The sequence below is a fragment of the Coffea arabica genome, chromosome 10c (genome assembly GCF_036785885.1).
Source record: "Coffea arabica cultivar ET-39 chromosome 10c, Coffea Arabica ET-39 HiFi, whole genome shotgun sequence".
Lineage (NCBI taxonomy): Eukaryota > Viridiplantae > Streptophyta > Magnoliopsida > Gentianales > Rubiaceae > Coffea > Coffea arabica.
This window is the reverse complement of record NC_092329.1, coordinates 12,484,859-12,629,037: the sequence shown is the minus strand read 5'-3', so window position 1 is coordinate 12,629,037 and position 144,179 is coordinate 12,484,859. Positions and strand designations below refer to the sequence as shown.

The following is a 144,179-nucleotide window of genomic DNA, read 5'->3' as shown; positions in this document are numbered from 1 at the left end:
TCTGACAGCCCATGGGTGAGTTCAGTTCAAGCGATACCCAAAAAGGCTGGTATGACAGTACCTGTCCAAAAACCCACTAGATAGCACCAATGTATTAATTATTGTAAATTAAATGTTGTAACAAAAAAAATCACTTTTTCCTTCTCTTCATTGATCAAATGATTGAGAGATTGACATGTCAAATTTAAAACTATTTCTTAGATAATTTTTCAGATTACTTTCAAATTACCATAGCATATGAGGATCAGAAGAAGACGACTTTTACACGCCTTTTCAGTACCTTCACTTATAGAATAATGCCTTTTGGATTGTGTAATACCCACACTACCTTACCGATATGTATGATGAATATTTTTTTGAAATATGTGAACAAAATAATTGAAGTATTCATGGATGACTTCAGTATCTATGGTGATAATTTTGATGACTGCTTATATAACTTGACATTAATTTTAAAAAGGTGTATTGAAACTAACCTAGTGTTTAATTGAAAAAAATGTCATTTTATGGTTGAGTATAGGATAGTTCTAGATCATGTCGTGTCATCTAAGGGCATTGAAATTGATAATGTTAAGATAGATGTTGTATCTCCTTTACTTTACTCTGCGTCTATGCAGAAAGTATGTTCTTTTCTTAGACATGTAGGTTTCTATTGAAGATTTATTAAGAATTTTTTTAAAAATTGGGGCACCCTGAAACTTCTGTAAAAGGACGTGGGGTTTGAATTCAACGAGAATTGTAAGAAGGTGTTCGATAAGTTGAAGGTGCTCCTGACTTCGTTACCTATAATTGAATCACCAAATTGGAGTCTCTCTGATGTGAGACGGATCTAGACGAACACCAAGTTGGGATGTTTGGCGGAACTTTGACCCTTCTAGAATCACAAGCCACGAACTAAGGAGATTTCTTAACCCACGACTAGCAAATTTAGTGAACCAAAAGTATAGATAGAAGAACGCCACAATCAAGGAGACTACTTGATTGATAAGTTCGATGAACAACTTGAGATTAATTCTCAAGTATTCAAAGAGGCTCTCTTGGAAAGAGAAAAGTGAAAACTCACAATTTTATTGATGCTCAAAACTGATCATAAAGGTCTCTTGTCTTGGCTATATATAGCCATACAACTTGAAAACCTAAAGTAACTTGGGAAAACCCTAATAAAAGCTAATTAACCAACTTAAGTAATGGTGAGCCTAGACTCTATAAATCGGATCCAACTCAACATGAGGTCTTGGACCGAATTTATTCCTCGCAAATAAAATAGAAATCTGGAAAATAAACTACTAACTATTACTAAAAGATTCAATCTCTTGCAGCCCAAAACATGGCCCATAAGCTGCCCATATTTCGTATCATTCCCCTTCTCTTGAAAAAGATTTGTCCTCAAATCATGTTTGGAAATGAATAGTACTACAAGAATTGGCAGTATGAAACTTCAAATCTCCACATATTGGCTCTCTTAGAATGAATGATACTTGCATACGTCATGATTATTGTAATTCGGTGCACATGTCTCTTGGTCAGCTTGAAAATGCTCACAATCTGCCATGGGAAACTCAAGGCTTGACTCCAACCACTCCAAAGCTCTCTAATCAGTCCTGTGTCATGAATGGTCGAATTTGGACCTACACAATAAATCACACGATTACCATTTGTAGGTATAAAATCACTTGACAGCTTACCATTCACATTCACAAGATAAGGATTTTCATAGTGATGCTCAATCAGGTTAGAAAAGTCCCGGACATGATTTTGCAAAGTTACAAAATTCATTGCAAGTTGTTGTTGGTATGGCCTATCTTGCACACATGGAGTAAGATCGAGATAGGCAGCTTCTGAACCTTCAAATTGAAGAATAAAATCAGGTTGTAAGGAATCAGAATTTGGACCAATGAGGAAAGAATTATCACTAACGAAATAAAAAGGAAGTTTATAACAAGTTTCAAGTGTAGAAACTCCCTTTGAAACTTCATTATTCCTCCCAACAAGCAAATCAGGCTCATGGTTGAAGTTGAACATCAATGGATGACAAAGGGATACAACACCTAAGATGCAAAATCCATGAAAAGTTTGATATTCACCAATGGATTTAGGCATAGAACATGCCAAGATCAATTCAATTTTTCCTTGCTTAACCTGCATAAAAGTAGAAACACTAAACAAAGTAGAGTTAAGATCGTTAGAAAAAACATATGATCTCACATCCTTTCTCGCAATCAGCTTACTCTTAGAATTTTTAATCTCTTTCTCATGCTCAGTAGTTGACTTTTTCCCCTCATTATTCTCAACCTCTTTCTCCTTTTCAACTCCTTCGAATTTTACATCTTCAGTCACAATTCCCTCATCTAGCTCTTTTTTCATACTATAACGCTCTTGCTCACTCTTCATGTATGCTAGATCAATACAAAGTTGCTTAGAATTAAGCGACACAAGCCTGGTATGACGGCCATTAAATGTGAAGGAATACTTATTAGTATATCCATCATATTTGACTTCACAATTAAACATCCACCATTGTCCCAACAGCACATGCGTCACTTGAATGGGAACCACATCACACAACACCTCATCCACGTATTGACCAATACGAAAAGGAACAAAAGTGTGCTTAGTAATCCAAATATCACCCCTATCACTTTGCAACTTGTAAGGTTGAAGATGATCAATGGTTGGAAGATTCAATTTCTCAACCAAGACAGTACTTGCGAGATTAACTTCACAACCCTTATCAATGGCTAAGCTGCAAACTTTATCCTTGATATGGCAACGTGTATAAAACCAATCATTTTTTTGAGCTTTGATGATTTCCAATTGCTCAGTTATCTCACGCAATGCCACAGTATTTACTCCTTTAGGCACAAGATGGTGAAGCTCCAGTTGAGCATTCGTTTGTCTCATACTTTTATTACCTGCAAAACTCAACAAAAATTAGTAGAACAGTCCTCACTCGCTCCCTTACGTGTTTCACTCACTCTCGTGTATCCTCAAGTGTTTAGAACACTCTAATGATCTCACCATTCACTTCCAAAACCCTTGATTGCCCCCTTGAAGAAATCAGAAATTTCCCTCAAGTAGTTCAACCAAACGCCAACCAAGTTTGTCCCCAAAAGTGGTGTATGAGAATTTGGAAATTTGAAGTCTAAATGATGACTCAAAACAGCAATTATACAAGCAAGAATTTTTTCTGGAATTTTTTTCTGATTTAGTCCGCAGAAGGGTGACTCAAATGTTGGGGAAGTTTGACTTCGACAAGGACTCTAAGACTAGATTAGGACGGACTCCTTTTGGACACTTTTAGCAATCTGCAAAAATGACTCAAGATACCAATTTGTGGTGTGGACAGAACGCAAGGTTCGATTGACACAAGAACAAGATGGCGGAAATTTAGTATCCTAGAAGGACTTTACCCACTTTTTGCTTGCGGCCGAATTTTCTTTGGAAGTTGGGATCAATTTTTTTTTGTGGGTGATTTTGGGTTATGGGTGTTTTGGTGTTGGCGGCTGGTTTCCCCAATTCAAGCAAGGGAAGTCTGAAGTGGACAGCTTTGGTGGTGGCTAGGGTTTGCCCTAGCAAATCCAAGGCGGTTTGGGTTTCCTTTGTCAAGAAGGTTGCCTATTTCAAGAAGGTTTCTTATTTCTTGTGATCCAACTCTGGTTCCTCTTTCTTTCTTTCTCTCTTTTTCTTTTGTGCAACCAGAATGCTTTTCTTTCTTTTGAATTTCGAATCCCACCTTCAAGACACAAGATTTTTGTGTGGTGTTTGTACAAAGGTCAGCCGCAACTCAAGATCAAGAATGGAGGTTTGTTTAGTTTCAAGATTTCAAGTATCAATCCCCCTTATCAAGATATGTATCAAGGGTTCCAAGAAGCAAGGTAAGGTTATCAAGAATTCAAGAACTATTGTAATCAGCCTTTTTATGGAAAACAAAACAATATTCCCAGCCCTCTTGTTCAAAACACTTCGGTATTAAGAAACAACTAACGACCAGAATTTTGTTTTTCGCCTCTTGAATGTGTTTCTTTTCTTTTTTTTTTTTTTCTTTTGGTGGTTGCTTTACACAACCAGAACGACTCAACAACACAATGAAAAGACTAAGATTTGGTCAAAACAGTAGCAAGAGATGACAAGACAGATTGCATGCAAGAAACAAGATACAAGAACACAACGACGGCACAAAACCCTAGCGGCTGGATTTTTTTTTTTTTGACTCTAAACCAACACAAAACTTCAAGAACAATATAACAAGACACCAAAATAAGAAAGAAACATAAGTTATAAATTTTTTTTCGGGATGAACAGTACCACTACAGTAGCGATGAACAGTATCGCTACAGTGCGGCCGGTGAACAGTATCGCTACAGTAGTGATGAACAGTACGATGCTACAGTACCCCCCTTTTTTTTTTGAATTGACACACAAACTGATTTGAAACAAGAGTATGTGACTCGAAACACAAAAGAAAAGAAGGATATAACCTGGTAGTTGTCGACTAGCTCTGATTACCAACTGATGTGAGACGGATCTAGACGAACACCAAGTTGGGATGTTTGGCGGAACTTTGACCCTTCTAGAATCACAAGCCACGAACTAAGGAGATTCCTTAACCCACGACTAGCAAATTTAGTGAACCAAAAGTATAGATAGAAGAACGCCACAATCAAGGAGACTACTTGATTGATAAGTTCGATGAACAACTTGAGATTAATTCTCAAGTATTCAAAGAGGCTCTCTTGGAAAGAGAAAAGTGAAAACTCACAATTTTATTGATGCTCAAAACTGATCATGAAGGTCTCTTGCCTTGGCTATATATAGCCATACAACTTGAAAACCTAAAGTAACTTGGGAAAACCCTAACTCAGTTAGGCTAGGCCTTTGGGCCAATTCTACTACTCAAATCCACTATCTAATGGTCAGCTTATAATCGATCCAATGAAGGCTTTTAAGCTGGCCCAACATAACCCAATAAAAACTAATTAACCAACTTAAGTAATGGTGAGCCTAGACTCTATAAATCGGATCCAACTCAACATGAAGTCTTGGACCGAATTTATTCCTCGCAAATAAAATAGAAATATGGAAAATAAACTACTAACTATTACTAAAAGATTCAATCTCTTGCAGCCCAAAACATGGCCCATAAGCGGCCCATATTTCGTATCACTCTCGTTCGAGATCATGTGTGATGCTAGTGACTATACTGTGGGAGCAGTGTTGGATCAGAGAGTAGGAAAGTTTACCCATACAATCTATTACGCTTCAAGAGTTTTGAATGGAGTTCAACTCAACTATTCGACTATGAAAAAGAGCTTCTCGCTATTGTTTTGGCTTTAGAAAAGTTTAGATCTTACTTATTAGAAGCGAAAATAATTGTTTACTCTAATCATGCAGTTTTACGGTTCTTGTTGACAAAGAATGAGATCAAGCCAAGATTAATTAAGTGGATACTGTTTCTACAGGAGTTTGACCTAAAGATTAGAGTCAAAAAAGGAGCAGAAAATTTGGTAGTAAATCATTTAAGTCGTATACATGTGGTTGAAGAGGAATTACCACTGTGTGAATCTTTTCCGGAAGAGCAAATATTATTTATCAATTCACCTATTCGGTATGCGGATATTGTAAATTACCTAATCTCTAATCAAATACTTGTAGGTTGGATGAAGTTTCAAAGGGATAAGTTGAAGAGTGATGCCAGACACTATGTATGGGACAATCCTTACTTATGAAAACATTGTGCCGACCAAGTAATGCGAAGATGCGTTGGTGAAAATGAATTTTATTCAATATTAACATTCTGTCATTCTTTCGTATGTGGAGATCATTTTGGAGCGAAGAGAACTGCTCATAAGATGCTAAAAATTAGGTTTTTTTGGCTGTCCCTATTCAAAGATGCTTATATATTCTATAAGTCACATGATAGGTGCCAACGAGTAGGTAATATTTTTCATAGAGATTAGATGCCACAAACATCTATGTTCTTTGTTGAAATTTTTTATATTTGAGACATCAACGTTATGAGTGCCTTCCCTGCTTCATTTGGTTTTCTTTATATTTTATTGGTTATGGACTATGTCTCCAAATGGGTAAAAGCAAAAGCTATCCGTACTAATGATTCAAAAGTGGTTTATTTCATAAGATCCCATATTTTTGTTCCATTTGGAGTGGCAAGAGTTATGGTGAGCGATAGAGAAACTCATTTTTGTAACAAGACGATCGCGACATTGTTTCGTAAGTATAGTATCCTTCATAAGGTGTCAATATCTTATCATCCGCAAATAAATGGCCAGGCTGAACTCTTGAACAAGGAGATCAAATCCATTCTAGAAAAATATGATTCATCTCGATAGAAAAGATTGGATCTTAAGGTTAGAGGATACACTGTGGGCCTATCGAATTGCATATAAGACTTCTATATAGATGTCTCCCTATAGATTGGTGTTTGGAAAATCATGCCATCTTCTGGTAGAGTTCGAGTACAAGGCATTCTGAGCAGTAAAACAATGCAATATGGATTATGATGAAGCAAGGAGTTCATAAGAAATTACAGTTACAAGAGTTAGATAAAATCCGTAATAAAACTTACGAGAGTGCCATGATCTATAAGAAGAAGAACAAAGTCTTTCATGACAAGCAAATTTCTAGAAAAATGTTCTTAGTCGGGTAAAAAGTTCTTTTTTATCATTCTAGATTTCAATTTTTTCCTGATAAATCGCGCTTTCGTTGGATAGGTCCTTTTATAGTTACTAACATTTTTCATTATGATGCAGTAGAAATATAGAGTTTAAAGATCGAGAAAAAGTTTGTTGTCAATAGGCACCATCTCAAACTTTATTATGAAGGATTTCTAGTTGAAAAAGTGGAGATGATGTAACTTGAAAACTCAACTTATGAGCACTAAGGGCAATTGGTAATGTCTAGCCAAAGACGTTAAAGAAAAGTGCTTATTGGAAGGCAATTCAATTCAATTTTTAGTTCATTTTTATTATTAGTTGCATTTTATTTATCTTAATTTTTTGAATTCGGTGTGTTTAATATTTATTTTTTTTATGTTTTCTTGATTAGAAGATTTTCCCCCAACTGGACGTACCCGCGTCTTGAGGGCACGTGGTAATGCATACATACTTCAGTCCACTATCAGAAGCGTTTTCACTAACATGACGTGTCTACACCTGGTTGATGAAAAAACTCATGTTTCAATTTCAGCAATTACGGAGGACCAGGTTACAAAACGTGCCCACGTCTTGAGGGCACGTGCTAACATGGAATTAATCAATTCCATGGTCAGAAGACTCTTGACTAGCATGATGTGCCTACGTCTTGTTGACAGAAAGCTCACATTCCAATTTTTTAATTTTTAGCCGATGACTAGACAACAAGATGTGTTCGCGCCTTGAGGGCACGTGCTAATGAGGAATTGACTAACTTCAACATCAGAAGACTCTTGACCCACAAAACATGCCCACGTCTTGTTCTATAAAAGGGGGGCCAAAAAAATCAAAATTTTTTTCTTTTTTTCCTTTTTCTTATTTTTCTTTCTTTCCTCTTTCTCTCTTTTCTTCCTTTTCTTTCTTTCTCCTCCCGATCCCTTTCTTTCTCTCACTATCGTACCCCCGCCATTCACAATTGTCGTACACGCCTCTGCCGCGCCGTCACTCGCTCACCGTGCAACTAAAACCTTCACCACCACCGCTCCAACTGCCGCTGCTCGACCACCATGACGGGGCCGACATCGACCTTTTAGATATGATTTGTCTTGAGAAAAGGGAGTCGTAGGGAAAGTGGATGGCATATTTCGATTTACACATCTGAGACCTATTCGTGCACTAGTTCGTCATCCTTCCACGTGCACGGGTCGCTCATCTTCTTCTAGAGTTGTCGATGACGAGGCTGGACCACCTATTTGTACGCCTCCTCCGCCGTCGTCTTCTGATGCTGAGTGGTGACATCTCCTGGCACAGGTCTACTATATGAATGAACGGGTGACAAATATTATGGGTCAAGTGGCCCAAATGTCCTAGAATTTAGCAGGCTATTTCTACCATATGGGCTTTACGCCGCCCTTTCCACCTATTTCTTAGTTGCCCGCGGCCTTCCTTTACGTCGTTCAGGGAAGTTTTGTTATTCCATATCTTGTATTTGTTTTATTGCTTTCATTGAGGACAATGTTTAGTTTAGGTATGGGGAAAGAAGCTGTAATACAGCTGGTACTGCTCTTTTTTGATGTTTTAAGTTTTTTTTGTTATTTGTGAGCATTATTGTGATTATTTGGGATTAACAACGGTTTGTTGACTCCAATTTTTCTATGGCCAACTCTTATTGATAAGTGTATCAAGTGTGATATGGTTAAGTTTGAGGATATCTCTTTGGTGAATACCTGAAATCTAGTGACTTTTACGACTTCTAGTTAACTCTTCTAGGTATTGTGAATATTTGCTTGGCATTTTTCTTGTGAATTGGTTCAATTTTTAATCTCAGTTCTTCATGTATGAGGAAATGAAGTGGGCTTGTGTTATTTTATGCAATCTTTAGTGCTATATTGTTGATTGTTTGTGAATAAGGTATGCTATATCTCGTTGGTTATCACTACCTAGTAACCGGAGGTTTTCATCAAAAGTATTGATATTCGTGTCAAAAAGTCGTGATGTCCATGAGTATGTGATTTTATAGTGATAAGAGCTAAGTAACCAGATTTCTTCATTTGACAAATATCGAAGTTCGCGTCAAAAGATTTTAATGGCTAAAGACTCAGCCACGAAAATATATATATATATATATGCGAGAAAAAAAAGAAGGAAAACAAATGCGTGTAGTCAATTATGTCAGCCTGCCGATCCATGGTTAATATTGAGATTTTGATTAATAATTAAACCATTTGGTGATGAATGTTAGTCAGATATTCTCTCTTCGTAGATTAGTTAGCCATAAGTTGAAGGAGTCTGTGGTCTTAGGAACTAACTGTAGGGATGTTTCTTGAACCTTTACCATTGATACTTGATATGTGTTTTAACGGTACTTTGGCAATAGATAATTGGAGTGACAGCCATTATTGGGTTAAATTGTTGAACTGTCGAGGACAAACATGATTTAGGTGTGAAGGGAATTGATATGGTGTAATTTGTTATTAAATTTATGATTAATTTTCCCTTTATCCTTGCCAAATATTATTTTAATTATTGGATTCTACTTATATTTGGTATTGGGACCTAATTATAGGAGGTGGAGTGGAAAATTGCTAGAAAGGGTGATTTTTTTGAAGTCATGCTGTTATGTCCAGATTTTCGAGATTGTGTGTACGTGGGAAACTTCCAAAAAAAATTGACAAATCTGATTTGAGGTTATGCTGGACCAATTTTTTTCCTTTTGTTGACAAGTTTACTAGTATTAGGAAACATGAACAAGAAGAAGGCAATATCGGTGGTTGCCTTACTTTTATTTCTTATTCGGTTAGGAAACTGACTAGTAGATAGACTAGTCACGTAGGTTTTCATAGGGAGGAGACTAGTTGGCCGCAACACAGAAGCAAGCCGTCTTCTTCCTTCCCTTACTTTTTCATTCGAACAAATATCAAATCGTTTCAGGGGAAAAGATTTATGTCAATGAATTCAACCAATTCGCGTGGAAATTTCTCTATGAGATGTGGCTAAGTTTCTAATCTAGTTAAAGATCAACTCAACGATGCAGTTCTGAACATTTGTGAGATCGAACTAATCTCAACTTCTTCTTTCAATTTATTGATATTTGTATAGTCTTTATTTTAATTTCTCAAAATTAGTCCGTTAACTGAATGTCAAGGTCTCGATATTCAAAGTGGTCTAATAATTTATTGCCAAATTAATCAATTAGATCCGTAGTTGTTTAGTTGATTAATATTAGTAGTAACTAGTGTTTACATATGTTAGAGAACGTGCAATCTAATTTAAATAACCTTCTTAGCGTGTAATTGATTAGGGTTAGATTTTTTTAATTTTTAATGCAATTGAAAAATTAAACCCTACGGTCGTACTTAGGATTATTTTCTGGTTAGGGGTGATCAATGATCGTACCTTGGTTATCAATAAACTAAGAAAAAGTTGGTCGTCAGAACTTGTTGACGACTATAACTGACCTATTAATGAATTGAACGAACTAACCTTGCATCAATGATTGGATGAATGAACTGTGTCTGAGAGATTGTATATTTGGTTAGAGTTTGTCTACCATCGATTTAATTCCTGCTTATTTTCACGAATTATTTTATTAACTGGTCGTTTATTTATTTTTGTTCGAGCTGTTTAATTATCCTCGATTGTATAAAAATTTCCCTTTCTCTGTACTCTAGAAGAAACAAATTATCCTTAATCCTTGTGGATTCGAACCTACTCACCGTTATATACAAAATTTATATTTTTGTTGAGTAGATTTTTATTATTGCACAGGTTCGACACCTGTCAATTTTCTTTCCAAAATCAAAGTTCTTGTGATTTGGGACAACAACAGGATTCACAAATTTAACTAGCAACTCATGTGGTGGTGATGGATTTGTTGGTGATAGATTTCGTCAACCTCAAATTTTGGAAATAGTCTAACCCCTCAAGCTCCATAGTTACAGAATCTACAACAAATTCATCTACATTGTTCAAGAGCCAAAACTATATACGGGATTTTCTTTCTCGTTGGGATCATAGACGAATTCCTCTTCCTCAACCTTAGGCTCATAGACATTTTCTTACTTGCCCTCGATTTGGGTCTCCAATATCTCAACAGGTTCAAATTTTACTACAATAAGTGGCATTGCAGTCTCATGCATTTGATATTGATATTGCTTGATTTGGGCACTACCCTGGTAGATCTGATGACTATGAGAGCATGAGGAGACAACATGAATAATAGGTTTGTGAGAAGCAAATCTCCCAACTACATACGTATAACGAACACTATTAGATTTGGCCCAAAAATTGATGAAAGGATTTTTGACAACTCCAAAAGATAATTAACAAAGAAAAAATAAATAAAATAAGAAAATAAAAATTTACGTAATTCGATCAAATTGATCTACGTCTATGGGTGGAGGAGGAGCAATATTTTACTATGAAAAAGAGAATGCAAAAAATGCCTTAAAAAAGTGTTCATAAGCCCAAAATACCTAATATTTAAAACACAAGAGAGTTTAAAATATTTTACAATAAATATTTCGAAAGGTGTTCGTGAACATGTCAGTAGAATTCTCCTTAGTACTGATTTTGTGAACAAGGATTTTTTCCTTAGCAACAGTATCTTGAATGAAATGAAATTTCACATCAACGTGTTTCGTCTTCTCATGATACATATGATCTTTAGTCAAATAAATAGCAATTTGACTATCACAGTAAATAGTAGTAATACCTTGATGTAGACTGAGCTCACCAAATAAAATTTTCAACTACAAAACTTCTTTGATTGCTTCGGTCATGATCATATGTTCTGCCTCCGTAGTAGATAAAACTATAACGGGTTACGAAGTAGTTTTCCAACTAACTGCGCAACTATCAATACAGAATACATAATCTGAAAGTAATCTTTTCCTGTCAAGATCCTTGGCATAGTCAGAGTCTACAAAACCAATCAAAGTGTCATTATTTCTTCCAAACTTCAACCAATATTTTGACGTCCTTTGCAAGTATCTGAGAATCTATTTCATAATTTGCCAATGTGCTTTTTCAGGACAAGACATATATCTGCTAATCACACTAACTGCTTATGCAATATCTGGACGAGTACAAATCATTGCATACATAATGTTGCCAACTGCACTGGAATAAGGGACCTATACCATATACTCTTTCTCTTCAACTGATTGTGGTGACTGAGTAGCATATAGTCGAAAATGACTAGCAAAAGTAGTCACAAGTTTAGCATTTTTTATACCAAACTTCTCCAAGATTTTCTCAAAATAATTTTCTAGGGTTAAGAATAACTTTTCAACTCCTCGGTCTCTCTTGATTTTCATGCCAAAATTTTTTTAGCAGCTCCCAAATGTTTCATTTTAAATTTACTACTTAACTGCAATTTTAAAGTGTGAATTTCTGACAAATTCTTAACAGTAATGAGCATGTCATCAACATAAAATGGCAAATAAATGAAAGAACGATCATCTAACTTCCGGAAGTAAATACAACTATCATACATACTCTTTAAATAACCATGACCAAATATAAATGTATCAAATCTCTTATACTACTGTCTTGAAAACTATTTCAATCATATAAGGATCTCTTTAACAAACAAATATGATCTCGTTTTTCTTCAATTTCAAATCCCTGAGATCGTTTCATATAAATTTTCTCTTCAAGTTTAAAATGTAAGAAAATTGTCTTAATATCAAACTACTTCAACTCCAAATCATACATGGCAACTAAAACAAGCAAAACACAAATAGAGGTATGCTTAACAGCAGGTAAAAATACTTTATTAAAATCAACAGTTTGTACTTGCCTATAACCCTTTGTAACCAACCATGCTTTATATCTTATATCTTCAACCCCTGGAATATCTTTTTTCTTCTTGAACCCATTTGCATCCAATAATATTCTTATCTGAAGATGGCTTCACAAGACCCAAGTTCTATTTCAATGAAAAAACTTAATTTTTTCATTCATTGCAATCAACCACTTAGCAGAATCATTACAAGAAACTACATCTGAAAAGATAGTAGTCTCACCAATTATATCAGTTTCTTCTACGACAGACAAAGCATATGCAGCTAAATTTGTATATTTTTGTGGTGATCAAATATCCCTCTTTGATCTATCTTTGGCAATAGATTATTCTTCCTTTTCTGAATTATTTTCATCAGTAGATTTAGATGTATCTATTGAAACTTGTTGAATAGAAAGACTAGAACTACCAATTTCAAACTTTATCTGCTTCTGCATACTATCATATACTTGACAAGAACTAAAAGACTCTTTCTTAGAAGATAAAATAGAGAATTCATTAAAAGTAACATCTCTACTGATTATAAATTTTAAAAATTTGGAATTAGAACAGCATAATCTGTATCCTTTTACCCCAAAAGCATTCCAAAAAAAAATACACTTTTTAGTTTGAAACTTCAATTTTTTATCATTTACATGCATGTATGTTGGACACCAAAAAATTTACCAAATTTCCTCAGGAGTTTTGAAATTAAGAATAGCAGAATGAGTACGGTTGACAATATATTAGGTCATAGAAATCGCCTCAACCCAAAAGTCTTTTACCAACTCTGTATTAGAGATCATGTACCTCACTCTCTCCAAAGGCGTTCTGTTCATACGTTCGACTATATCATTTTGCGGAGATGTCATCCTAACAGTGTGAAGTCGAACAATTCTTTCATTCTTGCAAAATTCATCAAATTCTTAAGCCGCTTGATTTGTTTACCTGTATGTTTCTCAATCAAAACTTTTCATTACGTGAAAGTGAGATAAACATCATTCTTATTTTTAAAAAAATAAATCCAAAATTTTCTTGAATAATTATCAATGAAAGTCAACATATACCTGGCACCACCCTTAGACGAAACACGAAATGGACCCCATAAATCTGAATGAATATAATTAAGAGTACCTTTCATCTTATGAATTGTTGAAGAACTGAAACTAACTCATTTCTACTTCCCAAAGACACAGTGTTCACAAAATTCTAATATTCCAGTACTCTGACTGCAAAGAAGTCTCCCTTTTACTAGTATTTCCAAGTCTTTCTCGCTTATATGTCTCAAATGCATATGCCACAATTTAGTGATGTCAGAATTTGATAAAAATGATGGTGAAATTGAAACCGAGCCTATGACAGTAGATCCTCGTAAAACATATAAACTACAAAACCTGCAAGCTTTCATTATAGCAAGAGCACCTTTAAAAATCTTCATAATGTCATTTTCAACTGTGTATTTGCACCTAAGAGCCTTCAGGGTACCCAAAGAAATGAATTTTTTTTCAAATCAGGAACATGTCTAACATTAATGAGCGTTTTCACAATACTATCATGCATTTTAATTCGGACTATACCCTTATCAACAACATCACAAACGGCATTATTGCCCATCAAAATAATTCTACAATTACAAGATTTAAAAGTGAAAAATAAATCCCCATTGGGATATATGTGATGAGAGCACCTCGAATCTAAAATCCATTCATTTTTAGACCTTATCCTATCATCAGTTACAATAAAAATATTTCCTTTATTCTTATCAGTTGCAACACCAATTTCAACAGTTTTAATATTTTTCTCACCAGGTTTTCCCTTTTGCTTCAATTTATTTTTCAGTTTAAAATAATTTGCTTTAATGTGCCCCATTTTATGACACTAATTGCACTTCAAATTTCTCTGTCTAGATTTAGATCTAGATTTAAATATACTACTGTCAAATTCTCTTTTCTCGATTCTGTCCCTAACAACCAGACTTTTGCCTGGCTTTTACTAAATTTTTCAGTAATATTCCTATTTATCTGCTCCTTAGATTTTAATGCAAATTTAATTTTCAATACGAAATTGTAAATCATAGTATCGCGAAAATATTTAAAAGATTGGAGAAGGGAACACAAAAGTAATAGGGTTTGATCCTCATCATCAATTTTTAAATCTATATTATCCAAATTCATAATAATGGAATCAAATTTATCAAGATGTGAGAGTATAGATGTACCTTTAGTCATGCGAAGCATATATAGATTTTGCTTTAAATAAAATTGATTTTCAACTGTTTTCTTCATATACAAGGCTTTAAGTTGTCTCACATGGCCTTTACCGAAGTTTCAGTGGCTACCTTCTGTAAAATCTCGTCAGAGAGATTTAAGATAATATTAGATCTTGTCATTTGATCCATGTCAACAAAATTTGTATCTATCACACCCTCTAGCTTTTTCAACAAAATTTTGTATCAACAAAATTCTTTATTATTATCACTGTTGCCACAAAATCCAAAGCCTTCGAAGAAATACTGATACCTATTTGTTAGGTCTGGCCCTAACAAATTGATGAAAGAATTTTTGACAACCCCAAAAGATAAATAACAAAGCAAAAATAAATAAAATGGGAGCACCGAAATTTACGTTATTTAGTCAAATTAACCTATGTCTACGGACGGAGAAGGAGCGATATTTTACGATAAGGAAGAGAGTACAAAAAAGACCTTAGGAAAGTGTTTTTAGACCAAAAACATCTAATACTTAAAACACAAGAGAACCCAAAATATTTTACTAAACAAAATGTTTAATGATCCAAAGGCCCAAATATCCCACTAAAACTCTCTTGGTTTGGTGCACCTAATTCCATCACAAGCCCACTATATTTATAGGCAACTAAGAGAAAGGCTCCCTTACACAAAAGGCGATATGGGACAAAACCATTTTAACAAACACATCGCCTACATTCCTGTATCACAACTACTTGCTCATCGCGAACATGCCTCTCAAGGTAGCCTTGTGCTTCAAGTTTGTGAAGTGCTCACAGAATCTTGTTGCATATCTACATAGCATGATCACATTCAGCATAGTGTGATCAAGTTGAGGATCTTGGTGGTGTGCATAAGTGGTCATTGTAGGAAAAGCCTACTCTGATACCATCCGATGTGGTGCGGAAGCATAATATGATCACTACAAGAATTTTGGTCATCAGTGATAACTACTTTTCATCACAAATAATCAAAAAGTCGTCACTGATGACCATTATTGACAACATTTCAGTTGTCGCAAGGTCGTCACTGAATCTCCGTCGGTAAAAGTATACAGTGACGACTTTAAAGTCGTCAGTAAATAGAACCTTTTTTATGACAATCTATGTCGTCAGTAAAAGATGAAATTATACAGTGACGACCTTAGAGTCGTTAGTGAATGAAACTTTTAATGACAACATATGTCATCAATAAAAGTTATAAATCTAGTGACAACACCTTCTCTTGTCAGTGATGCAAGTGATGCATGAAGGGACGATAGTGAGGGCATAGGGGAATTAGTGACGACTTTGTTGTCAATAAACCCCTGATCAACTGTGACAACATTCCCTTATCAATAGACAGTTTTGATTGAGTGACAATAACAATTGTCAATAAAGACATCTTGCCTAGAAAAATACTACTCATTTACAACACCTTACACATGACTTTCCTACTACAATAATATCTAAAAAATGAAAATATCAGCAATGTTTAATAAATAACAAATGTAGGCACCGTTACAATAAAATATGCCAAAATAATATATTAAATATTCAAATGTCATAAATAAGTGCAACATCATAGTACAAATAGTTTCATAAGTTTGAGTAGAACAAATACTACTCATATAAGTCAAGGCTGCACTAAAAAACATATTCCAAGTCCCAAAACATTTCCCACGCTTCTGAAACATTTTCTAAACTTAAGACAGCACTATAACCACAGTTTTTGAGCCGACATGTAAGCCGTACTGCTAATCTTCTTTGAAACCTCCAAAATGAGCAATATATCTGCAATAAAGTAGTAAAGTTATTAGTAAAGTTATCAGGTGACAAAAGCAAAATAGTCTCTAATTGCTAAATAAACAACAAAAGTAACAAGCATTCACTAATCTAATACCACCGTAATGAATGCAGCAATTGCAGCAGAAATAGAGTGATAAGGGGGAGAGAAACTAGACTTGAGGAAGAAGAAAGAGAGATATTATTCAAAATGATTTTTCCATGTTGCCCAATCCAGATTTCTGCATTCTTATACAGCTCAAGAATAACAAAATAACTACTTGATTGTTGACTCAGCACAACAGTCTAACTAACAAGGAAGATTCCCTTTAACTATTTGAAGGAAATACATTTCGCATGTACTAAACTGGTATTCTTCAAGTGAAATACTATACTAGAAATACATTAATTCTTCAAGTTGAAACTAACAATCCACTGCAGAGAGACCAAACAGTACTATACTGGTATTAAAGGCTAGACGGACACAAATTAATGGAAGGGGAGAAAATGGAGAAGGGGAGAGTATGTGTAACAGGTGAGCAAGGAGGACTAGGTAGGTAGGTGGCAGTTCTTCTCATGGCTAGTAAGACATAACAAAACTGTTTACCCCAATGAAGAAAAAGCAATCTTTAGAACTGAAATCTGTAGAGCTGAATCGGATTCCACCCTGCATGCCATCCGGAGGATTGTAAATGGATTGATGGTCTGTGGAAAAAAAAATTAGTGCACAGGAGTGTGTGTAGGAGGAAAGAGTTGGTGGATTGGATTGATGATCCGAATTTGATTGCTGAAGACATCGGTGGGGTAGAAAAATCTTGTTTCTGCAAATTTTGCCTGGATGTCAAGAAATGATATGTTTTTGCTGCAATGGATGGAAACAGGGAAAAACTGGGAACTGTGATAATTGCAGGCCTTATCTACTACACAAGATGCCTTGGTTGACTACCAAAGAACGAGGAGTGTTAACGGTTGTAAAGAGGAGGTTTGTCACAAATGAAGACCAATTTTGGCATCAGCAATGTTTCTTTAATCTGTCAAAATACTGTCAAAGATGAATAAATCTTCTGTTTTGTTCGTCCATCACTACTATACTACCACTCTGCTATACAAGAGGAATATTCCTTTTAGAATAGTCACGTAATCAAATCAGTAATCTTACAATACAAGTCAGCGATTGATAAAATGTTCACGTAATCAAATGCAGTATTCTCCCAACCCAACACAAGTCGGAGATTGATTAAATTATTCACTTAACACTTGGGACTGTATATCTTGTTCCGTCAAAAGTTTTTAGCTAACTCATTGGCCATGAAAAGTTTTTAGCTAACTCATTGGCCATGAAAAGTTTTTAGCTAACTCATTGGCCAAATGACAATAATAATCTTTTCTATTCTTTAGCCCTTCTGTGCTCCTCAAATTAATATCATGAAACAGAAACACTATTGAAGCTTTTTTTTTTTGTGTAATGTTATTGTTTCATGATAACAAAGCTATGATAAAGCCACAAATGTACTCCCAGGATCAAAACACCATCTGATTAGAACCTTGTGTTGACAGAAGTAATTCTTAAATGTCCCTCCTCAGCTATTAGTAAATTTAAACATGTCACAACTACACATTTGGTTCATAAATACAAAAAGGAAACTAACTGTCAAACATGTCACAAATACATGAAGGTTATCTAATTTTCAAATTTGTTAAGTATAATACTATAATGTGAGCTTCACAATATGACCACTTTGCTTTATTCCAAAAAAAAAGTGATGATAATAAATGGATAGGAACAAAACCATCCGAAATGGGACTCAAATCAATATTCAACATTAATTGCTTCACATTTTCCACAAGTCAACATCCCATTTTTTTTAATCTGGATTTGCTTTGAAAGCAAATTGATACACAAATCCAAGATAAAAATAAGAAGAAAATGAGTGAAATATTTCCTCAATAAGGACAGTCTTCATCCAGCATTTGCTGTGATTGAGTTATTATGGGCCATAGTAGCACCATCAAAACTATAAGTTCTTTAGAAAACCATTAAACTTTCCTATTTCATCCTAAAGTTCATGAAAAATCTATCCACAAATCAAATGAAAACATACCAAGGAAAAATAATATGTCAAAAGGATAAAAATGATTAATCTTTTCAATCTTATGGGCCATAGTAGCACTAAACCCAAATTAAGGGGTTAAAGTACAATTTTTTGAACATTCCCATGCAAAATGCATGCAAAATGCTACGACCCAGCTTCTGCAGCAACAAACCAAAAAAAAACAACTTCCAGCATGCTAAAAAGTGAATTCCCTATGATTTCATCCGCAAGCTTCATTCATAAACCTTCAGCAAGCGAAACTTTGAACTAACTTTAATTAAAACAAGACTAAACAACACCTGACAAGGCAATTATGCAAATTAACTGAGAAACAAACCTCTGCAACTACTTTCTATACTTCAGAAATTTTTTTCTTTTCTTCCCCAACCATTCTCATGCAATTTCTTTATTCAACTTAGATGCATTCATGCGAACAAACCAAGAAAAACTTGATTGATTTGTTAACTAAACAGAAAACACCGGAGCTTGGAATCAAAAAGAAAGAAGAAAGGAAAAAAAAGGACTGTCGAACACAGCCTACATCCAAGCAATTACAGCTTTGAATCACAGGCCCTTAAAACAAACTTAAATCATGGACAAGAGCGAAAACCACCCAAAGTTAGCAGCTCACATTACTTCAGTTTCACGGGAGAAACTGATACACCATATACATAAGCTCCCCATCAAAAGATACAAAGCACAGCTTTAAGAAAGAACAAAGGAGCATCCAAAACTTCAGGTTCCTAAAATTTCCTTAAGGTTTCTGGGCTCCGGCAGACCGAAGCTTTCTTTGCTCCCACAAAGCAAGCTCTTTCTGCTGCAACAATTGCAGCTCAAACCCAAACAGATTCAGCAGCCAAACCGACATTAACTTTCGTAAACTCATAATCAAAATGCCATGTTGTACATACAAGAGGATAAGAGCTAACAAAGTGAAAGTTTGCAAATTCTAATTCATTCAAAAGGTCTCCACCAGTTCTGAATTTACCTATGGGAGTTCACTTAACAAGTTAACACTCACACTTGGTCGGCATTATGAAAAGGAAAACAGCAGTGAAAGTCTTGTTTCATGGTAAAGCGAGTCAAAATCTCTCAAACGGGCTCTTAAGCAAAACTCCACAGAAACGTAAGAAAACAATTACTTAAACAAGTGAACGAACAGGAGCACAATAGAAGGTAGCAGGCTTACTGATTGCTGTTTTAAATCGTAGCATACTCATATATGAGATTATTATCAAACAACAAACCAACCAAAAAGGAAATTCAAACCATTCCAGAAACTTCAACAATTCAAAAGATCAAAATTTTTATTGCTGCAATAGAGAATAGGGCTCTAATCTGTCTACATTGCTGCAGCAGGACAAGGAGCACCGTCCTTGTTGCAGCAACTCTCAGCTACTGGAATTGCTCGCATAACAGCGAGGGAATGGGAAAAGAGGACAGTGTGCCTTTAGTTCAAGGCTAATGACTTTCTAAACACAGCCCTGATAGCTGATATGTTCATAGTATCCCACTCCAGTTGCAAACGAAAACAAGATTATCAAATGAAACCACAACTTTAGCAATCCCAGAAAGAAAAGACTGCTGCAACAAGCCGATAACTTTGAACTTGTCGCAGCGCATCCTTCGATTGGACTCCAAAGGCCCTAACAGACCCAGGTTATGCAAATAAGGACCAAAGATGTAGTCTTTGGCTTACCAGATTGGAGAAAGTTAAAACCTTTGGATCAAACAACAAACACAGCATCACATCAAACGCTATCTCAGCGACCGAAAGGTAAAAAAAGATTAAAAAAAAAAAGTACCGGAAACAGTTGCAACAAGCAAAAGGTTTCATCTTGTTGCAGGGGTTCTAACAAAACCATTAATCACTACCACAAGTAAAGGAATGGAACGTTGAAACAGGAAATTTATGTGATTTTTCTGATTTTGGCCTGTCAAAACATAAGAGGGCAACCATAAACATCCAACGAAAGACCTCATGGGTTCATCATAGACTGTACCAAGAACCTTAAAATCATAAGTATGGCAAGGCTACCTCGTCATCGTCAAACAGATAGATAAGAAGTAACATACCTGGACAGCAAAAAGGAAGCGGATTGGAAAGATCTTTAGCGGACAGAGTTGCCCTTCAACGATGATGGAAACCGATGATGGAAAGCGATGGTTTTCTCCTTCACTCGCTGCTTTCCCTTTCCTTTTGCTTAGAATTTCTCAGCCTTACTCTCGGCTCTCTCGGTTTCTCTTCTCAGTTTTTCCTTCTTGTTTCAGTCTTTTTCCTCTCAGCTCCAACACCTTGCTCCCCTGTGCTTCCTCGACATAAATAGAGGGGGCAAAAGATTGGAAAAAAAAAAGGAGAAAAGCAAATGTAGTAGGGATTTGGAAAAATTGGGGAAAATGTAGTAGAATATTAGGGATTTGGAAAAATTGGGGAAAATGTATAGGAAGCTCTGTTTTGTGCTCAGTGCAGAAGTTTGTTTGTTTCAGCTCTCAGACCAAGTGTTCCATTGCTTTTGTTTTCAGAATGTGTTCCGCTGCTTTGGTCTTTGCTTTGCTTTGGATATTGTTTTTGTTGCGCGGCACTTTCACTATGATTTGATCAAAATTTTGACTTCACTCATTTTCCCCCCATTTGATACCAAAAATCATGTTTTTTTTCTGGATTTGTAATATAGTTTGAACCATAGATTTTAATGCTATAGTATTATTCTTTATTTTTTAGCAAAAAATAAAAATTTTCATCAACATAGGTGGCAAAATTTGTTAATTTCATATAATTGAAAATGTACTTTTATAATTTGCTAATATTTTATACTAATTTCTTATAATTGTAGCACTAAAGAACATCATGTAATTCAAAATAATTAAACTCAAATTATATCGTTATAACATAGTTTCAATAAAAATAATCATTTTCCCAACATTTGAGACCAATCATCGTGCTTTTTTTTTATTTTTATTTGGTTTGAAGCATAGATTTTATTGCTATAGTATTATTCTTTATTTTTTAGTACAAAAACACAAATTTTCATCAATATAGTTGGCAAAATTTGTTAATTACATATAAGTGAAAATATACTTTTATAATTTGCAAATATTTTAGCCCTGCAATTTTTTATAATTGCAGCACTAAAGTACATCATTAATTGAAAATAACGAAAGTCAAATTCTATGGTTATAACAGACTTTCATTAAAAATAATCAAATGCTATTAATAAGACATTATTGTTAAGTCAAAATCAAAGAAAATTTAGTGATGACATAATGTTATTACTAATTTATTCAAGATTATAATGACAAGAAAAGTCGTCACTAATTAAATTGCTAGTTTTTAATATTGTCAATTGCTAGTTTTTAATACTTTTGTGAAAATATTGATAATGGTTGAGAAAATTTTGTTACGTACATTACTGCAAGTGATAAATGTACTTTTGTTCTTTTTCAAACATTTATTTTAATGTTTAATTTTGTTTAAAACTATTGTACTAGTATAGATTTGCAAGACAAAACTTAAGTTCTCAATAGTTAAAAAATTCATTACAGAGAAAACACAAAGTAGTAGTTGCAAAATGTGTATAAATTACAGATATTTTAATATGCATAAATTACAGTTTATTTTAATGTTTAATTTTGTTTGAATCTATTTTACTAGTATAGATTTGCAAGACATAGATTTATGGGTAATTTCTTTTTTTTTTTTTTTTGCTTTCACATATTTAATTTATGTTAAATACAAAACCTACCAATTTCCCTCTCATAAAAATATTAGTGCAACACTTTTTGAATTTTACTTACAAACATTTATGTATTTAACATAAATTAAATGATTCAGAGTGAAATGCCCATAAAGAGCAGAATATTTGTTCATGTAATGGAGGAAACCCACAAAGAGTTGGTACTTTATGGGCCATTTCTTTTTTTAAAAAAATTTAATTTATATTGAAAAGATAACCTACCAGTTTTCGTTTTGTAAGAAATCAGTGTAACACTTTTTGAATTTTACTTACAAACATTTATAAATTTATCATAAATTATATGTTTGAGAGTAAAATGCCCATAAAAAGTTGGTACTTTGAATAGATAATGCTCATTTGCCCATAAACTACACTCCCTGAAGGCTATTTTGTTAATTACTTTGTAGTACTTTGTTATTCCTTTGCTAATACTACTTGGCATGTAGTACAAAGGATAAATCTGACATAAATTTCTTATTCCATTGATAAAAAGACCTGCCTGCCTTATAACTATTGTAATGAAAGATATATCTTTAGAGTTTATAACAAATTATTACTTAAGTTTGAGAAAATTATAAAATATTTATGCATAGTTTATCAAGATACCATTCGCAATTTCCTAATAAAAAAATAGGGGCTAAATTGTAAAAGCTAGGGTGCCATAATAGAAATAATAAAATTGGTGTATTACATATGGGTGTTAAATTGCAAAAGTTAGAGTGCCATAGTAGAATTAATGAAATTAGTGAATTACATATGGGGCTAAATTACAAAAGTTAGGGAGTAATAATAGAATTAAAGAAATCGGTGTACTACATATGGGGCTAAATTGTAAAAGTTAAGGTATCATAATGGAATTTTTTACAACATTTGGGGCTAAATCGCAAAAGTTAGGGTGGCACAGTAGAATTAATGAAAGTGACTTAGAAATAAGTACTTTAAACAGTGACGATTAATTCTTGTCACTAAATCTGAATCGGTAGAGTGACAGTGACGATATTAGAAGTTGTCACTATATAGATCATTTTAGTGACAACTTTTTCAAGGTCGTCACTGAAGACTTAGTTGCTTTGATCAATTATGACAACTTTCCTTGTCGTCACTAAACAACCACGTTTTGTGACGACTTTTGTCGTCACTAAAAATGTTGTCACTAATGACCATATTTCTTGCGGTGTAGTTTGTGACGAAAATAACGGGTCGTCACTAAACATTTAGTTGCTTTGATGCAATTGTGACAACTTTAGGTGTCGCGACTAAAGAAGTTCCTTTTGTGACGACTTATTATTATCACTAAAAATTGTTGTCACTAATAAAATTTTTTTTTAGTGATCAGTGACGACAACTAAAAGTCGTCACTAAATAGTGCAAGCAATAGTGATGATGTTCTTAATGTCGTCACTATTGTGTGTTCTAAACACTCCCGCACTCTCGCTAAATCTTGGCGGGAATTTACTAGTGACGACTTAGAAAAGTCGTCACAAATGAGTTGGCCCCCATTAGAGGTTTGTGACGAGTTAGAAAGTCGTCAATAAAGGATCCACTTTTGTGACAACTTTTTTTTGTCACAGAGAAAAGTTGTCACTGATGACCAATTTTCTTGTAGTGGATGAAGGGGTTACATGAACCACCGCCGTGATAGAGAAACTTACCTGGTACGCATAATATGACGAAGGGTTTACATGAATAACCTCTATGATAGAGAAGTCAGGGGCAACATACGATCAACTCCCAAAAAAAGAAAAGATTCAACAAGAATCTAAACCCTAGGATACACCTCAAGGGGCGTGGCAAAGCAAATAAACTCAAAGAGTTAATTTGATTTATTTGTCAAAGAGATTGGATAATTATAATAGTCCTAATAAACATATTTATAGGCACACAAACACCAATTGAAAGCTTTTTTCCAATGCAAGCAGTATTCTTTTGATTAGTATCATCAATGATATATTAAAAAAAAAAAACATCACGGCTCAATTTTATCAAAATCACAATAAACTTATTTTGATCTTCCCACAGTTAGTCAAGATCAATAACAATCAGTTAGTCACAAAGTAAATATATAGCTTTCTTTTAGATCCAACTTTAACTTTTAATTAGTATCATCAATGACATAAAACCATTTTAAACTATATTATCTTATCTTGTGTATTAAATTCATAAGTTCCCCTTTCAAGGACAGCACTCTCACTTTTCTCAACTTTGTGATACACACAGAAGTTGATCATTTGAAGTTGGCAGATTAGGTGAGGTATCATATGCAATAACATTCTTGTATGTAGACAGCCTAAGGCATCTCTAAATTGTCTGGTAAATTTATATATTTGTGGCTGCAACGAAATGTTTGTGAGCTCTATGTGCAATTTGAAAATGGTTAGCTCTGCCCAAACTCTTGAATTGTACTGTAGAAACATTTTCATGTGTTGTTTAAGACTTGACATGTACAGGTTCTAATATAAGGTATCAAAATCTAATAGGATTGTAATGTACAGTTGTACTGGTCTTCTTTTTCTTTTTCCTTTCTATCTTTTTTTTTTGTTTAGTTCCAAATCTATAGCAAACCTTCTCTACATGTTAATTTTGCAAGAATAAAGTTTCATAACTGGGAAAAGTTGCATACGTGAGGGAATGCTGGAATCGAGTAAGAAATTGGACTTTTAAATTGTACCCTATAATTGCTTTCTTGGTATGAATTTGTTTAACAAGGTTTATGTGTCCTGATGATTGAAAATTATTGATACAGATTCTACTTACTGGATTTCTATGAATTGTAGATGTTAACACTTAAATGGGATTGCTGATTACGGCCTTCTTAGAAACCCTACGTGTTTGTTTTGATGCTTTGAAGTGTTTTAATTAAGAGAGTCACATTTTATTCTTATTTGAATTTATTCAAAATTTGCCATGGCTACTTCAAAAAATAAATTATGTGATGTGGCTTTTGGAGGTTTGAGAATAGTTTACAAGCTTGTGAGTAGATATGAGGTTTAAACAGTTTTTCATTCAACATTTATTGCCTTTTGGCTACACCATGACTTTCCTCTGAACAGATGAACGTGGCTGGTCACACGCTTGCCCCAAGAAACCAATATGATCCATAGTCCAACACCTATAACCCAGGTTGGAGGGATCATCCAAACTTCAGCTATGGAGGGAACAGACACTTTTAGTCAAAAATAGGAATAACCAGAGCTGTTGATAGTAAAAATATGCGATTGTTTAGGTTAGAAAAGGTTATCACTTAGTTATGGTGTTATGGTCAATCATTTAGGTTTCTTGTGATACTTGAGGTAATAATGAACTGATTTCTTGGTTAAAATCATTTGAAATGGCTATGTTGCTAGTGATTTTCATTTGAGATTTAGCCCTAAGTTGCTCTATGTAAAACACACACTCTCTTTTAACCTACATCCCAAACAACATCAATGTTCAGAATCTGAAAGAGAGAAGGATTAGAGGGGACTAAACAAGATAGCTAAAAATGAAAGGAATGAGTTTTTTCTTTTGTTCTTTTATGTTTTGGTCCTAAGTTACTCTATGCAAAACACACTTTCTCTTTTAACCTAGATCCCAAACAACGCCCACGCCCAGAATCTGAAGAGAAAAGGATTAAAGGGGACTAAACAAAATAGCTAAAAATGAAAGGAGTGAGTTTTTTCTTTTTGTTTTTTTAAGTTTTGGGATTTTTTTTGAAGTTTTGGGTGCCAAACGAATGCTATCCGGCAGCCTATGACAGGTGCCGAACCTGTGCAATAATAATTATTAGAAAGTTCTAATTATCACCACAATTAATTATAGAACAAATCCAAGTACTGGAGTAGGGACCCTAAGTGTGCAATGGGTTACTTGATTCACCATGTTCCCAAAGGGTATGTTTGATCCGATATACCGGATTTGTTTATAAAAGTATAAAATTTGTGTACAGTGGCAAGTAGGGTCGATTCTACAGGGAACGGATAAGAAGTTGTTTATTTCCAAATCGATAGAACAAAATTGGGGAATGATTAATGGGATGAAAATGAAAATAAAATAAATAAAATTCAAAAGATAACTTCACATGTACAATTTACTAAAAATAGCAATTAATAAAATTCTACCCAAGGGATCAACTTTTCAGGTACGGTCCAATTAAATGATCATCGATGCAAAAATATTTCATCCATCCGTTCTAGATTGGTTATAGTTATCAATAAACTCTGACAACCAGTTCTTCCTTACTTTTTCGACAGTCAAGGTACGACCATTGACTGCTTCTCTAACCAAAAAATAACCCTAGGTACGACCGTAGGAATTTATTTACCTAGTTCAATTAAAGTTAGAAGAAACCAACCCTAATCAATAAACACGCTAAGAGGGCTTATTTAAACTAGATCTTGCGTTCCCTCAATATAAAGCCAATTATGATGGTTGTCACTAGATATCAACTAAACGAACAATTACGAATTTAATTTAGTTAATGTGACAGTAGGCTATTAAATTAAATCAAATATCCGGCCGTTGATACTTAATTAATAAAATACTCACGAACAATTAATCCAAGAAACGCATGAATAGTAACGAATCGGAAGAAATAATGAAAGTTTGATTAGATCTCACAGATGTTATGGACCGCGCCCTAACGTCGACCTTTGGGTAGAGAGAAAAACTAGCCACTCCTCATCGTATCAATCACGCGTGATTCAATTGATGTCATCCGCACAATTGCCCAAGAATTAATTGCCAAGGAATTGGGGAAGGTGAATTAATTGAAGAAACAGCAAAGAAAAACCTGGCTTCGTCTTCGTATTGGAGCCGCAAGTGCAAGAACAAAAACCAACGCAAGTTGTCCAGAGCAAGAGTAAAAGCCGAAAGAGTCTTTATCATACAAAACCCAAAAAGCAATCGAAAAATCTTTCTCGTCTGATCGATGGGCAAAAAGAAACTAAAGCTTAGCTACTTGGTCACACGTGAATCTGGACTTTTCTAATTGCTGCCCGAGAAAGCTAACGTTTGACACTCAAAAGCCAAAAGCTAATATAATACATAAGACGTGAATCCGGCCCTCTTTTTTTTTCTTTGTTGCCGCCGCCAGTAGGAGTCAAATCAGGAGCAAGCTTTGTTTAAGGGTTCTAATCCCACGCATTTGGTCCATATGGACCTGGTTCCTTAATTGGTTCTCCTGCTATTACCAAGCCCGTAGGTCCGGCTTTTGGGTAGCCCTCTATAATTTCTAGCGTGGGCACGTTTGAACTAAAGGGTTTCTGAAAATTTGCCTCAAAAGATTACTTTTAACACCAACCACCTACAATTTACACAAATATCAAATATGAGCAAATTTTCAATTCTTAGCACCATGAGTAGCCAAAATTACGACAGAATAATGGTGCAAAGTGTGCTCAATAACCGTTCTGTCAAATCCCCCCACACCTAAACAATGCTTGCCCTCAAGCATTTCGGAGCTCAGAGGCACAATCAAGATAGCAACGATTTCCTAGTCATCTATACTAGCACAAACATCCCGCATTCCCGACAATATCGTCAAAATTAGAACATACCAGACAGGTAGTTATCCAAAAAATATGAACAGTATTATACGTCACCTTCAAGAGAATGTATAAATATTAAGAACGCTCAAATCAACATCACAGAATAGAATTACCATAGGCTTGCACATTTATCATATCTCTACCACCGAAAAGTGAAATAAATACACAAATCAAATGGACTTTAATACGGTTATAATGGGGTTTAGGTAAAAGGCGGGATAGGAAGGTGAAGTTAAGGTGTAATGTGTCAAGAGAATGTCCGAAACCTACCATATAGCCACAACACTTCACCAAAGAAATTCCACAAACAAGATTGTTTCACCTGCTGTACATACTGTGCAAGTGCCGCCAAATTTTTTTTCTATCTTTTTTTTTAACGGGCGGCTTGCAAGGCGTAGGCACGCCCTGTAAGTCAGAGCCGTTTGTTCACTTCCTTCACTTTGCTCTCTTTTTTTTTTGGAGGAAAATGTCTTGCAAGGCGTGGGTGTGCCCTGTAAGACAGAGTCTTTTCATCAGCAGCTTATTGTTGATTTCTCCCTTTTTTGCTCCAAATGCACAAAAATAGCATCATACAGATTCTACTCTAACAACACTTGCGACCCCAGATTTATTTGTCTTGCATAAATGATGGAATTCAGACATCCTTTGACAACACAAGGGTGAACAAGAAAGTCTAAAGAGGTCTTGGGTTATCAACATGGCTAACAAACAAACTCGTCGGATAAAAGCTCAAATTGGTTTACTATTGGGAGACAAGATGAAGGCATGATTTTTAGGAAGTTAAAGGAGGTTTAATCCTAAATGCCCTTATCATTTTAAATGCATCCAATTCAACAAAATGTGGTCTCGACATATACAAAATAGCAAGTTCTAGAATGTCAATGCCATGTGTGATATCCACTCAATCAAACAAAAATAGAGCAAACAAGAATAATGTGCTCATGCAAGGCTCAAACGCTTCTAAAAGTTGCAAAAGTGGGTCAAGTCCAGCATATTCAATATTCAACGATATTACCAAGGAAAAATCAGATGCACAACTAGCATATATGACCACATCCACGTGCACTTTGATTGTGCAATTCATCATAGCAAAATGCTCTAGCAGAAGTGAACTAACTACCTATTTTTTCCTTTTTTTTTAGGTTTTTTTTAGGTTTTTTTTTCTTTTTTTTTTGTTTTTCGAGCAAAAAAAGATGATAGAAACAAAAAAAAACACAAAGAAATAATAGAAATCACCCCTCACACCTAAAACCTACATTGTCCTTGATGTAACCTAGACAAATAAAGTGCAAGGACAAAGGGAGAGAAACTTCCCTGACTACTGAGATGGTGTAGCGAGATCCCAAGGAGGCTGTGGATGAGAGGGCTAGAATCCAATTTGAGCATAGAAAGTTGCTTGATTCTCTGTCTGAATACGGGCAAAAACCTGTAATGCCCGAAAACGGTCATCTAGCCCCTCGGCGCGTTCCTCCAGCGCATGGATAGAATCCTGGAGGGAGAGATATTGGGACTCCCAAGCAGGGAGCATGATACGAGGACGGACCCACCTGATCCGGATTGGAGGAAAATTCAGTGGAGGGGGCAGTCGGAGGAACCCGGGGCTAGGACCCGCCCTTGCCAGGAGGCGTAAACTGGTAGACATCTCCTACTTTGAAAATAACCCCCATCTGCTCCAAGCTGCGCAAATCCAGTGGCTCTATCTCATGAGTTAGAGCGAAGTTGTGCTCTTTATCGAGGTCAAGCAATCCCAATCGAATGGCCAAGTGAGTAATGAGTGAGCCCAAAATCACCGGTTTATTGCGCTTTTGAATGATCGATTGCATTTGAGTGACCACCCAACATCCAAAGTTAGCCTGAACTTTGTTGCGCATGCACTAAAGAAAATAAAATTCTGCCTTGGTGAGAGTGCCGGAGGAATCCTTCCGGTCTGAAAAATTGTGAGCCAAGAACCGATGGATGACCTTCAAAACCAGATCCTTCAGATGAGAGACCTTGAACTAACTCGGATTGTAAAGTTGACGATTCGTGGACCACTCTCTCCAAATGTCAATGTAATCAATAGAAAACGGTCTGGTGTAGTCACATTCACTGTTTATATATGTTCCGGATACAATGGTATCCTCACTAACAAACCCCAAAATCAGATTAAACTCATGAATGGACATACTATACTGGGTACCACTTAATTTAAATTGAATAATCCTCTCCTCATCCAAAGTGATGAATTCATTTTTGATGAACTTGAAGGTGAAGTAGAATTCACAACACAACTCCTCAAACGTAGGATAATCAATGGTTAGGTACTTTTCTCAACCTATTGTCGAGAACAACTGTTCAACTTCTCGTGCAATTTGTAAATGGTCCAGAGTTAGGGCATGGAAGCACATATATGGGGCAAAGGGATGGTGCACCAAACTATTAAATCGGTCCAGTTGTGCCCTTGTAAGATTAGTGACCGGTTCCCCCACTCCCTAAGAGACATAGTATTCTTATTGATGCCCAAAAGAGAACAAATGGGGGTTTGAATTGGGGCTCGCCTCTTACGAGGTTGGGACCCAGATACCCCAGAAGTTATTGCATTTTTCGGAGGCATTTGGAGACCACAGGCTAAGTGTAAATAAGTGCAGAGATAGCCAATCAACAACGGGACCACAGTCAACAACTAATACTCAAAAATCAACAGTACAACAGCAAAGAGGAAGCACAATTACCCCACCAAACCAGGATAGGTAGATTGACACAAAAATTCCTTACTGGCGGAACTAGACAACCAATAATTAAGACAAGCAGAATCGAGACCCCAAATAATGAATTTATCAGTCAAATATGTCCAACAGACGATGAATCACTTGCCACGTGTACCAGATATCCGATTCACCAAATTCGAGTCAAATATAGCACAGATATAGCCAGATCCAAATTCGAGTCAAATATAACAATAGGTCTCCAAAGACGTAAACCAATTGACAAAAACAGAGTAAGATAGGGGTACCACTTATTTTCATGCTGAGGGAGACCGTGGGAGAGACACACGGCGAGAAGATGAAAGGTCACGAGGGTGACGCACGGGCTGAGTAGGGGCGCACTGGTCGCTGCTGAGCTGGTGGGTCGCGCGTTGAAGGGCGGGCTTTAGCTGCTGCTCGTGCACGGTTACGTGCGCGCTGCTGGGCTAACGACAGCGTGCGCACGAGGCTGGTAGACGCGCGCTCTATGCTAGTTGCGGGCTCTAGTCGCGGCTGTAGTAGTTTGCGAAGCGTAGGGGTGCATTGGAAGACGCTCAGAAGTTGCGCTGTTGAGGAGTGCTGGGCGTTGCACGCGCACTATTCCCGCGAGGAAGAAGCGCAGGTGGCTGGGCAGCGATGGTTTGTTGAGGTGGCCGCGCGCTGCGTTGAGGCTGGGCGTGCAATCTGGGCTGGTCGTGTATCTCCCGGATCTGGACGGACGAAGGTGCTCGGAGGACTGGTCGTATGTGGCTCGCGGATGCATGTGTGGTGAGGGCTATCTGCACTGCTAGGTCGCAGGCAAAGGTGCGCGCGTGGCTGATGCGCAGGTGGGTCACGCGACTACTGTTGAAGATCTAGTTGGCGGCGGACAGCGAGAGCGGCACGCATTGGGCAAGCAGCTCTGGTTGGCGGTGAGCTGCACAAGGGAGGTGGTGTCTCGAGCGACGGCGGCGGCGGATTAAAGGGAAAAACAAAAGGACTGAAGCAAAGAGACAAGAGAAGGGAAAGGGACAAGCAGAAGCTAAGAGAAAAGGGAAAAGTAGGGTCTTGGTCAAAATAAAAATTTTTTTCTTTGGCTTTCATCATCCGAAGGGTTTGAAGGCGTGGGGCACACCTTGGATGCTGTAGTCTGCTAACCATCGCATCTTAACAAAGTCCAAAAGAGTTCCTTCCAGGGCGTGGGCACGCCTTGTAAACCATAGTCTTCTGTTCATCACCACAAAAACAATCAAAATAGAAAAATAGAGTTAAAAAATCGCAAAGTAATGAAAAATGACCACAACTAGTACTGTAATCCTTGAGTTGCCTTCCAAGCAGCGCCTTTCTTTAATATTTTTGGTTAGACATGGCATCAGCTGTTTAGATCTCACGAATTGGATCATCGAGAGATATAACCTCCACCTGCTCACTATTAAACCCTTCATGATAAGACTTAAAACGATGACCATAGACTATGAATTTCTTCGCCATCTTCAGGCTTTGGATTTCTATTACACCATAATGAAAAATATTAGAGATAACAAATGGTCCAATCTAACGCGAACGCAACTTAACCGGAAAAAACTTAAGTCTCGCGTGATAAAGTAGGACTTTTTGCCCTACTACAAATGATTTCTTTGAGACTTGTTGGTCATGAAAAATTTTGCACTTCGCCTTATAAATTGCGGCGTTCTCATAGGTTCATTCCTTAACTCTTCCAACTCTTGTAATTGGAGTTTTCTATGTCTTCCGGCCTCCATAAGATCCATGTTACACCACTTGATCGCTCAGAATGCTTTGTGTTCAAATTTCATCCGGAGGTGGCAAGGTTTTCCAAAAATTAACCTATATGGGGACATCCCAATCGGTGTTTTGTATGCGGTGCGGTAAGCCCAGAGAGTATCTTCCAACTTCAAACTCCAGTCCTTTCTATCAGGCCGCACCATTTTCTCCAAAATTGACTTAACCTCTCTATTCGACACTTCGGCCTGACCATTCATTTGTGGATGATAAAGAGTGGACACTTTGTGGAGCACGTCATACTTACGAAACAAAGCAGTAATCATCTTATTGCAGAAATGGGTGCCCCTATCACTAACTATAGCTCTCGGTATTCCAAAACGGACAAAAATATTATATTTAATAAATTCTGCAACCACTCTCGAATCGTTAGTCCGGGTGGCCTTTGCCTCCACCCATTTAGAAACATAATCGACAGCAAGAAGAATGTATAAGGAACCAAAAGATGAGGGAAAGGGACCCATGAAATCTATACCCCAGATATCGAAAATTTCAACAAACAATATGGGGGTTTGACTCATTTGGTCTCTACAAGAAATATTCCCCACCCTTTGACACTTATCACAAGATTTGCAGAACAAATATGCATCCTTAAAAAGAGTCTGCCAATAAATACCGCTCGCTAACACTTTACGAGCTGTTTGTTTTGGCCCAAAGTGCCCCCTACATGCAAATGAATGACAAAAAGTCAAAATAGAATGGAACTCATCGGCACCTGCGCACCTTCTTATAACCTGGTCCGAGCATTGCCTCCACAGATAAGGATCATCTCAAATATAATATTTGGCGTCACTTCTCAACTTATCTCTCCTTGCCTTCGACCAACCTGAAGGCAATTGATTCGTTATCAAAAAATTTATAATGTCAGCATACCAGGATACCAACGAATCAATGGATAGCAATTGCTCCTCAGGAAATGACTCTCTCGACGATAGATCCTCCACTTGCGTAAGTAACCGGCTCAAATGATCAGCCACCAAGTTCTCGACTCCACTCTTATCCTTGATCTCTAAGTCGAACTCCTGCAAGAGCAAGATCCACCTGATCAGCCTCGATTTGCATTCTTTTTCGCCAACAGATACCTCAAGATTGTATGATCAGAGAAAATAATTACTTTCGCACTCAATAAATATGACCTAAATTTTTCTAGCGCAAAAACAACAACGAGTAATTCTTTCTTCATCGTGGAGTAATTAAGTTGGACTCCACTCAATACTCTCGATGCATAGTAGATCGCGTGCGCCACCTTGCCCATTCTCTGTCCCAATACGGCTCTTATGGCATAATCACTCGCGTCGCACATAATTTCAAATGGTAGACTCCAATCCGGGGGTTGAATGACGGGGGGCGATGTCAACGACTCTTTTAATTTATTAAAAATTACCTGGCATTCATCGATGAAGTCGAATGACACGTCCTTTTGCAGTAACTTGAACATGGGTGCTCCTATTTTTGAAAAGTTTTTGATAAATCTCCTGTAAAACCCTGCATAGCCCAAAAAAGAACGTACTTCCCATACACATACGGGGTAAGGTAGAGCAGAAATAAGGTCTATTTTAGCTTTATCTACCTCTATTCCCTTAACTGACACAACGTGTCCTAAGACAATACCATGTTCGACCATAAAATGACACTTCTTCAAGTTAAAAATCAAATTCGTTTCTATGCACCTTTTCAAAATTAAAACTAGATTATCAAGGCATTCATTACAACAATCCCCGTATATGCTAAAATCATCCATGAACACCTCGATTATTTTTTCTACATACTCTAATAAAATACTCACCATGCACCTTTGAAAAATTACTGGAGCATTGCAAAGACCGAAAGGCATCCTACGGTAAGTAAACGTACCAAATGGGCAGGTGAACGTGGTCTTTTCCTGGTCTTCTGGTGCTATCGCGATCTGGATGTATCCTGAAAAATCATTCAAAAAGTAATAGTAAACATGACCAGCCAATCTTTCTATCATTTGATTAATAAAAGGGAGAGGGAATTGTCTTTTTTCGTCACAAAATTTAGCCTCCAGTAGTCAATGCACTGATGCCGGCCAGTAGCCTTCCTAACCATAACCATGTCACCCTCCTAGTTCTCCTCTACAGTCACCCCCGCCGTTTTCGGGGCTATTTGGACGGAGCTCACCTAAGGACTGTCCGAGATAGCAAAGATAATCCCCACCTCGAGGAGCTTAAGTATTTCCTTTTTCACAATTTCCATCATCAGGGGGTTCAACCTCCATTGTGCCTGTCTTACCGGTTTTGTATCTTCCTTGAGCCTTATTCGGTGCATGTATAGGGATGAGTTTATCCCTTTGATATCTGTTATATTCCACCCAATTGCCTCTTTATGGTCCCTAAGGAGTCGCACTAGTCTGTCTTCTTGACTTGGAGATAAATAAGCAGAGATGATCACCGAAAGCTTCTCCCGATCTCCCAGGAATGCGTACTTTAGATGCTTCGAGAGAGAATTAACCTCTAACTCCGGCGCCTACACAACCGAAGAAAGCAACTTCGTATGAGTTTCTGGTACAAAGAGAGAAGTAAACTCATACTTTGGAGGGATGGCTGGAAGTGAATGTAAGATTTCAACTGCATGGTGCAACTCATCCCTCAGGTCCACATCAAGAATTACACCCAATTCTAGATGCTTTGTCAGGGCCATCTCCAGTGCGTCTTCCCCATTCAATTCAAAAGTTTCCTGCACAAGGGGTTTAATAACGCTCAAAGCAAAGATTGAATTAGACTCCTCTGGATACTTGATCACCTCAAAAATATTAAAATTTATCCTCTCACTATCAAATTTCATTGATAAAATACCCTCATTCACATCTATTTTAGTCCTGACAGTGCTAAGAAATGGTCTACCTAACAAAATATGTGACGAATTTAACGACTTTTCATCTCCCATATCCAAGATATAAAAATCTGTAGAAAAGACTAATTTATTTATTTGAACCAAGACATCCTCAATTAACCCCTCTGGGTAGACATTGGTGCGGTCGGCTAGTTGGATTATAATGGCCATTTCTTTTAATGGCCTAAGGTTCAGGGACGCATAAATGGTTTTTGGCATCACATTGATTGACGCCCCTAAATCCAACATGGCTCTCTTAATCGGTGTATTTCCTATTTTACAAAGGATCGTGAACATACCTGGATCCCCATATTTGGATGGGAGTTTTTTTTAGAATATGGCTGATACGTTTTCTCCCACCGCTACTCTTTCATCCCCTTTCAACTTTTTCTTATGAGTGCACAAGTTCTTGAGAAATTTTACGTATTTCGGTACTTGCTTGATTGCATCCAACAAAGGGATGTTGATATCTACTTTTCTGAATACGTCTAGGATCTCTTTCTTTTTCTCCACCTTCTTCGTCTTATCCAACCTACATGAAAAAGGAGATAAATTAGATTTAATAGGAATTGATGGAGTAGGAGTTACTTTAGGGTTTCCATGAATGCGTCCTTCTTCCTCAATCTCCTTTTCTATCTCCTCCTCACTCTTATTTTTCAGGTTCGTGGCCTTAGGCCCCTCCACTTCTTTACCACTTCTTAATGTCATGGCACTCATATTCTTGAGGTTTCCTCGAGTTGCGATGGCAATTTTCAAAAAATTTGAGACTCCAAGCGATTAATCGCGGTTGCCATGTGACTTATTTGAGTTTTCAGATTTTTCATGCTCGCTCTGGTTTCCTGCTAGAATTGAGTGGTGCTCGTGACCAGGTTCTTGACAATATCCTCTAAAGAACTTCCTGAATTAGATGATGAAAGTTGTGGCTTTGGTTGCCATGGTTGTTGGAATCCTGGTGGACGATTGGAGAATGAATTCTATGGCCTATTCCTATAGCTGAAATTGGAGTGGTCTCTCCAATCCGAATTGTACGTGTTGGAGTATGGGTCGTACTGCCTACAAGACGCGGGCACGTCTCCCGCCATGTTCACTTGTTCAGCCTCATCCTTTTGCAACAAAGGGCACGAGTCAGTGGGATGGCCCACATTTGTGCAAATTTCATAGGTCTTTGCTTGATGCATGTTTCCCATAACTAATTGTCGAACAAAAGATGTCAGCTCTGATATCTGTTACTGAATGGACGACGTCTCTACCTCGTTGACCCTACAGGTAGGATTACTCTCATGGAAGGCAAACTATTGAGAATTCTCTGCTATCGATTCAATGAGTAGCCATAGTTCCCTTGGTGTCTTGTTCACCAATACTCCCCCACTTGCAGCATTAATGATACTCCTATCAGACAACTAGAGGCTCTCATAGAAATATTGGATCAATAGTTGTTCACTAATTTGATACTGTGGGCATCTAGTGCACAACTTATTGAATCTCTCCCAATAGTCGTATAGGAATTCTCCAGGGTGCTGCTTAATGCCGCATATCTCTTTTCTTAGACTTGCTGCCCGGGATGCAGGGAAGAATTTTTTCAAAAATTTCTTCTTAAGTTAGGCCCATGTAGTGATACTACTTGCAGGTAGATAGTACAACCAATCCTTCGCTGCTCCTCAGTAATTCCTAGAGGCTTCATACTGGAGCATACCACATTGAACTCTTGGATGTGTTTATGAGGTTCCTCACCCAAGAGACCATGGAACGTGGGTAGGAGGTGAATTAATCCTAATTTCAGTTCGAAGGCGGTATTCTCAGCTAGAGTTGGAAATGTGATGCACAACGGCTGCTGAGGCAATTCTGGTGCAGCCAACTCCCTTAATGTCCTTGCATTCGCCATAGGAATGTCCTCTTGGCCTGGGTTACTTAAATTTTCGCAACTTAAATTTGTTGACTCAATCTCTGGATCCAGTCTCTGAGACGCAATGCTAGATTGCTCCTCCTTGAACTGTCTGGTCTCTTTTTCTAGTTTGGTGCGCAGTCTTCTGTACTTTTGGGTCAAAAATTAATTCGCCTATACGAGAAGAACGAGGCATAAACTAGAAAAATGTCAGACAAATCCAAATAAAACAACTTAGAAAGAAACAAAATTAACCAAAACACCGCTCCTCGGCAGCGACGCCAAAAATTGACAGGTGTCAAACCTGTGCAATAATAATTACTAGAAAGTCCTAATTACCACCACAACTAATTATAGAACAAATCCAAGTACTGAAACAAGGACCCTAAGTGTGCAATGAGTTACTTGATTCACCCTGTTCTCGAAGAATTTGCTTGATCCGATATACTAGATTTGTCTATAAAAGTATGAAATTTGTGTACAATGGCAAATAGGGTCGATTCCACAGAGAACGGGTAGGAAGTTGTTTCTTTCCAAATCGAGAGAACAAAATTGGGGAATGATTAATGGGATGAAAATGAAAATAAAATAAATAAAATTTAAAAGATAACTCTACAAGTACAATTTACTAAAAATAGCAATTAATAAAATTCTACCCAAAGAATCAACTTTTCAAGCACGGTCCAATTAAATGATCATCGATGCAAAGATATTTCATCCATCCATCACTAGGTTGGTTATAGTTATCAACAAACTCTGACAACCAATTCTTCCTTACTTTTTCGACAGTCAAAGTACGACCATTGACTGCTTGTCTAACCAGAAAACAACCCTAAGTACGACCGTAGGAATTTAATTATCTAGTTACATTAAAGTTAATTACCCAGTTACATTAAAGTTAGAACAACTCAACTCTAACCAATAAACACGTTAAGGGGATTTATTTAAACTAGATCTTGCGTTCCCCCAACATAAAGCCAATTATGGTGGTTGTCACTAGGTATTAACTAAACGAACAATTATGGATTCAATTTAGTTAATGTGACAGTAGGCTATTAAATTAAATCAAATATTTGGCTGTTGATACTCAATTAATAAAATACCCATGAACAATTAATCCAAGAAACGCATGAATAGTAACGAATCGGAATAAATAATGAAAGTTTGATTAAATCTCACATATGTTATGGACCGCGCCCTAACGTCGACCTTTGGATAGAGAGGAAAACTAGCCGCTCCTCATCGTATCAATCACGCGTAATTCGATTGATGTCATCCACACAATTGCCCAAGAATTAATTGCCAATGAATTGGGGAAAGTGAATTAATTGAAGAAACAACAAAGAAAAACTTGGCTTCGTCTTCGTATTGGAGCCGCAAGCACTAGAACAAAAACCAACGCAAGTTGTCCAGAGCAAGAGTAAAAGCCGAAAGAGTCTTTATCATACAAAACCCAAAAAGCAATCGAAAAATCTTTCTCGTCTGACCGATGGGCAAAATGAAACTAAAGCTTAGCTATTTGTTCACACGTGAATCTGGACTTTTCTAATTGCTGCCCAAGAGAAAGTTAACGTCTGACACTCAAAAGCCAAAAGCTAATCTAATACATAAGACGTGAATCCGGCCCTCTTTTTTTTTTCTTTGTTGACGCCGCCAGTAGGAGTCAAATCAGGAGCAAGCTTTGTCTAAGGGCTCTAATTCCACACACCTGGTCCATGTGGACCTGGTTTCTTAATTGGTTCTCCTGCTGTTACCAAGCCCGTGGGTCCGATTTTTGGATAATCCTCTACAATTTATGGCGTGGGCACGTCCTGAAATAAAGGGTCTTCTGAAAATTTGCCTTAAAAGATTACTTTTAACACCAACCACCTACAATTTACACAAATATCAAATATGAGCAAATTTCCAATTCTTAGTACCATGAGTAGCCAAAATTAGGACAGAATAATAGTGCAAAATGTGCTCAATAACTGCTCTGTCAGCCTAACCATGTGAAACATTCATTGTTTTTAACCCTCCCAATCCTCTCCACACCTAACTGCCAGATACAGAATTCAAACTAAGAGTGAGCCAGAAAGATCATACTCTTCTATGGTAGCATTCAATGTTTTCATAAACTACCATCAATATCACTTTAACAAAATGGTATCATAGCTAGTACAATTTTGAATTACAAAGATTGTGTCAACTACAATGCCTAAATTGATAGTTTCAATCGATGAAGCAAACAAATCAAGGCTTCTCTTGGAGTAGAAGATACATTAGAAACTATTGAAAAGGGTCTCAAAAGAAGTTGGAGATATGGAACTTCAAAGGACATTTTTTACAATGTTTTCTCACAACTCTTCCTTGCTTGGAACTCTCTTTCTTTCCTTACCTTCTACAATGGCTTCCACTTCTAATTATAGTATTCCAGAAGAGAAGGAGCCACAAATATCTTGTGTAAGTTTTGTACAATTGTTCGATTGTTATACTTCTTATATAATATAGTGAGATCTTACATACTTTTGTTGTGCTTCCAAATTTTATTCCTGTGCACCCAACGTATAAATACAATAGCATCTGTATTATGGGCAAGGTATAACAACCATATCCAACTGTACCTAAGTTAACCATACATGCCCCGATTCCAATTAAATGGTGTTTAATTCACACACAAAAAAAAGATGTTCTAACCAACGTCACTAAGATTTTTCTGATGGTTAAAAGAAATATACAAAATTTGACCTTGGAATTACCAAAATTGAATTGAGATCTCTAAAGAATAATATTGACATTGGCTGTCATCTTGATATGAACAAGTACCTAAAAAACTCTATCATTTCATATTAGTTGTATAAAGCACAAAAGTCCTCTAAACTTCAACAAAAGAGACTACATTGTTCATGAACTTTTCAAATACTCCATTGAGCTTTAAAAATTTGTCAGATAGGTCAATTTGTTGCCTTTGTCTCAAATGCAAAATTGATATTTCGATTTGACCTAGAATTCTGGCTTTATTTTGACATTAATTCTAAGAAAAGAGGCTGCAGCTGTAGAAGATCCTAACATTTGCATGTCATCGTGTTTTTAGCATACATGCTATATGCTTTCTTTGCTTTGGTGGATATGAGACTCTTGGATAACAAAGAAAAGTTGCTAGAAGTACTCCGAATTCCTTTGACAAAAGATCTTGGTCATACAGACGACACTTTTTTTTAGCTAAATGGGAGATTTTAAATTCAATATCTTTTTGTTAATATAATCCCTCCTCCTTGTTACTTAATCCAATCCTTCGCCCCTATGGACAACATAAAATAACTATACTAAATATTTTATGTTTCTTTTTCAGCATATGGGAGATTCTAAAATCTACAAAGAAAAAAAGAAAAAGAGAAAATAGAAGGATTTAAGGGTTAAAATAGGAGTCTCATAGTCATCTTTAAACTATAGATGGTTTATGAAAATGCTATCATTTAGCCCACTGCATTTTTCTAATTGCTAAACTCTGTTTTAAAAAACCTCTAGTATACGTTATATAGAAAAAGATCTACATCAAACATAATAGTAGATTGTTACACATAAATTTAGTGCATTATGATTCATTAAGATAGTGTTTGTTTGTTAAGAAAAGCAAAGGAAAGTGAAGGAAAATAACTTTATTGTAAGTTTTGAAGGCATGTTTGTCACAAAACTTGTGAGACCCACCATATAAAATTTTTTCATAATTGCTCATTTTCTTGTAAAATTTTTCCAGCTGAAATTGATAGGAAAGTGAGTCATGGAAAAGTTTCGACTAATTAGATTTTTTTACAACTTCTTTCTTTTTAAAATATTTCCACCATTCTAAACTTCTACATAAATTAGAATATTCACAATTTACAATTGAAACAACTAGCTTGTAGTTAGACATTTTATTCTTATTTTAAATTCATGAATTAATAATTTATTAAATTTATATGACATTAGTAATTTTTTTAATATTTTATGCTCCTTTTTTTATGTCTCTACTTGTATTTTGGCTATAAAACATGGGTGATAAAGCTTCTTCCTCCAGTTTTCTCTCTAGGGTTTTCTTTTTTACGTATGGCAACCATGATTGCCCTTCAGCCTTCGTCTAGGGGGCAACCTTCTCTTTCTCCTACAACTCGCAAGTCCTTCTCTCAATTATTTTCAGAACCCGCTACTTCATCAATTCCTATTAGGGCTTCCTCTTCTCATCATGGAGAGATGGCTGTCATTTTCACTAAATAGGACATTGAGAAGCTGGCAACTTCATTTCGACTGGCATTGGTCGGAAGATTTTCTCACAGCTATCCAAAACTAGAAGAGATCAAAATGTATCCCTGATCCGCGTTTTGAATAATGGACAAATATCTCAAAATGTGTGATTTGGGTAATATTGTTGAAATAAATTTCTTTTATGGTTTGTTAAAAGAAAATTAGAAGAAGAAGACTAAGTTGGTTTTCAAGATTGTATAGAAAGCCATGATTGAAAAATATTATATGACACTCTTTATTAATTCTCAATCATCCAAGTGTTTTTGGTCAGATCTCTGCTATGTTTAGATAGAGCTTGATTATGAGTCTGATCATAAGTCAAAACTTGGTTTGATATGGAAAATTAATTTAGAAGAAGATTTATTTGTTGATAATGGAGACATTTCTGAAAATTTTTGAAAAATTGAAAGTTTGGATTTGTGTACCTTGTTTGGAGAAATTCAAATTGATGAATTTGTGGAAGAAAAAGAATCTATTGATTTGATGAAGGAAGAAGAAAATTCTAATTTGGTATGTGAAATAAAAATAACTATTGTTGAAAATTTTATTGGCTCAGACTCTTTTCAAGGTGATAGAAAAATATTTGATTTGATTGATATGGATTTCATTGAAAATATAATTTTTTTTTGTCAAAAGAAACTTAATTCATGGCATGAAAATTTTGGATGATTGTGGTAGTGGCTATTTTGAATTATTTGGTGATGATAATTTTGGCAAGAAAGCAATTTATGATTTTGTATTCTTGGGTACTTATATTGGTGGTAAATATGGTGATTCTGATGATGAATGGGTTTGCATAAAAAATTATTTTGATCTAGCAAAAATTGTTAAGAAATTGTTTGCAAAATACAAAGTGCCTTTACTGCCATGAGTAAAGATGAAAATTAATTTCATGGTATTACACAACGTCTCTATGGCTACAGAGTTTTCAATAATATTGGCTGCTCTAAATGGAGTTAGACCTAATTCAATAGAGAACTTGGTTAAAGGGAAACAATGTTGACAAAATAAACCAAGTTTAGAAGTATTTATATATTTATTTACTAGTTTTATTGGAATCAAGTTTTTAGTAGTTCTTTATTTAGGAGAATCTGTTTGATTTGGTAATTGTTGATGTAAGTGGTTTTTTATCCAATAAGTCTAGTAAGTTATAAATAGAATATTAGTTTAGAGTATTTTCTTAAAAGAGTTCAGATGAGTTTGTAAGTTCTTAATTGTGGAATGGCTTTCTTCCATTATTTTAAAATATCAATAACATTGCGAGTTATTTATTTTTTCTCTCCCACATAAATATTTGAGTGATTATTCCTTCAATTTTGTAACCCTAGCATCAATTATTATTAGAACCCTAAAATTTGGGTTCCACGATAATTAATGGATAGAAGCACTTCTAGAATTTGTCTTTAAGCTTGTGATTAGTTAGACATTTTGCAATAAATTGGGCCATTTGGCGATATAATTATTTCATATCCATGTCTATTAGCTACTGTTTTATTACATATTTTTGAAGTATTAACTGTGCATCCATTTTTGAAAGTATGTTACTCACTGAAAGTTGGATAGCTTATATAAGAATATAATACTATATGAAACATGCCGAAATAGGCACTTAAGAGTTAACAGAAGCATTGATATTTAGTATGTATATCAATTGGTAGGGGGTCTGAATTTTATCCCTTTGATTCAGATCTAAATCCATTTAATTTAGTTATATTCAAACTCAAATTTAGACCTTTGTGGGTTTGAAAAAATAAGTCCAAACCCAGACTCTCCTTGTTCTGGGCATCCAGTAAGTATCCATTGTATTTTCTCTAAACACATTAAAGTAAAAATATATAGATTTCAAAAAAAATATATAAACACCATCCATTTTTATTTTCAAATAATAAAATTAATGTTCAAGAAGTTGAATGCAATATCATGAACTCAAAAAATAACTATTATCGATTTTTTATATTTATTTTTAAAACTTCAACTATATCTACGTCCAATCTTTCATTTATTTGCCTTTACTTTGCTCTTTTTCCTAAAAAAGTTTGTACTAATTACAATGATAATTAGGATTAGTTTATAAAAAAATAATCATGAAGTCATAGTGTATTGATCCAATCACCATAGAATATTATAATTCAAACCCTACCCAAGTACATTGGATTTGGATTTGGATAAAACCCTATCCATGTACATTGGATTTGGGTTTGGATAAAACCCTATCCATTGACATGCCTAATGTTTAGTATAAATAGTCAATTTGTTTGTTTGTTTTTTTTAGGAACCTCAATGAGATCACGTCTATTTGTCTCTTTGGTTCTAACTTCTAAGACGTTTCAATAAAGCCTAATTGAAGAACACGGCTCAATTTTTATGGAGTACCATCTCAACTAAGGGATGTCGGGTCTATCATACTGTGATAGGGTGCATAATTGCTATTCAATTTATGATTATTTTACCCTTGATTTTAGCCAAATATTATTTTAATGGGTGGATTCTATTTATATTTAATTAATGGTGCCAATTATAGGAAAATGAGCAAAAAGTGATAAAGGGAGTAATTTTCCAAGATTTGCTGTTGAGTCCAAAGAAGTTGGGATTTACGCGCGTGGCTGTTTCCCAATCCAAGTTAAAGACCTACAAAGCATGTTTCCGAATTGTATTGGGAAACGACTTAGATTATTAGGAAATATCTTTTTCTTAGGAAAACTAGGAAGTTTAATTAATTTTGAAAGTTAGACAATGGGAGAAAAAGGACGCCCCATTTGATTAGTTCTTTGGGCAGAAACAATTGAGAGTGTTGTGATTCTTTGCTTTGCAAAGTGAACGTGAAGGCCGCCTGGCTTTTCTCTGTCTTTTAGTTTTTTAGTTTTTCTTTTATCAAACACTAAGGTGACTGGTTTTGAGAAAATCGTGTGAATTGTTCCATTTGGTCATGCACAACTAATTTTCTTTTCTATTCAAGGAGTAATGAAGAATTTGGTTCATCTACATCTATGAGATCTAATTGTTTTTATCTATTTCTTTTATTCGTTAGTATTTGTATGTTTTCTGATTAATTTCTCATGATTGTTTTGTTGTTTGCATATCAAGGGCCCCAATAATTAAATTAACTTGACAAACTAATGCCAATTAAGATAATTAAATTCGTAACTATTTAATTGTCTTAAATTAGTTGCGACTAGCATGATTAATTTTATGTTAGGGAGACATATGATCTAATTTGAATAAACCCTAGTAGTGTGTTTATTGATTAGAATAGGGCTTTTCTAGTTCCTAATACAATCAAAGGATTAAATTCTACAAGTTTATCTAGGGTTATATCTTAGTTAGGGAAGTAGTCAATGGGCAAACCTTAATTATTGAGACGATAAGGAAAACTGGTTGTTATCGCTTATTTTGCAACTATAACCTGTTTATTAACGAATAGATGAAACAATTCTTGTATCGATGAACAATTGTATGAACCATTTCCGAAATTATATTCTTGGTTAGAGTTTGTTAATCCTTGATTTAGTTTAATTTACTTTTGTTTAACTATTTTTATTTTCGTTAAGTATTTTATTTTAATTTTAATTCTCTAAAACCCCCTAATTGGTTTCGCTTAGAAAGAAACAGATTTCCCCCCTAATCCCTGTAGAGATGACCCTACTTACCATTATAGTCAAATAAATATTCTTGTAAGTAGGATTTTATTATTGCATGAGGTCGACATCTGTCTATTTTTGGTGTCGTTGTCGGGGATTGGCATTGATTAATTTGTTTCTTTTTTAATTCATTTTATTTTTATTTTATTTTTCTCTAATTTTTTACTAGTTTATGGCTGCTAACATTCAGTATTTTGATGATAGACTGGATTTTATTTCTACGAGGGGTAATGAGGTTTGTGTTTTTTCTAATGATCAATATTTACATTCACTAACCTCTCTTATAGAAAAATTAGATGTTGGACAGACACAAGAAGTTAGAACCTGTAGAATTTGTGATGACTCGGATCATTCAACCGACATATGCCCTATGCTTCAGGATGACCTCGAATGTTCAAATTAATACTTTTGAAGGTTTTCCAACCATGTCTCAAACTTGGTATGACCCTTACTCAAATGGGTATGATCAAGAATGGTGAGATAACTCCAATTTTAATTATACAATAGGGCTAATAGGTTTTCAATATCAATATCAATAGCAACAACTATCATCCATATCGGGTATGTCTCTTGGAGAAATTATGGAATTACTAACTGCTAATACACATCGACTTCCACAGGAGACACAAATGAGAATTAGAAGGATGGAGGATGGAATGCGTCAATTGGCATCTACAATGAGCAAATTGATTTCTCCAATTTGTGAAGAGTTGTCCTCATGGACTATTATCAATCTTAAGGAAGATGAGAGTGCAATTATCCTGACAAGTAACACGGAACTACAAGAGTCTCAAAAGAAGGATCTACAGATGTGGTTGAAAAGAAAGTTGAAGTGAAAGAAATGAAACTCAACCTCAAATCGTTCAAGTAAATGAATTCAGTGAATAATTATCAAATGTGGTGACACCTCCTACATTCCTTAACCAACATTCTCCTAACTCTTATTCTATGATTTCTGTTAGTGACATTGACTTTGTTATATTAGAAGTTTCTAAATTTCATGATAGGACTAAGTTAGGAGTTGTGATGGCCAAATATCTTGAACTGATAATTGATCATGATGGAGGAGTGAATGAATAATTAGTGCCTACTGGCTCGGACGGGATAGGCAACACTTAACTCATGTTTCTGTCTTGTGCTATCGTGGCATGCATTTAAGGAAATGCTTTCATAATGATAGTTTCATCTGATGTTGAGAAACAAGAGGGATCACCCTTGTTGTTAGGCCAAGTGCTGTGAAATTATTTGCTTTTTTTTTGGCCCCTGTGTAAATATGTAAATCCCTTTTAAGTGGTTGGCTCTTTAGTTGCGTTCAGTGTAAATTAAGAGTATCAAGTAGAATACTCTTAAAACAAAATTCTGAAGCTATCTAACTTGCTCTTTAGTGAGCAAGTGATTTGTAGAAATTTGGAGGTGGAAGTTCCTTGTTTCTGTACTACTTCATGCTTGTGACAGCAGGAAATAAAACACAATAGGCAACTGTACCCGAATGCTTTGTTCGTCCAAATTTTCTAGGTAATGAAGCTCTTTTGAGGTATCATGCTTTAGTTGTCAATTGTAGTGCATCTTTTCTCATTTATCCATGCTTTTTGCTCTGATTGTGTTAGGTAGAAGTCTGCCATCAGCAGTCAAGCTGCTATTTGACATCCTCGTAGGTGGCGTTTTTTATATTTGGTATGGGAATTCTTTTTTGGTTAAGAAAATTAAGGTTGTTCAAGTTATTGACTTCACGTCTATCATAGACATTTTATTTTGGATCGTTTGGAGATATATGGCATCAGTCTTTTGAACATTATATCCAACTACATAGTGAATTCTTTATAGATAAACAATTGATTCTTGCTAATGGCTAATGCGATGCATGCATACAGTACCTATGAGATAAAAGCGTATATAGAAATGTTAAAAAGATAATATTATGTGGCTGGAGAAGGAAAAAGACTGAACAATTTTGATTTATACTGACATATACTTCTTTTATGGAATGAAAAATGTAATATCTGACGAGCAATAAAGAATACACACACACATATAAAATCTAAGTATTTTGTCCTCTTTCTCATCCAAATACACCTAAAATTTACAAGTACATAAAAAAGTATCTTCATATTACAAGAAATGGTAATACGAAAAAAAGTGACCAAAATATTTAAATGGATTATAAATGGATAATTGATTTTTATTTAATCCATTTAGATCCATCCATTTAGATCCATTTATTTAATGGATCTAAATGGATTGGATAAATTTCATCTATCATCCATTAAGTTAAAACCAATTATAAACCATTTATCCATATTACCACCTCTAAGTACCACAATGGCACAACACCCACACAACATCCTAAAAAAGTGATGATATTTAGTGTACAGATACAATTTAAGATTGAAAAGCAAGCCATACAAATCATATTTATATATATATATATATATATATTTGGATTTAGTATATTGTTGTTAAACAAAAAATCAAGACATATATAAAAGGAAATGTTGTGTAAATCAGAAGCAAAATTCATGGATTTAGTATATTGTCGTTAAACAAAAAAATCAAGATATATATAAAAGGAAACGTTGTGCAATGGTGTAAATCCAGAAGCAATGTACTCATCCAGTTTTTTGCTTGAAATTTTCAAGGCTTCCGCTTGTTAATGCCTTCTCTTGCCACATTTTTTCTCCTAGTCTTTTGGCTTGTGTATCCCTTGTTGGTCACTCTTGCCATAGTTTTTTTTCTCCATGGCAATCCTTCATGGACCATCTTCTTTTTCAACAGTAACAACAAAATAATAGCTTAATGATATAAACATACACAACCTTGGACGACCAAAATAAATATGTAAAGCATATTTTGCACGTAGTTTTGTGGCTAACATAATTTGCAAGATTTGTATAAATAAAAAAAAAAGATCTTATTGAAGTCATGAGATGAAAATCTAAAGTGAAAAATGACAGCCAAAAATTTTAACATTCATGAAATTATTGGGTAGGAATTCTTGAATGGTCCCAAAACCTACTCTCTTTAGCCTTCATCGCCTTCATCCCAGCAAATTAACCTAATGCTCAAAAGTTCAACAATGTTATCTAGTGATAATTTAAACTGTAAATAAAGAGGAATTTTATTAATTAGGTGCAATGTTAGCCATGACGATGTATCCAAACTAATGCAAACAATGCAAACTTGAGGATGCATCCAAATTAATACAAACGAAGCAAGTCATTTAAGAAGAGCACGTATATCACTTAACAAAGGACCATGCAGAGATATTAGTTAATCAACAAATCTTCCATAAAACTAGCAGTATCTCCTTCAAAGATGTAGTAGATTGTGGCTTCCAAGGAATAGCAAGCATAACAGCCTCCAGGCTAATATTTCAGCAATCTTTCAATTATCCATCCTCGCTTTTATGGAGTAATGTGGTTTTGAAATACTTAAAGTTAGGGATAAAATATCTCATAGTAGAATTGAATTTGAATATAAATTATCCATAATCGTGGAAGATAAGTTATTTCAAGTGGGTAATACCTACCATGAATCAGTTAGGGTTCGTTTGATTCATAACATGACACAAGATTGGATTACTAATACTATGTCATCTTATTATTAATAAATTAAAATTTTAACTAATTTGGACCTACTAAAATTTTAAACTTACTTACCCCTACTAAAAGCAAAAGTAAATTTTACGCTAATTTGGCCCTACTACTTAATTATATAATCATATTTTTTGAGTCAATTTTAATTCATAAAAGGTAGACATAATTGAGACTTGTAAACTCATTTAAATAGGTCGAACTTAGTCCAGTACAAACAACTTATATATTGGTTCTGGTTTGGACCACACAAGGCTCACATATGTTGTTGTTGACTAGTATCGAGCACATATTCAACTTTATACAAGCCAAATTTGGTTTAATAAAACTCGATTAACACCTCTAATTCTAGGTCTGCCAAAAAAGATATTTTGGTCTATAAATAAGTAATCCCACTTCACCCATCTCCAACCAAAAAATAGGTTGAGATTTTCTAAAACACCCCATCTAACATAAAACTAACCAAATAATGGATAACAAGATTACTCATCTGGGGGTAACTCAACCCCAGACGAATAATCTAAAGATAAATAATGCCTTCACATCCAATCTATGAACCTAATGCACCCTAAGGGATATACATACATACATACATATATATACACGTATACATATATATACATACATACATACATAATACATATGTATATTACTTTTTATTTGAATAGTGAAATTACATATATTCCTAATATTTTATTATTTCTTAAAGAAAAATTACTATTTTATTCATTTTTTAAATAAAATAATTATTTATTATTTTTTTGAAATTCGAGAAGGCTCGAACTTGAGTTCAACCTCAAATATATTGAGAGATCGTCGAGTTCGAGTTTGAGTTCAAATATGATGAAATTAAGTTGAGACACAACTTGATTAGACCAAAACTTGACTCATTTCTAGTCCTAGTTAAGGTAGAGGAAGAAAGAAAAGAAAGGAAAATAGAAGGGATAAGAAAAATGAAAAAAAAAGGAAGAAGAAGAAGAAAGATTTATGATGGTTGGAGTTGTTACCTAGGGCTAGAGTCAGTTGTGCAAGACAATATTAAAGAAATTGCAATCAGTCCCCCAACCTAACTTTCCTCTCCAGTGAAATAAGAACTTTTTTCAAAATTGTAATTAAGCCCCTTAGTTGACATTTGGTGTTTTTCCAATAAGGAGGTATGGTAATTTTGCATATTTCCGTCAATTCAAACAATTTCGTTAACATTCCACATCAATCCAAAGTACAAAGAGTTCTTTTTCGTGTTTTTAAATAGTAAAAGGGTTTCATGATCGTTCGCCAAATCACAAGGGGTTTTTTTTTTGTATTTTACCCATTAATATACAAAGACTTACCATTGTAAGGAAGAAAGTGTAACATGCACACATGGAACAGTGCAATTGTCATGCCTCGAACTCGCACATGCTAGTCATGAGACATCCGCCATATTCCTCAAGTGTAGCTCACGAAATACAAGGCAACGTGAAACTTGAAATGCCAACTTAAGAAGTAATAATATTAATGGTACTAATTATAGTGCAGTCAAAATTTGAATTAGAAATAGCCTATAAATATCTAAGGAGTCCATCTGCTCAATATCCAGCAGAGATAACTTATACTAGCATAAGTATAACTATACTACTAATTTCTATCTACTAAGGATCTAGTAGAAATCATCTTCTGGAACTACGACATAGACTAATTCATAATCTCCAAAATCTGCAAAAGTAGTAAAAATGGGTTGAGTGATAATCGATCAGTAGGTAGCAACTACTTCTCTGTTGAACCATGTAATTATAGCATTACATCTATCAAAGCATTTTCACACACTTCACATGCATAACTATTCAAAACAACATTTAATTGGTAACATATAATATTAATGACTAGCAATGGCAACTTGTAGTTCATGAGATTTATAATCATACATAAGAAGTTGTAAGAATGTAAAATATTCCATATTAGTTCATAGCAAGTACATGAAATATCTGACTTTTGAGTACTTAGTTTAGAAATTAAACCCCTTCTAGAAAGGCGATCAAGAGGTTTCATGACTACCGCTTGGTCAAATAACATAACATAAGTCAATCGGTCAAGTTCTATATTGACTCCATGACTAACACAACATAACATATCAGAACTATAGCCCATACCATCTATTTCATGACTGTCAAGAGCTTTTCATATTATAAATTAATTTCATACTTCACATGTACATTTCTTTCATCTCATAAAATATGTCACTCACATCGTAATTTGTAGTGTATCAAAACATTTCAGATAAATTACATGATCCATTGGCATATAACAAAATAGAACTTGCCCTTAAGAAAATTCCATATTTAATATTTGAAAATTCAGAGGGACAAAATAGGTCTTGGACTTTTACTAAAGTACCTCGAACTTAATCAATAATGCATAAGTCTTAATAACTTAATTTATAATCCATAATTAAATTAGGTGGGGTTTTGTTGTTTAATAACAAGGATAACCCAGATTGGATGGACTAGTCTTATACAGGGGTTTACTTAATTGAAAGTTTACTAGACCTATAATTTACTTCTAACCTAATTATACTTGCATTTGTTTATTGTTGCCTATCATGAATAATCTTGGCCCAAAATTGTTTAGCTAATAATTTCTTTTATTGTCTTTCAGTCTTAGCCTAACACTAATTTAAATTTTAGCCTAACATCTAACTAATCAAAACCAATTAATAGTCCAACTATCATTTGATCCAATTCAACTTCTCCAAGTTTGACTAGAAAGAAAACGGACCAACCCAATCCACTTCTAATAAACCTACCCAGTTCACTAGTATCCGACCCAATTTCTTGGCCTGTCTTACTCAAATGGGTCATCTCCTTCTTCTCATTTTCAAAGAATTTCTCTTCCTCATGAAACCCTAAATTCCAAAACCCTAATCCCTAAATTCATCACCAACATCATCATCATCCTCGCAACTTCCTCCTTCATTGCAAGTAGTTGTAACTGCCAGCCATTCTCCAATTTTGTAGTAGCAGTGGTTGCTCATTGCTACAGTGGTTGCTTGATGCCACAACAGCTAAATGCCGCTGCTTTTTGTGGTGTGGTTCAACCACAGTGGCTTCCATTGGGCCAGTCGAAGGGATAGTGTCACTGGCAAAAGCCAGCGATTTGGTGGTGAGAGAAGAGTCTACCCCTCTTTTCCTCTTCTTGCGGTGCTGAAGCATGAAGCTTCAACATTGATTTCCCTTGCCTCCCCCCTCTCCCTTTATTTACTGTTAGTCACAAGTTTTCTAAGTTATGAAAGGTTAATTTCATTCCTTTATCACTTCATTCCATCCAAGTCTTCGTCGTCCACATAATTTATTTGAAGACAACCTTGTTTTGCTAACCAAACATGAATCTCTAATCTTCATGATAAAATAAATATATACGTAGATATATATATATATATATATATCTATACATACATGTATGTTAAAATCATCAAAATAATACTTGAAATTAAAAAGCTTAAAAGAAGAGTATTAATGTATGTTGGAAAACTTATTGGTTTAAGTACTTGAAATTGACTTTCCTAATTAAGTGCCGCTTGATCAATACCTGAAAGCAAGTTTCGGATACCATGTGTGAATAAGCTTTTAGCAAGACAAGTAATGTAGCATTTATCACTCATTTGAGCTATAGACAAGGATATTTGGTTGATTCCATTTCCTAGAACTTGTATTTTAGTTGAGTGCATCGATTAACTTGTAGCTGTTACACATTAGTATCTAGAGTAGATTTTATCTCTCATTGTTGTTGTTTGTCTAGATAATAGAGTAGGATTAAATTCTAGTAATTGTGAGTGCACCTCGAGGGATCGACTTTAACTTCCTTGTACTACAAAGCGACCTGTATACTTGCAGCCAACGAGGGAGTTATTGAATAAAACTAGAGTGGCAGAGGAATCTTATCAAGTTTTTGGACGAAGTGCTACAAAGAGGGAAAGCAAAATAAATATAACTTGAGTACTGAGTAACTGGGTGTTAGCACCTACAAGTGTTATCTCTCATGTCAAAAGATACTTGAGTAAGGAAATACTGAATAACCGGGAATCCGTATTTACAAATATTAATTTTCGTGTAAAAAGGCAATTCTAATGCGGTAAGAAAGAAAGATTGAATTCGCCTTTGTAATTTGCACAAAACTAAGGAACAACGAGTAGAGGAGCTTAAGCATGCATTAGTTATAAAGGTCACACATTCATGTGATCATCTAAAAACAAATCTTTGATTATTATCACTCATTTGAGCTATAGACAAGGACATTTGGCCTTGTTTTTAGATGATCTAAAATGAATCTTTGAGCCAAATGTCCTTTACTATATCTCAAACAAGTGATAAATGCTACAATACTTGTCTTGCTAAGAGTTCATTCACATATGGTATCCGAAACTCGCTTTCACGATGAATCAAGTGTCAGATATACATGCATTTCCCTACTTTCTTGGTGAAAGAACAAACATGGTGCCATTAAACTCAAGAATGTACAAAACCCACCTATTCTCAATACTACATTCATGTGCTAAGATCTTAAGTTCCATCTAAGTCAGTTCCATCATCATCTACCAACTTTCATTGATAAACAACAACTAAAATAATTGGTAAATGGTGATCAAGCATTCACAAATATTCAAGTAAGCTTAAATCAACTAGCAAGTACAAAAGACAACATTCATCTACTCATTGAAACCAAGATCAAGAAACACAAGGCATCATCAACTCCTGGAACAAATATGTTAGCTAGACATGAAGAATAAATGCATAAAAATTAAATGTTTGATGAATCCCAACATATATTCAATGAAATAAAGAGAATGAGAGAAGAAATGCTTATTCAGTTGAAGGAACAAGGATCTCCAAGCTCCAAATTCTCATTTTGTCTTCAACATTCCAAGATTACATCAAGAGTTCATCAAAAGTTTTATTAAAAGTCCTATTCTATTCTAGTGAGAGAAAGTGCAAGTTCTAATCTAAGAAAGTTACTCCTATCTTCTATTCTCCTCTTCTTGATATCCCAACAAAAGTGCCTTTTATCTTTTTCAAGAAGCTTCTTTCCCCCCAAAAGTCTTCATCCACCCTTTCTTGATATAAATCAGATATTGAAAAATGACATAAAGTTTCAAAAGGTGAGAAAAATTGATATTTTAGACCCAACTAGCAGCTATCAAGACATCCTAGTTGTCACCAGAAAATGAGCTAAAAAGTTTGACTCAAGTTGTGCAAGTTGCGCCGCTTGAAAATTTTTCCTACTCAAGTATACGACGCAGTATTCAAAGCGGATTTCACTATCTGGCATTGTATATTGTTGAACATCTCGTCTTCTAAAATTCTCTGACAAGCATCTGGTACAGTATTTGGCTTGACTCCTTTTATTTGGCATCGTAATACCTGACGTTGTATATCTTGTCTTCTTGCCACCACCAATTTAACAAATACATCTTTCCATTTTCACATAATTTTTCATACTTTGCCTATTATATCAACTAGTTATCACCTAATCATCAAAATAGCCATTCTTATCATCAATTCCACCACAATCCATCCAAAATAAGTACAAAATATTAGGCAAATATATATACTTGTCAACTCCCCCACACTTGAATCATTGCTTGTCTTTAAGCAATTCACAAAATTTATCATGCAATGATTCAAGGGTAGAGTTCACACATATGCCCATCAAATATCACTACAAGAAAATTGGTTTTTAGTGACAAGGCATTTTCGTCACAAAAAAATAAAAAGTCGTCACTGATAAGTTTTATTGACAACTTTCTAGTCATCACTGAAGGTCCGTCGGTAAAAGTACACAGTGGCAACCTTAAAAGTCATCAGTGAATGATATTGTTTTGTGACAACTGGTGCCGTCAGTAATTGTTGTAATGACATAGTATCTAGTCAATGATGTACAAAGCAATGTCGTCACTAAAACTAATCCATAGTGTCAACTGGTATAAACTAGTTACTGACAACTTTTGTTGTCACTAAACACTTTTCAATTCCATAACAATAGGTGGTTGTTAATGGAGCAATCTAATTCAATGACAACACTTTACCACCATGAAATTTGATGATTTTCCTACTACAATTATATCTTAAAAAAGAAAAAAAAATGACAATGCTTTACAATTAACAAATGAAGGCATCCATTACATTATGAAATGCCAAAATACCATTTTAAGCATTCGAATATCATAATCAAGTTCAACAACACCCTACAAATAGTTTGATAAGTGGTATTTGGCCTAAATTTCACATATAAGTCAAGGCAGTTTTACAAAACAAATCCAAATCCCAAAAAAAATGTGTTGTCGAGACATTTCTTGAACATAAGATTTTCTCTATAGTTCGAGTCAATTAACAACTCTTGCTGCTGATCTTCCAAAAATCTAAAATGAGCAACACATTTGCAGTGAAGTACTTCCATTATTAGTAGGTGGTAAGAAAAACTTGAGACAAGAAAGAGAACGTGAGAATTTGCAAGAAAATAAGCTAAATCATTTCTTTTAAGTATCATCTAGACAGTGACTAAATAAGAGTAAAGTAAGAGATAAAGCATTTAGAACTTCCGACAAGCAACTAGGTATTGATATAAAAATGAGATTATACAAATCCAATCGTATAAATTCAGTAACTTCCCAAAAGTTTTGCAAACTTTTTTTCAAGTAAATATCAAAGAGAACAAACCGAACATTGCTGACCATAGCACCCTCTTAAGCATCAAAATTGATGGAAGCTTCAGTGCTAGCAGCAAGATAGCAACCAAAAACAATAGAATTCTAATCAAAGGTTAACCTTCAGAACTACTTTTCAATTTATCTAGTAATTCAAAAGCCAAACCTAAAATTGCTACTAAGGTCTAGCCAAATATGAAATTTGATTGATACAATGTTACAAACATTTCTTTGTCTCCGCCAAGAATGGCTTAGCACAGTACTGCTACCACTTGTTGTTTATTGATCCTCAATAATTATCACTAATTCTTTGGAACTGACCAATACATCTAATTTTTACCAAAGTGTTTTAAAGTATTGGAAATTAAGGGAAAAAATAAACAAATGGATTTTACTACTGTTCGCTCAATAACGATAGCCTTATCATCTTCGACTTGATCTTGGATTTGCTTATATGACTTTTGCATCATTTTGAATATTGATCAACTCTTGCAAAATATTTGAAGCTTGCCAATTCCAGAACAACAAATCACAAACGAACCATTATTAATAGAAAAAAGACAGACTTGACAGATTTGCACCAAAGTAAATGAATGTTTAAAGTTAAAAATATTGGTTATTCTAGGTTCACTAATTTGAAGGCTAGTTTTCAAAGCATTGCTTTAGATCAGAAGCCTGCACAATCTAACATGCACATTAATCAAGAAGAAAGTCAATTGATAGGAAGATCTAAGTTACTTTTCTTTGAGACATATATTTAATATTACATCTGAAAAAAAAATTCTGTTGGCTAACATACTTGACAAAACATAGAACTTTGGATTATACTGAATAGACATGATAACAAGTATATAATTCTCACACTCATTTTTGGATAATTAAAGTAACTTAGACAAGTATGAAAACAAAGTTTCTCATTCAAACTCAAAATGAAAAATAGCCCAAATTCACCAGTTCTGAAAATAAATGAAGAGAGTAAATTATGTCCAAAACAGAACAACGGATTAATGGTAGCAAAATGTGCAACAACTCATGAATGGTGGCAAAACAGAAGGCTATCTGTTGATATACGAATTGATTAGATTCAGAGAGAGATACAACCAGAGGCTATCACTAAAAAGGTTTTTACTCATTTGGATAGCTCCTTGTGTATTTTTGCATTGCAATCTGAAACATATAGTACAACTGCAATTAATACTGTTAGCTTAAAGAAAAGGTTTTGCAAGAAAAAAAAGCTTAGTAGTATCAATTTGAACCTTCAGAAAAAAGCTGAGGAGGATGTAGCAGACAATAACCCTTCATTTTTTTGGCTCATTCCCAACCAATGCACTTTTTGACTCAATTAAAGACAACCTATCTGAATCATTTCCAATCCTTTTATAGTTTAAAAAAAAAGTTCATCCATCAAAATGGAATACTAAAAACTTATAGCAAAGAGACAATAAAAATAGATATCAATGACTGGTAAAAAAAAAAAAGAAGGGGTTCTCTTATTATCAAAAGTTAGGCCAATGCTAATCATTTCCAAACATATCAATGTTTTGAAAAAAAAAACCAACAGAAAACCAATATTTTGTATATCAAAGAGCTGTAATTGTTTGATTATCAATAGACATAACATGAAGAAATTATGAGACCTTTTTTTGCATTGAAGCCTTTGTTAGTTACATCTGTAATATCCTTTTAGCTAAGCTTCTGTCTATAGAGTGATAATCTGGCACATTAACAGGTAAAAAAATAACCCTAGTGGTAAGAAGCACACAGGTTGTGCAGCATTTGCGTGACCTATATAAGAGGATAAATGAATCTTAATTAGTAATTGTTACAGAATCTATATGAACCTGCCATACACGGGAGGATCGCTTAGTACATGAAAGCATACAAATTGTTAAACGAAACATGCAAAACCTACCTCCACTACACTGCCTTCGATATTAACTCGACATTAAAAATAGAGTTCAAAAAATGTTTACAACCTGTAGTATACTTATGCAAAAGCACTAACAGTGATGTTGAACCCATAGCCAAATATTTTAATGCAAAACAAGAAAACTTTTATGACTTCCGACAAGGGTGATTTCCCATACATATAAATTGGAAGCAAAACAAGGTAAAAGATACTTAAAACCATGAAACTTTCCTCAAATTTTTGTAAAATTATTTTGTTTTTATGAATTTTGATGCATTACATGGTTAAAAGAAATTACCTAGGCAACGTAAGAAAATAACCCAAAAATAATAAAATTGAAGTTCACCTCAGGAAATTTCACTTCCTCTCCAAAAAAGGTATAAGAAAGACAGTAGCAGCTACATAGACCTAGACAATAAAGAAACCCAAAATTATTTAAGGAAAATGATAAAGCTGAACAAAGAAAAATGAAAGGCCAAAATTTTTACCTGAATGATAAAAGATCCAACTCCCCCAGCACCACCCAGAACAAGAAGTGATTTACGATCTGAAAGCCCAGCGCTTTCCAGTCCCCGGTACGCTATTTCAACAGCAACAGGAAGGCTAGCTGCCTCGACAAAACTCAAATTCTTGGGTTTCGAAGCTAGTACCTTCTCCTCCACTATAGTGTATTTCGCCAGTGACCACATCCCTTTGGGTACAAAGCATGCTCGTGAATGTCTCTGAATACTTCATCCCCCACCTTGAATTCATTCACCAAAAAAATTTTGCACAAAACAATTAGGGCAAATTTTGCAAAAGGAGATGATTAAATCCATGACTCAAACTATCCACCAAAAAAAAATTTTGCAAAAAAATATTTGTGGAAAAAATTTAGGCAAATTAATTGGGAAAAATTAGGGAAACAAGTAGAGACATGAGAGGACCTACCTGAGCATTGACCTTGTAGAACTGGAGGACGGCAAGCTTGACCTTCTTCTTCTTTGCTTGATCTTCTTGGGCTTGGTGTAGGTCTTCTTCTTGGCTTCTTGGTGCCACCACGAAGGGGGAGGATGAGGTGAAGGGTGGACTCCTTTTGGATGTTGTAGTCGGCTAGGGTGCAGCCGTACTCCAACCACTTGTCGGCGAAGATGAGGCACTACTAGTTCGGGGGGATGCCCTCCTTGTCCTGGATTTTGGCCTTGACATTGTCGATGGTGTCAGAAGAGTCCACCTCAAGGGTGATGGTCTTCCCCGTCAGGGTTTTCATAAAGATCTGCATCTTTGAAGACGATGGTTGCTGCCTCCGTTGCTGCTAGGGTTTTGGAAAATGAATAAATGGGGTAGAGAATAAAAGACTTGATTGAGGGATTGAGAGTGTGAAGAGTACTGAAGACATCTGGATATGGGGAGTAAGAGTGGTTCCTTTTCTTAGTGTACAGTACCCGCGCCACTTTTTTCATGTTTAGTTTGAACAAATTTCTGGTACTAGTCAATCAAGACAATCCAAGTCAATTTTTAGCTTCAATTTTTATTTAAATTTACTAATGTATTTCTAATCACTACTTCTTAACATATTTATTAAAAAATTATAATGGATGAAAAATTTTTGCTAAATTCAAACAACTAATAAATGTATTCTTTCTTAAGTTGTAATAGTTTATATAGTTGTTCTAACTAGAAACTTTCATTAATTTTTTTGAGTTAAAAACCTATTATTATTTGAGTAATTATGACTAGTTTAATAAATCACCAAATTTAAAAAAAAAATAAATTAATATTGAGGCTTACAATTAAATAATTGCATTGGAGATGTTCAAGTTAGTGATGATACTATGTTGTCACTAACTACACTATAATTTTATTGACAAAAATTGGTCGTCAATAAATATAAACAGTGACAACAATGAAAAGTTGTCAAAGAAAGAGGTAGAATTACTGACAACTTTTATCAAGTTGTCACTATCGTAAAACTCGTGCCTTCCAAGTCCCACATGCGAAATGGTTTTGTGACGACAATTAAGGGTTGTCACTGAAAACTTAGCTGCTTTGAGTCAATTGTGACAACCTTCAATGTCGAGACTAAACAACCTCATTTTGTGATGACTTTTTGTTATCACTAGGAAATGTTGTCACTAATGACCTTTTTTCTTGTAGTGAATCCTTTCCCGAGTCACCAAAAGCTAGCTACCATGCAATTGCTCAATAACAACTCTAATACTCATGCTATTGTATGGAATAAAGGTACTCATACTTCATAGTGGATGAACTTAGCTCAAAGATTCATTTTTATATGATCACATGAATGTGTGACCTTCATAACTAATGCATGCTTTAGTTCCTCTACTCTTTGTTCCTTAGTTTTGTGCAACTAAATTACAAAGGGGAATTCAATTAGCGCATTGGAATTGCCTTTTATGCGAAAACCAATATTTGTAAATGTGGGTTCCCGATTATTCAAAACTTCCTTACTCAAGTATCTTTTGACGCAAGAGCTAACATTTGTAGGTGCTAACGCCCATTACTCAGTATTCAAGTTATATTTATTTTGTTTTCCCTCTTTGTAACATTTCTTCTTTCTCTTTTTTTTTTCAAAAGAAGTTGCATCCAAACTAAAGAACTACAAGTAGAGAAATGATGCCCACACTCATCATGTTATTCCCACAATTTCATGTAATCATTTAAAGACAAATCTTCTAAGTTAAGCATGCACATTTAACATGAACACCCTTATTTCATATAATATGCTTTTCTAGATAAAATATTTACACAATTGCATAACAATTTACTTCTAGTTCTTCCGATCATGAATTTTTTTTCAAGAATATGTACTAAATCAACCAACAAGAGAGTCATTTCCAAGCTTATAAACATAACCATCCCAAAAAAAAATTCAGCAACATTTCCCCTCCACATGCACAAAAACACCCGCCAACAATTCAAAATATATATCTTATGCACATACAAACCAATCAAAAGTCCAATTACTTTACTACCCATCACAATTCACATAACGCACACAAAATTATCCCTCCCCCATACTTAAGGTTCACATTGTCCGCAATGTGAGGGAAGAACACTAATAAAGAGAGATAAGGGAAGCAATACTCCCCTTGCTTTGGTTGTAGAGTGAGTTGGATAAGTTTGAATTGTACTTCCTAGTTTAAACACAATACAAACAAACAAACACTGAAACGAAATGAGTAAATTAGTTGACACAAGTAAAGCATCAAAAGAAACAAGTAGAAAAACAACACAATACAAACAGAGGAACTAATTGAAAGCTAGTAAAAATGTTCATCATTGCAACATCAACAGAAATCACAAGCAAAAGGGGTCAATGTTGGTGGTGGTCGGTGAAATGCTGGATTGTGATTTCTATGGAAGTGAAATATTGAATTTCTTCTCATCCTATTTTATAAACAAATTCCAACAGAACCACATGAATCTTATTCCAAAGCACATTATTAGAAATTGCCAATCACAATATCACCACCTTCAATCAAATTACATGAAACCCATGAGAAATTCAACCATTTTCCTTAACTATGTCCTACAGAGCCCAATAAAAATTTGCCAAAAATTTGCAGTATATAGGCAAAACTCATCTCACATGAAGTCATTATCACCAATAATATGCATAATACAGCAAAAAGGAATCATCACACATCAATCTCATGAACATAAAATTTCAACTTCGCAACTTCATGAAAAATTCTCTATTTAGCATGGGCAAAAATCAAAATCTAAGAATTTGTGAGATAATCATACCTAGAACAAGTGAGTGGATGATTTGTGATGCAAAATATGTGAAAATCCCTAAAAATTAACCACAAAATCTTTCCCAATTGCCACGAATTTAGAGCTGCAATTGCTAGGGTTCTTGGATGAATCCTCTGTTTAAACCATGTTTGTGTGAGTTTGGATCTGTGGATCTAGGTTAAAAATACTTGGAAGAGGGTTTGGAGGGAAAAGATTGAAGTTTGAATGGTTAAAATTGAAGAATCAAAAAGCGGAAATGGAATGAAGTAGCGGCTAGTGTGAAGAAGAGAAGAGGAATGAGATTTTGTTCATGGAAGTTTGGAAAGCTTGGAAAGCTTTGATGTATTGTAAAGCTAACTCAAAGGGCTACAACTTTCATGTTTTGTAAAAGAGCTATTTCAGCCTTTATCATCAAGTAAACATCAATTGAAGTGATGCTAAAGTCACAGAAGTGAAAACATGAGCTCTGAATATGTGGCATCAGGTTGCGTATTTAAAGCCTGCGTAATCTCTCCTCTTTTCTATAACTTGTTCATCAACTTGTCCTACTTTCACACAACTTTTTCATCTCAATTCCAACTAATAATTTCGGCTGTATCTGCTCAAGAAGAGTGTGGAAACTTGGAGAAACAACCTTTGAAGATTTCAAGAGCCAAATTTGCCAACTAGAAACAATTCATTTGTGGCTTAAATTCCTCTATAAATAGGGCCTTTGGAAAGCTTGTTTGATAACTTTGGAAGGCTAGAAACACTGCCAAAATGTAGTTTTCATTAGTATTTCTTAGTTCATTAATTTAGTTCATTAGAGTAGTATAGTTAGTATAGTTTTTGCTTCTTGTACTTGTAACTAAACTTGGATGAAAATTAAGGAGCAAGATAAAGAGTTTGATCTCATGTGACAAGGGTGATATCTCTTCTACTACTTTCTTTTTTATATTTGAGTTCATGTTTAGTTATAATACAAGTTTGGATCTTGTTGTGTGTTTTAATATGTTTTGCTAAAATTTTGCCTAAAGTTATAGATGAACTTTTTATATCTTATTTGTGATATTTTCTTAGTTATTTGATAATATTATTTTAAACAAATTATTTATTACTTTTGCTTTTCTAATCATGATTAACTGACCATTAAATGTAAGCAAGAGACCTTGGGTTCGAGTTCTCCTGCTTACAAAAAAAAAACTGGTATAAAAAAATATAAAAAAAACTGGCCATTAATTGTGATAATTTTAAGGTGTTAAGTTTGCATTGAGAATTAAAAAATAATACTAGTTCAATGAAGTGATCAACTTGGAGAGTTCACTCACGAGAGTAAAGATACATCTATATGATTTTATTGACTTGTTTCATGTAATTTCATAGAAGAAATGAACTTGTAACTAATTCCATAACCACTAAAGTATGTATGGTTTAATTACAAATATAGTTGATTCACTACGAGAGTAGGTTTCATATACATTAGGAAATTACGCCATAACTAGCCAAGATAATAGCATTCATTTAACCGGTAATTTCATTTGCAAGAGTAGTGAGGAATTCTATACTTCTAGGAACTTTTTATTGTTATTTTTATTACTTTTATTTCATGTTTATAGTGTAGATTTATTCTCTTGCATTTGTGATAGTTTAAATAATAAGAGAGTTTGAAAAACCATCGATAATTGACAATCTTTTTTGTGGGTTTGATCCTTAATACCCTATACTCAATTTTGACGTGTATATTTGTAGAAAATCGCTTGTGGAGCATTTCGGAATTTATGAATATAAAATTTGATTGTAGAATAAATTTAATTTTTATATGCATATTTCGTGCTCGTTAGTAACAATCACAAAACTGTTTGCCTAAGAACATGGTTTTAACCAATATACTAAGGATGATAAGAAATTAGTAAAAACCTTATCATTGAAATAGTTGTTTTCAACGGCGAATTCCAGGCGAGTCTTAGGATCGAGCAAGCCTCAAATTCCCTAGGGCAATTGAATGGGGCATAAGTATTGTTAGATGTTCACCTCATACTAGGGAGTGTACGCTGAGCGTTCAGAGCATTGGGCGTTCAAGCGTTTGGGGTATTTTTTGTCGGGTGTGGGCCAGCCCATTTATGCAAATGCTTGAGAAACCCTCAAGCTTAAATACTAAGTGAGAAGCTGCACAAGACAATTCAAACTTCGGTCTTTGTGTGAGAAAAAGGTCAGCCATCACTTTTGAGAGAACAACGAAGAGAGAGAAAGCGCTAGAAAGAGAGAAACTTTAAGGTCTTGATTGAATGGTGATTCGAAACCCAATTGAGACAAAATTTTACGCACGGGATCCTCCCATCAAGCTTTACTCATCTACCAATTCAAATTTCGGATTTCCTCTTCATTTGGTAATACCTTTCCAAACCCAATTATTTGACAGTTGTAGTTTTTGGGGGTGTTTTGTAACAATTTGCTTGGTTGATATTGGTGCTATTATTGTTATCCGAATATTTCGGATAGACCTGTGTATTCCCATTATTGTGATAGTGGAGATTTTTTGACTGGACTAGGTCCCGTGGTTTTTCCCAATTTGGATTTTTCATGTAAAAATCTTGGTGTCCTGTGTATTTTATTTTTCTTACATTTTATTATCACTATTGGTATTATTACTTGGTGATTTTGTTTATTCCTATTTTAACTGGTACTTGGGAAAAGAAAAATTTATTCTGGGCTAACTCTGATATTGCGTGCCTGTACTGGTACCTCTTTCCCAACAAGTGGTATCAGAGCAGTCAGGTTAGGCTGCTCCATTGTACCTGTTAAAAATGGATGATTCGGATAGTGGTTGCATGATAAAATTGAATGCTACTAATTATTCGATTTGGAAGCCTAGAATGGAAGATTACCTGTATTGTAGAGATTTGTTTGAACTTGTTCTAGGGGATAAATGTAGGCCAAGTGATATGAGTGATGAAAAATGAGCTAATATGCACAGAAAAACTGTTGGTAATATTAGAAAATGGATTGGTCAAAGTATTTTTCAACATTTTGCTAATGACACCAGAGCTGATGTATTATGAAAAAAACTTGAGAGTATGTATGAAAAGAAAATTGGTTTGAACAAAACTAGTTGTCTGAAATAGATCACTCGAATGAAATATAAGGATGGGGAAGATATGACTGAACACTTGAGTAATTTTCAAGAATTGATAAACCGGGCAACTACATTAAATTTGAATCTGAATGATGAAGTGCAGGCTTTATTATTATTCAGTTCATTACCAAATAGTTGGGAAACCATGGTGGTCTTCATCAGTAATTCAGTTTCGAATGGTGTGTTGACCATGGCTATTGCAAAAGAGGCCGTGATGAATGAAGAGTTCAAGAGGAAGGAACAAGAAATTGTTTATGAGTCCCAAGCCCTGGTGACAAAAAAGAAAGAAAGAAGAGGGAGAAGCAAAAGTAGAGGACCCTACAACAGGAATGACAAATCCAAAGGCAAGTCTGAGTCGTGCAAAAATATTGCATGCTATTATTGTAAAAAGAATGGGAATTATATGAAGGAATGCAGAATCTTAAAATGGGATCAGACTGAGAAAAAAGATAAGACGAAGGAAAAAGATGATGAGGACACTACAACAGTTGTGACAGCTCATGATGATATGTTTGTGTTTTGTGACGATGGTCAGGTGAATATTATTCATTATGACAGTGACTGGGTAGTTGATTCAGGTGCATCCTACCATGTTACTCCTTACAAGTATTTCTTCTCAATCTACACCGAAAGAGATTTCGGATATATTAGGATGGGAAATGAAGTCTCATGTAAAGTTGTTGGCATGGGAGATATATCTTTGGACACAGATACCGAATGCCAGCTAATATTGAGAAATGTTCGATATGTTCCTGATATTCGACTTAACCTCATTTCGACAGGAAAACTTGACGATGAGAGCTACTATAACTCGCAAAGTGGAGGCAAATGAAAACTCAGCAAAGAAAATCTCGTTATTGCCAAAGAAAAGAAGCATAGTACCCTCTACGTGATGCAAGCCAAGTTGAGGAAAGGAGAAATGAATGCAGTTCATGATTCCTCAATTGACCTTTGGCATAGGCGACTTGGACACATGGGTGAAAAGGGGATTCAGACACTTGTTCGCAAACAACTCCTACCTGAAGTTAGAGGTAATGCACTTAAACCTTGTGTTGACTGCATTTATGGAAAACAACACAGAGTTGCATTCAAAAATTTTCCTCCATCTAGGAAATTGAATGCTTTAGAATTGGTGCACACTGATGTTTGTTATAGGAAAGATAAGTCTTTTGGTGGTGCTGTCTATTTTGTAACTTTTATTGATGACTTTGCTAGAAAGGTTTGATGTTTTGCTTTAAAATCCAAAGATCAGGTTTTGAATGTGTTTAAGACTTTCATAGAAAAGTTGAAAGAGAAACTGATAAGCAATTAAAGTGTGTATATGCTGATAGTGGTGGTGAGTACAGAGGATCATTTGAAATCTACTGCAAATCCATAGAATCAGATTGAAGAAAACTGTACCAAAAACTTCTCAAGAGAATGGAATAGCAGAGAGGATGAACAGATCCATCACTGAGAGGGTCAGATGTATGCTTTCTAATGCTAAACTGCCAAAACCCTTTAGGGGTGAGGCAATGAGGACTGCAGTTGATTTGATAAATCTTTCTCCATCAGTTTCTCTAGATGGTGATGTCCCAGAGAAGGTATGAACGGAAAAAGATGTGTCCTTTAAGCATTTGAGAGTTTTTGGTTACCGAGTATTTGTTCATATTCTCAAGGATGAGAGGTCAAAACTTGATGTAAAATCAAAACAATGCATTTTCTTGGGTTATGGACATGAAGATTTTGGTTATAGGTTGTATGATCCTATCGAGAATAAAGTGATTAGGAGTAGGGACGTTGTCTTCTTTGAAGATCAAACCATTAAAGATATTAATAAAGGTGATAATTCAAAATCTTCAGATGACATTCCTGCTAGTTCAAATTCAGATCCAGATCCAATTCCAGTACCTGTTGATTTTAATCAAGGGGGAGCTGAGATAGAGCAGAGAGAAAATGTTAATGATGATGATAATCCTACTGCTAATAAATCTGAACATGAGGCACCACTTACTCCACCACCACCACCACAAGATAAGTTTAGGAGATCTACCAGAGAGAAGAGACCTTCTAGTAGATATAATCCTCATGAATATGTGTTGTTGATAGATGGAGGAGAGCCAGAGTCCTACAGTGAAGCTCTAGAGCATGAGAATAAAGAAAACTGGTTGCGAGCCATGCAAGAGGAGATGGTGTCCCTGCATGAGAATCATACTTATAACTTAGTGAAACTGCTTAAGGGTAAGAGAGTTCTGAAGAACAAATGGGTTTACAGGTTGAAAACTCAGGAGCACAACTCACAACCAAAGTACAAAGCAAGATTGGTTGTGAAGGGATTTAGCCAAAAGAAGGGCGTAGACTTTGAAGAAATTTTTTCTCCTGTAGTAAAAATGTTATCAATTCGAGTTATTTTTGGTATTGCAGCCAGTTTGAATTTAGAAATCAAGCAACTTGATGTGAAGACAGCCTTCCTGCATGGCGACTTGGAAGAGAAAATCTATATGGAGCAACCGAAGAGGTTCAAAGAAAGTGGTAAGAAAAATCTTGTATGCCGTCTCAAGAAGAGTTTATATGGGTTGAAACAAGCACCGAGACAATGGTATAAGAAGTTTGACTCCTTCATGACAGACCATAAGTACCACAGGATTACATCTGATTACTGTGTTTATCTGAAAAATTTTTCAGATGGTGATTTTGTTATTCTCTTGCTATATGTTGATAAAATGTTGATTGTTGGTCGTGATACTGTGAAGATTGACAGGTTGAAAAAGGAGTTAAATAAATCTTTTGCAATGAAGGATTTAGGTCCGGCTAGATAGATATTGGGGATGAAAATCTCACGTAATAGGCAAAATGGGAAGCTCTGGTTGTCTCAAGAAAAATACATTGAGAAAGTACTTAACAGGTTTAACATGAGCAAAGCTAAGGAAGTTTCAACTCCACTTGCAGGTCACTTTAAACTGAATATCAAGCAGTGTCCTACAAGTGAGAAAGATAAAGAAGGCATGAAGAAGGCTCCTTATATTTCGGTCGTTGGTAGCTTGATGTACGCTATGATTTGCACCAGGCCAGATATTGCTCATGCAGTTGGAGTGGTCAGTCGGTATCACTCTAATCCTAGTAAGGAGCATTGGAATGCTGTCAAATGGATTCTCAGATATTTCAAAGGAATTCCTAGATTGTGTCTATGTTTCGGCAATGGTAAAACTATGCTAGATGGATACACTGATGCAGATATGGCAGGTGATCTTGATAATAGAAAGTCCATATCTTGGTACTTGATGATTTTTGCAGGGGAAGCAGTGTCATGGCAAAGTAAGTTGCAGAAATGTATCGCCCTTTCTAGTACAGAGACAGAGTATATTGCAACCACTAAAGCATGCAAGGTGACTCTTTGGTTGCAGAAATTCCTTCAGGAGTTGAGTATGAAACAAGAGAAGTATAGTTTTTATTGTGACAGACAGAGTGCTATTCATTTGTGTAAGAACTCTACATTTCACTCTCGATCCAAACACATTGATGTGAGGTATCATTGAATTCAGGAAGTACTGGATTCCAAGTTGTTGACACATGAGAAAGTGCATACAGATGATAATAGTGCTGACATGTTTACCAAGATATTGCCTAAAAAGAAACTCTTGTTTTGCAGACAAGAAGCAGGTTTGGTGGAGCCCCCCAAATGAGCTGGAGGGGGAGATTGTTGGGTGTGGGCCAGCCCATTTGTGGGTCAACCCACTTATGCAAATGCTTGAGAAACCCTCAAGCTTAAATATTAAGTGAGCAGCCGCACGAGACAATTCAAGCTTCGGTCTTTGTGTGAGAAAAAGGTCAGCCATCACTTTTGAGAGAACAATGAAGAGAGAGAAAGCACTAGAGAGAGAGAAACTTTAAGATCTTGATTGAAGGGTGATTCAAAACCTAATTGAGACAAAATTTTACACACGGGATCCTCTCATCAAATTTTACTCATCTACCAATTCAGATTTTGGATTTCCTTGTCGTTTGGTAACACCTTTCCAAACCCACTTCTTTGACAGTTGTAGTTTTTAGGGGTGATTTTGTAGCAATTTGCTTGGTTGATATTAGTGCTATTATTGTCATCCGAATATTTCGGATAGACCTGTGTATTCCCATTATTGTGGTAGTGGAGATTTTTTGACTAGACTAGGTCTCGTGATTTTTTTCAATTTAGGTTTTTCACGTAAAAATCTTGGTATCCTGTGCCTTTTATTTTTCTTACATTTTATTATCACTGTTGGTATTATTATTTGGTGATTTGATTTATTCCTATTTTAACTGGTATTTGGGAAAAGAGAAATTTATCCTGGACTAACTCTGATATTGTGTGCCTGTACTGGTACCCCTTTCCCAACATTTTTTTCTTTAAAGTTTGAACTTTGTTTTTGCTTTTCTTTTTTCCTATATTATTATTGTTCTTTATTAATCTCGAAAAAAGATTTCATTTCTTTCCTCTTCAAAATTTGTTTGGAAAATATATAAAGTAGAAGCAATTATGACTTTGTTTCGTATACCTTTTTTTTTTCCCTTTTCGGTGATGCCAATATATATATATATATATATATATATATATATATATATATATATATATATATATATATATATATATATAGTTATTTTCTACTAACATGACTAGATGACTAAGGTATGGTTTAGACTTTAAATTTTGATACTTCATGATTTTGATTTTGAAGAAACATAGGCTGTAGGTTCAAGCAAGCAATTGAGCATTAGCCTTATAATTTGAACACCCACTAAGGAAAAAAAAATCGGTTTGCTAGAAAATTGTTGTTACAATTTGATTTTGGTTCGTTAATTAGGATTCCGAAAACAAACAGTAGCATATCTTACTGTCCTATGCTGCTATCGTACAAAAATTGATAACATCAAATTCTACAAATTTTAAGTAGAAAATTCTGCTTTAGAAGATTTGCACCAACTTATAATTGTCCCAGATTCAATGATTTTAATAAACTTCCTCTTTTTTTTTAGTGTAAGTAGAAGGTTTCGAATCCAAAATCTCTCATTTACACTTTTTCTTTCCATACCATCCAATCCATCCTTCCTCCAATAAATTTTCTCAATTAGTTTGTCTTAGATCAAATATAGCACAGTTTTAAGATTTTGTGTAGCCATAAATCCAATTATGTTCTAACTTGCTTTTTTGTAGATTTGTAGATTATATTTTTACTAATGCGGCCTTTTTAATTCTTAGTTGTGTTTAGGTATGGCAAATATACAAAGACTTGCCATAGCACGGAAGAAAGGGGCAACAAGCACAGTTGGGCAGCCCAATACAACGTTATATCCATCAAAATGTTTTTTTTTTTTTTTGTCAATCAACAACATTTATACTATCCCATTCTATAGAGAAGGGAAACCAAACTACGTTGCATTATGAATAACTGATACTATTGACTTCAACAAATTGAGTGCAGTTGCCAAAGTAGACAAAAGTTAGTCTAGTCAACAAACGTGGCTTAAGAAAAAATAGCACCTAATGGCAATTCAGGCACGACTCTCACTGCTTACTCTTCGTCAGTCCCTATAAATACATGGGCATAAGCCTAAGCAGTTTCAAATCAAAGCAAGGTTTTGGAAGACAAGGAATCATGGCAATCAACAGGATGAATGGTGTAATGGCTATTCTTTTGTGCGGTATGTACAATTCTATTCTTTTACATACGAGTTAATTAAACTGTGGGGGCAATGTAAAAAAAAAAAAAAAAACCATGTATTCATCCCATCTAAACAAGTTCCAGCATTTTTCATCTATTACAAGGATGATATATATAAATAATGTGATTTGGTTATGGTAAACAGGAATGATTCTTCTGGGAGGAGCAAATGTGGAGGTTGAGGCCTGCCCACAATATTGCTTAGATGTTGAGTACATGACCTGCGGTAACTCGGGAACGAAGCAGTACCCCAGCTGCATCAATTGTTGCTTGGCCCCAAAGGGCTGCACTCTTCATCTTGCTGATGGAACTACACAATATTGCGGCTAAATCAATTCTATGATTGGAGTTTGTACGCTAGACTGCTAATATCATGCTAGACTGGTACAATATAATTTCAGCTTCCACGAGGGTTGAAGATATCCATGTAGGATATCAGTGATTCAAGAGACAGTTGAGTCATATTCAATCACTGATCTTATACACTAAATAAAGGTATACAAATAGAGTAACTTTTGTTACTAGAGCGATCTGCCATATATTACCAAATTCGTGATAAATACCTGGAATTATTCATTATAGCTCAAAACATTATAATTCTCCAAAAAAAATATGTAATTAAATAGGAGGGGGAAAGAGAGAATGTGTGTGAGATTAGTGCTAAAAGTTTCAAGAACTTAACGATCGATTCTTTCTTTTTTTTTTTTTGGTTTCATCAATTTCAGGTATGTCATTTGTTCAATACCGCACAAAAATTATGGAACCTTTGGAATATAGCCGTCATTGATAATGTTCAGATATGCCTTCATAAGATCAATATTCTAATCTCTTTCACTTGGACACTACTTACTCCAAAAATCAACCCCAACAGATAAACGTCATAATCTCTCACTTCAACCTTCCCTCCCACTTTGACCAATTCTCCAAGGCCAAAAAAAAAAAATCTCATTTCGCATTGGCTGTGGTTTTCAAATGAAAATCAAAAACCATTTATGGCTCTAAGTGAAATTTTACTTGATTTGTCTCTAAATTAACATTAGAAGAATATGAGGAAGAAACTTAGCTTTCTTTAGTATAATAACCGTATAGGAGGGGTTCATGCATAACTTTTTACCAAGTTAATTCCAAAAATGTACTTACTAAAAAAAAGAAAAATATACTTATTTATTTATACACAAATTTTTTAACCCCACCATTCCCACCCCCCACCCCTTTCTCCCAACCAAAAGAAAACCAAAAAAAATAGAGAGAAAGAGATACCCGCACAATTTGCTCTGTCTTAGGAAATCTACTGTCTATTTTATTTGGGAAGGCGATGGCCGGCAACAGATTCTTCCCCCCCCCCCCCCCCCCCCCGGTGACAAACTTGGACAGGGAAATATTATCACCATCAAACAGATAGTAACATTATTGTATTGACCAAGTAAGCCTAAGTAACATTATTGTATCGACCAAGTAAGCCTGACCATCTGTCTGGTGTAGGCAATTACTGGGAATTATTTGCCTAGAACAGAACCACTAATCGCCTATAAGTAATGCTACTTCACTTCGTGTTAGCATTAGGTTAACATTAAGCAAAGGCAAGAACTCATGGCTTTCAACAAAATGGTAGCACTGCTTCTTCTCATCTGTGGTATGCTTAGTTTCTGTTTTCCAAACAAGCTAGTTTTCTTTCTTTGTCTACTTTTTTCCCTCCCTTTTATTAAAAAAATTTAAAAAAAATCAATTTTAATAACCTCATAAAAAGTATATCAATATGTGTTAAGATATTCTTTTCAACAAAAAAAAAAAAAAAAACGTAGTATTCCCTATTCTTCGTTAAAATTGGACCATGAATTGACCGGAGTTATAATTAGTTTTGGTCATTTGGCTCCGGCTTTGCCTTTCCTTGAAGGATTGGCCAATCTAGTACGTAACATTAAATTCTGTTTGGGTATCTATATCTATTTCCATGGTCCAATCAACAAACAGGAGAGGAATTCCCATCTAATACTTCTACCTGTTAACACTTGTTGCTCTAACTAACTAAATTAATTATGATCTCATAACAGCCGGTTGAATCATGAATGTGCAGGGATGTTTGTTCTTGAAGAAATGGAGATGATAAAAGTCAAAGCTTGTGAGCATATTTGCTTTGATGTGGCATACATGACTTGCAATGGTACATTTGTTAGTCCACCAAGTTGCAACTGTTGCCAAGCTTCCAAAGGCTGCACACTTCACCTTGCTAACGGAGCGTCCTTGTATTGCGACTAAAGTTAATACTTGTGGCTAAATAAATTAGTAGAAATCATCTCAACCAAAGTTAACATTTGTGTGTCTATATATAATATACACACACACAGAGTTTGAGATCAGTCTTTTGGATTGACAACAGTATTTCTTTAAAAGCCTACCAAATGTCATTTAATACAGTGGCAGAGCCAGGACCTTGGCTCAGTGAGGGCAAGATTGTACACTGAAAATGAAATAAAGATTTTTTTGGGATTTTTATTCTACGTCCTATAATTTTTTCTCAATCAAATGGTAATTAAGTGTATCTCAATTTATAGCTTTGAAACAATTGGACCGTAGAAGAGATACTTAAAAGAAAAAAATTGATTCTTTAGAGATGACTATTTTCCAAATTATAGGGGGACAATGTTAAGAGATAAGGATATTTTCTTATGAGAGAAAACTATAATTTTATAAAATTTTCAAGCCTATTTTGTAATTTTTGCAGAATTGAGGGGGGGACAATTGCCTACCCTCACACCAAGGTGGCTCTGCCCCCGATTTAATGCGCAACGGATCTTCTGTCCCATACCCTGTGCCACTCTCTGTCCCATACCCTATGCCACTTTCTGTCCCATTTTTTATTATGTTGCTATTTCTCCTACATAAACATCATGTTTTAGTTCTTTTTTATTTTCTTAACATTCAATAACTATTAACTAAGTAATACACAAAATTTAACAAACTCAAAAAATCAAAATGCATAAAAAAATGAAATTTTTTATGAATTTTCTACTGTATTTTTAAATTTTCTATTATATATTATTTTTTTGAACCTGTTGTATTTATTTTTTATTCAACTAATAGTTATTGAATGTTAAGGAAACAAAAAAGAACTAAAACATGATGTTTATGTAGGAGAAATAGCAATATAATAAAAAGTGGGACAGAAAGTGGCACAGGGTATGGACAGAAGATCCGTTGCGGATTTAATGCCATGCATAGCAGAAGAGATTCTTTCGCAACGGATCTTCTGTCCCACACCCTGTGCCACTCTCTGTCCCATTTTTTATTATATTGCTATTTCTCCTTCACAAACATCATGTTTTAATTCTTTTTTATTTCCTTAGTATCCAATAACTATTAATTGAGTAAAAAATAAATACAACAACTTCAAAAAACTAATATATAATAGAAAATTAAAAAATACAGCAGAAAATTCATAAAAAATCTCATTTTTTATGCATTTTGATTTTTTGAGTTTGTTAAATTTTGTGTATTACTCAATTAATAGTTATTGGATACTAAGGAAATAAAAAAGAATTAAAACATGATGTTTGTGAAGGAGAAATAGCAATATAATAAAGAATGGGACAGAGTGTGGCACAGAGTGTGGGACAGAAGATCCGTTGCGAGATTCTTGCTAGTTACGTTTATAAAGGGAAAAAAACAAAAAAAAAATAAAATCTTGAATTGCAAAATCAGATGGCATTTAGATTATCCGATAACTTTGATGGGAAAGGAAAGAAGCATGAAGGAAGAATTGGAGAAACAATGAAATGATGGACCAAAAAACTTTACTTCATGGGCTGTATGAGATTTTATAATTGAGAGGTATATCATCGTTTCGTTGAACAAAAACAATACAAAACTTTTGCTGGGTAAAATATTTTCTTAGAAAAAAATGAATAATATGACAAACAATAGTGTTTCATCAGTCTAAACACTCTAATAAACCTTCCTCAGAAGAGAGACAAATCAGATTAGAAACACATTATTTACACGCAAAACCTTATGCGGAAAAATAACCAGAAAAAGTTTTGAATCTCCCGCACTATATGAAGTCTAGCACAATAAAAGAAGAGCGACAGAGATAAAATTAGAAGCACAAAGTAAAAACACAAGATTTACGTAGAAAACTCTAGAGCGCAGAAATACTACGAAACTTTGAATCTTCCACGCTTTATGCAACAAATTTTTTTTTTTTGGGTGGAACATTATGCAAGAATTGGTCCGCCGGGGGGGGGAATCTTACTAGCTAGTTCACTATTATACCATTTATACTACTACCAAGAATAGAGAATTGACACTGTCAATCAATGGCAGAGCCAGAAAAAATTTTCAATGGGGGCAAAAGCAATTTTAAAATTATTTACCTACTCTTTTCTAATTTTTTAAGGAAAAAAATATTCACCAACAAGTACAAACGATGCATATATTCCATGAAAAACATAAAAAGACAAACTCAAAATTATTAATGTAATAATAATTTTATTTCAAAAAGTAAACTAAACCATTTACAATTGCTCATGACGAGTTTTTATATTTTGATAACGGTTTGCAACCATTTCATTTTGAATTTTATGAAGTATATTTTTCTCAATATAATAAATAAACAATCATTTTTCCAAGTGTGTCTTCCATTCTATTTCATAACCGATTCTTTACTATATTCATAACTAAAAAAACCCTTTCTACAGTAGCTATAATAACAGGTAAAATCAATGGCAACTTTAGAAGCATATAAACCAATAGATACACAAAACTTCAGGGAGCATACTTGAAATTATATCAAAATTTTATGGGTATTATAGAAATTTAAGGGGGACAGTGGGGACCCGTGACCCCAGTGGCCCCAGTGTAAATCCGCCCCCTGCTGGCAATAGACATGGATATGGTAATTCAAGGATGGCCCAAGCTTGGGTTGATGGATTATGCATGATTGAAGAATGCGCCAAACTTGGATTAAGACCTCATTTAATAACCCAATTCAACACTTAAACTAAATGGTTTCATATCTTAATATGTTCAGAAGCGTTTGATAATAAAAAATTGAACATCTGAATTAATTAAGTGACGCTAAATTTTTTAAGCAAAACTTGCTCATAAAAATAAGTGATAAATTATTCACTTATCACTGAATGTGATATACACTTAAACGTATTTGATTTAATATTTAACAATTCAATAATTTAGTGGATTTGTTAGATTTCAGTTTTATTAAACGCACCCTAAGTTAGTGGATTCGGACCTGTGCTACGTATTTAAAACCTAAGCTATGACCCATTCTACATATTTAAAATCTAAAAGTTTTTTTTAATGACTAATTTTATACATTTTCCAAGGCTTTTATGGAAATATTTACATCCTACTGAGAAAATTTCTACTAGCAATTAACATTATTTTCATGTCAAATACTTAAACTTCTGGTTTATTTAATTACTAGATTTATTTTTGTTAATATTTTTTTCTTGGTACAAATTAGTACTTCATTCTAAGAAAACGTTACTATACTGATATCTGATATATCTGTTAAAAGATCAAATTACTAGTCTCAATCATATGGTGTAATGTAGGAATAGATATAGACACTAATATTACAATATATAAAAAATATATATAATAAAATTTGAAACTCTTTAAAAATTTAAAAATTGTGTCCTACAATTAAGAAAAATTGCAGTTTTGGTACCAAATAATTGCAGCATCAGCGGTTTTAGTCCTTAAATTTGGTCAAAAGCAAATCTAGTTCTAAATGTTTCAATTTTTAAGTACATTTAGTCTCATTGACTGGTTTTGGTAAATTGTTACTAGAATTCGCTCACTTAAGTAGCACGTGCCAAAGGCTAAATTTTGAAAAAAAATTAGAATAAAAAGAAAAAATGTTTGTAACTCATAATATGTAATTAAAGGAAACTAATTACTTGTATACACAGTGGTCATGTAGCTGCAAAGTAAAGACAACTACTCAACTTGCGACTAATTAGTGCCCTTTAATTACAAACTATGACCACCAACATTTTTTCCTTTTTTCAAAATTTTTTTTTCAAAATTTAGCTGCCGGAACTTACAACTGGCATCACCGAACTTTAAGTACTAAAACTGCCAATATCCCAAACATTTGGTACCAAAACTATAATTTTCTCTACAATTAATTTCTTCCGTTCAATTTCAAATCAAACTCATTCTCAGACTCAACTGCGCGTTACCGACTACGATCTAAATGTGATTGTAAGAGCCCAATCCGGCCGAAAGGCCCAAAGCCCCTAAGCAGAAGCACCCCGCTATAAAAACCCTGCATTTTGAATTTGTTCCCCTCCAGACCTTCCAGAATTCAAAAATGGCGCTTCAATCTGCATTTCGTGAAAGACTGGAGCATATGGAAGTCACCCGAAACCAACGACTCTCTCTCCTCCAGGTTCACTTTCTTGTTCTCTTGGATTGTAAATTTCGGTTTTTAATTTGATTTCCTGTGCCCTAAATTGCAATGTTTCTCTACAGTCGGAGAAAGAGCTTCAGACAATCAAATCTCGAGATTTAGCGTCAAAGTTGTCTAATATCAGATCAATGGAGCAGCGCTGCTTAAAGCTTGATTGTAAAATCGCTTCGCAACACCTGGTCATTTCCTCCCTCGAATCAGAGCTCCACCGCCTGGACTCCGTTTATGCTGAAATTCTTCAAAAAATTAGGTAGGTTTATTTTGTTCTACATTTTGGCTGTAATCTGGTTAATTTCTTATATATGTTTGACAGGTCGACTGAGGGAAAAATGGCAATTTGCACATAAAAATAATTAGGGGTATTGTTATTAGTACTCCCTTGTTTGTTAATGGCGCTCCCCCCTGACTTTATTTGCCATGTTTAATTAGACAAAAATACTTCTATACTTCGTTGCATTCAAAACCACTCTGTTGTAATCGAGTGGTGAGTAAAATAAAACAAAGAGGTAGAAAAGCTTTATCTTTGGGTCTGTCTGATCAGTGGACACTCGTTAAGATGTAGTTCATGTGTTAAATTTTTGAAAAGGTGAAGGTAACTAGGAAGAGTGCATAAATGCAAGGGAGTGTAATAATTGTTACTGTGTATTCACATGGCAGGTTAAATGTGATTTTGGTGTGTTAAAAAACCCTTTATTCTTTTTACATGAGTACAAAAGTCAAGGGGATTGGGATTTCCAAATGTGGGAGTGATAACAATAATTTCCAAATAATAATATCACAATCTTTACCACTTAAAGTAAAATCCTCAATTTTTATTTCTTGGTTTTTATAAAAAGTAGGTATATCTGAGACTGTCAAGAGCAGAGAAGAAAGCCGGAAGGTTTTGAGTTTTGTTGGACAGTTTCCTTCAAAAGCAACTGAAACTTGCCTTAAGTAGGAAAATTCTTTAGATATTAGTTTTTTTCAAAGATGTCATCAATAGTGGTGTTTGTCCATACTAATTTAGTCGCATTATTTGTATGCATGAGGTAAAGGAGTGGTTGCAACTGTCTCACATTTTAGATTTTTCTCTAAAAAGAGAAAAGTTCTTTCCTTTTTCGGTTTAGAAATTGAATTCAGTGTATTTGTAACTTTCTATAAAAGATTAGCTTCTAACTTTATGTTTCTCTTAAATTTTTATTTAGTAGATGGCATACTTTGGATTTCATGAGCTTCGACAAGTAATCTAAATGACTCGTATTGCTAAGTGGAAGCAACATTAACTTCATTATTTTCAATGATAAAAATATTTGCCTTTGTTTATATAGGTTCTGGTATTATAGGTAACTACGTGTTTGATATACATTTATTTTTGGGGACATTTGTAATTCCAGGTAACAGTCTTTGATCTTTAGCTTGTTTCCTTTGCTTTAACTAGAATAGTAAAACTTTTTTGATTGTACTCATAGAACCTTAAAACTTGAGGTGGAAGAGATGGAGGAGTTAGAGAAAGAGAAAGAAAGCTATTATAACTCACAAAGTCAGGAGCTGGAGGAGTTTAAGGCAGAAGTGGATAGTCACATAGGCAATTGTCAATTACAAATCCAGGAACTGAGAACTCAGGCTAATGAGGTGCAGAGATATCTGTCTTGATATTTCTTATTTTATATGTTGTTATTTCATCTGTTTGTTTTTTCTTGTTTGATGTGTGAGAAACACCATGCTCTTATTACTTGCAGTTAATGCAACTGATTTTAGTAAGTTATGATGTTCCTGTTGGATCACAGTATCTATTTCTTTTACACAGGGGAAAGCATTGTGTGTTTTCATGCTTGAAATAATGCCAGATTCAATCAAGTAATGAATCATTGGGTGTTCGTATACTTAAATGAATCGTGAACTCGATGTGAGCAGTGAAACTTGCAAATAGGCTAGCTTAAACTTAATATTTAGTCTAAACATGCCTCTATTGTTGCATTCTTGATAAACCTGCTTGCTTTGGCACATGGAAAATGTAGTAATATTTATTGATGTCTGAGTTCTTAACAGACAAATAACGATGCTAGCAAATAAGTGCTTCACAACAATCGTCATTTGATCAAGGTGGAAACTTATTCTGTGATCTTTGTGTTGATCATATTGCATATTAGTGCTATAAGGAGATAGTGATAGGGTACAAACCTAGAATCTTTCCCCAGATGTGAAAATAATGTGTCATTGATCCTGGGAAAGTATCAGTGTGAGTTTACAAGCCAAATAACTGTAAAAGCTGGTGGTTGTTGTATTTACTTGACGTGACAATGCATTAATATCAATTGTAGAAGGAACCTCACAAGCTACTTTTATAGGATAATCTATGCAGTGTTTTATTTTTTGATAACATTTTGGTAATAGGCACCTTATTAAGCAATTGTGGAGTCGGTTTTAACTACTATAACTATATAGTTGCAACAGAGTATCCACCAAGCTTGCATAGAGCTTTATACATCTCTATGAAGAGAAAAGTTTGATATGAATTATTTTACAAAATGAAAATGCCTTAAGGAGCATTATGTAACTAAGCCTGCAACTTTTATGTCTGTCCATCCTCAGCTTTTCTTAAAAGAAATTTGTTCTAATAAATTGCTTGATGCACCAGTTGCTTCATTTAGTCCAATGCAAAGGAATACCTGAGAAAGTTTTGGGAAATGATGGTAGGGGAAAACTTGATTTCCAAATCCATTGAGGTCGTCTTTGGGAGTATTCTGATCTGGAAGTCCACAATTTGAAACTTAGCCTTCTTTTGCTGTTTTGACTATGTTCTATACTTAGGCTGGGAAGCAATTTTGTCCATTTTCTGTACCAAAGGTTTGCCGGGTAGTCTATCAAAGAGACTGCTTAACTATTCATTGAAACCAAATGGAAGAAAATGCAAAAAGAGAACTTTTCGGCACAAAGGCTCACAGATGGAGGAAGATAAGGTTTTACATATTCATGCTAATGGAAAAATGGGCAAAAGTTTACATCTTCTACAATGTTATAGTTGTTTAATGAATCTTTTCAGCAACAAAATTGAATTGAGTCATGTCGGTTATGTCTGACATCTTCCTTGTGTAATTTTACTTTTCCTCTGTCTGCATATCCATTTTGCACAACTATTAGGAAGATAAGCTAATAGTAACAATGAATCTTGTTCAGGGACATTATTTTCTTCTCTTTGCAACCTAACCATCCTTCCCAGTCCTTGGACTCCAGATTTAGGTGACCCAAAGTAATTATCTAAGATTCAGAATATTTTCTTAAAGAAAATGTAAATATTATGGTATATCTACTGCAGCGTTCGTTAGGGTTATGCATTTGAAGCCACAACCAGGCACAGGAAAGCATTACCTTTATTAAATGTCATCTCCAGGCCTCCAGTTTCAGATTGGGTCAACCTTAGATTGCAACATATCATTCCGTACAACGGTTGTCATGCTCTTAAGCATGATGTTAAATGGCACCCAGCCCCTTTCATGCTAGTGACAAACTTTTCGCCATCTCTTGTTAAACTCCAGATTTGTGGGTATTTGTAGATGAATTGTACCTCTTCTTTCAAGTTTCTGCGCTCAAAATGTTATGACAAAGATGCCGGCTCCTAGCTATTTTCAAATCCTGAGAAGTACTACTGACATGTTATGGATAAACCTTCCTGAAGATACTCGATGATAAGACATCCAAACTACTCAATACTTGAAAATTGTCAGAACTATGAATGATAAAGTGGGCATTGACATTGTAAAACAGGATTTATCTTATTAGGAGAATCTGACTTGCAAATACAATTATACTTGCACAGTTATAGCTTGAGTATAAGGAATGGGCTTAATCCGGAACACATCATAAATTAATAAAATCCCATAAAGTTCTATTGCTTTGTACAAGAGACATTAACCAGATATCATATTGTCAACTCTTGTGTGCTCATTTAGTAAAATGCATATTGCACTGCTTGATGTCTCATATGGTATGTCAGGTGATCCGCTAAAACAACCAATTATAACTATCACAGTTTGACTGAATGCAACCATGTTTTGTGGATATTGTTGAAGAAACTGTAAAACTATATATGACCTGCATGTCCAACAGTTCTTGAACTACTTTTTTGCGGTAAAGCTATACATGTTCTGCATCTCCAAGAGTTACTGAACAACTTTTTTGAACAGTAATGAGACCCTCATGGATGATAAAGAGTTTTTCAATTGAATTTGTTAAAGTTTGAAAGAGGGAATAAAAATGGAAGCTTGTAAACTATTAAAAGATCTGTAACAATGACACGCATTATTTCGATTGATGTCATTGATTGCTTTTTGTCCGTAACAAGTGGTTATGTGATTTATATAGGTGCAGAATTCCTTTCCATGGATAACTGTATAGCCACAGATATTAAGTTGGATTACAACTTGGCATTACTTTAACTATGCATGGCAATGATGCCTTAAATATGATATCTGATAGATAAACTTATCATGTCAATTTTTTTTAAGTACGGGTATGGCCATCTGCTATGTCATGTGACTTATGTTCTTCTTTTGCTGGAAAAACATTGGAGATTTTGAGCAATATCATTTTGGAAGCTTGGATTATGCTAGGGATATCTGTAACTAAGCAAAGTGATACGTGGCACATTCTGTAATTACACAAGAAGAAGAGACAAAAGCTCTGCTTGCCTCTGCAAATTAACCTGAGAGAGGGAGGGGATTTGTGGTGTCCAATTATCTTGCAGTTTGTTTTTTCTAAGGCAGATAACTTGAATTAGCAAAGCCCAGTGAAATAGGGCGTAATAGTTCCAATACTGACTCTTCACAGTACCCATCCAACATTTTTCCTAGTGCCATATTTCCACAAACTAGTACCAATTTGTATTGAAAGTAAGAGTTGGTTTTACTTAGCAGAAGCTGGTTTGACGCTTAAAAACTACATGGTTATGGACCTTTCAGTTATGTTGAAAATGTTCCAAGTATTCTAGGCTACTGATCTTAAGCAGTTCATGGTGTTCAGGCCAATATGATTGACACAAAGGACCAAGGTTAAAAGATTGTCAGAACCTATCAAGAGATGCTTCTTTAGGATCCCTATCCACTTTGGCCTATATCTTGTCATCAGTGACACAATTTCTTCATCTGGTGGGAAAAAAAAGAAATAAGAAAAGGAAATGGAGACAAGTTTGGTAGATAGATTCAGATCTTAATTGTCAAGCAGAAGACTGTTAGCTTTCCTTTTAATTCCACAATGCTACTAGCCCTGTCTACAGTGACTCACTGGGAGTATGTAACAAAAGAGTTATAGTACGTCTTAGCATTCTTGAACAGACAGAGGGACAAGAAAATGGAGAGATGATCGGAACTGGTGCAGTGACATGGTACTAAGGTCCATAATGCTTTCCAAAGTGTTTCAACCATGTCATTTGTTCAGACAGTTCGAAGTGTTCCCATCCTCTTTTTCTCCTAGTTTCTGCTGGGCCCTCATAATTGTGTTTTCCTTTCATAGAGGCACCTTATGTTACGAGTCTACAACAAAAGCCTACTTCTGGTGTTTGTGTATGGGGAAAAATGCCAAATGTAACTAAATCTGTTTCATTAGCAGTTCAATGTTGACAATGAAGGAAATCTAATCGGTTGCTTGCTCTCTTTCAGCTGAAGTCAAGCTTCTCAAAACTTCAAGGCAGTCTTAACTATTCAACTAATTCAGAGATTTCCCAAGCTGAGACCAAGAAAGCTGAACTTTTGGGTGAGAAAGAGCGCTTGGACAAAATTTTGGCTTCAAATTATCAAGTAAGAGACCAGCTGAGGAAACAACTTCAGAACATATTGGCAGACCAAGAACAGAAGAGAAAGCCATGAATAAATCCATTTCGAGAGAAAAATGTTATGGGAGTAAACTAGATATTCCAATTGTATATTCCAATCCCATCTACCATCATTTAGAAAAAGAGTGAGACATAAATAAATAGTTTATATAAGGATACAACTAAATGCTAACTAGAATAACATTGAAGGCAAAGAAATGGAAAGAATCAATAAGCCCTCTTTAATTACTTTTGTCTTGCTTGTGGTTCCCCTTAAATCCCCAACCGCCATCCATCGTACACTTGTAAGTATTCAGTACACAGGAATAATTAAGTTTATCGTATTTATACGTAGACATTGGTGCTTCGCATCAAAAATTTCCCCTTTATTTTCTTTCGTCATGTTCACCATTGACCTTCTGTTCTTATATCTACAGAATTGTTTCCTTGGTTTTTGTTTTTCAACCCTTATGGAGAGTTTTCAGTACGTGAGTGTTGGAGTTCAACAGGTAAAGGCGAAGGTATAAAAATTTTAGTAAACTTAATGTGGGAGCTTTGATGCTTTGATATTCGAAATTTTTTTAGTTCAGGATTGGAGTTTAATGTGGAAATATGACACATCATGAGTTCACATCTGCATTCCACGTTGGTGGAGATACATTGGTGAAAGGAATATCATTTCTACTTTTTTTTTTTTTTAAAAAAAAGGGTAAATTACATTTTACCCCCCTGTGGTTTACCCTTTTTTTACATAACCCCCCTATGGTTTCAAAAGCTATACATAACCCCCTCATGGTTTGGATTAAAGTGTCAAAGTAACGGAAATAGTCACTCGTAACGGAATTTCTAAAAATGTCGAATTACCCTTATAAATACATGACACATTAACCCCATATGATTTTTATATTTTACTATATAACCCCCTTATGGTTTAATACTTTACCATATAACCCCCTTATGATTTTCAAAATATACATATAACCCCCATTGGTTAATACATAAATTTCAACTTTACATAAGGGTATTTTTGACATTTTAAGTGACGCCGTTACAAGTGACTATTTCCGTTACTTTGACACTTTAATCCAAATCATAAGGGGGTTATGTATAGCTTTTGAAACCATAGGGGGGTTATGTGAAAAATGCTAAACCACAGGGGGTAAAGTGGAATTTGCCCAAAAAAAAATCATTGGTGTTCAATATTTTGCTTAAAACAATCGATCCTACCCCTTATTTTAGCGATACGTGGAGCAATGCTATTAGCACTGTCACGAAATTAAGGAATTAGTTGTACCGTCTATAAGAATCCAAAGAACTAAGAAGGATTAGAGTTTCTCTGGATACTAGTAATTGATTGAAGATAATTCAAAAGGTTAGACTATAATTTACTCAAACCATAGGATTTGTTTTCTCATTCAAACAAATCTCAAGCAAGGTAAATGTAATTAACCCTTTGCAATTGCTAAATATGTAAATCCAAGTAAACAATTGGTTACTTATCTGCAGTAGTTCGATGTTTAATTGGTGATTGAGCACCAAATATGTAAATTGGTGATTTAGCATCTTTAATTGCTAAATATATAAATGCAAGCTAAGGTTTAAGAGTTGTTATGTGAAATACTAAAATCCAGCTGCTGCTAAAGTTTTTTTATCCATTTTCTACAGTGATTTTAAAGGACGAACTTCATAACAAATCTCAACGTTGGCGATCACAAGTAAGATTTCATGGTTTCATAGTTTCCATTACCTTGGTTAATTCCATCTCTTTTAGTTTCAAACTCAGTAGGCTATGTTAACAGGAAGATAAGTGTTGAGTTAGGCTGAGCAATAAATGCAAGAAACAATTTGAAGTTTGCTTACAATTTTACTCCAAAATCATTGATGGAAGCAAGACAAATTGTATCCCAATGTGAAATAAACTTTGCATCGTAAGGATTCAAGTGGGACAAATTTTATACATTGGAGACTAAAATGAGACAAATTCTATACTTCAGGAACTATAGTGAGACGTATTTTATACTTTAAAGACTAAAGTGTCCTATTTTAAAAGTTAGGGGACTAAGTTAAAAATTTAAGTATACTTGAAAGCCGCAATTAATCCATTATTATATGCAGACGACCTATGAGAGTTCAATACACACCTCTAAAGCATGCACATTTGAAAATCTTAGAGACTAAAGCTGCAATTAAAACTGCATGAGGCATAACTCTAAAATGCGTTGTTAAAACTTCATGGCCGCACAATAAGTAAATGGTAAATATGCTTAATGTTTATGTTTTTAGTTCGAAACTTGAAAAGAATATCATTTGTCATAAAAAAAAATGTGGATTGTGCCTTTATAGTTGCAAGGATTGGATCCTTCAGATTCTCAATCTTAGAGACTAAAGCTGTAATCACTAATCAGTTTGTTGAGATTGTTGTCAGTTTGTCAATATGGCTTGGCTACTCCATCTCTCAAATAAGATGATGCTACAAATGCCAAAAGTTAACCTTGCCATGTTGAAGTAGTTATGCCCGGATGATTATTGGCAAAAACAGCTGATGGGGTACATAATTAGGAAATTTCTACCTATAATTTGACGGTCTAGATGAGTTGTAGACTTGATAAAAATATATAACAAGCTACATTTATTGATTTCCGCTTTTATAGTTCAAGAATTGTACGAATTTTAGTACGAACCGCACATTAATTTGAAAGACTGTGACTTGTAAGAAAATTAATCCGCCCTCTTGTCCCCCACAATTGAATATATCACGAACTTTCCTTGTCTGAAAATTATGGGTCAATGGACCAAAGGCACAAAAGTTGATTCTGCGCTTATTTACAAGAGTAAAACACAATTGTACGTGGACAAACTTCTTGCAGCTACTCAAAAATAATTCAGTAATAAATTACAGTATATAAAAACAAATGCAGTATTTTCTTCTTGTTGAAATATTCTTTACACGTAGGATTATGTGATTTACATGCAATAATTATCTTGCAATTACAAGTTTTCTCCAAAGGCTGTACATGCAATAAATAGCATTTTCTTGTTAACTATGCGTTTGGATGCATTTTCATGTTAACTAAGGATGTGTTTGGATAAACAAATTATTTCAAATATTATTTTGTTTACATCATAAATATATTTTTGAACAACATTTTTATATTTTTAACTATTTTTTTATTTCACATACATCACATCACAAAAGTACTATGATATATTATTTTAAATTGGAAGAATTACAATTTTGGTCCTTAATGTTTGGCCTCTGTGCCAAATTGGTCCCCAATGTTTCGATCAAAACAAATCTAGTCCCAAAATTTGTGATTTTAGACAAATTTAGGATAACTAACAGAAATGGAACAATGATTATTAATGGTCAATATCAAATTGCCATTAGTTAACAACTTTTATTTTGCACTTTTGGTCCCCAATATTTTGATTTTGAATCATTATATTTTTTTAATTTTTAAGTAGTGATATTAAGAGTTTTAATATGAATTGAGACGCAAATTAGAATGAAATAGTATTAAATAAGTAATAATAATTCTAATTAAACTTCTTTTTCTTCTTTTCTTTATTTCATCTACTCATATTAACAATATATTACATGTTTTTTTTTTTTTTGCGTAGTAAGTCTCAAATTTGATATAACATATGTATATTATTGTTTCTCATTATTAATTATAACACTTTATATTGTCGCAACATGATCATAGCTTAAATTGCATATCTTGGTTAAATAAGCTATAAATGGATGATAATATACCAATAATAAATCAAACATAAAATAGTAGAAGAAAAAGAGAATTCTAGATTTATAATATAAGTTTATTATAGTTACTACTACAAGAATAGTTGCATGTCTTGTGTACGTAGGCTTCAAACACTTTTAGTTAGCTATTGTGCTTATAAAAACTAGCGACAGTAAGTATCAATGTGAAGTAATTTTAGAAATTCTTTAAAAAACTATCTTTTAGTTTTTGTTGTCATTCCTATCAATAGAAAACTAATGTTCCAATATTATAGTTTTAAATCATTTATTTTAATATTTGTATATCTTAATAATCATTTAGTGGTTTATGTAATGTGTATGAAATACTAACTTCATTTCAAATTCAATTAATAACCTATTAAAATGCCAAAAAAAAGATCAACTTAATTTACAAAGTATATATTCCTTATATTTTAAAGATATATTTAATTAAGTTTTTAATTATAATTAGAAATAACAATAATAAATCTCATTATCAGCTAATTATTTGAGACTAACTATGCAAAAGAGAAGAAACATATGATATATTATTAGCATGAATAAATGAAATAAAAAAAGAAGAAAAAAGTTTAATTAGAATTATTATTACCCATATAATACTATTTCATTTTAATTTACATCTCAATTCATGCTAAAATCCTTAATATCACTATATAAAAATTCAGAAAATATAATAATTCAAAATCAAAACATTGGGAGACCAAAAGTGCAAGATCAAAGTTGTTGACTAATTGTAATTTGATGTTGACTATTAATTATTGTTCCATTTCAGTTAATTATCCTAAACTTGAGGGACTAGATTTATTTTAGCCGAAACATTGGGGACCAATTTGATACACAGACCAAATATTATAGACCAAAAGTCACAATTCATCCTTTTAAATAATATTTTAAACAAAATCATTATCCAAACACTTACATACAATTAGTATCATGTGATGTTCACACGTTCCCAACTTTGCAATGACAATTTTTCTTAGCACACGATTTTGCTGAATTTCGGCACCTGGATTCTCCACCATTCAGCAACCGGTGCAACTGTTGATAAAGTAGGGCGGTTCGAAACGCTGTAAAAGTCAAATGACATAAGACATAAAATCGAAAAGAGAGAACTTAGATGGCTGTCCAAGTCAACTACCGACCATGTCTGATATAGCATCATAGCTGTCTCCATCTACCCGGTGGCACTGAATCAGCGTACCTTTGATACAAGGATTTGGTCTACATGAATGCGTGATGCACCATCTGATCTTATTTGATGATAATTCAATTTTAGTCGGTCCTTCAATGGTTCAATTGGATTCTCATAGAATTGAAGTATCAATTGGAAATCACTGAACTTGGCTCAGTGGCCATCAAAGAGAGTTTTAAGTCCCTCATACAACTGTAGGTGGGAGTTTAAATCTCACCTGCAGTAAAAAAAATTCAAGAGTTATACTAAAACACTTTTTTAATCTAATAAGGTCTGTGTACCTGCTAAGATGTCTGGTCGGTATAACCATGAGAATAATTCCGAATATGAACCAACTATTAAATGAGATGATTCAATTAGCTTCTGATATCTCGCCTCCTGCGTCTTAAATCTCATTCTTGTCTACTTAAAAAAATCAATAATAACATATTCTTTTTATTTTTATCCTTTCTATAGTATTCGATGCAAAGATTTTTTTACAATATAGAGGTGATTTCATGAAATATAGTATAATTTCTATTCAACTTCTAAATATAGAAAACGATTGACACGAGGAATTCAAGAACGATTAATCCTTTTTATAAATGATTGTACACACGTAATATCATTTGGTATACATGCAATCATTATTTTGCAATTGCAAATGACAGTTTTTTTTTTCCTTCGTAAATGTTTGAATGCTTTAGCTGGCCTCTCACCATCCACCAAGCTGGGCGGCAACTAATCCATTAAGTAATGCAGTGCAAATGTGGCAAGGCAAAAGAAATAAAAATGCAACACAAGTTGACTCAATTAATAAAGACAAGTCACTTCCTCATAAATGATTGTGTATTCGAATCTCCCTGCTAATGTGAGAGATATATTTGTGGGTGATCTGTAAGAATCTTTATATATAAGTGATCTATGGTCCCGAAAACTTGTCCTGCCCTATGACGGTGACTGAATCTACCCAAATTTTTTCTTACCAAAAAAATGAAATAGAAACAAGATCGCGAGAAATTAGGTGAAGGTCCAAGTAAACTAATTTTGGCCATCACTTCTATATTTTGGTGTCCATAGCTGCTTCGATCTCTCTCTATTTTGGTGGCGCTGAATTAGTCATCACTTGATACAAGAATTTGGTACTGGAGTCTACTGACTGAGTAAAGCGCCAACTTCAGACACACGAGGAAACAATCCTATATTCTTTTGCAATGAAGATCTATAATTGTTTACCATTTACTTTTTATTGATTAAAGAATTTAATTAACCAGACGGGTTATATCTCCATGCAAAGCACATGACGTATTACTACCATAAAAAAAAAAAAAAATCAAACATTGCAATATGCTAAAAATGATTAGTCCGGCCAAATTTAGGTTAGGATTAATGGTCAATTTATGAGGAGTCTTTTGATTGTACTGAGGTACATGTTTGATTCTTGGGCATCCCCCTCTTTCCCCAGATATATAGTTTTGCAAGTTACTAGGTGTTGGTGTGTTTTGATTGGATCAGCAGCAGGTGCTGTTGGATTCGGTTTTTTGGACCTTTTACAATGCTTAGTATGTTGTTTATTTAATGTTTGTATAAATTAATTACTTGGTGTATATAAAGAAAATTTATGTGTATAATTAGAATAATGAAATTATATAAATATGTACCAAATCATGTTATAGACACAACAATTCGGAACGACCACATCTAGCTACCACATTCCCATGTTACGGGAACAACATACTGGTGGATTTTGAACGTAGTGCGACGGCAAGATAGCCAACAGGCCATTAGGATGAACAAGGGAGAGCTAACTTTAGGATCAATCAATCACTCATTCTACTATATTTAATATGATTTTTCAAGTGTTTCCTTTTATTTCTGCCTGTAAGTACAGTTGTAATAGGGCATATTATTGAACAATAAACCCATCGCATCTATTTCTTTTTAGCATCTATTAGTCCTATTCATTGATATTTTAGACTTGAGTTTGATCAAAATTTTTTCTCTAAATTAGGGCTTATTATAATTTATCCTCTTAAGATATATCTTGATTCTCACTTTACACCGTACCCTTTATGTTGTGTCACTTAACCCCCTGAGAGATAGAAAAACCCCACTCCTGTGTTTTTTTTTTTTTCTTTTTTTCTCTCTTCTCTGTTTTATTCCAAATTAGTTTTCTCTTTTTTCAAATTTTTATTTCTAAAAAAATAATGAATTTCTGTAACAAAAACTTTAGAATATCCATGCCCTAATTTCCAAAATTGAAAAACTATATATAATTTTTACAAATTAATTTAATCTATTTTCTAATTTAAGAAATTATGAAAAAATTTTATCCTATTTCCTTATAATTGAAGCATTGATAGTCAATTACTCATTTTTGCAAATCACACATTGACATGTTAGTACTGGATTTTTTTTCATTATTCGTCCTATAATGAGTTTTTCTTATTGGGATCTTTTTTATTTGCCATTTTTTAAAAATAATCAATTGTTAGTGTATTCCCTAATACATATACTCATCTCCTGTGAAACTTCACTAGCATCAATTAGAGTGGTTAAAATCAAATTGTAGGTTAAAGTCCAATAATTAAAGGAAGTAGAAATTTTGAAAACAAAGACTTAGTATAACAGAGGGGTGTTTTTATTTCTAAAGGGTTAAGTGATAAAAAATAAAGGTTATGGGTTAAATTGAGAATCAAGATATACCTTAAGAAGATAAATTATCATTAACCCCCCTAAATTATCTGAAATTACCTATCCATAAAATGATTTGATGTACAGTTTTGCCTGTTGATTGTACTACTATGTAAAACTTTTTATGGATTCACATTATAATCATGCATAAAACAAAAACAATCATCACTAGAAAAAAAAATAGTACTTTTCAGATTTCTCCTTTGGGGTATAAGGGTAGGATTTCTAGGGTTGGTTGATTGCTAAGAAACAAGAAAGCTGCTGTGCCCAGCATTATAGCAAAGGAAAAATAGCCATTCTAGTCCCTTATCTTTAGAGTTTTGTTTAATTTAGTCCGTTATCTATCACCACAACCATTATAATCCCTTATCTTTACTATAAAAAGCCAATCTAGACCCTATAACAAAAAATTAAAAATTTTTAAAGGAGCTAGTCTCGTGCACAATCAAAAATTACCATTTTACTCTATTATCATTAGAGTTGTGTCCAATTGGGTCTTTTATTTATTCTTTTTTTTTTTAATTTCAAAGCTAGACTTATAATGCATAGAATCGTCTCCACTAGGGTTTTTTAATTTCTCATCAAAAGTCCTATATTGATTTTGTTTTGTGAAAATGGGGGTTTACATTATTAAAAGGACAAAATTAGACACAACTTTGAAGATAATGGACTAAAATAGTTATTTTTAACCATGCACATATATTGTATGTGACTAATTCCGTTAGATATTTTCAATTTTCCATTAAAAGTCCTAGATTGACCTTTTTTTTAAAAACAAAGAAAGATAAGGGACTGAAATAGTTATAGTGATAGGTAAAGGACTAAATTGGCCAAGACCTCAAAGATGAGAAACCACAATAGCCATTTTCTCTTATAGCAAAACCTTGAACTAGTTATTCCAATACATCAACTTTGAGTGGAACTCCATCCACATACAACAATCACAAAATTGTTTTCAAATACTTCTACAATCCATGCCCATATTTACATTATTTGGGATGTTTATGATACTCCGCAAGTACCCTAAGTAGGAAAATATTTCTGTATTCTACGCAATGAAGCATACAATTCTTCATGTACACCCCTAGTCCTTGCAAACAGGTATAAAATCATCTCAATTACGTGGTTAATGCACACAAAAAAAAAAGGGAAAAAAAAAAAGCGGCGGTGCGTATCATTTTTGATGCCAGTTGAAAACTATGTACACCTATTGAGGAAAATCTTCATCATCCATTTGAGCATTAATTAACAGTTTGGCTGCTTGATGCAATGGTGTTGGATCTCCCCTAGCCTAGTGAAAAATGGCAATCATAGAAGCATTTAATGAGCAATTTATATACATTTAATCTCAAGAAGGAATTTTAGTACAAAAACTACACATTAATTTGAGCTACAGTGGCGGAAGGAGTAGGGGGGCGGAGGGGTAGCTGCCCCCTAAGTTTTGAGATTTCATTTTAGCCCCTAGGAAATTTTAACGAATTTCATTAGAGAGCTTTCTTTTGCCCCCCTACCCAAAATCTTGATAAAATTCCATTGCCCCCCCCTCCACCTAGGTTTTGCCTTATGAAAATTCTAAACTTCTTTCATCTTTGAATTTTTTTTACTTTGCATTATTATTAGTTGATTATTTCTTATCAACTATTTTAGTATTACAGTTTACATTGTCAAAATTTTATAAGCTTCTTAAGAAAAATCTCGTATTTGTTAAATTATGTATGCCTTTCTATTAAATATTTTATTTTAATTTTCATTATGATTAGCCAAATTTTAAAATTAAGTAATTCATTATAAATTTATTTGATATTTTATGTGTAAAACAAGAAAACTATTAAGAAGTACATTTTTGAAATTCTCTTCCTATAAATTTAAAACCAACATTTATAGCTAATTAGTAATGTTATCTATTTACTTATTTTTAGCACTTTGATATATGATTGCTCTCCAAAGTTCGCTATTACAGAATATTCAAGCTGTATTTTGTCCCCATAATATTGTTAGAATAAAAAGATGAAGAATTGAGTAGTTATATTTAATTGATATATTAATGCAAATTTTGATTTATTGCATATAACTTCCTTATTATGTTTTGTTAAATTAATTATTAATATCATTTTGTCAAAATGTCCACTGATGAAAAAGAATTTATTAATATTAAATATTAATTATAAATACTTTTCTCCAAATTGCAATTAGAAATCTAGATTGGATATAAAAAAAAAAGCGTCCATAAAAACAGTTAACATGCAATCTATAATTCTAAAATTGACATACATAAAGAAACAATTTTTTACACAATGTACATCGGGCCCCCTCCCCGATAATCCTAGCTCTACCAACGACTGTAACTTGGGAGAAAATTAATCAAACCTATTGTCCCCATAACTGAGTATGTCGGGAGCATACAGAATATCATTTTGTTAACCTCGTCTTCTGAAAATTATGGTTTTAAATAAGCGAAGGGCACAAAAGTTGATTTTCCGCTTAAATATTATTTAGAAGAGTAAGACAGACTTGTATGTGAACAAACTTGTAGTAGCTACTCAAAAAGAAATTTAGTAATAAATGAAGTAAAAAAATCGCTGTTTTTTTTTTTGGTTGAAAATATTCTTTGGACTTAAAATTATGTAATTCACATGCAAGGATGGGATAGCTATCTCGCAATTACAAGTCCTCTCAAACAAAATGTACATGCGATAAATAGCAATTTTCTTGTTAAATATGTACAATTAGTATCATGTGATATACCACTGGCAGAGCCACAAGTAGCTGAGGGGTGCAATTTTTTTTTAAAAAAAAATTATGATTTAAGCTTAGAAAGTTTAGAAATTTTCAAAATTGTTTCTTATTTGTCGACCCTAAAAATTTTTTAAATTCTCTTTCCTATCATATAATGCTTCCCTAAATAATTGAAAGTTCATAATCATTACCCTTCACAAGACAATATTAAATTTAATAGAAGTTAAATATGAATGTTAATTCAAAGATAATTTTCACTACAAATTTTAAGCACAATTTACATTTAAAAGCACATTTAACAAAGAAAAAATGAATTTTTAAAATAAACATGTTTATTAGTTTTAAACTCTACTATTACTATAATTCTTATACTCTCGGAGTTTGACCCTCTCAACTTTAGGAATCACTACTACTATTTGCAATGGCAATTTTTCTTCGTACACAATTTTGCTAAATTTCGACCCCTGGATTCTCGCAATTCAGCACCTGATAAAGTAGGACGGCTCGAAGCGTGGAAAAAGTCAAAAGAAACATACACAAAATCGAAATGAATGAAGTTTCGGTGGCTGACCAAGTAAACTGTTGACCATCTCTGCTACAGCTTTATAGCTGTCTCGATCTCCATCGATTTTGTTGGCGCTGAATTAGTGATCACTTCATAGTTGATACTAGTCTCCGGTACCGGAAACTAGTGACTAAGTAAACCTCCAAGTTCGTTCATTGACAGTCCGGCGAGGAATTTTGATCAATGCGTTGATTGTCCAGGTTGTTTGTGCGATTATAAATAAAGTAAGTCTTAAATATTTCGATGATGATGTATACGTTATAATCATTAAATTCATAACGTGTGTAGAAATTGAATTTCTAATATAAATTTTATTTAGTTGTCATTCATTCAGAGTTGGCAGTATATTTATTGTTAGTGTATATAAGATACTCTGTATAAATATATAGGTGATGTTTTCATGTGGTTTCCTTGATTAGGGAGTGTGTTTTGCTTTTATACCAAGTTTGTACAAATTTCTTGAGTGTCAAATAATAGAAAAGATTACGTAAAAAAAAAAACTTATAAGAAAAAAAAAACCAATAAGTTTAGACCTATGAAGAAACATTCCTATATATTCTTTTACGATCGATGATGAATTAAGATCTATTATTTTTTATATAATAAATATTTCCATTGATCAAATTGTGGTGACATACATGTTTGAATCCTTGCGCAATCCTCTCTCCTCTTAGAAAGTTTTTTGAAAGCTTTATGAAGACCAATAGTAGCAGCGATGCAATTTAGCTCTGAAAGTGTAATTAATTTAGAAAATATTAATTGTAGGTTAGGTATCATTAAAATATATTAACTGCAAATTTGTTAGAAAACTCCTTTTGTTTTTGCACCATCGGCATAAAGATTTTCTTTACACTAATAGGGAGGTTTTATTAAATATAATTTCTATTCAAATTCAAATTATCTCTTTGTAAATGTGAAATGTGAATGTGAAGAATAATTACCTCTCCGCACATGTGACAAGTGAATGTAAAAGCTATTGACATGTCAGTTCAAGAAAAGGTTATCCTTTCGATTCACTACTATTTTGAATGGCAAATGACAAATTTCTTTTTTTTTTTTTCACATGTTTTTGAATTCTACAGCTGGACTCTCACCATTCACCAACCTCGGCGGCGCCTGATCCATTACTTAGTGCGGTGCAAAAGCAAAAGGCAGAAGCAAAAGAAACAAAATCGTCGACAAATTATATGTGAAAGTCCGGATCTGATCTGTCTCTGTTTTGGTGGCGCTGAATTAGTCGTCACTTTAAACAAGGATTTGGTACCGGAGTCTACTGACTGAGTAAAGCGCCAACTTCAAACATACGAGAAACAATCTTAAATGAGCAAGTAACCTGAGTAGCTACTAAATTTTTGGATAGTGGAGTTTTGGTCATTTAATTATTAATAATATGTTTTTACTTAATGAATTAGTAAAAGTGTAAATTTTATACTATTTTGTTTGATTTCATCGTTAACTCTGTCAGATTTAAGGATCCATGCGATTTACAAGACATACACTATTAATAATTAGATCTATCAGAGTCAACGTGGAATTAGATAAAATAATCCAAAATTTACACTTTTGATAGTTCGTGTGTAAAATCATACTACTATTAATAGTTGAGCGGCCAAGTTTACACTTTGGGTCCATTAATGTTTTTACCTGGATAATTTGCTCATCCTATTTCTTTTTGGGATTAATCTCATGTACATTGACAGTATACAATAACATTTAGATACATGTTATTTAATTCTAATTTAAATTTGAATTGTTTTTTTTTTTTTGCACATATGGTACACCTAATTCAAATTTGACTATGAACCTTTTTTTTACACATATGATATATATTCAAGGATTTGGTGTGTACACTGACAATATATACAAGATTAATTCATATTTTATTGTGATGAACCTATAGAAAACATGGAGCAAAGCTCCATAATTTTGTACAATTTACTTTCCATTGATTAAAGAATTTAATTAACTAGATATGTCATTTACATGTGCAAGCACGTGATACGTCGCTATTTAAAAAGAAGGGAAAAGTGCAGAAACCTCCCCTGAGATTTCTAACACTTGCACTCACATCCCCTGTGGTTTAAAAAATTGCACTCACCTCCGCTGAACTTACTGATTCTTGCATATTCAGTCCAGGCGGTTAAAATATAATTTTAGGGAGTGAAATGAGAAATTTGTGCCAAATTTGCCCTTTGTGCTACATGCCAAGTAGCATTAATAAAGGAATGACAAAGTACTACAAATCAATTAACAATTAATAAACTTTAAGGGGTATAGTTTATGAGCAAATAGGCATTACTTATTCAAAGTACCAGCTTTTTATGAGCATTTTACTTTCAAACATTTAATTTATGATAAATACATCAATGTTTGTAAGTAAAATTCAAAAAGTGTTACAGTAATATTTTTACAAAAAAGAAACCGATAAGTTATATATTTAATATAAATTAAATATTTCTAGAAAAAGAAATGGCCTATAAAGTGTTAATTCTTTATGACTTTCCTCCATTACATGAATAAAGTATTGGCTCTTTATGGGAATTTTATTCTGAATCATTTAATGTATATTAAACACATAAATATTTGTAACTAAAATTGAAAAAATGTTTCACTAATATTTTTATGAAAGGAAAACTGATAGGTTTTGTATTTAATGAAAATTAAATATGTGAAAATAAATACAAATTCAGGGGAGGTGAGTGCAATATTTTAAACCATAGGGGAGGCGAGTGTGAGTGTCAGAAACATCCACATCAGACGAGGTTTCTGCAATTTCCCCTAAAAAGAATAGTAAAATGTTTTTTTTCTTAAGTGAATAGGCCGGCCAAATTTAAGTTAGGATTGGTCGAAGTATGAGGAATCGTTTAATTGTACTTGGATACATGTTTGATTCTTGGGCATCCCCCTCTTCCCCACTAGATATAGCTATGAGTTTTCTAAAAAAATAAAACTCCACGTTTGCTTGTTAGTTACCATGTGTTAGTGTGTTTTGATTGGACCATGAGCAGGTGGCTGCTTTTTATCATGCTTAATCTCTGCCTATAAGTAGTGTTGTAGTAGGGCTCATTATTGAACAGTTATTCCTGTTTATTTCTTTTCAGCATCTATGAGTAGGGGTGTGCAAAGTCGAAAAATTCCGATTTCGAGATCGAATTCGAATTAAATTCGAAAATTCGAAATCGGAATTTCGGTAATTCGAAATGGAATTCGGTAATTCCGATTTCGAATTAGTCGAAATCGGATCGAATTCGAAATTATAGTTTTTGAAATCGAAATTACCGATTTCGAATTGGGAATTCGAAATCGGAATTCGAAATCGAAACTTTTATTTCGAATTCGAATAATAATATTTATATATAATATAATAATATATATAATACATATTATATAACATAATAGGTTAAATAGTTAATAAATAATAAGTAATAACAATAATACTAACATAACATCTAACAATTGAAATTGCAAAAATCCTAATCTGTGTTCTGCCGCCTCTTCCTCGTCTCTCTCTCACCTTCCTTCCTCCCTCTCCACCGAACCCAATGATGGCAATCTTGAGCGCTGTGGACTGAGAGAAGCGGCGGGAGAGTCGGGTTTCGTAATCGTAAGGTTGAGCTGCGTCGAGGGCACAGATGAGAAGGGCTGAGGGGTGGCGGCGGCGGGAGAGCTGGAGTAAATGGAAACAAAATCTGCTGCGGCGGTGATGCAAATGGTGGGAACGGGAGAGGGGAAGCTGACGGAGGAGGGTGGAATGGGCTGTGGATTGAGAGGAGGTGGGCTGTATAGGGGAAATGGAGAGCATGGTGGCAGCGTGTGCAGAAATGGAGGCGGAAGGGGCAATGAGCTATTAACAAAATTAGGACATGGGTTCTCAGCTGTATGAAGTTGACGACCCTGAATGAATGGGAAGTTAAGGACACGTACGTATAATATGGTACTAGTAGATTTTAGTTTCTGCAGGCATCGTTTTTGTTTTGTTCTGCCTGAGAAGAAAAAGAAATATGCACAGGTTTGAATTTGGTGAATTCGGTAGCCACCGAATTCCGAATTCAATTCGGTGTGAATTCGAAATCGGAACTTGCCATTTCGAAATCGAATTCGGTCGGGAAAAATCAGACCAAAATTTCGAAAAATTCCGATTTCAAACTTTCGATTTACCGAATTCGATTTCGATGCACAGTCCTATCTATGAGTCCATATTTCAGACTTGAATTTTATTTAAAATTATCTGAAACCACCCACAAACAAAATGATTTTTTTTTTTTGGTTGCCTGTCACAGTATCCAAGATTTTGCCCTGACTAATCCGTTGGTCGACCCGAGTCGCACACCAACAGAATGATTTAATACGCAGTCTTGCGCTGCTAAATTGTACTATTATTTAAAACATTTTATGGATTCACATTACAATCATACATAAACAAAAACAATCATTACTAGCAAACAAAATAGTACTTTTCAAATTTCTCCTTCTTGGATAGGGGCCTTAGAAGGGTAGGGGTAGGTGGGATTGGTTGATTGCTAAGAAACAAGAAAGATGTTGCAAAATCTTGAACTAGTTATTCCAATACATCATAAACTTTGCGTGGAATTAATACCAATTAGATAGATCCACATACAACAATCACAGCATTTTGTTTTCAATACTTTTGCAATCTATGCTCATATTTACATTCTTTGGGATGGCCAAACACGTTTACGATATTCTGCAAGTGCCCAAAGTGGGAAAATATTCCTGTATTCAGCATAGTGAAGCATGCAATTCTTCATGTACACTCCTGTTATTTCCTGTGAAAACACGTATAAAATCATTTCAATTACGTAGTTTATTCACAAACAGAAGCATTTATTATGAATCTGTAGCGTGTATAATTTTCCAAGCCAATTGAAAATTATGTATACCTGTTGAGGAAAATCTCCATCGTCCATTTGAGCATTGATTAGCAGTTTGGCTCCCTTGTGCAATGGTGTTGGGTCTCTCTCAGCCTAGTGAAAAATGTCAATCATAAATGCATTTAATGAGCAATTTATATACATTTAATCTCTACACCTATTACCTATAGAAAGAAAATAGATGCCTACCTGTCCACCAAACATTAGTCCTAACATGGCCCAAGAAGTTTGAACCAAATTTGTTCTATTGCCCTCTAGAGGTATGTATTTCTGTAAAATGATCAAAAAAAAAAAAAAAACCAGCATAGAATTGGAAATTCTCCTCTGGTAAAACAATGAATATCTGGTAGTATAACAAGATGGGCGTACTAACCAGGCTAGGGCAAGATTCAAGACATTCTCCCCATCCACCCTCTTCATTTTGAGTAGACAGGTAAAAGTTAACTGCTTTACGAACTGATTCACTATTCTCATATGTTTTCCCTGCAGCAGTAAATCCTGCTAGTACAAACATAGTGCCATAGAGAAAGCAAATTCCCCAGTAGCCATACCTATCAAACAAGAATCTAATTAGCTTTTTTTTTTTTTTTTTTTGGTCAAAATGAACCAAGTATAGTTATTATTTAATTAATCTTGCAATTTAATTTGATTTTTTTTTTTAGTTTACCAAGAACCATCAGGCCATTGTTTTCCTTCAAGAAAATGTACAGCTTTGGAAACAGCAATTTCTATTTCTTTCTCCCTGTGGCCTGGATGCAGACGTTTGAACAACAGTAGAGCTTGGATGATGGATGCAGAATTTTCAACATGCCTGAATTGTCAAATTGGAGAATGATAGCAAAAGTCAATAAATTTTGATGATTCATAAAATTTATTTTTTTTAAAAAAAAGAGTAAAGAATATATTGTAAGCTATAGGTGGGGATAACGATATTTACTCTTGCTCCACAACGATGTCAGCAAACAGCTCTGAAGGGTTCAATTGTTGCAAATATGGTTGAGGAACTGGAGGCTCCCAAATGGAGAAGCCGCCAGTTTCAGGACTCTGTTTTAACACCAAGAAAAACAAAAGAAATTATTAGACAGTTGAAATATGACTTCTAAAACTAGAAAATGGATTCTTGAAACTATAGAAGCCAATTACAAACTTCCAAGTGACAAATATTTGATGATCAAGACTGTAACGTATTTATATTTCAATGTTAATTCCCAACACGCCTCTTCTTTCATCATTTCTCTAAAGGATTAGCACAAAAGAATCCCACAAAAAGTCAAAGAAGTAATGGATTTCATACCTGTAAGTATAGACAAACGTTGACAGCATCATACAAGCGTTCAACATCAGCTTTTTCTCCAGCAATCTCTTGTGGCATTTGAGAGAAAAGTAGTAGGCACTGCATACAAGAATATATTGATCAAGACAGGTTTGGTAGAAAAATTATTCCTTAATTGACTTTATTGGATATCAATCCAAAATTACCTTTAGTGCCTCTGCTGTACAATCTGAGACAACCCAACCTTGATCTTGATCAGAAAAGGTCCAAGAACCTTTGGTGAAGTGGCGATACATTTTCTTGAAGTCCCCTTTTGGATTTGTTTTGCATTGTGCCTCTTTCAAGTGAAAATGTGCTTTCTTGAGGCTGTCTCCATATTCATCTACCATGCCACTCGCAAGAATTGCCTGACTCGCAAGAGCACAATCCCATGTCTGACTTCCGAAGCTCTACAAAATTAACGTACATTAAAAAATTAGGCTTGGATTTTGACATGGTTGCCAGTATTCATTAAACGGAAATTTGTCCCCCATCGGTCATTTTCAGCTCAAGTTAGAACTTCTAGCCATAAAAAACAAACCTGCATTTTCATTCCATCCTCAGCAAGCCATAAATAGTCAGGAACTCTAGCAAGGTGATACTTGAAATCATCACCATTAGGATCGTGTGCCCAAAAACACATCATTTGTAAACTCTGCAGCACAGACGCTAATCTTGGTCAGAACAATTTAACATAATTGTCCAAGCATACTCTTGGTCGAATTAGCTTAAATTGTGGAGCCGAGTTTTTTTTTTTTTTTTTTCTAATTATGATAAATCTAACCTTTTCGACACATCCAATAGTTATGTATCTGCTCACTTCTGCACCATAACGCATGTACTCTATTGACTTTGCCATAGCCCTTTGTCTAATCTTGTTACAAGGCCACCGTCTCATAAATGGCTCAGTACAATAGTTTAGAGTATCCCAGAGAAGATCTTGGATGAAGGAATGAGGATAGTACAAGTCTTCCTGAAATCAACAATTCCTATGATCTCATTGAAATTGATCTCGAAAAGGAAAGAAAACAAAAAGAAGGTAGGTACAGGTAGGCCGCGATCAGCCAGCCATAGTACTCTAAAAATCACCTTTCTAATTAAATTCAAAAGTAATTCAATTAGATTAGTCATATAACTAATTGATTTTTCAGTTACTTGAAATTCTAGGAGTGATTTGGCAGACCTTGCAACAATCATGCCGAGCTTTGTTCCAGTTAATTTGGTCATATGGTTTCACATGAATCTCTCGTCTCAAGGACAAGACAAGGTCGGTGAGCGGCCCATGATACTGTCTGCCATACAGATAAGACATAGGCATGTACGTCGTACGGCAGTAACACCACATTTTTGCTGGATGGTAAGGAAAAAACTCTGGGAAAAGCCAAAATTCTGGGGGTAGTGGATTGCAACCATCCCAATCATACACTCCAAGAACCTGAACCATTTCAGAGTTGTCAACTGATCCGAAAATCTGTACTTTTCCCTATATCCGTAAGTGCGTATTTACATAGAAATCAGCTGACTGCAGTTTTTTTTTCTCCTTTTTTTTGGTCATGTAAAAAGTTAAAAAAAACATTCTGGAATAGGATATGTACCGAAAGATAAGTCTTTCCCCATGACGGAATTCCAGTTGCACCACCATTGTCAAGGATCCATTTGCGAGCTCTTGCAACTGCACCATCTCCATCATCCGGTCCTTCACCAAGTATGCGTAAAGCTACGTAGCTAAGGGCTGATCCCATCATAGTACTATGACCTTCTATGTAAAATCCCCAGCCACCATCTTCATTCTACAGGCAAAACACAGTTCTCTGAATCAAACAGGTAATACAAATCGAGAACATGTATTTTTCCCTTGCAGAAATAACGGTATTTTTGTGTGAGATCATCTTTTTTTAACCTACCTGATGGTTGTAGATGTAACGAACCAATTCTTTCTTGTGTTCTGATGTTAAGTGAGTATTGATCGCTCCACTGATGTAAAGGACAATGAGCTGCAGAAAGTAACAGGTTTATAAATATCAGCTGAAGTTGAGAAATGAGTTTCTTTTTTTATAAGTTCTCGTTGAAAATTAAGTGATTTTGATCTCAAGTTTACCAGTGGTGGTGTGAAGAACATCGGCCCTGCATTCTCAGCTGGCCAATGGCCATCCTTAGCCTGGATTGCGCGGTTTAACCTCACAGCTTTCCTGACAGCAGTCGTAGCTGTTTCATAAGTTACTTCTTCATTTTCTCCCAGCCTAACAGGTGGGATTCCCAAATCAATATGGGAATTTTCTTTCTTAAGCTGCAAAGAAAGCCAAAAAAAAAAATACAAAAATATCAATATCACCTGTTTTATGATTAAGAAAAGTCGACTGTTATGATCAAGATCATTACCTGCATTCTCATGAACAAATCAGCGCATGGATGAACTCCCTTTTTCCTGTTATTTCTGAAATCTTCGCGAGCTTTTTCAAACGCTTCTCGTTCTTCAGGAGTGCCATCATTGGGATCCCACTCCCAGATTTGTCTGCCAACGAAGTTGTTGGTGCTGTATAGATACGGTCCGTTGCCTTCAGCAATCTTAAGCCTCCACATTCTCTGGAACTCTAGTCCAAAAACAAGATTCTTTTGTTGTCAAGCACTTAACCTATAACAAGATTAGAAAGAAGAAGATGGATTGGAAGTGATGAAGGAATCTAGGCTGGTAATATTGGACTAGAGAAAATGATTCAGAGAATGGTGGCGGAATGAAGACTGAAGAGAAGGTGCAGAATTACATATATAGAGCTTTTAACTTAATAAGTGAAAGTGGCTCGCGCCTCAGTCAGTGAACCAATATGGTTGAAAAGTTTCGGATCCCGGGCAGGGAAAATTCGGGCATAACTAATAGAGAAAAACAGTGAAAAAATATAATCAATAATATATCTATAATACAAAAAAATTTATTATATCTGGGGCAGAGAAAAGAAACTTGGTGGTTTTTGCACTATGAAATGGACATAATTTTTCTAATGTTTACCCCTTTTTTTCTGTTTTGTCCTTTAGCTACATGCCACCTTTCACTACTGTCATTAGATTTCATCTTTCAATTGAATACATTTACTAGCTTTCCTTTTTTGTGAAAGATGAAAGTACAAAGAATATAGTTAACGAGTATTTTAAGGGCATTAGATGGGCAGACCTTGTAACGTTTAGATTTTTTTTTTGAAAAATTAAATTAAACAAAAAAAAGTTGATAAATGTTAGATTATGAAAAAGGGCAATCAAGTGAAGTAAGTAAAGCTTAGATGGAAGAATACCTAAAAGTTGATGTTTAGAGGGTAACTGGATTTCGATTGAGACAGATGTTTGCAATCAAATGTTTATTATAATGTTGTTGAAATTATAAGTAGTCCCTCTAAAAGTGGATTCCTACTCTCCTAAACCACCAGCTCTTGGGCTGGTGGGGGTGGGAGACCCTTGCCTCCCACCAAAATGCCACTCTTGTGGCTTTGTTTCAAATCCAGACGGGTGCGTAGTGCACCCGTCTGGTCCGGTGATGGTTCTCTTCCCATCGGTTCCTTCTCCTAATTAGAGTAGGAGTAGGGATGATAATTAACAAAAAAAAAAAAAAAACTCGTCAATTTCTTTTCATGCACAATTAAAAATGGAGTCTAACCACACATGGCAGCATTTTCCACCCAAGTCCTTCGACACAGCACCAATTACATATCTCGCTACAATGACCAAATCCCAAGAAAAACTAATGAGCTTGGTTCAGTGACTTCCTCCTACTATCTGTCACTATACGTGAAATGCCACTTTAAGTGATTTTGGACGATCCCAAGCAAGCCACCCCGTCAAATCTTTCCGTCTTCTTCTTGTTTGTTTTCGGTAAAAATAGAAAAGACCAAATCCCAAAAAGAAAGCCGCCCTGTCAAATGTTTTTGTCTACATATTGTTTGTTTTCGGTAAAAAAGTAAGGGATCCTCTACACTGTGCAATTCCCCTAATAGGAAATCATACTATTGCTTCCACATGTCTATGCTCTTTAAATTTTGAGTTTACTTACTAGTAATACATAGATCACAGGATTTTTTGTGATGAATGTAGAAACTTTGGTATTTTTGTGGCAAAAGGTATTTATCATGGATCTAAAACTGCTACAAAACTTTTGGTCACGTTCATATGTAAAACGTCGCTGAAATCGTAACAAACTATTTTTCTTGATTTTTGAGGTACTTTCCATTCTGAAATGGATGTGTGGCAAAAAATGATTTTTTTTTAAATTTTTCTTGGCAGTAGACAAACTTCCTACGCAATCATATGTTTGTGGATAAGATCAAGACAAGTACGGAGAGAGAAGAGATAAGAGGGCCGCTACAAGTACAACATACTAAAAAAATAAAAAATTTAGATCACCGTAAAGAGACGCCAAGTGCACCTGTGCCACATTTCAAAGTTTTATGTAAATTGTTTAAAGTAAAAAAATCACTGTCATATTCTGATAGATGTCACTTTAAAGTTCATAGTATCTCCTTAATTAGCACTGATCCTTAGTCATATGTCAATATATGCAGTTAATAGCACACAGATGTAAAAATTGAACACTCAAAATATTGCACGCAGGTCCCTTTTACATGTGGTATGGCAGAGAAGTTTGTTTAGTTTCCTTGTTTTAGAGTGACATATAGGGCAAAAGAGGGGTCCTTCTTGCTGGAAATTATTGAAGGCTTTTATAGCCCGAAAAAAAAAAAAAGGAATGATAGGAACTCTTTATTGTTGATTGGGCAAAAACTGAAAAAATAGAGTGGAAAAGTATGAGAAATGGCACTTATGGACGAGATGGGTGTTTTGTGATGTATCTATAAGTTGGGGATACGCATTCAAGCATTGTGAATTGTGATGTCTTGATTTTGGGTTAATAGGGAAAACTTTAGTATAAAAGGGCACTTTTGAATGCTTAAGCAAATAACAAAGAAGGCGCAATTTTGAATGAAGAATCAGTAGAGCTACTTCTTATGTAAATGATCAGAAATTGCATCCACTTTATAACCATTTGAGCAGTCAAACCACCTTTCACACTATTTTTGTCAAAACGGAATAAAAGTAAAACGAGGAGTTTATTTCATTGGCCATTGTGAATTGGAAAGTAGCTGTCATGGTTTACTTAGAAAAATGGTGAACCGGCAAAATATTAGTAGTACTGTATATGAGTTGAAAGGAGAGAGCTAGAACCTCCGTCCCATAAAGTGGTCCACCGTGAGTGACTCCAATTTATGCAGCAACTGTTTTTGTTACGCACCAAAAAAGAAAAAACTGTGTTTGTTGCATGTCCTTGATCATGACGATACAGACATTTCGGCACACAACTCAGTGATAATTGACGAAGGAAACATATGTAAGATCCACGAGGAAATTCTAAGTTAGACTTTTCTTCGACTTTTTATTTGGGAAAAAGGCTGATTGTCAATCTGTACCCAAAAAAAAATGTTGTGGTTAGAGTTAGAGATGCCTAATAAACTCTAATTGTTTTGTGGGATTTTTACTTTTAGAGTTAAAACTTTCGCTCATACCCTTTCTTTTAAAATGTCTATTTTGGTTTGTATAGAGGTGAAAACTCAGGCTGCAGGGATCTTGTTAAGCTCACTTGACTAGGTCAAAGCTCCCTTGTTGTGAACAATTTTCTTGATACAATGGGCTAATTAAGACCATGCATTAAAGCACTACTTTCGGTTCGACGTGGGATTTGATTATTCCTTTAAGAGCATGTAGAATTAGGTTGTTGCAGGAAAAAAAAAAGTAAGGAAAAGAAAGCAAATAGAATCGAAAGGGTAAAGAAAAGAATTACTAAAAGGAAAGGGAAAAACATTTCTTATATAATAGTACTAATTGTCAAAGAAGGCTTTAAATCCTTTGTTACACTTTTGATATTAGATTATGTACTAGTTGAATTATGATTGTGAATAGGGCTAGATCAATTCGAATCCGAGTCTGCTCGGCCTGAAGAAAGTCGATTAAAAATCTTATGTTTAATTGGGTCGAACAAAATTTGAGTATGAATATTAAATCCAAATTAAATGTGAGTCGAGATTGCGTTTTACTAGGTTTAGACACGATTGAGACATAATAGTATGTATAATCTATAATTATACATATTATAACATGAAGTATTAATACTTTATAGATAGAGGCCGATTGACAGCCTTAATTAGAATGGCACGTATCCCTCTACTAATATCCACTAGTGATTGATAAATCATAAAATAAACATATCGTGATACAAAGTGTAGTACGATTGAATCGACTTTTAACAACACTAATTGCTTTCTGGTTCTAAAGGTTTTCGCTTCTACAATAACAGAAGGAAAACGAGAAGTAGTTTTATTGACCAATGAAGAAACTTCAAGAATGTAATAACTACTTCCATAAACTCTGATGTAGGAGCAGCACAACAAAAGGTGCATGATCACATCAGCTAGAAGCTAAATACTTGTACTGTTAAAGACCGAAACATACCTGAGGCAAAAAATGTCGAGCCAGCTAGGAGGTGGGCTTGGAATTGGTTTATAGTACAATCTACAGCTTTCCTGAAAAGTTTGAGCTCAGAGATATTATTGTATAAGAAAAATGGCAGAACAGTATGGCAAATTGTAACCTAACACACACTCTTATATGGATGTGTGTAAACTCCTAGTCACACACCAAGAAAATTCGGAAGCATATCCTTGTCACACACCGTCTCACGAGAAAGATAGTGAGACGGTGACTCTGTATTACTCGCCTGGTATTCTGGGTGATTTTTTCAGCTCTCGATCCATTACGTATTGAGGAGTGAGGAGCCAAGAAGTCCACTTTGGCTGTAGACCAAGCCAAAAATTGTTCATATTCACAAGTGGTGGCTGTAAAATATGCTGCTAACGTACAGCAAGAATGGATTGCAATCCATAAATATTTTCACACACGGGTCACACACAATGACACCGACATTTGCAAATGTAAGACTTGGTCATGATCCATGGCTACGCCTAGGTGTTTCGTATGGTTTAGAAGAGAAAGAAAATCAGATAATATAGGCGACAGTACCTAATATGTAAGGATAAGAATAGAAGAATGATGTTTTGATTAGGAGATTAATCAAATAGTTTACGTATGTATAAGAACATAATTAATGGTCGAGAGAGATGTCTGTGAATCTCAAATTTACTCGTAATCTTGTTATAATTAAGGAACCTTTTTCAAGAATTTCATATTGTCATTTCTTTGTACTTTTTTGCATTTCTTTTCACTTAAAATTCCCACAGTAAATAATGGAATAAAGTCTCGTATTGTTTTTCTGTTCAAACCTATTTATCCAAATGGATTGTCAATTGTGTTTTTCTCATTTGGAGGCTGTGCTTATTCTTCCTAGTGGTAGTTGAATAACGACTATAGCACTACTACACTAAATGGACTGGCGCTGAAGTAAATGTAACTGTTTGTTCCTCAAGAAAAAAACAAGTAAAATGTTTGAGCTGACTAATTCGAGACCCAACAACACCTACCTACAACCACAGACGTCGCAATTGTCCTTTCTCATAATTATGTGCTTGATACCCATACCGTGCGAATTTGACAAGTTCAACGGAACTTGGACATATATATATATATATATATATATATATTCCAATTGGGAATTCAACGTAGCACCAAAATTAAAATATTTCTCAAGTTTGAGTAGCATATTTTACTGCACTGAATTAGGGTGTAAATGAATCGAGCTATATTAATTAAAAAACATACTTACGTACTTTCTTTAAATGTGTTACAATCTCCAACATTTGTATGCAGAAATAGGTTATCATGGATGGTAAAAATTGAGTTCGAAGGTATTTATATCGAGTCAAGAAAATTTTGAGTTAAAAAATATGATGAAGTAATATTATGTAGAAAGGGGATTAAGTGATTCAAGAAAATATTGGAAGCACAAAGTGATAATGTGTCGAGTGCAAAAAAGCGACACAATCCGAGTTAGGTAAACCGTATACTGTAGCATATCAATTTCCTTCATTCTTTGAAATTCAAGGTGGAAATTTAAATATGTATGCATAGGAAATTAAGAATGCGGTCGGTATATTCTGACTTCGAGCAACGTTTGAAGACTTTTACCAATTAATATTTTAATTATATAATAACAAGTCAACGAGACACTTTAAACCTCGTCAAGCTTAGCTAAATGATTTCACGTACCGAGTTAAAGAGTTTCATGTGGTTTGTGTTATCTTTCAAATTATACTCTAAACAGTGTTTAACCATTTCAATTAATACCAGAGTTAACATATCATATTTAGCACTTGGCAATGTGATGTTTAGCAAGAAAATATTTGTTTTATTTACCTACCATTTATTTACATGGGAAAGGAAACAAAACTAGTGAAAATTAAGTAGCTTTCTAATCATCTTGTTTAGATTCCACATGGAACTCAATGAAAGGAAATCTAAATCTGGTAGAAAGAAAGAAAGGAAAGGAAAGGAAATATCTGCTAAAATCTTTGTGTAATATTATATTAGGACTTTTAGACACGTGTCAATACTCTGCATAACAAAATGCAATTTTGTTTTCATCGTCAAAATTGTTTTTTCTTTTCCTTTTGAAAGAATCGCCAACATGGTTTAGAAGGTTGTTTAGAAACTGATGCACTCGTCTGGTTTAATGCTGGTTCAGTTTCCGTCAAATTTCTCCGATTCAATTGGGCCACCCCATAGAATAGATTCCCACCTTAGAAGTAGGCCTAAGTTAGACTGGACTAAATGTGACATTACGCAAAAAAAAAAAAAAAAAATGCTTGTAATGTCAACTTCTTGGCTCTGTTGATTATAATGATGTAATATCATTAACTCTGTAATTTGAAGGAGTCTCTACTTTGACCAATGCTATTCCAAAATATCTGAGTATCCTTAGCATACATGTAACATTATCGTGTAACTACAAGATAATTCGGATATTAAACAATAAGGTAGTGCTTGAAAATTGATATATTATCTAAAATGACTAGAAAGTTTGCCTCACACAATCCATTTGAAACGCTCAATTCACCGCATTGTACACTTAAAGATACCCTAGTACCACACATACCCAAATTAAAGTTGTTTATAGAAGATTTCAGTAATTTTTATTCATCTGTGATCGCTAGATCTCTCGGTACGGGTCATTAAACGATAAATAGAACTTCATCTTAAATTATTTTTAAAACATAATGATTTTTTTTCGTATGATTAGCTAATAAAACCCTATAGTATCAGAGGCCTAAATTCTTATCACTAAATTTAGTATAAATTTTATATACATTGACAGCGTATAGACTATCACCCTCGGATTCATGATATATGTACAAAAGTTGAATTTTAAATTTAAATTTACATATTTGTCATTTATCTAATGCTGACAGTGTATCAGCGTATACACCGTCAGTGTAGTAAAGATTGATCCCTAAATTTAACCCATAAATATAAGTGGCAAACCAGCCCATTTAATTAAATTTACCCATACCCATCCATGAATAGATAGGCATGGATATCTTAAATTTTTGTATATGGATATAAATGGGTTACTCAATAATACCCATTTATTAAATGGGTATTATTGAGTAACCCATCAAACTCAATTAATCCATATAGAATCTTCTTCCCCCAAGTCTCCTCTCTTCCCCCACCCCTTTTTTTTTTTCAAAATTTTCATTTTGCCATCATGTTAACTACTTTTGTTTCATTATTATTATTATTATTTGTTGGTTTTATCTTATCATTTTATTTTCTCTTAGTTTGTTGGCTTGCTCATTTTTCAACATTATCAATTTATGATAAGTTTTAACTTCTTTTCTTATCTTTTCAAAATGAAATTTTAAATTTATATGTGAAAAAATGCTAGAGATTCAAAATTTTTGAATTAAGTTTTATATTAACTTTTATAGCACTTAGTTCAAATTTTTATATTCTTATTATTCAATTATTAAATAATATGTAATTTTGCAACACAGAGTATGGATGGAAAAAATTTGGTAATTAGGCTTATTGAGCATTATAAGTAAATATTTAAAACTAATAATGGGTGCAAAGTGCGGTATACATTGATAACTTAGTTTGCAAAAATGAATTTAAATGAGTTTACAAAAAGTTAAAATAAGTGAGTTATAAATGGGTAATTGGGTTACCTAATTCATTTTTGACTTACCTATTTTTATCCATCTAATTAAATGGGTATAAATGGGTTGGCTCACTTATACCCATTACCCATTTTATCCAACCTAAATCTATCCAAGTCATCCATTTTGACACCTCTAGTTGTAGTAGACATCATAGCTATGGACATGGCTTTGAACATTCCACGTCATACCCTGCAGACAATCAAGTACAATAATTTTTACTTTCAAAATTTTGATTTCTTTATATTCCTATATTAACATTTGTCTGCGAGGTTCCCATTTTTTTTCTGCTTTTAAGAATAATTCGCTAATTTAAATCCTATTTTTTGCATACTTATGAGGATAACTACACTATCTAATTAAGCAGTTAGCGCCTAGTTTCAACGCACTTAAAAGCATCTTTTGTCAAGCTGCTATGCCCCAGTAGAAAAATGACCAGGAGACATAAGAATGAAACACGCCAATTATATTAATCTTATCCTTGAAATCTTCTCCAAAGTCTGACTTCTAAGGATTGATGTAATCCCTTTTTAGACAGAGAAATACATGTCTATCTTTGTGATTTGATGCATGTTTTTGAAAGTATTGCATAAGTCATTTTCAGTGTCTTTCAGCTCCTGGTTTTTCCTGGCCACGTAGCCAAATAGTAGTATACATCATCCTGTTTAAAAATCAGTACTTGAATTTAGCAATTATCTGAAATGTATACTAGCCTATTTGAGTTCTCATTATATTCAGCTTAAAGGCGAGCATGCAAAGTATAATATTCACCACATGATCAGTACCAATTCTTTTTTTTTTTTTTTGTCAATTATCATCATCTAAACCTACTCCTACTCCTACTCTAACCAATTTTAGGGAAGGTCATGGAAAATCGATAGAGATTGAACCACTATCGCACCATACGGGTGCATTACACACCCATATGAATCTAAGAGAAGTTACATTAAGTGGCAACTTCGATGTGAGGTCAGGTTTGAATTCTTGACCTCCCATCCATATGGATCTAACCTACTCTAGGGGAGGTGACCCAACAGAGTCAACCGGAATCGATGGGGATTGAACCACCATCGGACCATACGGGTGCATTACGCATTCATATGGATCTAAGAAAAGTCATATTAAGTGATAACTTTGATGGAAAACAAGATTTGAACCGTTGACCTTCCACTCATATAAATCAGTACCATTTCAATGTATCAAGTTTTGTCAAAACTACAACTTCAGGGTAGAAGGTAATATTTTTTAGGATTTTTTCTAACGATCGTTAATATACTTAATATTCACCTAACTTACCATATATATATGCATACTAACATTTATTATTTTTACTTGCATTTATTTCCTTTCTTATTTAATCTTACCTTCCATCCCTTGTATTTATTTACTTTCCCTAATTAATCTTATATTTCAAAAAAAATAATACTTGAAATATATTTTAACGGGTGTAGGACACCCGTTAGACAAACCGTATTTTTTATCCCCTTTTTTAAGTTCTACATATTTATAAAATTTAGTAGTTTTGTAATTTGTATTTCCATCATATTACTCTCTTTTTATCCAAAAACAACATTTTTTGGAATTTATTTGTTTTTGGGAGGGTAAAAAGTAAAATCTTCTTGACTTACTACGGTAACTGTAACTCTGTAAGGCGTTAACAAGTCTAGACACTTTTTTGCACATAGTCTGCGAAGTCTGTAGATGCTTGGGAGTGAGTTCGGAGTATTAATGAGGTAAACCTTAATGGTTAACTATATGAACAAAAACATTTATGAAACCCAACGGTACATAAATTGAGCAAAGTGAATTTATCTTCCAGTATGCTATTTCACATCTCTGTTGAATAAGTTATGATTTCATAATTTACTTCTGTTTTAATCGATTTCAATATTTAAATTTTCATGACAGAAATGCTTGATGCATGGTTGGATAAAATGATTGATGCGCTCATATATATATATATATTGCTTTAACTATTTAGCATTAGACAAGAGGCTCATCTTTGTGTTCAATAGTGAATGTTGATAAGCATTTGAAGTTTGGCAACAAGTATTCAATTCATATAATTTAATCTATTTAATTTATATTTAGCACACCATCTTTTGTTTTCTTTTGAGCATTTGCTGATGACTATTTCACAAACTTAAACTTTACAGCCAGGTCTGTAATTGGTTTTACTTAACGAGTTTGTTAATTCCTATATGTTAATCATTTCCAATCCTAACCCACATATTTCAGCCCCTAAGTATTTCTTGACCTGCATGAGTTAATACATGATTGTCTTTGTTAAAAGTTGTATTGCATTAGACCAAAGCGATTGACTAAGTTTGATTTCAAAAGCACATTTATCAAGTAATCAAAGTTTTGGAAGAACTAATAGCTTATGAAGTCGGAAAACCTTGCTTAATTAAAACAAATACTGCATTTGGAGGACTATTCTTAATACATGAATATTCTGCGCCCAATAAGTTAGTGCCACTTGAAAACTATGAGTGGCAATGTTGCGTTGATCATCTCGCTTCGAGGGTTAGTATCTCGAATTAGGTATGAGGACAGGTCTTTTCCCAAAAAAAAAAAAGGGTATGAGGACAGGTATGATTATGTTAGGCTAAATTGTATACAGTTATTGTATATTTTTTAAATCTTAGATTAAATCTTATATATATTAACGATGTATACGCTATCACAATTGAATATACGTGTATATGCAAAATTTGAATTTCAAATTCAAATTCGAATTATGTGTCATGTATTTAATGGGAAAAGTGTATATACTGTCAGTGTATAGAAGATTTATTTTAAGTTTCTTGTTGTACATGCAAAGTTGGCAACATTCTATCTACTATTCTTTGTGGACACCAAACATTGCAAAAAGTTACAATAATTCATATTAGTGTTTATCAAAATATTGTAATCAATAATCAAATTTAATAACAAATAAACCACAATCATATCTACACTTAATCCTCGAAATATTTATAAATACCACATTATGCCCCACCTCATGGCAACGAGGTATTCATCCCTCCTCATCGCATTACTCTTTACCACCTGCGAATTTAAGTATTTGAGGGGCCTTCCAAAGCCAAACTCCCATCAAAGTTGTCTCACCCACCTACTCGTTCGACCAAAAGTTCATCAATTGAATGTGACATAAGTATGAGACGTGCCAAACTTTTGGAAAACCATCACAACAGTTGGAAAGGCATTAATTGGCGTATAAAATAATTCATCTAACGTACCCTGATGGAAGATGTGGTTCATAGATGGACGAGGCTCCAACTAAGGAAAAGGACCATGCCTACGAGGTTAGGTCGACAAATATAATCATGGTTCATTACCATTTTCCCAATAGTGCACAGTTAAAAAGTATGGGGAAATTGACTTTATTTCTTTTAAGCAACTTCTTATTTTACATGAAAGTAACTAATTTTCTTATTATTTTTAGTTACTTGAAATAGTAGTCAAAATATTTTCTATTTTTATGAGTTTAGCAATTAGGAATTATTTTCTATTCTGTGTAAGATTAAAAATTAGTAGTTATTTTCTATTATTATTCAGATGTTGGCCAAGTAATGTAACTTATAAATGAGTAGGAATTAGCATACTACAAAGTGGCACGCAAGGGCAACATGTAACTCTATACATAGGGTAAAAGAGAGTTCATGAAAGATGAGAGATGGTATACAAGAGTTGGACTTGGATACAAGTTATATTCTTGTATAAGGTTTTTCCTCATTTTCTCTTTGTGGACATAAACTCAATAATGGAGACAAGCCACATTAATTCTTGCGCGTCGTTTATCTTTCACACTTGTGACTTATTTGTTATTAAATTATTGTATACTTGAAATTTCAATAGTCGTGTATTTCGCATTTGGATCCTAATAACTAGTATCAATTGGGTTCGTAAATAGGTTCTGGTTGACTATTGAGATCAAGTAGATTGGTGGCTTTACCAATTGAACAATTTAATGGATGATATTCTTGTTTCAAGGTTTGGTAAATAGCATTAAATGTCAAGAATGAGAAGACAGAAAGCATGGAGATACTTAATGGTGTGAATCTAGACAGGTGATTCAACAGTTAAAAAAGTTAGAATCCAATGTCGATTTTGGATGTGAAATGGTGGAGATATTCTCACAATTCCATCGGTTGATACTTCATCTCGGATGGATTTTTGATTTAGATTATATTCTTTAGATGATGTGGCATGTGTCCTCAAGAAACAAAGATATCTAATTTTCATACGTCAAAAGACTTTGATAGTTACAATTTTTTTTGTTGTAGGTGGAGTTTTGAAAACTACATATGGCAAGACAATTCTAAAAATGAGAAGAAGTATGGTGAGTTTACCACTTGATTACCTCAATGGTTAGAAACAGAGTTCACAAAAAAGAGATCCCAAGCTGCAATTGATCATGAGAAGAAATCTTGCGGCGGGAGATGGTGCAATCGAATGAATCTAGATAGTTGGATTCGAGGTAACTACATATATTCATTTGTCAATTGAATCAATTAGGTATCAGAACTGTATTGATTCAAATATGTAGTTAGGTATCATACTATTTAGTAATTGAAGGTAAATGGTTGTTAAAAGAAATATTTACCAAGACAGAGATTTGTTAAAAATTTGGCTTTATTTCTTTTAAGCAGATTTCTTACTTTGTGTGGAAATAACTATTCCCTTATTGTTTTTAGTTACTTGAAATAATAGCCAAGAAATTTCCTATTCGTATGAATTTAGAAATTAGGAGTTATTTTCTATTTTGTGTAAGATTTGGAATCAACAATTATTTCCTGTTATTACTTGGGTGTTGGTTAAGTAATGTAACTTATAAATAGGTAGGAATTGACATATTACAAAATGGCATACAAGGGTGACATATAGCCTTATATATAGAGTGAGAAAGGGTTCTTAAAAAATGAAAGATGATATACAAGGGTTGGACTTGGATTAAAATTATATTTTTGTTTAGAGTTTTTCCTTTCATAATAAAGAATTGATTTTCTCTCCATGGATGTTGACTCGATGATAGAATTGAACCACGTTAAATTTTATATGTCATTTATTTTGCGTTTAGATCCCAAAAAAAGTCAGGAATTTCTTGAGCTTATCAGAAAGCAAGAAACGCAAAAAAATTTTCCAAAGGCTGATCAAATGGGGAGTCTTGCATGACGCTTCGAATTGTAGCTGCTCAATAATAAGATCTAATTTCTTTTGGCATGATTATCATGCATGCTTTATTCAACTTGCAAGAGAGCCATGGGAACATATCTTTATTAGACATGAGTGCCTCATGTATTAGGGAAAAACTTGTTAGACATGTTCAGAAATTACGTGGTTCTACTATTTCTGTTACCAGATGCACAAAACGGGCCTGCAAACGGTCAAAGTTTGATCTTATCGTCGGTTGTTTTATTGGATGCCACAGAATTATAGCACAGTATCTCATTTGAGTGGATACCACAACCTCTAATCATGTGTGCAATTACGACCGGTAAGAGGACCTAAAGTTCAAGGACGTCCGCCATGTTCATGGCCAGTTGGATGCCGCCACAAGAAACTCACCTGTGGATTTGGGGTGAGCGGGAGGGGGTGGCTAATATACTTACAGCAAAAAGGCTAAAGATGCCGATTAAATGTAGGAAAAATTTGTAAAACGTACTTTACAAAAAAGGGTCCCAATTATGATCCAATTTATTCATAAAAATATTTATAATTTGGTTTTTCTTATAGGTGTCTATTAAATACCCTTTAGTGCACCTAATTTACACGAAATAGAAATTACCATGCGAATCTACACCCATGTTAATTATCTCCCTTGAAGTTAAACACTTTTCTTGTTTAGTTTTAACTTTTCATGAAATTAATTTGGAATCCCCTCTTAAAGAGTGCCCTGTTGAGCACCCTTATACAACCCTAATCTTTCCATTGCATGTACCAAAAAAATGTTCTTGTCTGTAGATGGGAAAAAAATTCGGAGTATTCAATTCTTCCAACTATGTTTCCTTACTCCGCAATTGGATAAAATTAATCTATGACAAACTCTATAATTGGGTAGGAAATATCATGATAGTTGAGATAAAATCATTTCATAACCCACCGACTTTTGCTTCCTTCTTTACTCCATGATAGCATCTTTTAACGCTCCCCGTCGGAAAAACTTTTATCATTCGAACATGATCCGATGAGGAAGCTTGGTTAGTTGAGAGTTAAATCTCCTGGGCACCCACTGAAACTTTTCTTCCTCTTCTTCGTTCCCATAGCATGATACTGCATGATTTAATGCTTCGTCGGGAGAACTTATGATCCAGACATGGTCCATTGACGAAGACATAATCCTACTTAGTCGCACTCGTTTGATTGATTGATTGAATGTCCTGGAACCCATATTTATTTTGAGAAATATAGTACGAGGTGGTGGAGTCTTCAACCGAATAAGTAGATAGAGTCCAATTATGTCCAACTATTTTGCAAGCTTATTTTCTGTCATTATTACCATTACTGATTAACTTAAAAATTAGAGTGAATTTTTGAACCAAACTTTGGATAATTTTGTTTACCTGTACTGTTTTTGTACCTAGGGATGATATAAATTCCAACGTCATAATTTTAAGAGTAAATCTTATATATACTAAGGGTATATACACTATCCAACTACTATCACAGTTGGATGCACAATACATATGTAAAATTTGAGTTTCAAATTTAAATTTGAATTATATATCATTTGCCGCGCCCCATTTTTCACGATGAAAAATAAATGTTTATAAAAGATGTGATTTTATTTAAAAATAAGTGAAAAAGGACCTAGAATTGGACTTTAAAGAATGCGATAGTTTGGGTCCAAAATTTAGTCTAAAAGGGTTTTTAAGATAAAGAGGAGTCGCCACTTGGTATTGAGTTTGGGTGTACCAAGTCACCCCAAAAATATTTTTGACAAAAAATAAAATAAAATAAAACCCTTTTCGACAACTCCAAATCTTTGAAAAACAAGAAAAAATGGGTTTGGGAGTCACGGTTGAAGAAAGGGAAGGCAAAGGTTCGATTAATTCAAACTCAAGGCACCTTTTCAACCTAGTCTAAGTTAGTTGCGAAGTTTAGTCAAAAATTTCCTAATCTAACTCTTAATTTTATCACGTTTGGATGTTTACTACATGGATACAAATCTAAATTTATAAAATATTGAAAAGGAAAAACTATCCATTCAAGGGTTTAATTGATACCAATCGCATTGATTGCGAAGACCAAAATAATTCCTCGAAGGCGTTATGAGTATGCGAATGATGAAATTAAAAGAAAGGAAAAGAAAATTAAATTATATACATAGGTATAAATGATCAAAGGAAAATGAAATGCAGCATAATGGGTGCGGGAAGCAAAAACTCGTGACATAATTTTCTTATACAATGATTAATGGGATATTTAAACTAAAGAGTTATAATCACCCATATCCATGTTCAAAGAATAATTCTCCTAATAGGAACAAGCAAATGAACTAACTTATTTTACAATTATTTAAATGCGATGCAATTTTAAATGATATGATTAACACGTATAGAGAGTAGGGGATAGAGGATAATACAATGGAAAATATCATGCAAATGAGAAAAAATCCTAGAATAAAAAATATGCATGAAATGTATGAATATAACACAAAAATGAATCTAACGCACGAACGATCTAAGGGTCTAGAGTTGGACTAGCCCATTTCTAAAAAATTTTACTAGCGTTGGACTAGCAAGTAAACGGAGGGAGAAGCCACAACTAGCGTTGGACTAGTGTGGTGACGTCATCCATTCTTAATACATAGTAAAACAAATAAGGCATAAATTAAAACAAATAAACATGTAAGACCACGTAGCACATAACACATAAACATAATATCTAAATGCAAAAATCTTAAGAAAAACGGATAAAACACATAACACATGAACCACATGAACACACAAAAACATATCTATTACAGTGGGGAATCTAACTACGGTCTAAAATGGAAAAATTAAAAAAAAACAAATCTTTTTTTTTTTTTTTTTGCGACGCGATGCGTGACGCCCAGGCAGACGTGCCCTCGGCCTAAAGGCTTCGGGCGCAACTTGCGTTCAAAGACTCGATGGTTCGCGGGATTCTGCAATTCACACCAAGTATCGCATTTCGCTACGTTCTTCATCCTATCTATTATCCTATCTATTACAAATCTAATTATCCTATCTATTACATTTTTAAGGTATTTAAATGCCTCTCAAATAATTATAAAAATTAACTAAACAAATATAAGAAAATTTGAATGAACATTTAAATCAAATAAATAAAGCGTATAAAAATATATAAACACATAGAAACACGTAGGAGCACATAAGAGTACGTAATTGACATTTAAATAATAATAGGGGTACCTCCCTTTTGAAGTGATGACTAAATGGAAGTCAAATTGCCCTATTTATACTCAAAATGAACAAAAGAATCATGACACCAATTTAATTGAAAAAAATAATAATGATAAAAAATAGTAAATTCACCTTAAGATGTCAAATATAAAGAAACTTAAGAACATCTAAAAATTACAAGTTAAATATATTCAAAAGTAACACAATTAGCTATTAAAGAAAAGAAACAATCATAATAAAAAAGAGTCAAAATTCACTAAGGACAAAATTACATAATTGAAAAACTTTTGGGGTCAAAAATATAATATTCTCAAAGTTTAGGGTCAAAATTAAATAAAAGACAAAATTAAGGACCAATGTGCAATTAAGTTAAGGACCTAGATGAAAGAAATTTAAAATATTTTGGGACAAAATAAAACTACTCCAAAGATCAGGGGCTAAAGTGAAGATTTCGATTTCTGCCTTGGGTAAGAAAAGGCCATCGGGCCATCATTTTATTTACTTGGACCGAATACTACCTAAATCCAGCCGAAAGTCCAAGCCAAACCACACAGGCCAGCCCATCTTTTATCACTCAAACCCAACCAAAATAAAGAATGGGTCTAACCTTCTAACCCAACCGAAAATAAGAAACAAACCCACAAAAAAAAAAAAAAAATTAGCCCAACCCGTTTTCCTTTTTTTTTTTTTTTCTTTTCTTTCCTTTCTTTTCTTTTTCTTCTTCTCTTTCTTCTTTCTCCCTCTCTTCTCTACCGAAAAACTAAAGCTTCCTCAAAACTGGCAGCCATGGCGGCCTCCGGCGGTTCCGATCATCGAAATTTCTCAAAATACACCCCCTCATTCGATTTTTCGCGTAGATTCTATTTCCAGAGTTATTTTTTACAAAAAAAAAAGAAAGAAAAGTAGTCAAATAGCCAAAAACAGTTACAGTTTTGCTTCCTCAAAATCACTCAAATCTCACCCAAAAATTGTAAATTTTATACCAAAACACTACTTGTGACTTCTACAATCCAACCATAACCTTAAACGAACCAAAAAAACCCCATTTAATTCAACTTTTCATCTTGGCATTTTTTCAAATAGTTGGCATGCATACATAAAAAACATTTCCTTTTCCTCAATCTAGTTCATGCCATTTCCCAAATTTCAGCAATACAACAACAGCAATAAAAACCAGCTAAAGCAAGATAAATTAAAACCAGAATTTATCTAATATGCTTTAAAAAAAACTAGAAAATACCTCAATGAAAGTGGAATTGCCGTGGCTGAAGTTTTTCTGATGCCTGTGAGTGTGTTGGGAAAATATTGGGAAAGAGGAAAGGCCGAGGGAAATTTTCTTCTTCTTCCGTGTTTCTCTTCTGCGTTCGAAGACCAGAGAGAGTCCCCATTTTTTTCTTTCTTTTGTCCATTAAGAGCCAGCCGAGAGAGGGAGGGAAAATTTTTTCTTCTTTTCTGTTTCTTTCCGCTGCCCAAGTCCAAGAGAGGGAGAGAGTGAGGAGTAAGAGTGGGGTGTTTTCTTTTTTTTTTTGCTTGTCTGTTGAGGGAGAGGCCGAGAGATGAGTCCTTCTTTTTTTGCCTTGCCCCTTGAGAGAAAAGAAAGAGAGAGGGTCGAGAGTGGAGTGTGTATGGGGTCTATTGTGTGAAGTGAGCAAAAAGGGGGATATGGCCGAGAGAGTGAGGGAGCTCTCCTTCTTTTGTTCTGTCCTTTTTTTATGTTAGGAGCGGCCGAGAGATTCTATTGGGAAAAAAAGTAAAGAGTTGGTTTTTTGTCAGTCCAAGGTTCAGGATGGAGCCGAGAGATGTGAAAGGGATTTAGTTTCTTTCAAATCATGGTTTCTTTTTTTTTTTTAAGATAAACCTACAAAAATGAGACAAAATATACTTAAAATGTAAGAAAATAAATGACTCATCAAATAAAAAATATTCAACAAAACATAAAATTTGACAAAAATTTGGTGTCTACAACTTACCCATCTTTGTGTAGAGTTTCAAAAAAACTCAAGACAAAGACATAGACACCAAATTGTTTACCTGTCTCTTCTAACTACTCCTAAATTCAAATAAAAAGCCAACATTTGGCTATAATTATTGGCCAAAAATGATGCAATAATGTTGCAAAACACGTGACCGAACTCATGTAGAGTTGTCTACGTATCCCGCCAAGGGAATCGGGTCAAACGTAGTTCGAATACCAATGAACCACAATGAAATAAATGTATTGACCATCTGTGATCTTCGCAACATCGAAAAAATCTGAGCTCCCAGAACTTCTAAACATGAAACACAAAATGAATGAGAAAGCACAATTGTTAATCCAAATAGTTAAGAAAAGTCAACTATTATAATTAGAAAAAGATGCGCGGAGAGACGCGGTTACGCTTCAAGAAGGGGGATAGGAGGGTGCGCGGTGGACGCTAAAACTTACCAACAGGAAATTAAATTTGATCTATCAAGAAGAGAGGTAGAAGGGTGCGCGGTGGACGCTGAAACTCATCAACGTAAAATTAAATTTGATTGGTTTTTTTTATTTCTTTTGATATGTCAAGAAGGGAGGTAGAAGGGTGCGCGGTGGACGTTGAGACTCACCAACAAGAAATTAAATTGTCAAGAAAGGGGATAGAAGGGTGCGCGGTGGACGCTGAGACTCACCAACAGGAAATTAAATTGTCAAGAAGGGAGATAGAAGGGTGCGCGGTGGACGCTGAGACTCACCAATAGAAAATTAAATTTGATCTTTTGATCTGTGAAGAAGGGAGGTAGAAGGGTGCGCGGTGGATGCTGAGACTCACCAACCGAAAATTAAATTGTCAAAAAAGGAGATAAAAGGGTGCGCGGTGGACGCTGAGAATAACCAGCAAGAAATTAAATTTAATCTTTTTTATCTAGATTGTTCAATGGGACTGAATCCAAACCCAGATGCTTATCAAGAGAATGAAAATATCCTCGAAACCTAGATAATGGGTAGGATTAAACTCGAGCTCAAATAACTAGCAGAAGAAATGAAAACACAAGTTCTATGCTATCGAACTGAAAGATCAGAATATATGTTGCTCAAAAGGTAATAAACCAAGTCAAACTTACTTGGTGGACTTACAACTTTCCTTGATTTTTCAAATTTTAAAAGAAAGGGAATAATGATTTTTCTTTCTTAAAAAATGTACAGCAAAACTTGGAGTTCAATCCTTCTACCATTTGCCCAGTGTGAATCATGCTTAACTAAATCAGTGTTGTGTCACGTAAATTTTCCCGCAAAAAAGAACAAAGGAAAAGAAACAACTGTGATGAAAACACTGCCACCACTATGTGATCCTCTTGCCTTGAGAACCATGTAAACATGAGTTTCAATATTGACAGATCGCTCCCTTAGGTTCGGTCAACAAGCCCTTTAGAATCTTTGCAACTGTCAAATGTCAATCGACCATACTTTATTATCATAGGACTTTCAATTTCATGACTCATTTGGGATAAATTATAGGGGATTGTCTTTTGAATGAGATCCAATAAATGAGAAATATAAATAATTAAAAAATATATTATTTATCATGCAATAATGCTGATATAAAGTAAACAATGATACATAATAAATAAATAAAATAGTAAATACAATAGTAAAACAAAATTGTTGAACTTATGAACATGGTTGGATACATATCCAGAAGATGGCTTTTGATGAAGAAAAATGCTCAATCTGACCCATTCGACGTCATCCATTTGGAATTCATTGTCAGCAAAAGAACAACATATGAAAGAGACCCAAATTAACATAGTCACCAGTTTTCAGACCTCAGCATCTTCTTCTTCGTTACTGATCCTCTTGTATTCAAAAACCCTACCTTAGCGCCTTTTCGGGTTTTTATTAAGATTTCCCCTACCTTTTTCCTTTTTTTTGGAAGGTGGCCTTTCAGGTTTTCACCTTGAGACATAGACAAGACAATTTTAACCCCCAACCGTGTCAATTCAGTCATATTTTGGAGGATTTGTGGCATCAGTGACATAATCATCTCTGAAATATTTCAGAAAAGTTGTATTTACATCATTTGCCAATTGATTAAGAAAAATTTTCCTCAAAGTACTGCTAAAGATGAAAGTCGGCAGTTTTGGCTCTTGTGATTAGGATCGGATAGAGTAGTAAATGAAAGGTTAAGACTTGAAAGACTTGACAGCAGATCATATAATGGGTTTGCAATCATTTGAGATAGCATTCTTTCAAAAACTTGCTCCGATCTAGGGGTTGGAAGAGATAAAATTTTGCCCCAGTTTAATTCTAATTGAACTTCTCTATTTTTCTTTTCCTTTCTTTTCTTTTTTTAATTTTCTTTTCTATTTCTTTCTTTTTTTTCTTTTCATTTTCTCTTTTTTTTTTAAACCAAATTGCCCCAATATAGGGTTAGTGATCTTAAGGGACTGCCAAGTGAAAAAGGAAGGTGGTTATAAAAAGTCAAAAGGAAAAAATTAGGGATAGAATATTGAAATGGAAAAATGAGAGGAAGTATGCCTTAAATCGATCTCTTGCAGTACTTTTAAAGAAAAAAATATTTATAATCAAATGAAAAATTTTTTGCACATGTCTGCATTGATTGGTTGGAGAAAAACTTGACCGTCCATTTCCATAAGAAAAAACATTCCTCCGGATAGCACTTTCTTAACAATGAATGGTCCTTACCAATTGGGAGCAAACTTCCCTTTAGCCTCCTCTTGCATTGGAAGAATCTGTTTCAACACCTTATCTCCAACTTCAAACAAACGGGGTTTAACTTTTTTGTTGTAAGCTCGAGCCATTCGTCGCTGATAACATTGCCCATGACAAACGGCATTCAACATCTTTTTATCAATTAGAGACAACTGCTCATAGCGTTCCCTGACCCATTCAGCATCTTTTATCTGAGCTTCCATTAAAATGCAAAAGGAAGGAATTTCAACTTCTGCAAGCAATACTGCTTCCATTCCATACATAAGAGAGTAAGGAGTTGTTCCGGTAGAAGTCCTGATAGTAGTTCTATACGCCATCAATGCATAAGGCAGCTTCTCATGCCAATCCCGGTGTGTTTCAGTCATCTTACGAATGATTTTCTTCAAATTCTTATTTACGGCTTCGACGGTTCCATTCATTTGAGGCCTGTAAATGATAGAATTTCGATGTCTGATCTTGAACTGTTCACATAATCCATCCACCATATCATTGTTGAGGTTTTTGGCATTATCAATGATCAATGTTTCCGGTACCCCAAAACGATAGATATTATTTTTCAAGAATCCGACACCACTTTCTTAGTTACATGCTTATAGGATGCTGACTCAATCCATTTGGTGAAATATTCAATTGCCACTAGAATGAAACGATGTCCATTTGAAGCAGGAGGATCAATAGTTTTGATCACATCCATCCCCCAAATCGAACTTGGCCATAGAGCAGTCATACTATACAATTATGTCGAAGGAGAACGTATAACATCACCATGTATTTGACACTTAACACACTTTCTAGCAAAATTTACACAGTCATGCTGCGTGGTAAGCCAAAAATATCATGTTTTCATGATCTTTTTAGCCAGTAGATGCCCATTCATGTGTGGCCCACAAATTTCACTATGTACTTCTTTCATCACATAATCGACTTCGTTTTCATTGATGCATCTTAAAAGGCCCAAATTAGATGTTTTCTTGTATAGCACTTCTCCATTCAAGAAAAATCTTGATGACATTCTAGGTAAGAAACTTTTTGCAACAGAATCAGCATCAGGAGGGTAGGATCCCGTTCTCATGAATTCCTTAATATTATTGTACCAAGAGTGAATATCAGAGACCCTTTCTATAACCAGACAATTGGCTGGCCTATCTTGAAATTGAATCTGTATAGGTTCAATCACCAACTTATCTGGATGTTGGATTATCGAAGACAGAGTAGCTAAAGCATCAACAAAGGCGTTACGAGTGCGAGGAATATGTCTGAGTTCCAAATTCCTAAATTTGCTGGCCAAGCCAAGCAAGTTACAATGATACAGCATAATTTTTTAATCCCGAGTTACCCACAGCTTAAGTATCTGGTGCACAAGTAAATCGGAATCACTGAATGCTATCAGATCCTTGATCTCCATGTCCAATGCCATTTTCAATCCAAAAATACACGCTTCATACTCGACCATATTTTTGGTACAAGAAAATCATAATTTAGCAGTAGCAAGATAGTATTTCTCTTCAGGCGACACTAAAACTACTCCAATCTAACTCTAAAAGAATTCGATGCACCGTCGAAAAATAACCTCCACCCAAGATACTGCTCACTCATGTCCTCAACTGCTCTAATGATCAAAATTTCTTCATCAGGAAAATAGGTATGCAATGCCTGGTAATCATCCTCTCTTGAATTTTCTGCCAAATTATCTGCTATGACTTGTCCCTTAACTGCCTTTCATATTGTGAAGACAATGTCGAACTCGGAGAGGATCATTTTCCACTTAGCCATACGTCCCATGGGCATCGACTTTTCCAACAGGTATTTTAGAGGATCAGAACGAGAAATCAAGTATGTGGTATAGCCGAGTAAATAATGTCTCAACTTATGAACTGTCCATGCTAAAACGCAACAACTTCTCTCAAGAAAAGAATAGTTGGCTTCATATGCCGTAAATTTTTTATTCAGATAGTAGATGGCTTATTCCTTTCTCCCAGACTCATCATGCTGTCCCAGAATGCATCCAACAGCCTCATCAAGAACAGACAAATACATAATCAGAGGTTTCCCTGGCTGAGGTGGCACTAAGACCGGAGGATTTAACAAGTAATTCTTAATCTTATCAAAAGCTTGCTGACAATCTTCATTCCAATCCATCGGCACATTCTTTTTCAACAATTTGAACAAATGCTCATAGGTAGAGGTTAACTGTGCAATGAATCGGCTAATGAAATTGATCTTTCCAAGAAAACTCTTCACATCTTTTTGAGTTTTTGGAATAGGCATATCTTGAATTGCTTTTATTTTTGCAGGATCTATCTCTATGCCCTTTTTATTGACAATAAACCCCAATAACTTATCAGCCAGAGCTCCAAAAGTACATTTCGCAGGGTTCAACTTCAAATTATATTTCATCAATCTTTCAAACAGTTTCTTTAAATCAACCAAATGGTCCTTAGGGTGGCAATTGGGTTCAAATCAGGTTGATGGGTCGGATCATGGGTCGGGTCCTGATCCGATCCATCAGAAAATCTGTTGACCCGAACTCCCATCAGAAAATCTGTTGATCCGAACCCAACCCATCATGGGTGACGGGTCAGGTATCCTGACCTGAACCCGAAAGTTTCCGGTTGGTGGGTCAAGCCGGTTGACTCGAAATTACCTGAAATTTAATTCCCAGTTACTGATTAATCAGCTGTGATTTTTAAAAGAATCAATTTCAAACTAAATTAAGACATCATAAGAGTAAAAATAATGTAATACATCATTTACCCAAATTACTAAATACTCTACCACCGTAGAATAAGAAATAATCAAGAGATGACTAACAGAAATTTAAACATATGTACATATATACATAATTGCTATACATAGGCTTTGTATGGACTCATAGTATTCTTTTGAATAATTATATTTATTCCAGTCAAAGTATGTGGAATATATTGACCGTATTAGAATAACGAAATTATGTATGGATAGTTAATTTCTCTAGAATTCGTTTTAGGATTTTTGTATGGATTGTTAATTCTCCATCCCAAATTTAACATTTTTTTTAAGTGTAAACTATTGAACCACCTGTTGTAGATAAAACAGGTACCATGCCGCTAAGACATCTTATTAATTTCCAATCGGAATAGCAAATACAAAGCCAGTGCTTGTAATCGGCCAGACAACAACCCTGGTACCATCTAGCACACACAATCTTAATACTAATAGAATTATCAAGGACTTGAAATTAGATGATATCTGTACTTGTTATGTTCAGTACAGACCATACACAGACACACTAACATTAAAGCAAGAGCATTGATATTTCTTTCCTACTGCCTTCGTCTACCACTTCTGTAGTCATTCCACATTCCATTTGCCATTGTATCCCTCATTTCATGCCATTCATTCACCTCTTCTTGCGAAGCGTGGAAGGGTTGGATTTCTGGCCTTGGTGGTACCCCACCTTCTCCGTCAACTTCCATCTCCTGTTCGTGGTCATTGAAGATGTCGTCCTCCGGCAATTCGTCCCGTATAAAATTGTGAAGTGTGCAACAAGCGATGACAACATTTATTTGTGTAGTCATATAAAAATTTGGCACTGGACCACGCAATATGGCAAATCGTCTTTTTAGCACCCCAAAACACCTCTCAATTACATTCCGAAGCGCTGAATGGCGAGTATTGAAAAGCTGCTGTGGGGACGTGAAACCTCGTCGTCTTTCAGGCTGGTGTCGGGGTGTACCACGATAAGGTGCAAGAAATCCAGGAATATTTCTATATGCACTGTCAACCAAGTAGTATTTCCCTACCATGACATTTATTGAATGGGAAAAAAAATTACTTCGGAATAGGGAAAAAATAAGCTTGTAAAAACCATAAAAAATGATATATTATTATATAAGCCTTTCCACCTGACGGAGCCATTGGAAAATGTGTGGGCCCTGTTAATGCTCCATCCAACACACGTGCATCATGTGCACTCCCTTCCCATCCAGCATAAATATATGTAAATCGCATATCAAAATCACATATGGCTAATACATTCTGTGTTGCTTGGCCATGCCTATTCATGTATGCGACTTGTTCCCCAGGCGGAGCATGTGCTGGAATATGAGTCCCATCCATTGCACCTACCGCATTCTATGCATGAAATAAGTGAGTTAGTTGCGATGTCTGTATTAGCATTATCTATGGCAACAAAAAATATTAATTGAAGGAGTAAAGGAACGATTTGTAATCGTTAAGGGTATGCATTACGAAAAAGGTGAAAAATATTCGTACCATAAACCAATTGGCGAATCTTCGATCCGTATAAATCTTTGGATGCACATTATTTTGGCCTCTGGGTCGAATAAGATGTTTTCCTAATTCACAAATACCTCTAAGGACCTCGTGAATGTTCCTACATATAGTTTCCGGGGAATGCTGAAATCGTTCAGCAAGTGGACGCATTCGATGGTTGTGGCTTAACATCACCAATGTCATGCACAATGCCTCTTCTATTTGTACTCTTTTCTGAGGGTTTTGCGGGACGTATCCTCCACTAACCAAAATTTCACATAGTCGCATGAAAGAGTCCACTGTGAGCCTACAATTCTCAAGAACCCTTGCTGGATGTCCATTAATCACTTCATGGACATATGCTCTTCCAGATAACATGCTATTTTTGCACGGTAGTGGTAATATATATCCAGCAGCTCTCTCAGCAATCGGATTGAAAAGAACAAGAACTGCCCATTCAATTAGTTGCCAGTCCTCATCCTCCTCATTTTGGTCATAAGAAGTTCCCCAACCAGTCAGATGCCTATCCATGGGGTTGCCCTCTTTCGATAGAAACGGCCTGTATGGAATTCAAAATGAGAATTTCATTAGACGATGCAAAAGCATATTAAGAATTCAGGGTGAGAAAAAGATCCCATTTTACATAGACTGATGTGATAAGACTACTCGGAATAATTTGTGATACATTTACCTGCACTGTGAAACGAGCAAACTTGTGTCTTGAGCAACGAATCGGAATATGTTTCTGAAAGGTTCTATGCATTGAAAGTTGGTGGCCGATATCAAGTATGTAGAAATTTATAGGCAAAGTAGTGATACAGTGTGGCTGGCAGTTATGCAAACGAATCTCATGCAATCTTACTTTTACACTTTTAACGGGTCCGCGTGGGAACATTTCCAAATAGTTTGTATGACAAAGTACTTCAAAACTGTTGAGTGTTCTCAAGAAAATGAGAGAAAAAAAGTACTTCAAAACTGTGTCTAATAAAGCAGTACAATTTTGTTACACTATAGCTAGCCATGTGCATCGTCAGGCACTAGTGGTGTCAACTGTTGAAGAGCATGGCTAGGGACTGAAAGCTGCTATCACTACATTTTCAACAGCCAGAAGGCATGTGAAAGTAGGAGCAAAACCTGCAGTCTCTATATTTTTAGCAGCCAGAAGCCATGTGCATACACACTTTAAGCAAACCAACAGCCTTATTTTTGTCCAGACTTCAGTTTTTTCCAGACTTCAGTTCATGTGAGTAATAAATGAAAAGGTCAGGGAACCTTGTCATGTCTTGTTGATATCAAATTTAGGCCAACGACATTTGAATGCAAAGTGGGTCACTTGTAATAATGACATATTCCAACCAAAAACATACAAGACAGTAACATCTTTATTAATTCATTTCTCTCTTCCTAAAAATCCATTCATCAAAATTTATTATGAATAAATTTCATGTACTTGTTTGCAAAAGAAATATTCAATAAGTAGACATATACAGTTACACATATACCTGTAGTGTAATCTGATATCCATGAAAGCTGTATATTTATATTTAAATACAACTATGGAGCTATATGCATATAATTTTTGTACATTTACATATACATTAATAGAATTCTATATCTATATATAATTATATCTATACATACATGGATACATATATATATCTATATATTTATATATGCATTTATAATTATATCTATCCATCAATCCATGCTATATAATTATACTCAGGCTGTATGTATATCCTGAGGTCTCGACAACTATCCATATAATTGGCATCTAATAATAGTTATGTGCATCATCCACAATATACTAATACTTCCAAACAAACGAGCAAGTATTAAAAGATTCTAAACCTTCTAGGCTTCACATTACAACACGTTCAAATATGAACCAATACTAGGTCCCTGCTTCAAATCGAAACAGTGCTCAAATTTCACATGGGGCAGCAATTTCATGCCACAGTTCCCCCAATTCCATATCCAAATATCACGTAACTCAGTTCAAATTTCACAGAATAGCAACATACATGCCGAATGCCTACGATTGGTGAGACCAAATTACAAAATTGCTCACCAGCTATAAAGGATTCAGGGAGTGCCAGAACATGGCTATTGTTTGGGGTCTAGGAATCTAGAACGGTATCAGCATAATAATACTGGAAGCTTTCGTCGGATTGGAGGAACATTTGACACCATTGCTCACTCTTTTCAAACTGTTTCATGCAGGCCAATCGTTTCTGTGACCAGAGCTTAACAGGTTCATGTTTTGGATAGCTCTTATCCCAAACCTTTAATGCAGCGACACACCACTCGTTACGTCGTTCATTTGCTGCAATCTTCATCTGTGAAAATTGGCTGATATGGGTGGCTGCGTCTCTTAGAGCATCTCCGGTCTTCTGAGATTTAGTACTTCTAGATCCATCATGTGATGAATTCCCTAGGCTTGCTGCAGGTCTCTTACCAGGCCTCTTTGAAATGAATTCAACCTCATCATCGCGAACAGGGATGTACACATCCTCTCCCCAGAAGTCAGAGCAAGGTTGATCGAGTTTCGCCTTTCCCTTGAGCCTCGAACATGTACCTGCTGTCTTTTCGGCAGACCACGGAGAGTGGTGGACATCACTTTGAGCGGATGACTGGGCATGTTTACCGGTAGCTGTGCGCCCCTCCAGAATTTCACTCAACTCAAAGAAAATACCACAGCTTCGACCTTCTTTGAACCGTGCAAAGAACTTGTTTTCCTGCCATTCAAATAGTTACTCACTAGTATTAAAAGCAATGAAAAATTATAGGTATCATAAATCATAGTAGTTAAATTTTAGACAGGTCTAGGACAACCAAGATTTTTTCAATTACAAGGGAAAGGAAAAGGGAATTCCAGTAGTATTAAATCGAAAACTCTGTAAACTCAGATGCTAAAAACAAGACAAATCCATCTTATCCCCAGCAATCCTCTTTGAAATAGGAACACACAAATGTGAGCTATGCAATTTAAGCAATAGCAAAGGTTCAAATTGAACAATTTGCTATCAGTATTTCATTAGTGTGGTCATTGAGTTATATCAGCACATTAGGATGAATAGCAAAGGTCTTAAATTAGGCACATAAAACAGTTTAAACATCATAGCCAGTGACACTAGATCCATAACTAATGTTATATTTAAGCAGCAAGGAAAGAAAAGGTTGTCAAATAGGCAAAGCTGTTATGGATATTGTCCATTAAACAAGTGCAGTAGTAGACAACACACTTTCCAAATTTAAATGTAAAAGGGCGTGGAATACATTACCCTCTTAAGAGCACTCCACTTTTCCTTAGTAGCTTGAAAGGTCAGAAGGTCGGCATTCCACCCGAGTCCTGTCTCTGCAGTTGATCGAGACATCCCAGTTAACCGAGTGAAACACTTCCATTCAGCTTCCAACCTATAAAACTTGGATCTGTACTGCTCCCATTTAAGATTTACATGGCACTTGTCATTCATGTGCAAGGCCAAGTGAAACCAATTTGACCTGCCTTTTTGCAGCTTATCCCATGCACCATTCCTGTGCCACTTCACCAGTGTTGCAACAAAAGTTGGCTCCAAAGTGAGGTGATTTTTCCAATCAGCTATTTCGGAATCATCATTCATCTAATCGACATATATACATAACTGTTGGGTTAAGGAAGGACAGCCATAAAGCACAAATGACTTGAAAATAAGGGCTGGCAATTGAAAGTAGGAGTATCAATATACCTTCAACAAGTAGTTTCTTGCACAAGCTCCTAGATCGTTTGAAGCGGCCTCGGAATATGACTGCTGGACTGTAAAATAAGTAAATTTCAATGATGTATTGTCATATTAGGGACTAAAAATGGTTTACATTCAAATTAAAAAGTTCAGCTGAAGTTTGTGATAGCTATATTGTTTGAAAATTAGGCAATCGACCAAATCACAAGTACTATGTGCTAAAACAGCGATTAGGAATACAGTTTCCAGGGAATAAACTTATAAAAATATAACAATTAGTTGAATGGCGATGCACCTCAAAGTAGTGCATTCAATTGGGTCTTACCGCTGCTCTTAATGACACGACGGCGTTTATGGCGCATATAAACGTGTGAAAAAGGACAAGATCCGTGGAACAACTGCGTTCCAGAGTAAGGTGCTGCACAAGTAAATGAAGAACTTATCCTACGAATGAGACATTCAAATAGAAAGTACTAAAGTCCATTCCTAAAATACATTTACATTCTAAAGAGTAAAGGATAGGTAAAACCCCAACATGAAGGGGGTAGGGTATAAGGTTGACCAATAGGCTAGGTAAAAGATCCAAAATGCAAAGTTCCAAACAATTTAGCAAGTTTCCAAGAATCTGGCGGACAAATATTTTCTGTCCCATAACACATTACCCAAATGAACTAATGTTAATGCAGCTTTTATGTTAATAGTGTCCTTTTTATACGGGTGTAAAGCCATCTATACCAAAGAAATAAGCTAAATACAGAGTAATTGCATTAATTAAGCAAATTTCAGCTCTATTCCATGCTATTTTCAGGTTTTGCTTGGATTATATACCAAATAATACATTATTGACAAGTTCTTATTCAGTTAACCACTCGAACCTCTTAAACCATCTACTTTGTCCGGGGAATGTCGTACTCTAACCAAGTGGTAGTAACAAATGGCTATTTTTTTCTCTCGATATTTGTTTTCTAAAAACGGTGAAATTACTCACCATTGGCTCCCGACAGTTGTAAAGGAAAAAAAAACCCAAAGACGTAGAACCCTAACTTTTAACCCCAACTACAGTAATTGCAAAATTAATCTGCTATTTGGAGCTAAAAAAAACCTGCAATTGCATAGCCCTTTCCTTGAACACCAAAAACAAGGCAGAAATTTATAGAAGGAGATGTACCTAAAGGAAAATTGTTGGAATCCTGCTAGATGGTCAAGGGAGAAGGCCGCCGATGCAAAATGGAAGCACCTCTCTTCTCTGTGCTCAGTGTTCTCACACAAACATGAAGCAAAAACAGACGAAGGCACTACTATCAGATCTGGAATTGATGAAGCAATTTTAAGGATGATGCGAGACGCCTTCCTTACTGTATGTCTACTCTTTTATGGTAGATGAATCAGGAAGATGGAGATGTTAAAGTCCGGAAGACAGGTACAGAGATTTGGGAAAGAGGTTCTGAGTTGCTTGCTTTATGGAACCACTTTATTGTAACGGTCAGAATACAACCAACGCAAGTGTACTTGTTTTATCACTTAAAATTTAGCCACTGTTTTTTTGGTCAACTTGGTCAATTTTTCCAATATCTTACTATTTAGAAAATAGAAGAAAGGAAACTTTGAGTCCATACAAAGCCATAGTTTTTCTGAGGTAAGAGCCTGAGCAAGGAGATTTCACTACCCAAGAAAAATCGTAATAAATGTAGGTTGGAAAGGCTAGTAATTGATTTCCGGTGAACATTTTACCGAAGAGACTTTTTGGTGTGTGTATGTGTTAGAAAAAGAGAGAAAAAGTGGAAGCGGTTATATAATGTGGTTAAAATGTAAGTGACAAAACACAAGGTTTCATCTTTTTGCCTATGTTTTTAGAAAAGAGGGAAAATGCTCAAGAAAAGAAAAGAAGTAAAGAACTCTACGGATTCAGCAAGATTGAGCAAAACAATGTGATTAAGCAAGATAGTGAAATCCCCGCGAGATTCTGCGTGCTTGGACAGTTGGACTGCTCATTCAATACAAATCTGGTTATAGTCATCAAATCAGTCCTATGTGCATCAGTGTCATCATCAGCCAGATCTAAATCTAAATTTGATTTTGCGTTTAGATTTTTGGAGGAGAAATGCTAAAAAGAGGAAGAAAGATATAGGGCCGGCGTGATTTCTGCTTCTGCGTAGTGATAAGTGATAATTGGTATATTATATTTAGTTATTTACTATTAAGTTTTTAGATACTTTTTTAATATCTATTTTTTTATTTTTATTTTAAAATCGAGTTAGCGGGTCAACCCATTTTTAACCCAATTTTGACCTGTTTTTTTCGGATTTGTCGGGTCTAACCTGATTCTGACCCGATTTCTCAAAATCTAAATCCAAACCTATTAATTTCGTGTTAAGTTCGTGTCAGATTTTCAGGTCGTGTCGAAAATTGCCACCCCTAGTGGTTCTCGACCTTCTTGAATTTAATTATGATATCATCCACATAAACCTCATTCTCTTTATAGATCATATCATGCAACAAGGTAGTCATGGTTCTCTGATACGTAGCTCCAGCATTCTTCAATTCGAAAGGCATCACTCGATAACAAAAGGTTCCCCATTGGGTGATAAAAGAAGTTTTCTCTCTGTCTTCTTATGCCATTAAGATTTGATGATACCCAACAAAACAATCACTAAAAGATTCAATTTCATGTCCAGCAGTATTGTCTAAAAGAATATGAATATTTGTCAAAAAAAATCATCTTTCAAATTGGCTTTATTCAAATCTCTGTAATCAACACATATTCGCACCTCCCCAAATTTCTTAGGCACTGGCACAGGATTCGATAGTCAAATAGGATAATGAGACACCATGATTATTTTAGCATTGAGTTGTTTCACAATTTGTTCCTTTATCTTAAGACTCATTTCTGATTTGAATTTACGCAGCTTCTGCTTCACAAGTAAAAATTTGGATCAATTGGCAACCTGTGAACCACTATGCCCATAGAGATCCCTGGCATATCATCATATGACCATGCAAACACATCTTGAAATGGTATTAAGAATTCAATCATTTCCTCCTTCTGCTTCTTATTCAAATGATTGCTGACTTTAACTTCTTTAACCTCCACCTTAGTGCCAATATTGATGATTTCTGTTTCTTCTAACTTGGGTTTGGGTTTCTATTCATACTGTTTTAAATCCCTTGAAATGGACTCAAATTCTTCCTCAGTATCGCTCTCATTTTGAATTTCAAATTGCATGATTTCAAATTCATGAAACGAGATTACAGACATCAAATTCCAAAATGGTGATATCCAACGGATCAAATAGTTTTATTTGTGGCCATCTGTAAATAGAATAGAGTATAAGTAATAAAAAATAGCAAATACTAGAGAATCTTTCATTTCATTAAATTCAAAATGCATCGAGATTTCACAAAAAGACAAATATGTAGACATGATTGCTATGTAAAGACATATCTAGCCCTAACCTTTATTTCCGTTTCAACAATTTTCTTGAACAAAATAAGCTATATTAACTGAAACGAGAATAAAGGTTCAAAAAATTAAAGCAATTTCTTTTAACAAAAGATCCAGACTACCGCCCTATCTGGATATGAATCTAAACAAAAGATAATTCCTTTAAATTTACCAAAATTCCCTTCGAGAAGGAAGAAAATCAGTAGTTCAATTCTGAATAGCTCCTTCGGTAATTGGTAAAAATTCTGAATTTTCTAATGGTTCCTCCCCACAAGTGACCCCGATAAATAATTGGGATAAGTCCACTTCAACTTCTTCAACATAAATCTCTTTTTCTGACAGAATCATCTCTGATGGACAAGGAAAAGTGAGATATAGCGGTAGAACATTTAAAACAGTTTGTTTACCCTTATTTTCTGCTTGTTTTCGAGTTTGCATTTCTCTCCTATCCTTGACCGTTGGATAAAATCCCAGTCCAAATGTATCTTTTTGCGTCGGTATTTCTATTGGCTCCAAAATCCTTGCAATTCCCGCCCAAGACCTTTTCCTATTACATATCTACCTCGGATCATCTCCCTAGCCATCATAATACTAGCATCTGGTAAATTTGATTTAGTCAGCGACTTATCTTTGGATACCCAACCCACAGAGACGATGTCAGCAATATGATGAGATGAAATTGGAGTCATTTTTCTGTCTTCATCTTTGAATTTTACATCAACAATCATGGTACAGTCATTCTCAACAAACACAATAATGAGCTAACCATTCACAATAAATCTTAACATTTGATGCAGAGAAGATGGCACTGAATTGGAAGCATATATCCAAGATCTTCCAAGAAAAATATTGTAAACATTAGAGAAATTCATTACTTGACAAGTAACTTGGAATTGAGCAGGGCCTATCTCCAATACCAGATCTGTTTCGCCTATAGATTTCTTTTTTGAACCATCGAACCCTCTAACCACAGTTGCAGACAGGCGGAGTTTAACATCAAGAAATCCAAGTTTAGTGAGAGTGTTCCATGGACAGATATTCAACGTTGGCCCATTATCCACCAAAACCCTCGACAACAGCTTTCCATTGCAGCGGACTGATATATACAAGGCTCTGTTATGTCCGATCCGTTCTGCAGTCAGATCATCACCGGAGAAGGCAATATGATTAGCAGCAAGTACATTCCCCACAATGTTAGAAAATTTATCCACCGGAATATCTTTAGGAACTTGAGTTTAGTTCAGGATTTTGAGTAGTACTTCTCTGTGTAGCTCGAAGGTCGAGAGAAGATTCAGAAAAGAAATCTGAGCAGGCATTCTATCCAACTGTTCTACTATTTTGTACTCACTTCTCTTCAACATTTTTAAAAAATTCACAGCTTCATTTTCAGACACAATAGGCTTAGGCATCGGAGATTTAACCTTGGCCCTAGACTAAACATCAATTTCGGAGTTTTTCACAATTTTTCCTGATGTGGTAATAGTAGATTTTTCTTCCTGTAAGCATTTTTTATCTCCAATCAACAGAATAGACTCCTCATAGTTTCATGGCACCTCTTACAAGTTATTGACAGGCATTTGTTATAGAAATTCAAGAATGGCAGGCTCTGATATATCCCATTCAAAAGATGGTAGATCCAGAATAAAAGGAGCCTTAGAATTGTCAACCTCGAAAGGCCCTCCTTCTACGATTGGCTTCTCTTTTTCAAACACAAAAGATTTCAACTTTTCCTCAACATTATCACTGGTCATGGACTTTTCTACAGACGACAGTTTCTTCATTTTTGTATGGTCAACCTCCAGTGCTTCCATGCTCAGATAAAGGATTCTTACTGTCATTCGGTCCCTGCTCTCCCTTTCTTCTAAAAAAGATGTCTCCAGAATCAATCATGTCCTGAATCTTATGTTTAAAACCCAATAATTACCAATGGTATGACCTGGACCTCCAGAATGGTAAGCACAGATTGCTTGCAAATTATAACCGGCAGGAGAACCTCTGGGATAGAATTTGGAAGGAACAATGCTAATTTTTCTAGCTGCATTTAATTGCTCATACAATTGATCAATGGGTCGGCCCAAATTGGTGAAAGTTCGAAATTGCCTTTGAGTTTGAACTCCGCTGGTTTGAAAAGGATTTTGAGAAGGGTTATTGTTTTGCAGGGTTAGTCTGGAATGGTAAATGGGACGAGAGTGATTTTGAAAGATAAGTTGTGGGGTTCGAGGTAACGGTGAGGTATTCAAATGACTTGGACGGAAATGATGAAATTGGGTAGTAGTGTGGTAGACTGGTTGAGGGTTAGGGTAGTGTAAGTAAGAAACAGAATAGGTGCGATGGTTTCGGATTCTGGGTCTGAGAGACGGGTCTTGATCCTATATAAAAGTAGTTTCTCTTTCTTTCTTTTAGAATGGGGTTTTTTTCTATTGTTGCTTTGATTTTGTAAAACATCCAATTGTAACTTTAATGCAGACATATTAACAATTTTCCCTGCTTTAACAAATTCATCATATTCCTACAACTTATTAATAATAGCAACAAATGAACTTCCAGTCATGCGAAAGATCTCTTCAAAATAGGGTGGATCATGAGCCTTGATGAAACAATCTCCTCCTCAGTCATAGGAGATTCCACTTTGACTGCTAATTTTCTCCACCGCTTTGTGTAGGTCTTGTGATTTTTCAATGGTTTTCTTTTCGTACCCTCCAGTATTGTACGTGTCGGTGCCAACTCACAGTTAAATTGATATTGCTTCATAAAAGCTATTGACAGATTCAACCAAGTTTTGACCTCTCCAGACTTCAAATTTGAATACCAATCTAGAACATCTCCCTCCAAACTTTTCAAAAATAGACTCATAGGCAAATTTTCACCATCCACGGGTTTACCTAACTTATTGGCAAACATCTTGAGATACGTCTTGAAATTTCCAGTTCCATCATACTTGCTGAATTTGGGAGTTTTGAATCCCAATGGTAGCTGAATATCTGGGAACAGACACAATTCATCGTAGTCTAACCCACCATGCCTGCTCAATCTTTGATTCTTTTTTATAAAATCATCGAATCGATCCAATCTTCTCAACAGGTCCTTGTCAATAGGTGCGAGTTGTTCTTCCATCGCCGCCTTCCCTTGAGATGCGGTATCCAATACAAAAGGCTCTGTAATGTGATGATGGGGTCCCTGAGGGTTGAGGGGAACGTTCAGATTGGTTTGTGGATAGGTTTGAGGGATTTGACTACTGGTTGGGTTCATCAATATATAATTCGGAGGCATATAGGAAAAGTTTGAGTTTAGTCAGGCAAAGATATTTTCAAAAGAATTAGTGAAAGAAGGAAGGAAAGTTGTTTGGGTATTGAATGCGTGGGATGGTTGATAGTCTTGTGCAGGTGGGTGATTATCAACAGGTTCTTGATCGTTCGGGACACCACCACCACTGTTGCTTGCAACCAGCTGATCAATTGCACACCTCTGTGCACCCATTTCAGCACTTAACTCATTGAACTTGCCAAGTACCTCACTTAACTGAACTCCCAATGCTGTAAAATCCGGTAACGTAACTATAGCAGATCTTTCTGAAGTTTCTGGCACTGAACTCATGTTTACAGGCTGTCTCAAGACTCTACATCGGGACCTAGTGATGATAGGGCTTTTTCAGGTAGTTATTGTGAAAATTCCTGCTCGTGGAGAAAAGAAACTGATTTAGGAATGGATTTTCTGTCAAATTGCTGTAATTTATTCAAGAAAAAGGAAAAAAACATGAGTTAGTAGATATTTAAATAATTCGGATGCATGTCTTATAGAGGAGCCTTTTTTAACGCCAGGGTCGGCCTAACATGATGCAATACTTTAGAGGTAAAATTCCAATTTCAAACCTGCAAGTAAATATAGAAATCAAAGTAGAAATTCTCATTAAATATTGACAAGTTTAATCATTTTTCATTTTTTATAGATTCATTGATAGTTCGGCTGACCATTTTTACAAAATTCTTTTTCTCGCTAAATTAGTACGTTGAGACTTCCTAGAACTTCATATACTAAGCTTCCGAATTTCTTCTTGAATTGTGTCAAATGCATCCAGTGTTCTTTCCAACTTTTCAATTTTTCTTGTCTCCCTCTTTAATTGTGATCGGGCATCCTCTAAGGCATGATCGGCCACTATAAGATGTAATTGGTAATTCTCGAGCTCTTTCTTCAGTTTGTCTATTTGCTCTTCAGGGCTAACCGGAGCAGACTATGACTTCTCTCTTGCTTGATCAACTGTCAGTTTAATCCACTTATTATATTCTGAAATGATCTTGGATTCCAATTTGTTAATTTGATCCAAGTGCAAGTTCTCTAAACCACGAAGATTTTCCCAAGCTTCCACTACTATGCTCCGACTCTCAGCAACTGTGTTGAATCTGATACTTTCAATCCCTCGTATCAACGAAATTCTTTGTGGATACCCAAATTGTCTCATGACTCGTTGCAAAACATATGCGATCAAGTGAAGTCGTCAAGTTGTCGCGCCCCATTTTTTGCGATGAAAAATAAATGTTTATAAAATATGTGATTTTATTTAAAAATAAGTGAAAAAGAACCTAGAATGGGATTTTAAAGAATGCGACATTTTGGGTCTAAAATTTAGTCTAAAATGATTTTTAAGAAAGATGAGTCACCACTTGGTATTGAGTTTGGGTATACCAAGTCACTCCAAAAATATTTTTGACAAAAAATAAAATAAAATAAAACCTTCTCGACAACTCCAGATCTTTGAAAAATAAGAGAAAATGGGTTCGGCAAAGGTTCGATTAACTCAAACTTAAGGCACCCTTTCAACCAAGTCTAAGTTAGTTGCGAGGTTTAGTCAAAATTTTTCTAATTTAACCCTTAATTTTATCACGTTTGGATGTTTACTGCATGGATACAAATATAAATTTATAAAATATCGAAAGGAACAAACTATCCATTCAAGGATTTAATTAATACCAATCGCATTGATTGCGAAGGTCAAAATAATTTCTCGAAGGGGTCATGAGTATGCGAATGATGAAATTAAAAGAAAATTAAATTATAGGTATAAATGATTAAAGGAAAAGAAAATGCAGTATAATGGGTGCGAGAAGCAAAAATTCATGGCATAATTTTCTTATACAAGGATTGATGGGATATTTAAACTAAAGAATTATAATCACCCATATCCATGTTCAAAGAATAATTCTCCTAATAGGAACAAACAAATAAACTAACTTATTTTACAATTGTTTAACCGAGATGCAATTTTAAATAATATGATTAACACGTATAGAGAGTAGGGGATAGAAGATAATACAATGGAAAATATCATGCAAATGAGACAAAATCCTAAAATAAAAAATATGCATGAAATGTATGAATATCACACAAAAATGAATCTAACGCATGAACGATCTAAGGGTCTAGCGTTGGACTAACCCATTTCTAAAAATTCTTACTAGCGTTGGACTAGCAAGTAAACGGAGGGAGAAGCCACAACTAGCGTTGGACTAGTGTGGTGATGTCATCCATTCTTAATACATAGTAAGACAAATAAGGCATAAATTAAAACAAATAAACATGTAAGAACACGTACCACATAACACATAAACATAATATCTAGATGCAAAAATTCTAAGAAAAGCAGATGAAACACATAACACATAAATCACATAAACACGCAAAAACCAATCTATTACAGTGAGAAATCTAACTACAGTCTAAAATGGGAAAATAAAATAAAACAAATCTAATTATCCTATCTATTACATTTTTAAGGTATTTAAATGCCTCTCAAATAATTATAAAAATTAACTAAACAAATATAAGAAAATTTGAATGAATATTTAAATCAGATAAATAAAGCGTATAAAAATATATAAACACATAGAAACACGTAGGAGCACATGATTGACATTTAAATAATAATAGGGGTACCTCCCTTTTGAAGTGGTGATGTAATGGAAGTCAAATTGCCCTATTTATACTCAAAATGAACAAAAGAATCATGGCACCAATTTAATTGAAAATAATAATAATGATAAAAAATACTAAATTCACCTTTACATGTCAAATATAAAGAAACTTAAGAACATCTAAAAATTATAGGTTAAATATATTCAAAGGTAACATAATTAGCTATTAAAGAGAAGAAACAATCATAATAAAAAGAGTCAAAATTCACTAAGGACTGAATTGCATAATTGAAAAACTTTTGGGGTCAAAAATATAAATTTCTCAAAGTTTTAGGGTCAAAATTAAATAAAAGATAAAATTTAGGGACTAATGTGTAATTAATTTAAGGACCTAGATAAAAAATTTAAAATATTCTGGACCAAAGTAAAACTACTCCAAAGATCAGGAGCTAAAGTGAAAATTTGGTTTCTTCCTTGGGTAAGAAAAGGCCATCGGGCCATCATTTTATTTCCTTGGGCCGAATATTACCTAAACCTAGCCGAAAGTCCAAACCAAAACACACAGGCCAGCCCGTCTTTTATCACTGAAACCCAACCAAAATAAAGCATGGGTCTGACCTTCTAGCCCAACCCAAAATAAGAAACAAGCCTACAAAAAAATAAAAATTACCGTTTTCCCTTTTTTTTTCTTTTCTTTCCTTTCTTTTCTTTTTCTTCTTCTCTTTCTTCTTCCTCCCCTTCTTCTCTAGTAAAAAACTGAAGCTCTCTTCTAGCTGGCAGCCATGGCCGCCTCCGACGGCACCACCGCCAGACCACTTCGGTCATCGAAATTTCTCAAAATATACCCCCATACTTGATTTTTCGCATATATTCCATTTCCGGAGTTATTTTTTACAAAAAAAAAAGAAAGAAAAGTAATCAAATAGCCAAAAAATAGTCACGGTTTTGTTTCCCCAAAATCACTCAAATCTCACCCAAAAATTGTAAATTTTATACCAAAACACTACTTGTAACTTCTACAATTCAGCCATAACCTTAAACAAACAAAAAACAACCCCATTTAATTCGACTTTTCATCTTGGCATTTGTTCAAATAGTTGGCATGCATACATAAAAAACATTTTCTTTTCCTCAAACTAGTTCATGCCATTTCCCAAATTTCAGCAATACAACAACAACAATAAAAACCAGCCAAAGCAAGATAAATTAAAACCAGAATTTATCTAATATGCTTTTAAAAAAACTAGAAAATACCTCAATGAAAGTGGAATTGCCTTGGCTGAAGTTTTTCTGATGCCTGTGAGTGTGTTGGGAAAATATTGGGAAAGAGGAAAGGCCGAGGGAAATTTTCTTCTTCTTCCGTGTTTCTCTTCTGCGTTCGAAGCCGAGAGAGAGTCCTCCCTTTCTTTCTTCCTTTTGTCCTTTAAGAGCCAGCCCAAAAAGGGAGGGAAAATTTTTTTCTTCTTTTCTGTTTCTTTCCACTGCCCAAGTCCGAGAGAGGGAAAGAGTGAGGAGTAAGGGTGGGGTGTTTTCTTTTTTTTTTTTGCTTGTCTGTTGAGGGAGAGGGCGAGAAATGAGTCCTTCTTTTTTTGCCTTGCCCCTTGAGAGAAAAGAAAGAGAGGGGGTCGAGAGTGGAGTGTGTGTGGGGTCTATTGTGTGAAGTGAGCAAAAAGGGAGATATGGCCAAGAGAGTGAGGGAGATCTCCTTCTTTTGTCCTGTCCTTTTTTCGTATTAGGAGCGGCCGAGAGATTCTATTGGGAGAAAAAGTGGGGAGTTGGTTTTTTGTCAATCCAAGGTTCAGGATGGAGCCAACAGATGTCAAAAGGGGTTTAGTTTCTTTCAAATCATGGTTTCTTTCTTTTTTTTTAAGATAAACCTACAAAAATGAGACAAAATATACTTAAAATGCAAGAAAATAAATGACTCATCTAATAGAAAATATTAAAGAAAACATAAAATTTGACAAAAATTTGGTATCTACATTATGCATCCAGTAGCAAAAGTGTATATAATGTCAGTGTATAAAATATTAATCCTAATTTTAATGTCACCATAATTTCAAAATTAAAATGACTACAATGTCTTTACTAGTCAAAAGGAAAAAAATGTTGTTTGTCGATGAGAGATTTGGTTTTTGTGTGAAAATGTTGCTATGACAATAATATTAACCTTTTATTCCCCTAACCACCGAAGATCAGCATCGAATAAGTTTGGTTCAATTTCTTTTTAAGTAGTAATTTTTTGCATCATTGGTCAATGTATTAATAACTTCTGTTTTAGGGAAAAATTTATCAACAATGACGTTACTAAATTAACCAAATCATTATGAAGGGCATGAGTGGCCAAAATTTACTAACTCGTACGGGAAAATATACCACTTTTAGACAAAAAAGTATTTACTTGATGTATGGTAAATGTTATTTATAATAAATGCATAAAACTTGTGCATCTAGATTTAGTAATGTTGATATTGTCAGTGTAAAAAAGAATTAATATTTGAAAAAGAATACAACTCAAACTACTTATGTTTTAGTGCTATAATGGAAAAAATGTAAATGGTAAAATTAAATTAATTTTGAACATATGGGGGCTTATTGGTCTATCAGAAGTTAAGTATATGTATTTTACTATAAAATCTTTGACCAATATTTTGAGAGATGAGGAGTATGGGTATAAATGAATCTAATCAAACTGAACATCCTTGTACTCAAACTTGTTTGAAATTTTGTTCAAGTTTGACTTGTTTATTTGTATGATTTTGAATGAGTTTTTTTTTTATCGAATTTGAAAGTTATCAAATATAAAATACTGTTCAAGTTTGGTTTGACTAGTTGGTAAATCAAATTCAAATGAATTCTTATCAAATCAAGTTTAATTCGAATATCAAATAGTTTGGTTCACTTTCAGCCCTAATGAGAAGTGGCAAAGTGAAATTACCTCAACTTTCAAGGGAATTACTATAACTGAGCCTATTAAAATAGACATCTTCATCTGTCATTTATCCTTGTTTGGTGCCCTTGTTTTTTGGGATGTTTTAGAAAGGCAAATTTTTTTAAACACGATCTCTAGTAACTTGCTAACAAAATACTTCTAAACATCTAAAAGTTCTATAAAATCACCTAAAAAATATACCAAAAGTTATCAATTTGATATCACTATTCTAGAAAGTTAAGAGGCGTTTCGTTTCTTGACAAGTTCTCATTTGATATTTTATTGGACAAACCATTAAGTCAACTGTACTTAAGTGTTTCTAACTGCTTGTTTGCCGTCATCACTGCACCTATTTCTTCTCTACTTTGTTTTTATGCATTTTTGGTGGGTGGTGACATTGACATCCATTATGGCCAATAAAATAGATGAATCTTGGTGAAGTGCTTGCTTGTTTAAATACATTTTTAGTGTATGTGAATACACGGGATTCAGGTGAAAGAAGATCCACAAGATAAATAAAGAAAAGTTAGTAAAGCACCTACAATTTTGATTTTTACTGTTGTGTCATTTTAGTTAAGCGATATATGAAAGGAATTCGGGCTCACAAATTAAGTTTTATCTAGTTCAAATAGATTGATGTGATTCTTATAATTTTTAATGTAAACTAGTATAATTCGGGTGTAAATTTAAATTTATCAACTCATACAATTAAATTGATATGTAATTCATGATTATACTAAATTTGTATGAGTTTTCGCCAAATGTCATAAGACCTACACAAATTGATCTAAAGTAGATAGAACTTTCGTGAGGCCCCGAATTCTCAAGAATTGCATAATGTTTGAATTTATCAACTAATACTATTAAATTGATGTATAATTCACGATTATACTAAATTTGTTTTAGTTTACACTAGATGTCATAAGAATTGCAGGAATTCTACCCAAAAAAAAAAGAACTACAGGAATTGATCTGAAATGGATAGAACTTTCGTGAGGCCCGGATTCTGAAGGATGTTTGTGGAATTTTACTAGTCCTAAAAATTTAAAAGTAGGAGTTGGGTTAGGAACGCGGACCTTCGTCAGCCGTTGTAGTAGGTGGCCATATGTGGAATTTCGGTCAATGTAAAGCTTCTTTAGTTCATTAATCTCTCTCTGCATCATAACAGATATTTTTCCATTTTTCGTTTGAGGAGAAAAGATGTGTAGGATAGCTTTCAAAATGTATTTACTTGTACTTATTAATAAGTCTTGCTTTTGACCTTGCAAACTTAGGATTAGCCAAGATCCTTGACTATTATCTTGGGACATCTACTGAAGAGGTCATTAATTGTTATCCATGAATAGGAAGATATCATATTCTTTTAAGTTTAGTGTCAAAGTAGTCTCATAACAATGTTGAAATTAATTAGATTTATAGCAATGCGGTTGATATTTCAGGGGTTGGGTTGGGTTGAATGGTAAAATAGAGAAAGATTGCAAATAAATAGTCTTTTGAAAATGTCTTACTTACCAAAAAAAAATCTATTTAACTCAGACACTCATTCTTCAGAGTAAAGATTTTAATCGCATCCAAGCCGAGAATGGCAAAAAGTTAGTAGGTCATTTGGTAGTAATGACTGCTGGATTGATAAACATTTGTACAAAGTCTGAATATTTTGAAAGCTATCTTCGATCTCTCCTCTAGTGAGAGCAACTTTCTCTCTCTAACCTGAGAG

The 144,179-nt window shown here is 34.5% G+C and overlaps 5 protein-coding genes, 1 long non-coding RNA gene, 1 other non-coding gene and 1 pseudogene across 8 annotated transcripts; 3 read left to right on the top strand and 5 right to left on the bottom strand.

Moving 5' to 3' along the window:
* Nucleotides 1-36,590: 36,590 nt before the first annotated feature.
* On the top strand, nucleotides 36,591-36,697 carry LOC113715241 (small nucleolar RNA R71). Its single transcript, XR_003453881.1, has one exon. It is a non-coding gene; the product is annotated as a small nucleolar RNA R71 (small nucleolar RNA).
* Nucleotides 36,698-69,530: 32,833 nt separating this feature from the next.
* LOC113715091 (uncharacterized) lies at nucleotides 69,531-70,151 on the top strand. Its single transcript, XR_003453837.2, has 2 exons — nucleotides 69,531-69,610; nucleotides 69,776-70,151. It is a non-coding gene; the product is annotated as an uncharacterized lncRNA (long non-coding RNA).
* A 5,670-nt stretch (nucleotides 70,152-75,821) lies between these two features.
* LOC113713306 (uncharacterized) lies at nucleotides 75,822-82,097 on the top strand. Its single transcript, XM_027237002.2, has 4 exons — nucleotides 75,822-76,042; nucleotides 76,126-76,313; nucleotides 77,512-77,674; nucleotides 81,697-82,097. The coding sequence occupies exons 1-4, from the start codon at nucleotides 75,965-75,967 to the stop codon at nucleotides 81,901-81,903; spliced, it is 636 nt and encodes a 211-aa protein (XP_027092803.1). The 5' UTR covers nucleotides 75,822-75,964; the 3' UTR covers nucleotides 81,904-82,097.
* Nucleotides 82,098-97,314: 15,217 nt separating this feature from the next.
* Nucleotides 97,315-105,575, bottom strand: LOC113714946 (dammarenediol II synthase-like). Of its 2 annotated transcripts, none has more exons than XM_027239095.2 (16): nucleotides 105,465-105,575; nucleotides 101,361-101,613; nucleotides 101,080-101,268; nucleotides 100,886-100,975; nucleotides 100,577-100,771; nucleotides 100,165-100,416; nucleotides 99,766-99,954; nucleotides 99,523-99,636; nucleotides 99,149-99,391; nucleotides 98,964-99,062; nucleotides 98,607-98,713; nucleotides 98,337-98,480; nucleotides 98,043-98,220; nucleotides 97,859-97,939; nucleotides 97,679-97,762; nucleotides 97,315-97,564 (listed from the first exon to the last, which is right to left on the bottom strand). In XM_027239095.2, exons 2-16 carry the CDS (start codon nucleotides 101,559-101,561, stop codon nucleotides 97,445-97,447), a joined length of 2,286 nt encoding a protein of 761 aa, XP_027094896.1. In that variant the 5' UTR covers nucleotides 101,562-101,613; nucleotides 105,465-105,575; the 3' UTR covers nucleotides 97,315-97,444. The 2 variants fall into 2 exon arrangements, with proteins under 2 accessions (XP_027094896.1, XP_027094897.1); XM_027239096.2 differs by having other exon boundaries at nucleotides 101,361-101,572; nucleotides 105,465-105,558.
* Nucleotides 105,576-117,178: 11,603 nt separating this feature from the next.
* Nucleotides 117,179-117,300, bottom strand: LOC113715233 (5.8S ribosomal RNA; annotated as a pseudogene).
* Nucleotides 117,301-122,175: 4,875 nt separating this feature from the next.
* Nucleotides 122,176-122,691, bottom strand: LOC113713913 (uncharacterized). Its single transcript, XM_072068608.1, has 2 exons — nucleotides 122,326-122,691; nucleotides 122,176-122,226 (listed from the first exon to the last, which is right to left on the bottom strand). The coding sequence occupies exons 1-2, from the start codon at nucleotides 122,689-122,691 to the stop codon at nucleotides 122,176-122,178; spliced, it is 417 nt and encodes a 138-aa protein (XP_071924709.1).
* A 350-nt stretch (nucleotides 122,692-123,041) lies between these two features.
* Nucleotides 123,042-123,623, bottom strand: LOC140015788 (uncharacterized). Its single transcript, XM_072068607.1, has 2 exons — nucleotides 123,547-123,623; nucleotides 123,042-123,486 (listed from the first exon to the last, which is right to left on the bottom strand). The coding sequence occupies exons 1-2, from the start codon at nucleotides 123,621-123,623 to the stop codon at nucleotides 123,042-123,044; spliced, it is 522 nt and encodes a 173-aa protein (XP_071924708.1).
* Nucleotides 123,624-125,508: 1,885 nt separating this feature from the next.
* Nucleotides 125,509-126,991, bottom strand: LOC113713912 (uncharacterized). The gene is made up of 3 exons (XM_072068606.1): nucleotides 126,461-126,991; nucleotides 126,091-126,319; nucleotides 125,509-125,984 (listed from the first exon to the last, which is right to left on the bottom strand). Exons 1-3 carry the CDS (start codon nucleotides 126,989-126,991, stop codon nucleotides 125,509-125,511), a joined length of 1,236 nt encoding a protein of 411 aa, XP_071924707.1.
* Between the last annotated feature and the right edge of the window lie 17,188 nt (nucleotides 126,992-144,179).

Excerpts from the sequence above, each read along its gene's own strand:
- LOC113713306 (XM_027237002.2), top strand. The coding sequence starts at position 75,965 with ATGGCGCTTCAATCTGCATTTCGTGAAAGACTGGAGCATATGGAAGTC. Across the intron at positions 76,314-77,511 it reads GAAATTCTTCAAAAAATTAG|AACCTTAAAACTTGAGGTGG; the intron begins GTAGGTTTATTT and ends TTGTACTCATAG. Across the intron at positions 77,675-81,696 it reads TGAGAACTCAGGCTAATGAG|CTGAAGTCAAGCTTCTCAAA; the intron begins GTGCAGAGATAT and ends GCTCTCTTTCAG.
- LOC113713913 (XM_072068608.1), bottom strand. The coding sequence starts at position 122,691 with ATGGTGGATGGATTATGTGAACAGTTCAAGATCAGACATCGAAATTCT. Across the intron at positions 122,227-122,325 it reads ATAAAAAGATGTTGAATGCC|ATTCTTCCAATGCAAGAGGA; the intron begins GTTTGTCATGGG and ends GTGTTGAAACAG.
- LOC113714946 (XM_027239095.2), bottom strand. The coding sequence starts at position 101,561 with ATGTGGAGGCTTAAGATTGCTGAAGGCAACGGACCGTATCTATACAGC. Across the intron at positions 101,269-101,360 it reads ATTTGTTCATGAGAATGCAG|CTTAAGAAAGAAAATTCCCA; the intron begins GTAATGATCTTG and ends CTTTCTTTGCAG. Across the intron at positions 100,976-101,079 it reads TGTTCTTCACACCACCACTG|CTCATTGTCCTTTACATCAG; the intron begins GTAAACTTGAGA and ends TACTTTCTGCAG.
- LOC140015788 (XM_072068607.1), bottom strand. The coding sequence starts at position 123,623 with ATGGCATTGGACATGGAGATCAAGGATCTGATAGCATTCAGTGATTCC. Across the intron at positions 123,487-123,546 it reads GTGCACCAGATACTTAAGCT|CAAATTTAGGAATTTGGAAC; the intron begins GTGGGTAACTCG and ends TGGCTTGGCCAG.
- LOC113713912 (XM_072068606.1), bottom strand. The coding sequence starts at position 126,991 with ATGGATAGGCATCTGACTGGTTGGGGAACTTCTTATGACCAAAATGAG. Across the intron at positions 126,320-126,460 it reads GATTCGCCAATTGGTTTATG|AATGCGGTAGGTGCAATGGA; the intron begins GTACGAATATTT and ends TTTCATGCATAG. Across the intron at positions 125,985-126,090 it reads TTTTCCAATGGCTCCGTCAG|GGAAATACTACTTGGTTGAC; the intron begins GTGGAAAGGCTT and ends ATGTCATGGTAG.